At 45.0% G+C, this 122,261-nt stretch overlaps 2 protein-coding genes across 4 annotated transcripts; one reads left to right on the forward strand and one right to left on the reverse strand.

Annotated features, from left to right (window-relative positions):
- Nucleotides 1–3,900: 3,900 nt before the first annotated feature.
- On the forward strand, nucleotides 3,901–18,860 carry LOC149439012 (uncharacterized). Its single transcript, XM_089659594.1, has 5 exons — nucleotides 3,901–3,981; nucleotides 5,464–5,504; nucleotides 5,585–5,659; nucleotides 13,160–13,358; nucleotides 16,594–18,860. The coding sequence occupies exons 1-5, from the start codon at nucleotides 3,915–3,917 to the stop codon at nucleotides 17,001–17,003; spliced, it is 792 nt and encodes a 263-aa protein (XP_089515720.1). The 5' UTR covers nucleotides 3,901–3,914; the 3' UTR covers nucleotides 17,004–18,860.
- A 12,638-nt stretch (nucleotides 18,861–31,498) lies between these two features.
- MYSM1 (Myb like, SWIRM and MPN domains 1) lies at nucleotides 31,499–111,388 on the reverse strand. 3 transcript variants are annotated; one of them, XM_089659595.1, is made up of 20 exons: nucleotides 111,183–111,385; nucleotides 106,906–106,984; nucleotides 105,063–105,133; nucleotides 102,526–102,603; nucleotides 93,017–93,046; nucleotides 89,366–89,444; nucleotides 86,448–86,546; nucleotides 83,426–84,120; nucleotides 79,891–80,021; nucleotides 79,671–79,774; nucleotides 76,968–77,045; nucleotides 76,651–76,733; nucleotides 70,978–71,032; nucleotides 68,766–68,816; nucleotides 68,618–68,692; nucleotides 60,472–60,660; nucleotides 55,375–55,507; nucleotides 54,515–54,620; nucleotides 42,449–42,506; nucleotides 31,499–32,236 (listed from the first exon to the last, which is right to left on the reverse strand). In XM_089659595.1, the coding sequence occupies exons 1-20, from the start codon at nucleotides 111,236–111,238 to the stop codon at nucleotides 32,051–32,053; spliced, it is 2,436 nt and encodes an 811-aa protein (XP_089515721.1). In that variant the 5' UTR covers nucleotides 111,239–111,385; the 3' UTR covers nucleotides 31,499–32,050. The 3 variants fall into 3 exon arrangements, with proteins under 3 accessions (XP_089515721.1, XP_089515722.1, XP_089515723.1); XM_089659596.1 differs by lacking the exon at nucleotides 93,017–93,046 and having other exon boundaries at nucleotides 111,183–111,386; XM_089659597.1 differs by lacking the exon at nucleotides 42,449–42,506 and having other exon boundaries at nucleotides 32,100–32,236; nucleotides 111,183–111,388.
- Between the last annotated feature and the right edge of the window lie 10,873 nt (nucleotides 111,389–122,261).

Here is a 122,261-nt window from a genome sequence, read left to right on the forward strand (position 1 = left end):
GTACGGGCTCCTCAGCTTTATATTTTCTCGTATTCTTTTCTCTTAACCTCTAGATGGGAATGTCCTTTGTAAAGGTTTTTGTCTGAAGCTATTGGGATCCATTGCCGTAAGGCCTGAGGAATGTACAAGATGGACTACTAGAGGTGCTGGTTAGGCCAGGCTGGGGGGTCTCACCTATTGGTGCCCAAGAGAGGATCACATGTCCAAAGTACCAGGGAAGTCTAAGCAAACTACGGGAACCAACCTAAGCCAGACAGGAAAGTGTTAAAAAGTGGTTGCTCCCCCACCACATGGTTGTTGGTGGACATGGAGGACAAGCATGCTACTAGACCTCTACACACCACCCCGCTTTCTCATCTCAGGAAGCTGTGTGCAGAGGTGGGCAAAGAACTGGTCACTTTGCCATGAACAGCCTACAGAATGTGGAATATACTTTATAACATCCTGATTGGATTTATTATATTGAGTTGAATGCATACCTTTCCTATTCCGTATATCATTATAAATGGATTTATTGGTTTGCAGCTTCCTGTTCCCTTCTAGAGAAGTCTGCTTTCAGTAGGGACTTATCCGAACAGAGGATCCCAGCGAATGGAAAAGCTGCCTTGTCGGGAAATACCAATCTAGCCTACAAGATAGCCTGTCCATAGGTGACAGGTTCTCTTTAAGAAATGTATACTGCAGGTAACCTGAGCGTTGTGCACACAGTTTAGTGACAGAGTATTTTTATAGGGATTATCTGCTGGGTGAGAATCCCAAGGCTACAAACCGCACCCATGATACAATCTTCTGGCGATGACCCAGATACTTTCCACATACCAGCATGGCTTCACAGGCCGCTTAGCCGGGCTCCTATGTGCATTGGGTTCTATAAACCAACCAGATGCACAGCGAGTGGTAAATACTTGGTTTTGACAAGTACCGGATGTATTAAAAAAGTCTGAGACTCTTTTTTTCAAGGTAAGCGCTGATTATTATGGTTCCTTTTGTTAAAGTTCTTGGAAATCCCCAACATGGAGGCCCATGGCACACTATGATAATGTATTGGGTGACAATTCACCAGCAACAAGATTGCTAAGTGCAAAGAAATACTTACCTGTTTAGAGGAGTCGTTCCTTCACTGTGGCAAGACATGCATGGAAACACGGGAGTACTTATCTGCTCTGTATATAAAGCACACCTCCACAGGTTACTCCTGACCCCTGTACTCCGTTATACATACTCCTGACCCCTGTACTCCGTTATACATACTCCTGACCCCTGTACTCCGTTATACATACTCCTGACCCCTGTACTGTAGGTTACTTACTCCTGACCCCTGTACTGTAGGTTACTTACTCCTGACCCCTGTACTCTGTTATACATACTCCTGACCCCTGTACTCTGTTATACATACTCCTGACCCCTGTACTCTGTTATACATACTCCTGACCCCTGTACTCTGTTATACATACTCCTGACCCCTGTACTCCGTTATACATACTCCTGACCCCTGTACTCCGTTATACATACTCCTGACCCCTGTACTCCGTTATACATACTCCTGACCCCTGTACTCCGTTATACATACTCCTGACCCCTGTACTCCGTTATACATACTCCTGACCCCTGTACTCCGTTATACATACTCCTGACCCCTGTACTCCGTTATACATACTCCTGACCCCTGTACTCCGTTATACATACTCCTGACCCCTGTACTCCGTTATACATACTCCTGACCCCTGTACTCCGTTATACATACTCCTGACCCCTGTACTCCGTTATACATACTCCTGACCCCTGTACTCCGTTATACATACTCCTGACCCCTGTACTCCGTTATACATACTCCTGACCCCTGTACTCCGTTATACATACTCCTGACCCCTGTACTCCGTTATACATACTCCTGACCCCTGTACTCTGTTATACATACTCCTGACCCCTGTACTGTAGGTTACTTACTCCTGACCCTTGCACTGCATGCTAATAAACCATGGACTGTGTTACTCCTAACCCCGGCTCTCTAGGTTACTCATTACTGACATCTGCATTGTGCATTACTTACTACTAGCCTCTGAACTCTGCATAACATACCGCTGACCTCTGAAATTTATTTACGGCTGACTTCTATCTCTGCGTTACATACTACTGACCTCTGAGTTACATAGTTCTGACCTCAGAACTCCTGACCCCTGTACTCTGTGTTACTCCCAACCCCTATACTATACATTACTAACTCCTGACCACTCCTTTTTTTTAGAATTTTGACAGCTAGTAGTGGGTAGAAGGCCGGTGCTTTCATAACATTACATGTTAAAGCGTGAACATGGGTGTCTCACGTTATGAGAGGTGAACCTATCCTTTAACTCTGCACTTTGCATTACATACTCCTGACCTCTGAACTCTTACATGCTCCTGACCTCTGAACTCTTACATGCTCCTGACCTCTGAACTCTTACATGCTCCTGACCTCTGAACTCTTACATGCTCCTGACCTCTGAACTCTTTTACATACTACTCACTCCTGACTGTGTTACTTACTCACTGCATTTATACTAATGGTGGAAAAGGTTAATGGCCCTGACTCCTGGGGGCCAATCACAAGGCAGAAACCCCATCACATGGGGAGGAGTGGTTGATGACCCCGGCCCCTGGGGGCCAATCACCAGGCAGAAACCCCATCACATGGGGAGAAGGTTGATGACCCCGGCCCCTGGGGGCCAATCACCAGGCAGGAACCCGGTCATACGGGGAGAAGGTTGATGACTCCGGCCCTGGGGGCCAATTCACCAGGCAGAAGCCCCATCACACGGGGAGGAGAAGGTTGATGACTCCGGCCTCTGGGGGCCAATCACCAGGCAGAAACCCCATCACACGGGGAGAAGGTTGATGACCCCGGCTCCTGGGGGCCAATCACCAGGCAGAAAACCCATCACACGGGGAGGAGAAGGTTGATGACCCCGGCCCCTGGGGGCCAATCACCAGGCAGAAGCCCTATCACACAGGGAGGAGAAGGTTGATGACCCCGGCCTCTGGGGGCCAATCACCAGGCAGAAACCCCATCACACGGGGAGAAGGTTGATGACCCCGGCCCCTGGGGGCCAATCACCAGGCAGAAGCCACATCACACAGGGAGAAGGTTGATGACCCCGGCCCCTGGGGGCCAATCACCAGGCAGAAGCCCCATCACACAGGGAGGAGAAGGTTGATGACCCCGGCCTCTGGGGGCCAATCACCAGGCAGAAACCCGCTCACACGGGGAGAAGGTTGATGACCCCGGCCCCTGGGGGCCAATCACCAGGCAGAAAACCCATCACACGGGGAGGAGAAGGTTGATGACCCTGGCCCCTGGGGGCCAATCACCAGGCAGAAAACCCATCACACGGGGAGGAGAAGGTTGATGACCCTGGCCCCTGGGGGCCAATCACCAGGCAGAAAACCCATCACACAGGAAGGCCAATTGCTCGGCTGAACACATTGGGGGTGACAGTTGCTAACCTGGACCCTGGGGGGCCAATAACCTGGCAGGAACCCCATCACATGGGGAGAAGTTTGACGACCCTGGCCCCTGGGAGGGGGAGCAATCAGCAGGCAGGAACCCATGACATGTTGGGGGAGTATTCTAGGCCCCGGGGGCCAGTGACTGAGCCGTGATACAATAATAATGATCTCTGTACCCTCCCCCCTCTCAGACAGCTGGGACTAGTAGTTCCTCCACCAGATCTCCGGGCTCCGATGTCTAGGAGACATCACGTGACAAGCGAGCCTGTAGGAGCAAAATGACTTCCCCCTATCGCCGAATATACACAGCCCCGCCCACCCAGGCGGCCTTCTGATTGGTGGAGGGGTTTCCGCGTTTGAAGTGTGATATATCCCACCCCCCGGAATCACGTGGCAGTGATGTCATCACCCGGAGACAGGAAGTAAACATGGCCAGGAATGAGGAGAAGCAGCTGGGGAGACTGAACAGAGTGTGGCTGCAGAGAGAGAGAGAGGGTGAGAGGAGGGGGCGGTACATGGGGGTATGACGAGAGGAAGGGGCGGTCCATGGGGGGGTATAACGAGAGGAAGGGGCGGTACATGGGGGGTATAACGAGAGGAGGGGGCGGTCCATGGGGGGGTATAACGAGAGGAAGGGGCGGTACATGGGGGGGGGGGTATAACGAGAGGAGGGGGCGGTACATGGGGGGGGGGGTATAACGAGAGGAGGGGGCGGTACATGGGGGGGTATAACGAGAGGAAGGGGAGGTACATGGGGGGGTATAATGAGAGGAGGTTGCGGTACATGGGGGGTATAACGAGAGGAGGGGGAGGTACTTGGGGGGTATAACGAGCGGAGGGGGCGGTACATGGGGGGGTATAATGATGGAAGGGGCGGTACATGGGGGGGTATAACGAGAGGAAGGGGCGGTACAGGGGGTATAACGAGAGGAGGGGGCGGTACATGGGGCGGTATAATGATGGAAGGGGCAGTACATGGGGGGATATAACGAGAAGAGGGGGTGGTAAATGGGGGGTATAATGATGGAAGGGGCGGTACATGAGGGGTATAACGAGAGGAGGGGATGGTACATGGGGGGTATAATGATGGAAGGGGCGGTACGGGAAGTATAATGATGGAAGCGGCGGTACATGGGGGGTATAACGAGAGGAGGGGGCGGTACATGGGGGGTATAAGAGGAGAGGAGAGGGGGCGGTAAAATAGGAGAGCGGTGTAGTGAGGAGAGGAGGCAAAGCAGGGTAATATAATAAGAGAAGGGGCGGTACTGGAGGTATAATGAGAGGAGGGGGAGGTACAGGGGGGTATAATGAGAGGAGGGGGCTGTACAGGGGGGTATAATGAGAGGAGGGGGAGGTACAGGGGGGTATAATGAGAGGAGGGGGAGGTACAGGGGGGTATAATGAGAGGAGGGGGAGGTACAGGGGGGTATAATGAAAGGAGGGGGTTGTACAGGGGGTATAATGAGAGGAGGGGGAGGTACAGGGGGGTATAATGAGAAGAGGGGGAGGTACAGGGGGGTATAATGAGAGGAGGGGGAGGTACAGGGGGGTATAATGAGAGGAGGGGGAGGTACAGGGGGGTATAATGAGAGGAGGGGGAGGTACAGGGGGGTATAATGAAAGGAGGGGGTTGTACAGGGGGTATAATGAGAGGAGGGGGCTGTACAGGGGGGTATAATGAGAGGAGGGGGAGGTACAGGGGGGTATAATGAGAAGAGGGGGAGGTACAGGGGGGTATAATGAGAGGAGGGGGAGGTACAGGGGGGTATAATGAGAGGAGGGGGTGGTATAGGGGGTATAATGAGAGGAGGGGGCGGTACAGGGGGGTATAATGAGAGGAGGGGGTTGTACAGGGGGGTATAATGAGAGGAGGGGGCAGTTCCCAGGAGATCGGCCCTGTGGCGGATCACCGCACTCCACCCACCCCTGATATGTCCGTTTTTGGTGGACTAACCTCTACCTTTGTTTTCTCTTCAGAGGGCCGTGTGAAGGACGTCTCCAGTAATCGCCCCAAACTGGTGAGCCTGGACTAGAACTTTCCTATACATGACTTTTGCCACAATCCCTTTTACTAGTCTCTCCTCCATGTTTCCTGCAGGGGGCGCTGCACACAGCCACAGATGTGAAGAAATGGATCCCCAGCATCAAGAATGAGATCGAATATTATTTAGAGGTAAGACAATGCTGGTTGGCGCCATCCCAAATCTATAGAGGACAGACATCCTATGTTTATATACAGTTCAATCATAAAACTGTGGCTTCAAAGTGTCACCAGAACAGGAACAGAGGGGAGGTCTTCCAATGGGGACACTAGTTCTGGTGACAACCTCAGAGGGGATTCCTCTCACTTGGGAAATCCCCCCAATGGGGACACAGGTGGGAAAATAAATCTGAGTGGGGTTATAACCCTCCCTTACTCTATCTAAAATAAACAAAATTTGCTTTTAGTTATATTTTAAAGTGTTACTAAGCTCAGGACCCTGCATTCACTATATCCGCTCTCCCTGGACCCTGCATTCACTATATCCGCTCTCCCCGGACCCTGCATTCACTATATCCGCTCTCCCCGGACCCTGCATTCACTATATCCGCTCTCCCCGGACCCTGCATTCACTATATCCGGTCTCCCCGGACCCCGCATTCACTATATCCGGTCTCCCCGGACCCTGCATTCACTATATCCGCTCTCCTCGGGCCCTGCATTCACTATATCCGGTCTCCCCGAACCCTGCATTCACTATATCCGGTCTCCCCGGACCCTGCATTCACTATATCCACTCTCCCCGTGCCCTACATTCACTATATCCGGTCTCCCCGAACCCTGCATTCACTATATCTGGTCTCCCACAGTACACAGAAGATGGAAATGCAATTATTTTAGTAAATATAAACTGCTATATATCTTTTCTCATCAGCAGTATATATCAGTCTTGTGACTTCTATCAGTGTCCAACTGAGCACTGGTTAAAGCTTGTAGGAGGAGTTTTCTTTCTGCTCTAGGAGGATGCAGAACCTCCTGACCTCTGTCTGGACAGTGCTGATTGGCCCTGTGCTGATCACATACACACACCAAAGAAAAAAAATAAAAAAAACCTCTCTAGCAATACACACCAAACTGAGCATGTGCATGTGACCACGGATTCAGTCTGTATCAGGTGGCCATTTCAACAATAGGAGGACCAGAGAAGACAGGATCAAACAGCCTTTTTACACAATGCAGAGGATTAACCCCTTAGGTTCCACAGTGAATATAACAAGCATGCTTTACTGCATCTACAGACTGATTGTACTGTTGTGGGTTTAGTAACACTTTAATGGTGCTGCAAAGCTGGCCATAGCTGTAAGGACGTTTTAGCCATTCAATGAAGAATAAATGTGCTGCAGTGGATTTTATACGGGTGTGACAGTAATTCCTCTCCTCTGCGTTGTCCTTCTCATGGATAATAGTCCTTGTTACCTGTCCGCCAAGAATAACCTTCCCTCCTGTTCTAAAACTCTAGGAGTAGCAGAGAGGTGCTGACACCTGCTGGTTGGACAAGGAGTTGCCTCATTTACCCATCCTAGCAAACCCAATATTATTATTATTATTATACAGGATTTATATTATTATTATTATACAGGATTTATATATTATTATTATTATACAGGATTTATATTATTATTATTATAATACAGGATTTATATATTATTATTATTATACAGGATTTATATTATTATTATTATAATACAGGATTTATATATTATTATTATTATACAGGATTTATATTATTATTATTATATGGGATTTATATTATTATTATTATAATACAGGATTTATATATTATTATTATTATACAGGATTTATATTATTATTATTATAATACAGGATTTATATATTATTATTATTATACAGGATTTATATTATTATTATAATACAGGATTTATATATTATTATTATTATACAGGATTTATATATTATTATTATTATACAGGATTTATATATTATTATTATTATAATACAGGATTTATATATTATTATTATTATTATACAGGATTTATATTATTATTATTATTATACAGGATTTATATTATTATTATTATACAGGATTTATATTATTATTATACAGGATTTATATTATTATTATTATTATTATTATACAGGATTTATATTATTATTATTATTATATTACAGGATTTATATTATTATTATTATTATTATAATACAGGATTTATATTATTATTATTCAGGATTTATATTATTATTATTATTATTATTATAATACAGGATTTATATTATTATTATTCAGGATTTATATTATTATTATTATACAGGATGTATATTATTATTATTATACAGGATTTATATTATTATCATTATTATTATTATACAGGATTTATATTATTATTATTATTATACAGGATTTATGGCGCCAACAGTTTGCTCAGCGCTTTATAATATAACGGGAGACAATACAGCAACAATACAGTTCAATACAAGAGGGTTAGGAGGGCCCTGATCCTTCTGTACCAATTTACCAACGTTTTGGTGCATTTTCATTGCCAGCCTGTATGTGAGCTTGAAAATATGATTTATCATTACAGTATGTTCTCATTACTATTAATATTGTTATTATACAATCACACTTCTCAGTGGTGGAGAAGGATCTGGGGGGGTCAATTGTGGAGAAGGATCTGGGGGGGTCAATGGTGGAGAAGGATCTGGGAGTTCTGGTAGATCACAAGCTTAATAATGGCAGCAATGCCAAGCTGCGGGTTCTAAAGCGAGCAAAATCCTCTCTTGTATTAGGAGAGGTATAGACTCCAGAGAGAGAGATATCGTCATCCCCCCGGTACATATCATTAGTAAGACCTCATCTGGAATATGCAGTTCAGTTTTGGGCTCCAATTCACAAAAAGAATATTGGGGAACTGAGAAAGTACAGAGAAGGACAACCAAACTGATAAGAGGCATGGAGGAGATCAGCTATGAGGAAAGATTAGAGGAACTGAATTTATTCTCTACTGAGAAGAGGAGATTAAGGGGGGATATGATCTCCATGTATAATATATAAGGGGGGGGATATGATCTCCATGTATAATACATAAGGGGGGATATGATCTCCATGTATAATACATAAGGGGGGATATGATCTCCATGTATAATACATAAGGGGGGATATGATCTCCATGTATAAATACATAAGGGGGGATATGATCTCCATGTATAATACATAAGGGGGGATATGATCTCCATGTATAAATACATAAGGGGGGATATGATCACCATGTATAATACATAAGGGGGGGATATGATCTCCATGTATAATACATAAGGGGGGATATGATCTCCATGTATAATACATAAGGGGGGGATATGATCTCCATGTATAATACATAGGGGGGATATGATCTCCATGTATAATACATAGGGGGGATATGATCTCCATGTATTAATACATAAGGGGGATATGATCTCCATGTATAAATACATAAGGGGGGATATGATCTCCATGTATAAATACATAAGGGGGGATATGATCTCCATGTATAATACATAAGGAGGGATATGATCTCTATGTATAATACATAAGGGGGGATATGATCTCCATGTATAATACATAAGGGGGGATATGATCTCCATGTATAATACATAAGGGGGGATATGATCTCCATGTATAATACATAAGGGGGGGATATGATCTCCATGTATAATACATAAGGGGTGATATGATCTCCATGTATAATACATAAGGGGGGATATGATCTCCATGTATAATACATAAGGGGGGATATGATCTCCATGTATAATACATAAGGGGGGATATGATCTCCATGTATAATACATAAGGGGGGATATGATCTCCATGTATAATACATAAGGGGGGATATGATCTCTATGTATAATACATAAGGGGGGATATGATCTCCATGTATAATACATAAGGGGGGATATGATCTCCATGTATAATACATAAGGGGGGATATGATCTCCATGTATAATACATAAGGGGGGGATATGATCTCCATGTATAATACATAAGGGGTGATATGATCTCCATGTATAATACATAAGGGGGCATATGATCTCCATGTATAATACATAAGGGGGGATATGATCTCCATGTATAATACATAAGGGGGGATATGATCTCCATGTATAATACATAAGGGGGGATATGATCTCCATGTATAATACATAAGGGGGATATGATCTCCATGTATAATACATAAAGGGGGGGATATGATCTCCATGTATAATACATACAGTCATGGCCGAAATTGTTGGCACCCTTGATATTTTTCCTGAAAATCAAGTATTTCACACAAAAAAGGTATTGCATTAACACATGTTTTGCTATACACATGTTTATTCCCTTTGTATGTATTGGAACAAATATAAAACAGAGGCAGAAAAGCAAATATGACATAATGTCACACAAAACCCCAAAAATGGGCTGGACAAAAGTATTGGCACCCTTAACTTAATATTTGGTTGCACACCCTTTGGAAAACATAACTGAAATCAGTCGCTTCCTATAACCATCAATAAGCTTCTGACACCTCTCACCCGGAATTTTGGACCACTCTTCCTTTGCAAACAGCTCCAGGTCTCTCTTATTGGAAGGACACCTTTTCCCAACAGCAATTTTAAGATCTCTCCACAGGTGTTCAATGGGATTTAGATCTGGGCTCATTGCTGGCCACTTCAGAACTCTCCAGCGCTTCTTTGCCATCCATTTCTGAGTGCTTTTTGACGTATGTTTGGGGTCATTGTCCTGCTGGAAGACCCAGGATCTTGGACGCAAACCCAGCTTTCTGACACTGGGCCCTACAGTGCGACCCAAAATCCTTTGGTAATCCTCAGATTTCATGATGCCTTGCACACAGTCAAGGCACCCAGTGCCAGAGGCAGCAAAACAACCCCAAAACATCATTGAACCTCCACCATATTTTACCGTAGGTACTGTGTTTTGTTCTTTGTAGGCCTCATTCCGTTTTCGGTAAACAGTAGAATGATGTGCTTTACCGAAAAGCTCTATCTTGGTCTCATCTGTCCACAAGACGTTTTCCCAGAAGGCTTTTGGCTTACTCAAGTACATTTTGGCAAACTGTAGTCTTGCTTTTTTATGTCTCTGTGTCAGCAGTGGGGTCCTCCTGGGTCTCCTGCCATAGCGTTTCATTTCATTTAAATGTCGACGGATAGTTCGCGCTGACACTGATGCTCCCTGAGCCTGCAGGACAGCTTGAATGTCTTTGGAACATGTTTGGGGCTGCTTATCCACCATCCGGACTATTCTGCGTTGCAATCTTTCATCAATTTTCCTCATCCGTCCACGACCAGGGAGATTAGCTACAGTGCCATGGGTTGCAAACTTCTTGATAATGTTGCGCACTGTGGACAAAGGCAAATCTAGTTCTCTGGAGATGGACTTGTAACCTTGAGATTGTTGATATTTTGCCACAATTTTGGTTCTCAGGTCCTCAGACAGTTCTCGTCTCCTCTTTCTGTTGTCCATGCTTAGTGTGGCACAGACAGACACACAATGCAAAGGTTAAGTGAACGTCTCTCCTTTTTATCTGCTTTCAGGTGTGATTTCTATATTGCCCACACCTGTTACTTGCCCCAGGTGAGTTTACAGGAGCATCACATGCTTGTAACATTCTTATTTATCCGCAGTTGTGAAAGGGTGCCAATACTTTTGTCCAGCCCATTTTTGGAGGTTTGTGTGACATTATGTCGAATTTGCTTTCTTTCCTCCCTTTTTTTGTTTTGTCCCAATACACACAAAGGGAATAAACATGTGTATAGCAAAACATGTGTTAATGCAATACGTTTCGTGAGAAATACATGATTTTCAGGAAAAATATCAAGGGTGCCAACAATTTCGGCCATGACTGTAAGGGGGATACGATCTCCATGTATAATACATAAGGGGGGATATGATCTCCATGTATAATACATAAGGGGGGATATGATCTCCATGTATAATACATAAGGGGGGATATGATCTCCATGTATAATACATAAGGGGGGATATGATCTCCATGTATAATACATAAGGGGGATATGATCTCCATGTATAATACATAAGGGGGGGGGGGGGGTATGATCTCCATGTATAATACATAAGGGGGGGATATGATCTCCATGTATAATACATAAGGGGGGGGTATGATCAGCATGTATAATACATAAGGGGGGGTGATCGTGCCTGAAACCTGGACATGTGCAGTTGTCCCGGACCCACTCCAAGAAAAGTTAAGTTGTAAAGAAAACCGACGATCCCCACAGGATGGATCGGATCTGCGGATTGAGCATAATGGATCGGATTCTGATCCATTATGCTCAATCCACAGATCCGATCCATTCTGCAGGGATCGTCGGAGGGGGTGTCACCAAGTGTTACCGCACCGGGTGACACCAACCCTAGGGACGCCTCTGCACCCAGCGGTGATTAAATACCACCAAAAAAAGCTCTATGCGTGTGAAACAAATGATACAAATTTCATATGGGTACAGTGTTGCATGACCGCGCAATTGTCATTCAAAGTTTGACAGTGCTGAAAACTGGCCTGGGCAGGAAGGGGGTATAAGTGCCCGGCAGGCGAGGGGTTAAGGTTGCCTACCCTGACCTAAACTAACCAACCAACCTGTGTAAAAAAAAGATCTGTATACTTACTGATGTTCAGGCCGCTCTGATCCAGTCACGTGATCTGACTCGCCAGCTTGCAACATACCATACTGACCTGTTTTAACAGTTCACATTAAAAACAAGGGGTTTAGTTTGCACACATTTGCAAATATCTGCGTAAGCTGCAGAGGGCACGCCATGGCACCCCAATGTACTGCAGTCCTACTGCTATACAGTTTGAGAGTCTTCAAAGCTGGAGCACATATATAATAATGGATAGATTAAGGGCAGGTATGCCTGGGGGGAGCTCACCCCTCCTTAAAGGTATAGGGACGTATGCTGAGACTTGTAGTTCCTCCAGACCAGCCCCAGATCCCCCCCCTTCATCTCCGGGCTCAGAGTGGCCTCTCTATCAGAGGTGCACACAGCCCAATCGGATCACATGACAAGTGAGCGCTGGATCTGGATCAGTGATTGTATAAATCCCAGCCCCCTCCCAAGGCAGGAATCTGATTGGTGGAGGGCTTTCCGCGTTTGACGCTGGTAGGTGAGAGAGAGAGACAGAAAGAGAGAGTGATAGAGAGAGAGAGAGTTAGAGAGGGAGAGAGAGAGAGGGGGGGAGAGAGAGAGAGGGGGGGGAGAGGGAGATGGGGAGAGAAAGAGAGAGATGGGAGAGGGAGATGGAGAGATGGAGAGAGAGGGGGGGGAGAGAGAGGGGGGGAGAGAGAGATGGGAGAGAGAGAGGGGGGGGGGAGAGAAAGAGAGAGATGGGGAGAGGGAGAGAGAGAGGAGAGAGAGAGAGATGGGGAGAGGGAGAGAGAGATGGAGAGAGAGAGAGAGAAAGGGGGGGGGGAAGAGAGAGGAGAGAGAGAGATGGAGAGAGAGAGAGAGAGAGAGAAAGAGGGGGGGGGGAGAAAGAGAGAGGAGGGAGAGAGAGACCATTTTTTTTCCTGTACTGGAAGACGTAATCCTGTAATGACATTATGTTGGGTACTATTGACAATAAATGAGTTTTTATTTTCCTGCTTTTCTTTTTGACCAACTCTGCCATCTGTTTACAGCAATCTCAGCTGAGTCACTATTCAGAAAGAAAGATTGAAGAATTCGAGGGGAAAATTGAGGTCCTAAAGAAAGAGTATCAGAGTTACCTGTGGAAGCTGCGCAGGTTGGACCCGTCCTGCAAGGAGCACCCGTGGAAACCCCGAGGGTACACCAGGAAAAGGACGGCGCATGGCAAAGTACCGTCATGGGTAGAAACAGGTACGGAGATAACATGGTGCATGCAGACACAATAAATCTTCACCTGGAGTCACAAAATTCCAACAGCCAGTTTGGAAAGCAACCAATGTTCCGGAATGTCTCAAATTGGTGAAGTATAACTAAAGGCAAAAACCTTTTTTTTTTTAAATGAGGTGTTGGAGCCCCACTGCAAGGGTAGCTTTACACATTCCAGTATATTCAATGCTATAGAAGACTGTCAGAGACTGCAGACCTAGTACAGGTGTTGGAGACTCGATGCAGGAGACTGTCAGAGACTGCAGACCTAGTACAGGCATTGGAGACTCGATGCAGGAGACTGCAGACCTAGTAGAGGTGTTGGAGACTCGATGCGGGAGACTGTCAGAGACTGCAGACCTAGTTCAGGTGTTGGAGACTCGATGCAGGAGACAGTCAGAGACTGCAGACCTAGTACAGGCGTTGGAGACTCAATGCAGGAGACTGTCAGAGACTGCAGACCTAGTACAGGTGTTGCAAGACTCGATGCGGGAGACTGTCAGAGACTGCAGACCTAGTAGAGGTGTTGGAGACTCGATGCAGGAGACTGTCAGAGACTGCAGACCTAGTACAGGTGTTGGAGACTCGATGCAGGAGACTGTCAGAGACTGAAGACCTAGTACAGGTGTTGGAGACTCGATGCAGGAGACTGTCAGAGACTGCAGACCTAGTACAGGTGTTGGAGACTCGATGCAGGAGACTGTCAGAGACTGCAGACCTAGTACAGGTGTTGGAGACTTGATGCAGGAGACTGTCAGAGACTGGGGACACGTTAACTCCTAGAGATCACTACCATCAAAGCCCCTTAACAAATGAATGCTCCCACCTGGAGGGTCTGCAAAGAGCCATACAAAGCAGTGTGTTGGATCTGACGGGAGAGAACTATATTGTTTACATACAGCTCTCTCCTCCATCGGTAATACTCAGCGATCACCGGGTGCCGGTGAGTAATCACCAGCCGGGATCCGGTGATTGACAGCCAACACCGTGAATGGCGGCACGGGTAGGGCGTGCACCCCCCCTAAACGGAAATGCAAAATGACGTGTATATACATGATATTGCGCACCCTTGCCACCCTGTAGCTGTATTTCTGCTATACGTTGGCGGGAAAGCGGTTAAAAGAAACCTGTTCTGAGGAACGTAGGGGCTTCTTTGGGGGAGATTTACTAAAACTGGAGCACTCAGAATCCGGGGAAGCCGTGCATGGGAGCCAATCAGCTTCTAACTACAGCTTGTTTAACCTTTTGGCACCAGCCGAACGCAAATGTCCGGCGTCCGGGCTTAGACGCCGAGCGGCAGCACATTTGCGTTCTATTAAAAAAACGTGTGCTGCTCTGCGCGCTCCCAGCAAACACGTTCGGTACTCACGGAAAGGTCCTGATCTCCTCTTTCGATCGGGACCTTTCCCAATCATGTGACAGCGAATCACAGCTGTCACGTGACCCTAAAACCCCGCCCGCCTCCCGGCTTCTGGAACCCTTAAAGGGCCGGGAGGCGCCGGCGCCAAGGGGTTAATTGAAGTGGAACTACACTGTATCTGAGCACAAATCAGAAGCACTAATTCATTCTTAAAACTCAAAGCAAACTTCTCCTTCCATGTCGCTATGTTATATTTTGCCAAGAAATAACTTTGAAAAACGCCCCCCCCAGCATTTCTGGCCGCCGCCATCTTGAGTAAGGGCAGATGATTCATGTAGCATTTACTTCCAAGCATTCATCAGCCCTTAGCTCAGGCATGCATGCAAGAGGGTGTGCTTAGCTGAGAAAACCCCTCCTGAAGACTCAGGGATGTATGACGTCATTGGCCTAGGCATGGAAACCAGGAAAAATCTGGAGACATGTAAAAAAAACAAGTTTAAAACAAGAAAATGAGATATACTTTCCTATCTATTTACTAATGCTAGGAGCATAAGGAGTCAAAATGATCAATGTTGACTGAGAAGGAGAGAGTTCCCCTTTGAGCTTTGACAATAAAACCTGGAAGCTGATTGGTTTTCTGTTTTGCACCATGCAGTTTTAGTTACTATCACCCTTTGAGTCATTTAGGAGCTTTGTGTTGCATCTGATCTGCTTCTCTCCCCCATACAAGTCATAGAGCAAAATCTCCGCCTGCACTACTCCCTGCCTCACCTGCACTACTCCCTGCACTACTCCCTCCCTTGCCTGCACTACTCCCTGCACCACTCCCTGCCTTGCCTGCAGTACTCCCTGCCTCGCCTGCACAACTCCCTGCCTCGCCTGCACAACTCCCTGCCTCGCCTGCACTACTCCCTGCTTCGCCTGCAGTACTCCCTGCACTACTCCCTGCCTCATCTGCAGTACTCCCTGCACTACTCCCTGCCTCGCCCGCAGTACTCCCTGCCTCGCCTGCACTACTCCCTGCCTTGCCTGCAGTACTCCCTGCCTCTCCAGAGCTGTGACCTGCAGTAATTAGTTTCTGCCATGAGATGTCCTCAGTCGTCTGGGCTGAACAACATTCAGGGTCTATCTGGAAGATTGAGGACATCCTGTGAGTTCAGGGCGTCATTGGCCCACCCCCAACATGGCTCCCTGCAATCAAAAACATGATGCATCATCGTTCATAGGGGAAGGATCACCCTGCACATTGCATGACCCACTTGATTATTTTTTTGGGGAAAGTACAAAATAAAAGCGCAAATAATGCACATCGGGGGTGGCCTCCACGGTAGGACAGTTTAATCTCCTAGATTGTAAGCTCCCAGGATCAGGCCCTCCTATCCCTCTTGTATTGAACTGTATTGTTGCTGTATTGTCTCCCGTTATATTGTAAAGCGCTGAGCAAACTGTTGGTGCCATAAATCCTGTATAATATTAATAATAACCTCTTCCCGCTGACAGTACGCAAATATGCGGCCTCTCGGTGGCTGTGCCTTGACGCCGAGCCGCCGCTTATTTGCGTACCATTTGTAAACAAACATGCTGAGAGCGCGCGCCCTGCCCGCTCCAAGCCTGTGTCGGCGTTCCATGGAAAGGTCCCGATCTCTCCTTGCGATCTGGACCTTTCCGATCATGTGACAGGCAGTCACGGCGGTCACATGACCCTAAACTCTGCCCCGCCTCCTGGTGTCAGAAACCCCTTAAAGGGCCGGGAGGAGCCGGTGTGAATGGGTTAAAACCAGCGTACAGATTGGTGTCATTGTTATGTCATCCTGCAAAACAACTGATGGCTCACTCAGATATGTTTTTCTTTTTTTGAAGATGAAGCGAATTGTGGAAAAATCCTGTGCACACCCGTTCTCTCCAAGAAAGCAAAGGATGAACACGAAAGTGACTCGGAGGAGGAACCGTCACAGGAAAGACTCGATACACAGCCGCCACCACCTCCTGCCCCGGCCTGTATCGATCCACAAGTCCAAGATGCACCTCTTGTCTTCAACAATGCCAAATCTCAGCCAAGAGACGTCTGGGGGAGATCGACTTATAATACTGGCGGGGGGGAGACGGCAAAGACACTCAAAGATATTTTGCTGTCAGGCTGTCCGCAGAAAAATGTCATCAGTTCCGGAAACAAGATGGAGGAGACAGCAGGAGGAGAACCGCGCACTGCTGGGAGGAGCAAGGGGATTTTAGGGTTAGACTGTTATTCATCGTCCGATGAGGAAAGCTAACGTTTGGGGCTCCTTTATTTATATATTTCAATATCAAAACAACCTTTAGCCCGGGTTTACATACATGTCTCTTCCTCCCATGCTCGTCTCCAGGACTTCTCCAGGGCTTCCCCCATCCTCTGGAACTCCCTACCCCAATCCATCAGACTATCGCCTACTCTGCTCACCTTTAGGCGCACTCTGAAAACCTATCTCTTCAGGGAGGCCTACCCTGCCCTCAGCTAATACTGAAAACCTCTACTCTTCCAACCATTCCATCCCCCACAGTTATTACCTCTTGTACCACTAGCCCCTCCCTCCTAGATTGTAAGCTCCAAGGAGCAGGACCCTCGAACCCCTCGTGTATCGCATTGTATTATTATGGTACTGTCTCATGTATTGTCTCCCATCATAATGTAAAACTGTTGGCGCTACAGTTGCAAGAAAAAGTATGTGAACCCTTTGGGATTACGTGGAGTTTTGCATGAATTGGGCATAAAATGTGCTCTGAACGTCATCTAAGTCACAACAATAGAAGAACACAGTCTGCTGAACATAATACTACACAAACATTACATGTTGCCATGGTTTAATTGCACATAACATGTAAACATTCACAGTGCAGGGAGGAAAAAGTATGTGAGGCCCTACCTTAATGACTTCTCCCAGAGCTAATTGGAGCCAGGAGTGAGCCAACCTTGACTCCAATCAGTGTGATGATATTGGATGTGTTGCTGACAGCTGTCCTGCCCTTAAAAAACACACACCTGTTTTGGGTTTACTGGTTTCAAGAAGCACTGTCTGATGTGAACCATGCCTCGCAGAAAAGAGCTCTCAGAAGACCTATGATCAAGAATTGTTGACTTGCATGAAGCTGGAAAGGGTTACAAAAGTATCTCCAAAAGCCTTGATGTTCATGTGTCCACGGTAAGACAGACTGTCTATAAATGGAGAAAGTTTAGCACTGTTGCTACTCTCCCTAGGCGTAGTCGTCCTGTAAAAATGATGCAAGAGCACAGCGCAGAATGCTGCATGAGGTAAAGAAGAATCCCAGAGTGTCAGCTAAAGACCTACACAAATCTCTGGCACATGCTGACATTTTTGTTGACACATCTACAATAAGGAAAACATTAAACAAGAATGGAGTACATGGGAGGACACCACGGAGGAAGCCATTGCTGTCCAAAAAGAATATTGCAGCACTTTTGAAGATTGCAAAAGAGTACCTGGATGTTCCACAGCACTACTGGCAAAATATACTGTGGACAGATGAAACCAAGATTGAGTTGTTTGGGAAGAACACACAACACTATGTGGGGAGAAACAAAGGCACAGCACACCAACATCAAAACCTCATCCCCACTGTAAAACATGGCGGAGGGAGCATCATGGTTTGGGGCTGCTTTGCTGCCTCAGGGCCTGGACGGATTGTTGTCATTGATGGGAAAATGAATTCCAGAGTTTATGAAGACATTTTGCAGGAAAACGTACGACCATCTGTCCGCCAACTGAAGCTCCGCAGAGGATGGGTGATGCAACAGGACAATGACCCAAAGCATACAAGTAATTCAACAAAACAATGGCTGCAACAGCACAGAATACGCCTTCTGGAGTGGCCCAGTCAGAGTCCTGACCTCAACCCGATTGAAATGCTGTGGCATGACCTTAAGAGAGCGATTCACACCAGACATCCCAAGAATATTGCTACACTGAAACAGTTTTGTGAAGAGGAGTGGTCTAAAATCACTCCAGATCGTTGTGCAGGTCTGATCTGCAACTACAGGAAACGTTTGGTTGAGGTTATTGCTGCCAAAGGAGGGTCAACCAGTTATTAAGTCCAAAGGTTCACATACTTTTTCCTCCCTGCACTGTGAATGTTTACATGTTATGTGCAATTAAACCATGGCAACATCTAATGTTTGTGTAGTATTATGTTCAGCAGACTGTGTTCTTCTATTGTTGTGACTTAGATGACGTTCAGAGCACATTTTATGCCCAATTCATGCAAAACTCCACGTAATCCCAAGGGGTTCACATACTTTTTCTTGCAACTGTATATCAATCCTGTATAATAATAATAATGCGGTGCGGTACATCGTGTGTGATTTGTTTAGGAACCGCACCGCATTCCTGTGCAAATCACATGCGATTTGTGTGCGGTGCGATTGGAGCCGTGCATTTTGTATGGCTCTATTCGCACAGCACCAAAAATGTGCGGTCGCACTAGAATCGTATTGCATGGGTATTCACACCTATGCGATCCGATTCTACACATCGCACCGCGTTTTGCTGAACGCTTTCGAGGTGTGGTTAATTTAATCACTTCATGCCCGGACACTTTCCCCCCCTTCCAGTCCGGACACTTTCCCCCCCTTTCAGTCCGGACACTTTACCCCCCTTCCTGTCCGGACACTTTCCCCCCTTCCAGTCAGGACACTTTCCCCCCCTTCCAGTCCGGACACTTTCCCCCCCTTCCAGTCCGGACACTTTCACCCCCTTCCTGTCCAGGAAATTTTCAGCTTTCAGTGCTATCTCACTTTGAATGACAATTGCGCGGTCATGCAACACTGTACCCATATGATTTTTTTGAGACAGATAAAACTTTATTTTGGTGATATTTATTCACCGCTGGGATTTTTATTTTTTTTTTGCTATATAAATGAAAAAGTCCAAAAATGTTGAAAAAAAGTGATTTTCTTATAAAATTTTGCAAATAATCTTCATAAATCTTGGCCAAAATTTATTCCGTTATCTTTTTAGTAAGAAACAAAATAACCCGTTAGTTTATAACCAAAAAATTATAATTTTGCAAAAATGTTTTTTTAGATTTTTGGGTTTTTTTTTTAATATTATTTGTGGTTTTTTTTTGCTTTTTTTTTTTTTTAACATACTGTCACCCTAGCAGTAGAGTGTCACCATAGTGATACTGCTCTACTTGTGGGGGGTGATGAAGATTTTTTTTTTTTTTTTGTACACTGCTTTTACACCCGTAAAGGCTGTAAAATTAATCATTTCTTTCTCTCTGGCTGCATTCCTGCAGCCATTGAGAAATACTGTGTGAGTTGTGATTGGTCACAGCTTGTCACATGGTACAAGGCTGTTGTGAATCTCTGTGATCATTCACAGATTTCACACGTAGTAAGCAATGATGTCAGGAAGTGACATCTTGCTTACACCTATTCATGTGATCACTGATTGGCCAATCAGTGATCACATGATCGGGACCACACACAAAGGTCCCGTACAGCGGTTGGTGTCTGGAGGACACAGAGGGCACCGGAACGCAGTGCCGCGCACTCCCAGGGAGCACGCAGAATCCAAAATGGCGGGCGCCGTTTATGAACGACAACCCGCCCCTGCACTGCCACCGTCTGGCCGTTTATATACAGCGGACGGACGAGAAGTGGTTAACATACACATCCGCAGCGGTTGGCATTAACGGGGTGCGATTCTGATGCGGTGCAGAATTTGCACTGAAAACGCTGCGAATTCCGCACCGCATCAGTGTGAACCCGGGCTTGTTATCTAATGCTGGTTTTTTGAACCATGCTAAAAAAAGATTCTTTTTTATTTATATATTTTTAGTGAATTGAATGCTACTCAAAAACTAATCCCTATGTGGACAAAAATGTAAAAAAAAAAAAAAAAAGTAAAAAAAAAAAAAAATTGTTCTTCCTACTAGCAGTGTTCTGTCCTAAAATCATATTTTTGTTTGCATCTGAGTGCTGCTAAGCTCCTGCAGACTTCTTAGCCACTTCCTGCTCACATGCACCCCCCAGCCCCCGCATCAGTTGCACATCATTGCTCTGGACCGGCTTCCTGATGGTGGTGCTCATTGTGTGTCAGCATGGTTTGCTTGTAATCAGGAAGACCCTGCTCCAGGTTGGTCTGCTGTGTGATCTCCTGTGCTATCCTCGCTCCATCAGGTACAATGCCCAGCTCCTTATCTGAAATCCAAGATGCATGAAGAAACTTCAGATAGCTGCAGTCTGCAAAAATACCACTTTATTAATATTCATATAAAAACACATGTACAGGAAAAAAGAGCACAGGAGGTGCATAGAGGAGTCGACGCGTTTCGTGCTAGTTTGGCACTTATTCATGACAGAGTCAAAGTTATGAGTAAGCGCTAAAGTAGCACGAAACGCGTTGACTCCTCTATGCACCGCCTGTGCTCTTTTTGGCCTGCACATTTTTTTTGTTTGTGTCCTAGAACAGTAGTCTCCAAACTGCAGCCCGAATGTGGCTCTTTACTTGCTAATATCCGGGCCTTGGGGCACTAATTTCCCCCAATGATACCAATGAAGAGGCAGAATTCCTCCCAAAGGCATCCATCGATGGGGCACAATTCCTCCCACTGACATCCATCGATGGAGCACAATTCCTCCCACTGACATCCATCGATGGGGCACAATTCCTCCCACTGACACCCATTGATGGGGCACAATTCCTCCCACTGACATCCATTGATGGGGCACAATTCCTCCCACTGACACCCATTGATGGGGCACAATTCCTCCCACTGAAACCCATTGATGGGGCACAATTCCTCCTATTGATGGGGCACAATTCCAGTGAAACCCATTGATGGGCCACAATTCCTCCCACTGACACCCATTGATGGGGCACTATTCCTCCCACTGACACCTATTGATGGGGCACTATTCCTGCCACTGATACCAATGATGGGGCACAATTCCTCCCACTGATACCCATTGATGGGGCACTATTCCTCCCACTGACACCTATTGATGGAGCACAGTTCCTCCCACTGACACCCATTGATGGGCCACTATTCCTCCCACTGACACCCATTGATGGGGCACAATTCCTCCCACTGACACCCATTGATGGGGCACAATTCCTCCCACTGACACCCATTGATGGGGCACAATTCCTCCCACTGACACCCATTGATGGGGCACAATTCCTCCCACTGACACCCATTGATGGAGCACAATTCCTCCCCCTGACACCCATTGATGGGGCACAATTCCTCCCCCTGACACCCATTGATGGGGCACTGTTCTTTCTACTGACACCCATTGATGGGGCACTATTCCTCCCACTGACACCTATTGATGGGGCACAATTCCTCACACTGACACCCATTGATGGGGCACAATTCCTCCCCCTGACACCCATTGATGGGGCACTGTTCTTTCTACTGACACCCATTGATGGGGCACTATTCCTCCCACTGACACCTATTGATGGGGCACAATTCCTCACACTGACACCCATTGATGGGGCACTGTTCCTCCCACTGACACCCATTGATGGGGCACAATTCCTCACACTGACACCCATTGATGGGGCACTGTTCCTCCCACTAACATGAAAAATGGGGCATTGTTTATTCCACTGATGTTGGGGCCTTTTCTACCCCCACTGGCCACAGTCAAGCCCAACTTAAGTCTGAAGGACAGTAAACTGGCCGTTTGCTTAAAAAGTTTGGAGACCCCTGTCCTAGAAGGATAAATGAAGGACGATTTAAGACCTAACCTTTTCTTTCTAGCAACATGTTCCCATTTCAATAAAAATGACTTATTATGCAGCTACATGAGGCCTCTTCAGTTTCTTGCAACTACACTCTAGCGTTGTCCTCAGTCTCAAAGCTTGGTCTTATTGGGGGGGATTTACTAAAACTGGTTCACTCAGAATCTGGCGCAGCTGTGCATGGCAGCCAATCAGCTTCTAACTTCAGCTTGCTCAATTAAGCTTTAGCAATAAAAGCTGGAAGCTGATTGGTTTCCATGCAGAAGTGCGCGAGATTCTGAGTGAACCAGTTTTAGTAAATAAACCCTACTGGATCAGACATCACAGCCTGGAAGTGACCATTCAAGTACTTCTCAGGACTTGAGTGCTTCCCACACTGGTTCTAGATAAGTTAGCTACAGTGATCCCCCAACCATTGGCTCCAGCTGTTGCCAATCACAGCAAGTGAGGGGTGGGGCCAAGCCGCGTGCTGTGTCTTATAGACACACAAGAGGATGTCGGGAGCGAGCACGCACGAGTGCCTCTAGAGCAAGCAGCTTGGGGGCACTCAGCAGAGGGGAGGGACCAGGCGCGCCAACAGGGGACCCAAGAAGAGGCGGCTTGGGGCTGCTCTGTGCAAAACCATTACACCGAGCAGGTAAGTATGACATTTTTGTTATTTAAAAAAAAATTGAACCTTTACAAACACTTTATGGGCCTGTTCACACTATGCCCTGATATGAATTTATTTCAGGTACTTTTATAGCGCTGTCAATTTACTCAGCGCTTTACATATATATTGTACATTCACATCAGTCCCTAACCCTCAAGGGGCGTACAATCTAAGGTCCCTAACTTACATTCATACATACACATAGTTGGAGCAATTTAGACAGGAGCCAATTAACCTACCAGCATGTCTTTGGGGTGTGGGAGGAAACCGGAGTACCCAGAGGAAACCCACGCAGGCACAGGGAGAACATGGAAACTCCATGCAGGTGGTGCCATGGTTGGGATTCGAACCAGCGACCCTAGTACTGCCAGGCGTAAATGCTAACCATTTAGCCACTGTGCTGCCCAAGCAGGAATGTGTTGCGCGGTCCTGTGCAATTCATATGCAGGTTTATGCAGTGCGTTTTCATGCTCATTCCTTTGAATGGGATGAAATTGCACCGCTCTAAAAGTAGCGCACGTGCTACTTTTGTTAAACGCACGGCAACCACACCGCATGGTACTTTGTACCATGTGGTTTGGTGCGGGCAAACGCAATCCGTTTGAGATTTGTGTTCGGGGTGTTAATAACTTTAAGTGATCCCGCTAGGGCATTGTGATCGGAATGTGGTCTGGGAAGCTGCACAGGAACGCGGCTCTCCCGCACCACATTCTAGTGTGAATGAGCCCTAAACCCCTAAAACGCTCAACAAGGCAAATCCCATTCATTTCAATGGCCCCTGTTCACATCTGAGGGTCCTGTTGCCTCCAGCAAAATGGTTTTTACTCGAAAAAGTACATGAGCTTCTTTTTTGGTAGATTGGGTCCGACAGACTTCAATGAAAATTTGTGACACGAGTGTTTTGTTGCACATTTTCTGCTCAAACAGCGGCTCTCCACCTCTAATGCTTGCTATTGCTTAACTTCTTGCCGACCGCGCATAGCCGAATGACGGCTTCACCGCGGCCGGCCAGTTCTGAGTGGACGTCATATGACGTCCTCCCAGAACGCGCTCTCCTGCGCGCCCCAGGGGGCGCGCACCCAGCGATCTCCGTGATCGCTGTGTCCTACGGACACAGCTGATCACGTGATGTGGTGAAAGGCCGATCCCACCGGCCTTTTACCACGTGATCAGCGGTGTCCAATGACACGCTGATCACAGGGAAATGCAAGTGCCGGTTCTCGGCTGCACTTTCCTCACGCTGTCAGATCGTGAGGAAAGTACTGCCTAGAACCGGCAGTTGTCAGAGCGGGGATCGGCACCGATCATCAGGGCACTGATGATAAGTGCCCTGATGATCGGTGCCCAGCAGTGACACCCGCAAGTTCCGCCCAGCAGTGCGCCCACTAGCCCCGCCCACCCGTTCCCAGCAGTGCCCCCACCTGTGCCCAGCAGTGCCCCCACCTGTGCCCAGCAGTGCACCCACCTGTGCCACTCTGCAGTGCCACCTACATGTGCCCAGCAGTTCCACCCACCAGTGCCACCCACCTGTGCCCACCAGTGCCACCCACCTGTGCCCACCCACCAGTGCTGCCCACCTGTGCCCACCCACCAGTGCAGCCCAGCAGTGCTGCCAGTCAGTGCCACCAGTCAGTGCCCAGGGGTTGTGCCAGTCAGTGCCCAGAAGTGATGCCAGTCAGTGCCGTCTATCAGTACCCATCATCAGTGTCACCTATCAGTGCTGCATATCAGTGCCGCCTATCCGTGACCCCTAATTAGTGCTGTCTATCAGTGCCGCCTATCCGTGCCACCTCATTAGTACTGCCTATCAGTGCCCTTTAGTGCTGCCTATCAGTGCCCATCAGTGCCGCCTATCAGTGCCCATCAGTGCCGCCTCATCAACGCACATCAGTGAAGGAGAAAAAATACCTGTTTGAAAAATTTTATAAAAGAAACAAATAAACTTTTTTTTTTTTTTCAAATTTTTTGCACTTTTTTTAATTTATAGCGCAAAAAGTAAAGCGCCCAGTGGCGATTAAATACCACCAAAAGAAAGCTCTATTTGTGAGAAAAAAATGATCAAAATTTCATATGGGTACAATGTTGCATGACCGGGCAATTGTCAATCAAAGTGCGGCAGCGCTGAAAGCTGAAAATTGGCCTGGTAAGGAAGGGGGTATAAGTGCCTGGTAGGCAAGTGGTTAAGCAAAACCCCCTGAACCAAAACGCATGTAATATACTTCTATATGATAATATATATAATATGTATAATATAAATCCTGTATAATAATACGAAAACCCTCAAAATTAAAATGTCTGAAAATTGCTCCGCCCCGGAGTGACCCCCTGGTTCACATCTATGCAACATTGCAGGACGCATTTTGCATGGGCATGAGAGCCCATTCATTTGAATGGACTCCAGTGCCCATGACATGCAGGGAATAAGTCCATGCACTTCTGAAAACGCAGCCGAGGTTCCCAGTATGGTTGCCTGCGGGTCCGCATTTCTCTGTGCGGGTGGTGCGGCTGCATGGATTTTCGTGCGGATCCGCAGCAGCACCACCCGGACAGATGTGAACCAGGAGTGAATGCAGCCTCAGGCTAGGTTCAGATATGTGCGGGTGGTGCCGCTGTGGAGCTGCATGAAAATCCATGCAGCCGCACAGAGGAATGCGGACCCGCGGGCGGGTGCCATTAAATCTAAAGGCACACCACCCGCACTGGAAATCGCAACCGTACTGGGAACCTCGGCTGGGTTTTCAGAAGAAGTGCAGGGACTTCTTCCCTGTGTGTCCCGGGGGGCACGGGAGTCCATTCAAATGAATGGGCTCTCGTGCCCGCGCAAAACGGGGCCCGCAGGACTGCTGATACCTTAGATTGTACGCCCCTTGAGGGTTAGGGACTGATGTGAATGTACAATATATATGTAAAGTGCTGCGTACATTGACGGCGCTATATAAGTACCTGAAATAAATAAATAAAATAAATATGTGAACCGGGGGTGATCCTGACTAAACCTTTCTGCGTGTGCAAATCTGTATAGCTCAGGTTGATTTTGGTTCAAGTGAAATGCCGTATGCATACCCCCCCCCATTGTGAACTGTCACAGACACAATGCAGGCGCTCTGCGGACACCAGTGGGCTCGTACCTTTCATGATCTGACAATACACAGGACAGCAGTGAATGAGCCATTCTTGTCCTAAATTATTTCTGAAACGAGTATTGACCGATGTTCGCATTTCGCAGAAGGTGGCCGAGCAGCTGCAGCTGGTGGTGGTTAAATTACAGCCCATTATATTGAAATCAATAACACGCTATGAGTGCGGGGGTGCGGAGTGCGGGGGTACTGTGCCGGTGAGATTGGATTTCCTCCGCTAATTAAAAAATTATGTTCTCTGTAATTAGTTTCACCTGCTCTGCACCAGCTGAAGGGTACAAGAAATCAAAGCACAGACCTTTTGGCAGATAGGGAACTATAAGTCCCAGCAGGCTCTTCCAGCCAGGGTCGTTGGGGATGTAGTTCTCAATCAGCTATAAGGCGAGACCACTCTACGTCAAAGAGTAATGCAGGCCATAGATGGGTCGAAAATCGGCCGATTTTACGGCTGCAAGAAAAACAATTGGCCGATTTTCGCACCGTTAATGGGTTAATTGGTCGGCCGTTTTTCTGGATTTAGTCAGATTTTTCTGATCGGTAAAATTGGAAAAAAATTGGCCGATTTTCCCAGCAATGATGGGCAAATCGGCCGATCTTTTTACCGATAAAAAATCTGCGCATGAGCCGTGACCAGCAAGAAGAAGAAGAAGAGGAAGCAGAAGAAGAAGAAAAAGAAGAGAAAGAAGAGGAAGAAGAAGAGGAAGAAGAAGAGAAAGAAGAGAAAGAAGAAGAAGAAGAGAAAGAAGAGAAAGAAGAAGAAGAAGAGAAAGAAGAGAAAGAAGAAGAAGAAGAGAAAGAAGAGAAAGAAGAAGAGAAAGAAGAAGAAAAGAAGAAGAGAAAGAAGAAGACGAAGAAGAGAAAGAAGAAGAAGACGAAGAAGAGAAAGAAGAACAGAAAAAAGAGGAAGAAGAGAAAGAAGAAGAAGACAGAAGAGGAGAAAGAAGAATTGCAGTCCGCTATTATATTTGACATGAAAAGGTATTGCGGTTGCAACAATGTATCTATTTGTATCTGGAAAAAAAAAATCTGTATCCAAAATGGATACATTGTTGCAACCGCAATACTTTTCAATGTCAAATATAATAGCGGAGCTCTCTGCAGGGACAGTAATTAAATGCCGGCCGTAGAAGGGAAGAAAATCGGCCGATTTTTTTACTGTTGGTTGTAACGTCGGCCTATTGAACAACTGATTTTTCGTTTTTTTTTAAAAAAACAGCCAGTTTTCTCCCCATTTATGGCCTGCATAACTCCAGTTTTGTGAAGAAAAAAAACCATCTCCCTCTGGGTGATCTACAGTGCCGATGTTGAATGTTCGCCCCTCACAAAGAAATGATCGGTCTAAAAATCGAATGTTCGGTGTATTGTAACACTGAGAGACAGAATAGCAACAACAAATTCAGCATAAAGAAAATTTGTTCAGAATTCGAAGAATGTAATGGCGTGCATTAGTCACCGGTCACATCGCTGCGATTTAAAATCACGCAATTTGTGTGCAATTTCAGCGCGATTACTTAAGACTTTATTGCTACTTGTGAAGATTTGCAACAATTTCTTGCCATTGGCAGTGCGATTCCCATTATATTCTTCTATGTATGTGAAATCGCAACAAAGCTGCAGAAAAAGTCACGCAAGAACGACTTTAGAAATTGTGCTGCAGAAAACCGCACATGTTAGGACACTGACATTCACATTCATTAGATGCAATTTCAGGCGTGATTTCAATTCTTAGATCGCACCGTTGTGACCAGACTCTTCAGGCTCGTTCACACTTGACTCATTTCTAACTCTTCCCAAAATGCCCCTAAAGCGTTTGACAGCCGTTTGGGAAGCATTTTCAATGCTCCTCAAACGCCCTGTGTGCGTTTTTGAGCCATTTGACAGGCATTTGGGAAGTTTTTTTAACGCTCCTCAAATGCCCTTTGAGTGTTTTTGAGCAGTTTGATAGGCGTTTTCCAAGCATTAAAACCGCACCACAAACGAATGAAGTTTAATGGTATTAATGCTCCTCAAACGCCTGCCAGGTGTTTGAGGAGCGTCACCATAGACCTGAGTGGGAGACTTCACTCCTCCTGACTTGACATGAGGCGTCAATTTTGCTGCGACGCTAATGCTTCAGTGTGAACAGCCCTGTGTGCTGCCATGTGTAGAATTTTCATAGGCGTTTGAGGAGCGTTGTACAGTTGCCGAGCGCAGGTAGTCGAATGACGGCTGCACTGCGGCCAACCAGTTCTGGGAGGCCGTCATATGACGTCCTCCCAGAATGCACTCTCCTGCGCGCCCCCGGGGGTGCGCACCTGGCGATCTCCGTGATCGCTGTGTCCTGAGGACACAGCTGATCACGTGATGTGGTAAAAGGGCAATCACACCGGCCTTTTACCACGTGATCAGCCGTGTCCAATGACACGCTGATCATCAGGAAATGCAATAGCCGGTTCTCAGCTGCACTTTCCTCACGCTGTCAGAGAGTGAGGAAAGTACTGTTGAGAACCGGCAGTTGTCAGAGCGGGGATCGGCACCGATCATCAGTGCCCTGATGATCGGTGCCTAGCAGTGCCACCCACCAGTTCCGCCCACAAGTGCCCAGCAGTTCCGCCCACAAGTGCCCAGCAGTTCCGCCCTCAAGTGCCCAGCAGTTCCGCCCACAAGTGCCCAGCAGTTCCGCCCACAAGTGCCCAGCAGTTCCGCCCACAAGTGCCCAGCAGTTCCGCCCACAAGTGCCCCAGCAGTTCCGCCCACAAGTGCCCAGCAGTTCCGCCCTCAAGTGCCCAGCAGTCCCACCAGTCAGTACCGCCCAGTCAGTACACATCATTAGTGCTGGCTATCAGTTCCACCTATTAGTACCGCCTCATCAGTGCTGCCTATCAGTGCCGCCTCATCAATGTACATCAGTGAAGGAGAAAAATGACTTGTTTGCAAAATTTTATAATAGAAACAAAAACTTTTTTTTTTTCAAATTTTTTGCTCTTTTTTTGTTTAAAGCACAAAAAATAAAGCACCCAGCGGTGAGTAAATACTACCAAAAGAAAACTCTATTTGTGAGAAAAAAAATTATAAAAATTTCATATGGGTACAGTGTTGCATGACTGCGTAATTGTCATTCAAAGTGCAACAGTGCTGAAAGCTGAAAATTGGCCTGGGGACAGGAAGGGGGTATAAGTGCCCAGTAGGCAAGGGGTTAAAAATGCTTCCCAAACGCCTGTCTAACGCTTCCTGACAAAGCTAATGTGAACTGAGCCTTACGCCTGCCATAGACGGGTCGAAAATCGTCAGATTTTTGTACCATTAGTGGGTTAATTGGTCGGCCGTTTTTCGGGGTTTTTGCACATTTTTTTTTATCGGTCATGTTGGAAAATTCGCAGCCGATTTTGACGATCGGCTGAATTTCCCAGGCAATGATGGGCAAATCAGCCAATCATTTTACCGATAAAAAATCTGCACATGAGCCGTGACCTGCAAGGACAGAAGTTGTGGGGTTAATGCAGGCCATAGACGGGTCGCAAATCGGCCGATTTTTTTCAGCGTTGGTGGCAACGTCAGCCGATCGAACGACCGATTTTACATTTTTTTTTTAAAAATCGGCCGTTGTTCGACCCGTTTATGGCCTGCATTATTTCAAAGCTTAACCACTTGCTGCCCAGCCACCGCCTATAAACGGCGGCAGGGCGGTGCTCATAGGCAAAACCACGTTTTAAAACGGACCTCCGCAAAACAAGTAGGGGGCGCGCGTGAGGCGCGCGCCCGCCCTGCCTGTCCCGCGGGTGTCCGCAGCGGGTGTCAGCCGCCAGGTCACGGCCGGTTTTTACCGGCTGTTTTCCCGCGATGAGCTGTTATCACTGACACAGAGCAGAGCTGCATTGTTTACACACAGCCCTGCTCTGTGACAGTTCCCCGACAAGCTGAAGAGGGAGAGAAGAATTTCTCTCCCTCGATCAGCTGCCCCCTTCCTCCCCCCATCCAGCACACACCCCGCCCCCTAGTAAAACACTCCCATTACACAGTAAACTCTAAATATGTTAACCCCTTCCTCCCCAGTGACATTAGTACAGTATCAGTGGGATTTTTTTCACTGATCACTGTATTGGTGTCACTGGGGATGTCAGTGACCCCAAGTCAGTTCCCCCCCAGTGTCAAAATGTCCACCACAGTCCCGCCATAAGTCGCTGATCGCCGCCATAAGTCCCTGATCGCCGCCATATGTCGCTGATCGCCGCCATTATTAGTATAAAAAAAATTAAAAATCCCAGTATCTTTCCCGCCATTTGCAAACGCTATAACTTTCATGTAAACCAATTAATTTACACGTATTGGGTTTTTTTTACCAAAGACATGTCGCAGAATGTATTTTGGCAGAAATTTATGACTAAATTTGATTTTTGCATTTTTTTTTACTGGACATGTTTTATAGCAAAAAGTCCAAAATACTTATTTTTTTTTCCTCAAAATTGTCAGCCTTTTTTTTTATAGCGCAAAAAATAAAAACCGCACAGGCGATCAAATACCACCGAAAGAAATCTCAATTTGTGGGGAAAAAAAGGATGTAAATTTCATTTATGTACCGTATTGCATGACCGCGCAATTGTCCGTTAAACTAGTGCAGCGCTGTATAGCAGAAAAATGGCGTAAATTGCAGTATCTATACCATAGTTTGTAGACGCTATAACTTCACACAAAGCAATCAATATACACTTATTGGGATTTTTTTACCAAAAACATGGAGCAGAATACATTTTGGCCTAAATTTATAACCAACTTTGAATTTACTATATATTTTTTTATAGCTGAAAAGTAAAAAATATTGTTTGTCTTCAAAATTTTTGGTCTTTTTTTGTTTATAGCGTGAAAAATAAAAAGCGCACAGATGATCAAATTACACCGAAAGAAAGCTCTATTTGTGTGAAAAAAAGGACGTAAATTTCGTTTAGGTGCAGCATTGCATGACCGCGCAATTGACAGTTGAATTAGTGCAGCGCCGAGTAGCAAAAAGAGGCGTGGTCATTAAGGGGGGTAAATCCTCTGGAGCTCAAGTGGTTAATGGAACAAGGTGAAGTTAGAAGCTGATTGGCTGCCATGCACAGCTGCTCCAGATTCTGTGTTCTCCAGTTTTAGTAAATCCCCCCCCATTGGTCCAAGCTGGACCAATGTAACTATGATTAAATAACCATACCTGGAATTCTTCTTTGAACTATAGATTTGTCAAAAATAGACAAAAAAAAAAGAAAAGAGGAATATTCTGCTAGAAAAAAATTGCAATGTTTACTGAACAGCGTATTACATCTGAGGAACAGAAAAACATTTTATACAATTTCAGCGATCAATCCAGGCCAGCCGTGGAACGGAGTGACACTTCAGTCTTTCCAAGATGGCTGCCGGGAAGCCATGTTTTTGTGCCCGTGGTCTCATGGGCTGCCGGGAAGCCATGTTTTTGTGCCCGTGGTCTCATGGGCTGCCGGGAAGCCATGTTTTTGTGCCCGTGGTCTCATGGGCTGCCGGGAAGCCATGTTTTTGTGCCCGTGGTCTCTTGGTGCAGTCAGTCAGTCTGCTTTTCAGAAACATAAAACAAACGGGTCCAATAGATATGTGTTGGGTTGAGGAAAAAGCTGCAAAACGTAAAAGAACTGGAGATTGCATGTAGAACGTGTCGACTGGGTTCGGTAAAAAAAGTTCATATTTGCAGGTTTTACATTGCCACACCCCAGTAGGAACCTCGCCCCTAACCCCAGCCAGTGATTGGTCCTTTATACAGAGTTCAGGCAGAATCCGATCTCGTGTCCGGGAAGTCTTCAGTCATTGGCCGGTGCGTATGATGTTGAGGTTTTCATTTCGGCGACTGCCACCAGAGCCCCTCCCGTATCGTCTTTAAAGCTCGTATAGCTGGTGATGAAATAGTCTTCTATTCGGCTGAGAAATTCATCGGCGAGCGTTGAACAGGCTGCGTTCACCAGCGTCCTCCGCAGACACGTCAAGAGCTGTTAGAAAGCAAAGAGAACCTGAATGAAGACCTCAGTGATACGGGTGATGAAAGGTTCAAATACAAGAGGTGGCTCAGTGGCTAGCACTTCTACTTTGTAGTAGGGATGAGCTCAGGCGTGCCGTGATCTTAGTCCATACCCACCTGAGCGAGCCTCCTGTCCTGGCCCAACCTTGACCCCCCGGTTCACATCTAGGCCACGTTTTGCACGGGCACGAGAGCCCATTCATTTGAATGGACTCCCGTGCCCGTGACACGCAGGGAATAAGTCCCTGCACTTCTTCTGAAAATGCAGCCCGCAAGGGAACCTCTGGTCTCCAGTTTTCCAGTGCAGGTGGCGTGCCAGTAGAACTAATGGAACCCGCCCGCGGGTCCGCATTCCTCTCTGCGGCTGCACAGATTTTCATGCGGATCCGCAGCGGCACCACCCCCACAGATGTGAACCTAGGGTGGGCGGCCAGGCATTCTCAGCCCCCGCAGCTGCATGTATATACGTACGCAGAGACGTGCAGCTGCGGGGCATGCCCCAGCTACTTATGATTGGCCCAATACAGGAGAAACTTCCTGGTGGGCTCCCTCAGGTGGGTTTGGACTAGGATCTGAACAGGTCTGTGCTGGGTTGCACAGATACCTTTTTTTTTTTTTTTTGAGTGCCGATACGTTTGGTCAAGCACTCGCCAACACAGAGTCCAGATACCTTTGTGGTGCAATTTCAGGCCACGCAAAATCAATGGGCTCAAATTGCGCTGCAAAGAATTGCATGCAATCAATAATAAAGGAATGCGCTAATCAATAATAACGTGTCAAAAATAATGCTAAATAAAAAATATAAACGAAACTAAATATATAAAAATAAATAAGCACAATTCTTATATAAAGTCCAACCACCATACAGTGATAAACAATGTAACAATCTGTATATAAATAATAAAAATAATGTCCACAATTCTTGTATAAAGTCCAACCACCATAAAGTGATAAAGAATTGCATGCGTGTGATTCCTGACTGAATCGCATGCGTTTCCTACACAGCTCCCGAGCCTGAGTTCACACAGTGCGGGAAACCTCCCTGCATGACAGGTTCAACCGGCGAAGCCCCAACTCCCGATCTGACTGCAGACATCAGCGGCTTTGACTTGGACTCTTCCTGCCTCCCCATGGCTTTGTTCCTTGCATCTCCAGCGCCTCCCTTCCCCCAGCCTCCAACCATCCACTGTGCCCCCTTCACTATTCCCCCCCCCAGCCCCGCTGTACCAGATTGCTGCAACGCTCCGCTGTCTGACACCGAAAAGCCGCTTCACTGGTTTGGGGATTTGAAACCCCTGCGGCTTAATCTCCTGTCTGTATTGCTTAGCCAGTACGGACTACAGAGTTTCTAATTTGTCAACACCGTCACATGGATGGCGCTGACCAATCAGAAGCCATCTAGCCTGTACATGGATGGCGCTGACCAATCAGAAGCCATCTAGCCTGTACATGGATGGTGCTGACCAATCAGAAGCCATCTAGCCTGTACATGGATGGCGCTGACCAATCAGAAGCCATCTAGCCTGTACATGGATGGCGCTGACCAATCAGAAGCCGTCTAGCCTGTACATGGATGGCGCTGACCAATCAGAAGCCGTCTAGCCTGCACATGGATGGCGCTGACCAATCAGAAGCCGTCTAGCCTGCACATGGATGGCGCTGACCAATCAGAAGCCGTCTAGCCTGCACATGGATGGCGCTGACCAATCAGAAGCCGTCTAGCCTGCACATGGATGGCGCTGACCAATCAGAAGCCGCCTAGCCTGTACATGGATGGCGCTGACCAATCAGAAGCCGTCTAGCCTGTACATGGATGGCGCTGACCAATCAGAAGCCGTCTAGCCTGTACATGGATGGCGCTGACCAAATCAGAAGCCGTCTAGCCTGTACATGGATGGCGCTGACCAATCAGAAGCCATCTAGCCTGTACATGGATGGCGCTGACCAATCAGAAGCCATCTAGCCTGTACATGGATGGCACTGACCAATCAGAAGCCATCTAGCCTGTACATGGATGGCGCTGACCAATCAGAAGCCATCTAGCCTGTACATGGATGGCGCTGACCAGTCAGAAGCCATCTAGCCTGTACAAGGATGGCGCTGACCAATCAGAAGCCATCTAGCCTGTACATGGATGGCGCTGACCAATCAGTAGCCGTCTAGCCTGTACATGGATGGCACTGACCAATCAGAAGCCATCTAGCCTGTACATGGATGGCGCTGACCAATCAGAAGCCATCTAGCCTGCACATGGATGGCGCTGACCAGTCAGAAGCCATCTAGCCTGTACAAGGATGGCGCTGACCAATCAGAAGCCATCTAGCCTGCACATGGATGGCGCTGACCAGTCAGAAGCCATCTAGCCTGTACAAGGATGGCGCTGACCAATCAGAAGCCATCTAGCCTGTACTGTCAGCACTGCGAGAGGAGAGAAACCCACCAGGATTTCAAATCCCCAAACTGGTGAAGCAGCTTCTCTGTGTCTGACAGCGGGGGATCGCGACAAACTGGTATAGCGGGACTGGGGGGGATAGGGAGGGGGTCCAGTGGATGGCTTGAGCTGATGAAGGCTGGGTGGAGAGAGCTGATGAAGATTGGGGGGGGGGGGGAGCCGCTGGAGGTGCCATGGAAGAGGCAGGAGGAGCCAAGCCGCAGCTACTGATGTCCGCAGTCAGATTGGGATTAGTAGCTGGTGGAACCCGTCATGCAGGGAAGTTTCCCGCACCGCTCCTGTGTGAACTCAGGCTCAAAGTTGCTATGACAAGCCCAGGTTTACACAGAAGCGGTGCGGGAAACTGCAAGTGATTCGAGAAGGAATCGCACCACATTGCTGTTCAAATCTCATGCAATTCTTTGCAGTGCAGTTTGAGCCCATTCATTTTGTATGGGCTCACATCGCACCACAAGGGTGTCGGTTTTGGGTATCGGGAACATTTGCATGAGTACTCGTCCAAGGACTTGGTATCGGTGCAACCCTCATCTCATCTCTACTTTGCACCACTGAGGTCCTCAGTTTGAATCCTACCCAGGATAATACCTGCATGGAGTTTGCGTGTTCTCCCATGCTCCAAAGACACGATGGTAGGTTACCTGGCTCCTGTCTGAATTGGCTCTAGTAAGTGAGAGAGGCTCCTTAGAATGTAAGTTACTTGAGGGCCGGGAATAATAGGAATACATGGAATGTAAAGCGCTGAGTAAATAGGCCGTCTTATATGAATGCCTGTAATAAATAAATAGGATGATAGGAGTTTGACCACCGAACTCCTGTAGGCAGTACATAGACCCCGGAGGTCTTCAGTGTCCTTCAATGAACACGAATCTGTACAGCCCCAAAGAAACCAGATTTATGACTTCATTATCCAACTGTCACCTGTTAGTCCACATCTGAACCCGACTCTTCAATACAGACAGTCCTCATCCAGACATTTTGATAAATGACACCGGCCACTCCTTAACCACTTGCCTGCCAGGCCAATTCTAACACTTCTCTCCTACATGTTCAAATCTTTCTTTTTTCGCTATAAAACTACTTAGAAACCCCCAAACATTATTTTTTTTAAGGCTCCATGTACACTGCAGCTGATAAACTGACGTTCAGGAGCTTTTCTGCGTTTTCAGCAGCCCCTGAACCCTCCCTAATGTTTTCCTATGTGTCCGTGTACACATCTTCGTTTACAGGCAGTTGAGTTTACAGTCGTTTTTTTAATGCAGAAAACTTGCGTTTCAACCGCGTTTCAACCGCAAACCGCTTGTAAACGTGGCAAATCGCGTTTATAATTTTTGTTTAACTTTTCCAGTTCCCGATGCTGTCCAGAGCCTTTTTTCACCATCAGAAATGCAAAGCATTTTCAAGGTACTCAGATGGACAAAACACTGAACACAGGATGTTCCTACCAAGCTTGTCACACATTATAATGACCAATTCACACTTCAGACCTCTCCCACCCTTGGAAACAAAAGATATGGTAATGACCATTCACACCTCAGACCTCTCCCACCCTTGGAAACAAAAGATATGTTAATGACCAATTCACACATCAGACCTCTCCCACCCTTGGAAACAAAAGATATGTTAATGACCATTCACACCTCAGACCTTTCCCACCCTTGGAAACAAAATATATGTTAATGACCATTCACACCTCAGACCTCTCCCGCCCTTGGAAACAAAAGATATGTTAATGGACATTCACACCTCAGACCTCTCCCGCCCTTGGAAACAAAAGATATGTTAATGATCATTCACACCTCAGACCTCTCCCGCCCTTGGAAACAAAAGATATGTTAATGATCATTCACACCTCAGACCTCTCCCACCCTTAGAAACAAAAGATATGTTAATGACCATTCACACATCAGACCTCTCCCACCCTTAGAAACAAAAGATATGTTAATGACCATTCACACCTCAGACCTCTCCCAGGCATGGAAACAAAAGATATGTTAATGACCATTCACACCTCAAATTCCTCATGAAGACCCCTTGCCAGGTGGCCTTATTGACTCCCTCAACCAGACACCTTTCCCACCCTTGTAAACAAGAGAAATGTTAATGAGCAACTCACACCTAACTAATCTCAACACATACTGCTGTCTCTGCTTCTACTCTCTGTATTTCTCTGAAACAGTCAGAAATAGTTAATAATTTACCACATTTCAGTGCATTCTGGGCATTTGGGAGGTTCTTCTCCTGTGCTTATCTTTAAAAAATGCTTCTAAGCGCAAACGCACTTAAACGCGCATAAACGCGTTATGCAAATGCCGGTAAACAGACATTTTTTTAACCTTTCCAGCAGTCAGTTTCCATCGTTCAGAAGTGTCCCGTGTACATGAGGCCTAAGAATAAAATGGTAGGCGATGCATATTTTTATGTCACAAGATATTTGTGTAGCGGTTTTTTTTTTTTTTTTAAATACAATTGAATGGGTTCTAATGCACAAAAGCACAATATAATACTCAATTGTTTGGTAAAATAGAAGAGATGATGTTAAGCCGAGTAAATAGATACCGAAAATGTCACGCTTTAAAATTGCGTGCGTCCGTGTCCAAGGGCGCCAAAACTACCCTTGAATCTGAAAAGAGCTCAAGAAAAGACGTCTATCCTCCGCAACCAACTGAGGCAAAGTGGTAGTAGGAGGGGTTGTACTCTGGTCTTAGCAACAGTTTTGTTTTGTGTTTGATAGTGTCCAATTCTCCTGTAGGCGGCAGTATGTAACCCGAAGGTTCAAGACTTCCTGTGTCCCTCAAAGAACAATAAAGAAATCCAGACTCTTGCTCTCTTTAACCGCTTAAGGACCGCCCTATAGGAGATATCCTGCTACAGGGCGGCACCTGTGCGCAGGATGACGTATATATACGTCATTCTGCATTTCCGGATAGGTGGCGCGCGCGAGCCGCGGATGTCAATTTACGGATCCCAGCCAGTAATTACCCGCCGGCCCTCGATGATTACTGAGCATCTCCGACGGGGAGGAAGATTGTTTAGCTTACTATCTTCCTCCCTGTCAGCTCAAGCACACTGCTGGGGATGGCTGTGCACAGTACAGCCATCCCAATCAGTGTACTTATAGTGATGCACACACCCCTGCCCTCTCCTAAAACACTCCCAGCACACAGTTAACCCTTTGATCGCCCCTCACATTAACCCCTTCCTGCTCAGTGCCATTAGTACAGTGTCAGTGCTTTTTTTGTGTATTGGTGTCACTAGGGATGTCAGTGACACCAAGTTAGTTCCCCCCCAGTGTCAGAATGTTCGCCACAGTCCCGCTATCAGTCGCTAATCGCCGTCATTACTAGCAGAAGAAAAAAAAAAACTTTCAGTATCTTTCCCGCCATTTGTAAACGCTATAACTTTCACGTAAACCAATTAATTTACACGTATTGGGATTATTTTTAGCAACGACACGGAGCAGGATACATTTTAGCTGAAATTTATGACGAAATTTTATTTTTACTTTTTTTTTTTACTGGACATGTTTTATAGCAAAAAGTCCAAAATATTGTTTTTTTTCTCAAAATTGACGGTCTTTATTTGCTTATAGCGCAAAAAATAAAAAACGCACAAGCGATCAAATACCACCGAAAGAAAGCTCAATTTGTGGGAAAAAAAGAACGTAAATTTCATTTGGGTGCAGCGTTGCATGACCGCGCAATTGTCAGGTAAAAAGTAACGCAGCGCCATAATGCAAAAAGTGGCCTGGTCAGGAAAGGGGGGGAGGCATATCCTATGGAGGGGGAGGGGTTAAGATGCCAACAGACATGAGAATCCTGAGATTGGGAGAAAATCTCTTGGGAAAATTAATTTATCTCTGGCCTATAGATTTCATTTTGGTGCACTGTTGAATGACCGCGCAATTGTCAGGTAAAAAGTAAGGCAGCGCCGTAACGCAAAAAATGGGCTGGTCAAAAAAAAAGGGGGGGGGCATATCCTATGGAGGGGGAGGGGTTAAGATGCCAACAAACATGAGAATCCAGAGATTGGGAAAAAATCTCTTGGGAAAATTCATTTATCTCTGGCCTATAGATTTCGGGAGGATCTTGTTCAATCGCTATGGTTTCCCCTGAGATAAACCGGCACTGACCTTGCCTCCCCCTCCCCTAGGAACAACGGTGACAACACAACCTTTTCAATTAAGATTGAAGCCGGCCCAGGAGACACTGACCTAGTAGGACTGCGACTCCTGCTGTTGTCCCAGGTCTGGGGGCAGCTTTAGGTATCTTTTAGACAGGAGGGCGGTGAAAAAGGGTGGCTGAGCCTCAGTTTTACCCCCCCCCAGATGAGGCTGTACACATACCATGGCCACAAAGCTTTGTGATTGCAGCATTTGTAATTTAAGGGGGAAAAGCTTGGCGGCATCGGTTGTCAAAACGCGCCCATTAAGATCATGGCAGGCAATGCACGTGATTGCAGCAAGACGTGATTGCAGTAAGGCGTGATTGCAGGCAATGCACGTGATTGCAGTAAGGCGTGATTGCAGCAAGACGTGATTGCAGTAAGGCGTGATTGCAGGCAATGCACGTGATTGCAGTAAGGTGTGATTGCAGTAAGGCGTGATTGCAGTAAGGCGTGATTGCAGTAAGGCGTGATTGCAGCAAGGCGTGATTGCAGCAAGGCGTGATTGCAGTAAGGCGTGATTGCAGTAAGGCGTGATTGCAGCAAGGCGTGATTGCAGCAAGGCGTGATTGCAGTAAGGCGTGATTGCAGCAAGGCGTGATTGCAGCAAGGCGTGATTGCAGCAAGGCGTGATTGCAGCAAGGTGTGATTGCAGTAAGGCGTGATTGCAGTATGCCGTGATTGCAGCAAGGTGTGATTGCAGTAAGGCGTGATTGCAGTATGCCGTGATTGCAGTAAGGCGTGATTGCAGTAAGGTGTGATTGCAGTATGCCGTGATTGCAGTAAGGCGTGATTGCAGCAAGGTTTGATTGCAGTAAGGTGTGATTGCAGTATGCCGTGATTGCAGTAAGGCGTGATTGCAGCAAGGTTTGATTGCAGTAAGGCGTGATTGCAGTAAGGCGTGATTGCAGCAAGGTTTGATTGCAGTAAGGCGTGATTGCAGTATGCCGTGATTGCAGCAAGGTGTGATTGCAGTAAGGCGTGATTGCAGGCAATGCACGTGATTGCAGTAAGACGTGATTGCAGCAAGGCGTGATTGCAGTAAGGCGTGATTGCAGCAAGGCGTGATTGCAGCAAGGCGTGATTGCAGTAAGGCGTGATTGCAGCAAGGTGTGATTGCAGTAAGGCGTGATTGCAGTATGCCGTGATTGCAGTAAGGCGTGATTGCAGTAAGGTGTGATTGCAGTAAGGCGTGATTGCAGACAATGCATGTGATTGCAGTATGCCGTGATTGCAGTATGCCGTGATTGCAGTAAGGTGTGATTGCAGTAAGGCGTGATTGCAGTAAGGTGTGATTGCAGTAAGGTGTGATTGCAGTAAGGCGTGATTGCAGTAAGGCGTGATTGCAGTAAGGCGTGATTGCAGTAAGGTGTGATTGCAGTAAGGCGTGATTGCAGTAAGGCGTGATTGCAGAAAGGTGTGATTGCAGTAAGGTGTGATTGCAGTAAGGCGTGATTGCAGTAAGGCGTGATTGCAGTAAGGCGTGATTGCAGAAAGGTGTGATTGCAGTAAGGTGTGATTGCAGTATGCAGTGATTGCAGTAAGGTGTGATTGCAGTAAGGTGTGATTGCAGTAAGGTGTGATTGCAGTAAGGTGTGATTGCAGTAAGGTGTGATTGCAGTATGCCGTGATTGCAGCAAGGTGTGATTGCAGTAAGGTGTGATTGCAGTATGCCGTGATTGCAGTAAGGCGTGATTGCAGACAATGCATGTGATTGCAGTATGCCGTGATTGCAGTAAGGTGTGATTGCAGTAAGGTGTGATTGCAGTAAGGTGTGATTGCAGTAAGGTGTGATTGCAGTAAGGTGTGATTGCAGTAAGGCGTGATTGCAGTATGCCGTGATTGCAGCAAGGCGTGATTGCAGTAAGGCGTGATTGCAGTAAGGCGTGATTCCAGTATCCCGTGATTGCAGCAAGGCGTGATTGCAGTAAGGCGTGATTGCAGACAATGCATGTGATTGCAGTATGCCGTGATTGCAGTAAGGCGTGATTGCAGTATGCCGTGATTGCAGTAAGGTGTGATTGCAGTAAGGCGTGATTGCAGTAAGGTGTGATTGCAGTAAGGTGTGATTGCAGTAAGGTGTGATTGCAGTAAGGCGTGATTGCAGTAAGGCGTGATTGCAGTAAGGCGTGATTGCAGTAAGGTGTGATTGCAGTAAGGCGTGATTGCAGTAAGGCGTGATTGCAGTAAGGCGTGATTGCAGTAAGGCGTGATTGCAGTATGCAGTGATTGCAGTAAGGTGTGATTGCAGTAAGGTGTGATTGCAGTAAGGTGTGATTGCAGTAAGGTATGATTGCAGTAAGGTGTGATTGCAGTAAAGTGTGATTGCAGTAAGGTGTGATTGCAGTATGCCGTGATTGCAGCAAGGTGTGATTGCAGTAAGGCGTGATTGCAGTATGCCGTGATTGCAGCAAGGCGTGATTGCACTAAGGTGTGATTGCAGTAAGGCGTGATTGCAGACAATGCATGTGATTGCAGTATGCCGTGATTGCAGTAAGGTGTGATTGCAGTAAGGTGTGATTGCAGAAAGGTGTGATTGCAGTATGCAGTGATTGCAGTAAGGTGTGATTGCAGTAAAGTGTGATTGCAGTAAGGTGTGATTGCAGTAAGGCGTGATTGCAGCAAGGTGTGATTGCAGTAAGGTGTGATTGCAGTATGCCGTGATTGCAGTATGCCGTGATTGCAGTAAGGCGTGATTGCAGACAATGCATGTGATTGCAGTAAGGTGTGATTGCAGTATGCCGTGATTGCAGTAAGGTGTGATTGCAGTAAGGTGTGATTGCAGAAAGGTGTGATTGCAGTATGCAGTGATTGCAGTAAGGTGTGATTGCAGTAAAGTGTGATTGCAGTAAGGTGTGATTGCAGTAAGGCGTGATTGCAGCAAGGTGTGATTGCAGTAAGGTGTGATTGCAGTATGCCGTGATTGCAGTATGCCGTGATTGCAGTAAGGCGTGATTGCAGACAATGCATGTGATTGCAGTAAGGTGTGATTGCAGTATGCAGTGATTGCAGTAAGGTGTGATTGCAGTATGCCGTGATTGCAGCAAGGCGTGATTGCAGTAAGGCGTGATTCCAGTATCCCGTGATTGCAGCAAGGCGTGATTGCAGTAAGGCGTGATTGCAGACAATGCATGTGATTGCAGTAAGGAGTGATTGCAGCAAGGTAGTGTGGCATTACAGGGTTAAACCAGGCTGCCAGGAGGTAATATAACATCTCCTCACCGCCTGTCAAATGCCCTCTGAAAAGAGATCTGAACACAGGTCGCTCTTCAGAGGGCACCACACTCCGCTTCGAATGTGAATGAGCCCTTAGGGTTGTGTAGATGGAAGCACACAGTACAGCGTCCGGTACACTCGGCTTCCATTACTGGTGATTAGTAGTAGTTGCATGAAAGGCCCAGCAGAGTTCCTTCCCTGGTGCCTCTAACCTGCTTCACGTCGCTTTTCCTTTCCCTACTGACTATTGAGAAAAAAAACAAACAAAAAAAACAAAAAAAAAACAGGCCTGAACAAAAGCAGACAAAGGCCTTTAGACAGGGAGACAAATTTTCCACAAGTCATAGAACGCACCTTCTGCAAACATGTTAGATCGCTGTCTTGGCGGAACCTTTTGGTCATCGGAACGCTGCTGCTTGGGAAAGAAGAAAGAAAGAGAAACAAAGTATCATATTGGAGCTTCGTACAGAGAAGTACATTATTGCTTCTTACACAGAAAGGAAAAAATAAATAAAAAGTAAACAGATTGGCAAAAACAAGCAAAGAAATGTGCAGAAACGTCCCTCTCCAGCCCTCATCCATCCAAATGAAAGTGACCCCGCTGCCATCGGAGATGCTTGGCAATCACTGGGTGCCGGCGAGTAATCACTGTCCAGGACCGCGGTGAGTGATACCGTAGGTGTTAGAAGGTAAGTGAGAGGAGGTTAACCACCTCCTGCCTGGCCTATTTTAAAAATACGGACAGGCAGGAGGTGTTATTCCGGGAGGACATCACATGACATCCTTCCATTCGTGCGGCTCAGGCGCGCGCAGCACGATCTGTGCCTCTTGAGACCACCAGACACAGCCAAACACAGATTGTTGTACTGGGCTGCGTCACTATGGTGACACTGTACTGCTCTGGTCACAGTATGTAAAAAGAAAAAAAAAATCGTAAAAAAAATTAAAAATACAAATTGAAAAAAAAGAAATTGAAAAAAATTTATTTTTTTAACATACTGTCGCCAGTCAGTGTCCCTAATCACTGGCATACCAGTCTTATGGGGACGCTGCACTGCTCTGGTGACTGTATGTTAAAAAAAAAAAATGGTAGCACCAGGGAAGGACTGACAACTCATGGGGCCCCCGGGGAATAGGGGATCATGGGGTCCCTGTGTCCTCACCTACACTCAAACCACACCCAAAAAAACCTATGAAAGGTACCAGGGACATCTCATGGGGCCCCCTACTGCCCCCGGGCCCTTGGGCAGTGCCTGAGTTCCCCAATAGTCAGTCCGCCCCTGGGTAGCACTGCTCTGGTGACGGTTTGTTAAAAAAAAAAAAAAAAAAAAAGTAAAAAAAAATGGTAAAAAAATAATTTAAAAAAATATATTTTTTTACCAACTGTCACCAGTATCCCTGATCACCGCCACACCAGTCATGTGGGGATGCTGCACTGCTCTGGTGACAGTACAGGACAAAAAAAATGGAGAAAAAAGTAAAAAAAAAAAAACAAAAAACTGTCAGCAGTCACTGTACCTGATCATCACCACACCAGTCATAGGGGGACACTGCACTGCTCTGGCGACAGTGTGTGTATATATATATATATATATATATATATATATACATACATACATATACACACACATATATATATATTATTATTATTACATGGAGTTTATATAGCGCCAAAGGGTTTGCTCAGCGCTGTACAATAGAGGGGGGGACAATACATGGCACAGTACAGCAACAACAAGCAGCACACGAGGGGTTAGAGGGCCCTACTCTTTCGAGCTTACAATCTAGGAGGGAGGGGGTAGTGGTACAGGAGGAAGTGGCTGTGGGGGATGGAGTGGTGGGAGGAATATACACACATATATATATATATACACACATTTTTAAATAAAATTGCTTTGGTGACAGTATGTTAAAGAAAATAAATAATAACAAAAACCCCATACATTTAAAAAAAAATTAAAAAATACATGTTTTACATGCTGTCACCAGTCAGTGTCCCTGATCACTGTCACACCAGTCATGTGGAGACGCGCTGCTCTGGTGACAGTATGTAAAAAAAAAAAAAAACAGTAAAAGAATGTAAAATAAAATTGAAAAAAACAGTTAAAAAATAATTTATTAAATACGGTCACCAGTCAGTGTCGCTAATCACTGCCACACCAGTCATATGGAGACGCTGCACTGCTTTGGTGACAGTATGTGAAAAACAAAGTACAGTAGTGGCAGTACTAGGGTTGTTGGTTCGAATCCCAACCTGCCTGGAGTTTGCTCTCCCTGTGCCTGTGTGGGTTTCCTCCAGGTACTCCAGTTTCCTCCCACACTCCAAAGACATGCTGGTAGGATATTTGGCTCCTGTCTAATTGTCCCTAGTATGTGTATGTATGAATGTGAGTTAGGGACCTTAGATTGTACGCCCCTTGAAGGTTAGGGACTGACGTGAATGTACAATATATATATGTAAAGTGCTGCGTAAATTTATGGTGCTATATAAGTACCTGAAATAAATAATAAATAAGTGCCAAATAAAATTGAAAAAAAAAATACTGACTGGTGACAGTATGTAAAAAAAAAAATAAAAATAAATATATATTGTGCCAAATAAAATAGAAAAAAAAAAAATATATATATATATAGGCAGCACAGTGGCTAAGTGGTCAGCACTTCCGCCTGGCAGCACTAGGGTCATTGGTTCAAATCCCAGCCGCGGCTGCACTACCTGCCTGGAGTTTGCATGTTCTCCCTGTGCCTGTGTGGGTTTCCTCCGGGTACTCTGATTTCCTCCCACACTCCAAAGACATGCTGGTAGGTGAATTGGCTCCTGTCTAATTGTCCCTAGTATGTGTATGTATGAATGTGAGTTAGGGACCTTAGATTGTACGCCCCTTGAGGGTTAGGGACCTTAGATTGTACACCCCTTGAGGGTTAGGGACTGATGTGAATGTACAATATATATGTAAAGCGCTGCAGAAATTTATGGTGCTATATAAGTACCTGAAATAAATAATAAATAAATAAGTGCCAAATAAAATTGAAAAAAAAAAATACTGACTGGTGACAATATGTAAAAAAAAAAATATATATATAAATTTTTTTTTTTTTTTTACATATTGTCACCAGTCAGTATTTTTTTTTTTTTTTCAATTTTATTTGGCACTTATTTATTTATTTCAGATACTTATATAGAGCCATCAATTTACGCAGCACTTTACATATATATTGTACATTCACATCAGTCCCTAACCCTCAAGGAGCGTACAATCTAAGGTCCCTAACTCACATTCATACATACACATACTAGGGACAATTAGACAGGAGCCAATTCACCTACCAGCATGTCTTTGGAGTGTGGGAAGAAACCGAAGTGCTCGGAGGAAACCCACGCAGGCACAGGGAGAACATGCAAACTCCAGGCAGGTAGTGCAGCCGTGGCTGGGATTTGAACCAATGACCCTAGTACTGCCAGGTGGAAGTGCTAACCACTTAGCCACTGTGCTGCCTATATATATATTTTTTTTTATTTTATTTTTTTTTTTTTTTTTACATACTGTCACCAGTCAGTGTCCCTGACCACTGCACACCAGTTAAACTGAGATGCTGTATTGCTCTGGCAAGTGAACAAATGCACAAAATTATATTTAATTTCTTCCTTCTCCAAAACAAAAACTGACACAGAAATTACAACTTAAAAAACACTCATCATGCCTCTTACTAAATACCTTGGATTGTCTACTCTCCAAAAAAGGGGTGATTTGGGGAGGGGGGCGGTTTTTGTACTTTCCTGGCATTTTAGGGCCTCAAGAAATGAGATAGGCCGTCAGTACATCAGGATTGAACAATTTCCAACCATGCAGTAGTCCTGTCCTGGAATTACACTTGAAGGTTCCCCGGACCGACGTCTAGCAGTGTGGCCAGCAGTTCCCATTTCTGGCTTTTATTTACCATGTTATATAACAACAGGATTGATGGCGGTGAGAACAGCAAATAAATAACCCGGGAGGTCTTTATGAGCCGGTATAGACCGTCCAATAACTGGATTTTGTTGGATCGTTCTCACTTTTGTCAAATCTAATGAACGACTGCAGAGATTGCCCCGGGCAGATTAAAAAAACAAAGTATTAGCGGTCGGGGAAATTGCGGTTTCCTTTATAAAGAGACCCCAAAGGGTAGTTAGTAGAAAATCGTGTTTCGCACCGAGAGAAGAAGGATGAGGCGTGTGCTGAGGAAGTCTCCCGATCAATAGTCTGCTGTGCTGAGATGAACCCTATCAGAACAAGTCCGGATCAAAGTCTGCTCCTCCAATCCAATATCCCATTAAAACCCGACGCTTACACATCGATCTGCGGCGGGCGAACAATTAAGCGGTTTTCAGTTAGTAAGTCGATGTGTGAAGGGGAAATATAATTAGACCCCGGATTGATTTCGTATTTATGAACAGGTCAGAAATAATGGGAATTAATGACATTATCCCTGATCTTCTGTTCAAAGTGGAATCACACCTCCAGAACGAACTTCTTACATTTGAGTGCTGCTGGCCAGACGTTGTTCCCGAGTCGTTACCCTGCTAAAGAGCGAATTCATTTTTTCATTTTTTGCATTCAACTGTAAATCTGGTGTCGTTAACCCTTTTAAGCTCCATGTACACTGCAGCTGATAAACTGACGTTCAGGAGCTTTTCTGCGTTTTTTTCAGCAGTCCCTGAACTCCCTCTAATGTTTTCCTATGTGGCCGTGTACACCTCGTCATTTACAGGCAGTTGAGTTTACAGTCGGTTTTTTTTAACGCGCCAAACTTGCGTTCAGGAGTACATTTTATCAGCATTTCAAACGCCAAACGCTAACCGCGTTTATAAGCATTTGGAAATTTTTTTAAACTCTTCCATGTCCAGATGCTGTCCAGAGCCTTTTTTCATCAAGAAAAATGCATGCAAAGCGTTTTCCCATTACTCAGATGGACCCGGTACACCATACTGTAGCAAACCTGCTCATCAGAGTCGGAGCGGAGTTCTCCTTCAACCTTTTTTTTTCTTGTTCCGTTCTGTTATTTGTGGTATACCTCGCTCATTCCTCACATCCCCCCTTTCCAGTCCTGCGAGGCAAACGTTATCTCCTGACAGATGGTGCGGGTCAACCAGGTTAAGACATCTTGAGTTGGCACCAGCAGTCTGGGGGAACTGTCACCTTTCTCACCTACGTCTGATAAGGCCGCATTTCTCAGAGGGCTGGGAAGCATTGACCCAAAACGGGGTAAGCCCACACATTATCAAACTGACCAGAGTAATTGCACATTCCTCAGGTCAACCGTATGTTTCATGTCATGTATTATGAAGCTATAGTTAATTCAGTTTCCCACTGACCACTCCCAAAACGTGTAGTAAGAGCCCCCCCCTTCCCTTTGAGAGGGACTTTTAAGAGAGACAAGTGAGTTAGAGCTTGACACACACAGAGATCTCCCAGCAACATCGTAACAAAGGGAGATCAAGAACTCACCCTGCTCTATAACTTGGATCTGCAAACCCAGGCATATGGGTAAGTAACTTAACCCTGTAATCTTCTTCCTAAATATCTCTTTGCTGTGTCTTTATATACATATATATATATTTTTGTGACATCTCTTTGTAAATATTGTCTTGCACCTGTTTTGACCCTTTTAGTAATAAATCTTTCTTTCTGAAAGTGTTAAACTGTTTCTAAGCGCTTACTTGCAATTCACGAACCCCTGCCTTTGAAGAGACGCTACTGTTTGTTATATCTCTGTATAGCAGGTCCGCGGGCCGTGCTATATAGATCAATATTTCAATCATTATAGTGTATATTTGATAACGGGAGTTTCCCAGTCTCCGACAAAAGTGGTGGTGGCAGTAGAGGGTTAGTTGCGTACTTAACCTGACCCAGTAACAAGCGCATTCAGGCTGCAGGCACCGATTGTAGTCCATTAGCTAGGCAATCGCTGTGCTGGCTGCGGCTGAGTGTGGCCTTGTTACGCGCATCACACCGCGGTTTTAGATCGGCCGGTCCTTCGGTCACGAGTTTGCTGAGAAGGTCTGGGGTCTGACGCCGTGGGCGTGACGTATTACTGTTAGTCGCGGTCGTGCGATTGACGCCTGTTGGTGGCGGCGATCGTGGATCCGTGACACATACTTTGAGGTTTCGCATGAAATAAATTATGTTAGACACTGCTGCAATAATTTCTGCACAGAAATGAGCCGGAACACATCCAAACACCACAAAAAAAAAAAAAAAAAAGACAGCTAATCTTAACACATACTGCTCTCTCTGCTTCTGCTCTCTCTATTTCTCTCAGAATGTCTGAAATAGTTAGTTTTTTTACTGTCTTTCAGTGCATTCTGGGCATTTTGGAAGGTCTACTAAGGAAATCTTTAAAAAAGGCTTGTAAACGCAAACGTTCATAAATGCGCATAAACGCGGTATGCAAACGCGGCTAAACAGATGTTTTTTTAACCTACGTTTTCCAGCAGTCAGTTTCCATTGTTCAGAAGTGTAGGGAGCGCGCACAGGCAGGGAAGCGAGGAGTACGTTTATAAACGGCCACCCACTCCAGCAATGCTCCCGTCCGGCTGTTTATATACATGGGCCGGATGGGAAGTGATTAATTCAGTAGTGTTTTTTTGAGCTTCAGCGTCTATGAGCAGAAAAAATAGGTTTTGTTGCATTTTTCCAGCAGAAAAAAAAACGCTAAACGCTCCTAAACACTACTAAAACGCTCATAACAGCTCTTTTTTTCAATACATGTACTGTAAAAACGCAAATAAAACGTTAACGCTCCTAAACGCTTCTAAAGCGCTATTACCAGCGGTTTTAATTTCAGCGTTGTTTATAGCTTTAAAAAAAACCCGCTAGTGTGCATGGAGCCTTACACGCAGTCCTGGCTGCTATGTGCGCTTAAACCTGACAAGCCAACTTTTGGCGGTCAGATGGAAACTTCCACACACTCCCGTATATGTGTTGGTTCCCCACCCTCCATGCGCACCGCGCGCGAGCCCTACCCACGAGGCCGTCAATCACTGGGTCCTGGACAGTGATTACCCTTCAGAGCTCGGTGATTACCGAGCAACTCCGACAGGGAGGAGGACTGTTTTGTTTACCAACAGTTCTCCTCCCTGTCAGATCAGACACACTGCACAACAAAGCCATCCAGAGCAGTGTGATTACAGTGAAGCACACACTCCCCGCCCCCTAGTAAAACACTCTCAGCACACAGTTAACCTTTTGATCACCCCTCATGTTAACCCCTCCCTGCCCAGTGCCATTAGTACAGTGTCAGTGCTTTTTTTTTTTTTAAGCACTGGTCACTGTATTGGTGTCACTGTGGATGTCAATGACACCAAGTCAGTTCCCCCCAGTGTCAGAATGTCCGCCGCAGTCCTGCTATAAGTCGCTGATCGCCCCATTACTAGTAGAAAAAAGAAAAAAAAAATTCCAGTATCTATACCGCCATTTGTAAACGCTATAAATTTCACGTAAACCAATTAATTTACACGTATTGGGATTTTTTTTCAGCAAAGACACGGCGCAGAATACATTTCGGCCTAAATTTATGACGAAATTAGATTTTTTAAATTTTTTCAGTGGACATGTTTAATAGCAAAAAGTCAAAAATATTGTTTTTTTTCCTCAAAATTGTCAGTCGTTTTTTTCTATAGCGCAAAAAATAAAAAAAACGCATAGGCGATCAAATACCACCAAAAGAAAGCTCCATTTGTGGGAAAAAAAGGACGTACATTTAATTTGGGTGAAGCGTTGGATGACTGCGCAATTGTCAGTTAAAGTAACGCAGCGCCGTAACGCAAAAATATGGTCTGGTCAGGAAGGGAGGGAAATCCTAAGAAGGGAAAGGGGTTAAAGAGAACTTGTCACCAAAAAATGCATGAAACAAATTGTGATGAAAAAAAAATAAATTAGTAATAAATAAAAAAAAAAAAAAACCTGAAGAAAAGTGTAAAAAATTACAGCTACTCCCAAGTACTTAACCCCTCCACCCCACCTCCCCAAATTTTGAGCCCCTCACATACATGAACGTACAAGTGTAAATGCACTATACACAAAACATTGATTGTACTACACGTTACATATTGCCGCGCACGCTGGAGTGAGATTGATAATTCTAGGACCATTGTTCGCGATTAAATCAAAAATGACAACCTGTAGGGGCTCTTGAAGCATCGCCTGTAGAAAATATCGGCTAATATTTCGTCACAGGGACACGCAATTTTAAGGTTTAAAGTGCAACTAAAGACATAATCTTTTTTGTTTTGGATAGAGTAAAGATGGATTAGAACCCCTGTCAGTTTTTATTGCTGTCTGTGCCCCCCCCATTAGGGAGATTCACTTTCTTTATTTGTCCTGTTCACCATTATCATTGAAAGTGAAAGTAAAAGAAAATCCCAAAGTTTGAGTTGTCCCCAGAAAAGTAATGGAAGTGAAATCTTCCAATGGGGACACTAATTCTGGTGACCTGGGGGATTCCTTTACTATTCAGAGATTTCCGCTCACTTCCTGTTTGGCTATGGGACAGGAAGTAAAGGGAAATTTCCCCAATCGGACACAGATGGCGAAAAAAAATAAATCTGACAGGGGTATACACCCCTCCCTTGCTCTGTCCAAAATGAAAAAAAATTTTTTTTTGCTTATAGATCTACTTTAAGCCCCAAAATTAACTTTAAGGTTTTGTATGGGAACTACAGCTATTGTATTCTCTATGGCAGGGGTGTCAAACTGGCGGCCCTCCAGGTGTTACAAAACTACAAGTCCCATCATGCCTCTGCCCTTGGGAGTCATGCCTGTAACTGTCAATCTTGCAATGCTTCATGGGACTTGTAGTTTGGCAACAGCTGGAGGGCCACCAGTTTGACACCCGTGCTCTAGGGTGTCTGTTTTAAGAATACATGAAATGTTTGGGGGGTTTTATGCAATCTTCAGGCCTAAAATTATTTTTTTAAATATGCATGCAACAAATGCAAAAATGGCTCTGGCAGCGAAAGGGTTAAAACAGAACTCTAGCTTTTAGAACATTCACCTCCCCCACCTTCGGGAAGAAGTTGGGGACAGTGCTGGAGCATGGAGAGGGTAAGTACAGGGGGTTACCCAGATGCTACAATTCGACAGGCTCACCAAAATTGGACAACAGAAGACTGGAAAAACATTGTCTGATCTGATGTGTCTCGATTTTAGCTGCAACATTCAGATGACACGGTCAGAATTTGGCGTAATCAACATGAAAGCATGGATCCATCCTGCCTGGTATCAACGGCTCAGGTGGTGCTGTAATGGTGTGAGGAATATTTTCTTGGCACTAGCAAGGTGTACCTAATAAAGTGTCCGGTGTGTGTATGTTGGTTTCAGTGTTATCATATCAATTCCTTGGTGAATTGTCTTACATGGGTATATGTATTTATTGTATGCTTTATATTTATTAGAGTACTCTACATACTAGATATGTATCCAATCTTTTTGAATTGATAATCAAGTGTCAATGTTAATTTAGTGTGTGTGTATACAGTTGTGTTCAAAATAATAGCAGTGTGTTGAAAAAAGTGACTAAAGCTCAAAATCCTTCTTATAGCTTTTATTTCCATCCACACAAATGCATTGGGAACACGACACATTCTATTCCAAATCAAAACATGAAGAAAAATACATCAAATTTGTGTTGTTTCTCTAAAAAAATGGAAGAAAAGTGAATATTAGACGGTTCAAAAAAATCGCAGTGTTTGTATTCTTCTTTACAAACTCAAACATTCACTATATAAACTGAGAAATGTTTGAAGATTTTGCTTTCCTTTGAATGACTTCATGAATATTTGGTTGTAGTCGCACTGTTTCTGAGAACTGCTGTACATCTGTGTTGCATGGAGTCACCCAACTTCTGGCCCCTGTGATCAGGTATTCCAGCCCAGGATGATTGGACCACATTCCACAGTTCTTCTCTATTTCTTGGTTTTGCCTCAGAAACGGCATTTTTGATGTCACACCACAAGTTTTCTATTGGATTAAGATCCGGGGATTGGGCTGGCCACTCCATAACGTCCATCTTGTTGGTCTGGAACCAAGATGTTGCACGTTTACTGGTGTGTTTGGGGTCGTTGTCTTGTTGGAACACCCATTTCAAGGGCATTTCCTCTTCAGCATAAGGCATCATGACCTCTTCAAGTAGTCTGATGTATTCAAACTGATCCATGATCCCTGGTATGCGATAAATAGGCCCAACACCGTAGTATGAGAAACATCCCCATATCATGATGCTTGCACCACCATGCTTCACGGTCTTCACAGTGTACTGTGGCTTGAATTCAGTGTTTGGAGGTCGTCTGACAAACTGTCTCCGCCCACTAGACCCAAAAAGAACAATCTTACTTTCATCAGTCCACAAAATGTTGCGCCATTTCTCTTTAGGCCGGTCAATGTGCTCTTTGGCAGATTGTATCCTCTTCAGCACGTCTTTTTTTCAACAGTGGGACTTTGCGGGGGCTTCTTGCAGATAGCTTGGCTTCACATCGGCGTCTTCTAATTGTAACAGTCCTCACAGGGAACGTCACACCTTCTTTCATCTTCCTGGAGCTGATTGTCGGCTGAGTCCGCGCCATTTTGGCTATTCTTCTATCCATTCCAATGGTAGTTTTTCGCTTTCTTCCACGTCTTTCAGGTTTTGGTTGCCATTTTAAAGCATTTGCCATCATTTTAGCTGAGCAGCCGATCATTTTCTGCACTTCTTTATATGTTTTCCCCTCCAATCAACTTTTTAATCAAGGTTCTTCTAAACAATGTCTGGAACGACCCATTTTCCTCAGAATTTCAGAGAGAAATGCACTGTAACCAGCAGGTATAACATTTGCTGCCTTCCTTCCTTAAATAAGGGCAATAATTGCCACCTGTTTTTCAAAGAATGAATGACCTCACTAATAGAACTCCACACTGCTATTATTTTGAACACGCCCCTTTCAATGACACAGAATCAGCAGCATGCATGTCATGACTGTCGGGTCTGTTGGATTTCTATTACTCTACTACACCTGCTAGGAAATTATTTGCCATGTAGAGATATCATTTCTACCAAAAACAGTGATTGATCCGGTTAGTGATGTCTGACTGCTATTATTTTGAACACAACTGTATATATATTTATTCACATACACATACATATATATACACATACATAAACACACATATATGTGTGTGTGTATATACGTGTATGTATATATATATATAATATATGTGTGTGTGTATATACGTGTATGTATATATATATATAATATATGTGTGTGTATATGTATATTACATAGTCTGGCTGAAAATAGAGAAAAGTCCATATATATATATATTTTGTATTTACCTTGTATTCATTATTATGCACATTGAGATCAATTCGCTTGTTAATGATGCCCAGCTGTACAGCGTGATTGAGATTATTTATATTCTACTTAATGACCTGGCTGAGGCATTATGGCTAGCTATGAGTAAGTGCCAGCAAGCATGAAATGCATTAGCTGTGTTCCACCACTTCGCCTTGTTCTATTGATCTTGTACAATAAAGCTAGTCTGTAGTGGAGTGCAGTCATCCACATTTTTCTTCCTTGATATGTTCTTCAATGTGAGCTGGTCCAGCACCTGATTTTTTGTGAAGGTAAAAGTGGATAGACCTGGAGCAGTGCTCTTTTCTCCTTTATAACGGTGGGAGTGTTAAGGGAATCAGCAGTTAGTAGGATTGGATACCCCCAGGACTGGTTGGATTCCTACTAACTTTGCAATGTTGTAAGGCCCCTTTCACACGGATGGATCTGCAACTCAATGGAGGATCTGTCTGCTGATCCCTGCTGAGCAGGCGGACGACAGGTTTGTGTCCGCTCTGCTTATGCAGAGCAGACACAGCCTGCTTTCTTCTATGGGCGGTTGAATGCAAACGGACCGCCTGTCCATTTACACCCGACAGCCATCCGATCCATTAGAAGGAGGGGAAACGGATCGGATTGGATGTAAGTGGGTGTAAACAGATACATGTCCAGTTACACCCGCTGCTCCATAGAGGATGATGGAGGTTCTGATCAGGTCCGCCTTAAAAACTGACAGGTGGACCCGATCAGAAAGTTTGTGGGCCTTGGTTGTATCAGTACTTAGTACTGAAAGTATCTAAAAAATGGCACTTCGGCCTATTAAAAAAAAAAAAAAAAACAGTTGATGAAAGGGTTTCATAAAAGTGTCATCTGGCTTTGAATGGGGTGCAGCTACCAGTGAAATTGTGAAATCTATGAAGATCTCTGCACCCCAGTTCCCGAATCCACTCGCCTATGTGCAATCAATGAAAGAGGTTTACACTCTCTATGATGGATTTTCTTCCTAGGTTATATTTTAAATAAAACTGAACTTTCTGGTTGCCCTGACAACGGGATGAACCCAAGGATTCACACACCTATGAGACAGGCGATACTTCTCGATAATCCACTTTGTCTTCTCAAAAATGGCCTCCCAGCTCGGCTGACCAGACATGTGCTCCACATCAAACCTGTATGGTATTCCTTTAGGAGGAGAAAAAATATTTTGTGACTTTTTCAGGAATATGTAAGAGAAACAAATTATGTTTTTATATGTTAATCTGTAATAGTTCTTTTTTAATACAAACAATGCAAGTATCTGAATTTGACTTGCTATCAGCCCCCTGAACAGCAGAGCTCAGAGAGGGGGAGGGAGAAGTAGCATAAGGAGCCAATCAACTGTGCTGCAGTACAAGCAACATGCTAAGAGGATAGCGATAGCAGAGTGACAGTGATATAATGTCATCAATATGCTGCTTCTCCTTTCACTGTCCAGTCATGGGGTAAGGAATCTATATGTGAAAGCGCAGCTGAGAAAGATTGGGCCTCCTGCTCTGCTAGACAAAGCTGTGCTGTGTAACCCTAGGTTCACATTTGTGCGGGTGGTGCTGCTGCGGATCCGCACGAAAATCCGTGCAGCCACACCACCCGTACAGAGACATGCGGACCCGCGGGCGGGTGACATTAGTTCTAATAGCACGCCGCCCGCACTGGGAAATGCAACCGTACTGGGAACCTCGGCTGCGTTTTCAAAATAAGTGCAAGGACTTCTTCCCTGCATGTCTCGGGCACAGGAGTCCATTCAAAGGAATGGGCTCTCGTGCCCGAGCAAAACGCGGCCTGCACGGCCGCATAGGTGTGAACCGGGGGTAAATCTTAGAATTGGAGGTATATGTACAATATCTCATCTGTGTATCTAGCACTTTGCATGGAGATCAGCTTCGAGTGATTTACTTACTGTATGAGCCGTCCTCACTCAGATCGTCACTAATAACCAGGCACGACAGCTGTGACTGTGGCAGGCGGTTACTGCGGTTATACGGACTGATGATCATCCCCAAAAACTTTGCTCCTCCACGAGAAAAATAACTCTGAATAGAAAGGAAGTAAATGAATACAATGAGAGATGTCTGGAATACAATTCAGTCTACTACTGTTAACCTCTTCACGACAAGACGATAATTAAAGCCAAGATGCCCAAAGCAAAGTAAAGAATTCCAAGTATGGATATTTTTACACATTCACAATCATCCAACTTGGATGTGTGTATATATATATATATATATATATATATATACTCTACCTGTGATATCTATCTAGAAGCTGGAACTCACAGTAGCAGACACCACTACTCCAATGATCTCCACTAGCTTCCGAGTCCCATGTCGAGCAGCTAGTCTGCTGCATTGTGAACACACAGGAGGTTGTTCGCTCTGTATGGGTGCCATTCAGTGATCGCTTTGCATTTTGGGGCAGCACAGTGGCTAAATGGTTAGCACTTCCGCCTGGCAGTACTAGGGTCGTTGGTTCGAATCCCAGCCACGGCACCACCTGCCTGGAGTTTGCATGTTCTCCCTGTGCCTGCGTGGGTTTCCTCCGGGTGCTCCGGTTTCCTCCCACACTCCAAAGACATGCTGGTAGGTTAATTGAATCCTGTCTAAATTGGCCCTAGTATGTGTATGTATGAATGTAAGTTAGGGAACTTAGATCAGGGGCGGACTGACCATTTGGAAACTCGGGCACTGCCCGAGGGCATGGGGTCAGTAGGGGGCCCCATGAGATGCCCCTGGTACCTTTTTCATAGGCTTTTTTGAGTTTGGGCAAGGACACAGGGGCTCCATGATCCCCTATATCCCGGGGGCCCCATGAGTTGTCAGTCCGCCCCTGCCTTAGATTGTACGCCCCTTGAGGGTTAGGGACTGATGTGAATGTACAATATATATGTAAAGTGCTGCGTAAATTGACGGCGCTATACAAGTACCTGAAATAAATAAATAAATTTTCTCAATGAATGCTAAGCATTCTCTGATTGGATGAGGTAGAGAGGTGGGTGACATCACCCTCTCCACCTCATCCAATCAAAGAATGCTTTGCATTCATTGAGAAAATACAAAGAAAATTCTGAATGGCTCCCATGCTCAGCAGCTGACCTCCTGTGTTCACAATGCAGTAAGGCAGCCGCTCGGCATGGGACCAGAGAGTAAGCGAAGGTCACTGGAGTAGCGTTGCAGGAGGGGTGCCTACCACAGTGATTTCCAGCTACAGAGGGGACCCTTGAAATCATTTTCCAGTCTCAGGGAACCTCTGCTAAAAATGACTATCTACAACTCATGATACATTAGTGTGATGGTCAGTGGGAATGTGATCATTGGAAAGTATTATCCCCTTACAGATAACTAGAGAGATCATTGGTGTCAGTGGGAGCTTACCTGAGAGGAGAATATTCCTAATTTCTCAAGGAACCCCTAGCCACCTCTGGAGGAACCCTAGGGTTCCATGGAACCTTGGTTGAGAAACCCTGTTCTAGAGATATCCCACAGGTATGGTATACAAAGCTGGACAAATGTAACTATGTAAAAATATCCATACCTGGAATTCCATTTGTCAGATGCACAGTGAGAGCTGCAGGTGGCAAGTTTGCTTTGTAAACAAACCTCATGTGATCACGGTGACTGGCTGACACAGTGATCACATGACCAGAAAAACCACTGACTAGTTCCCAATTGTGTGAGACCAGTGGTTAACACTTTCTGAGCAGGAAGCACTGTGTCTGAGAATGATCAGGAAGAGGTTAATGCCAAACTGTAAAAAAAATAATTAATTTTTGCGAAGAATCTGAAATACAATTTTACCATTCTGTTTCTCAAACAGTTCAGAGGAAGATTTTTTTATCTAGTGATGTCAGCTCCTAGCATCCTCCACTCACATCCTGGTTGATCTATGACCTATATTTTTGGCCACTTACCACCCTGTCTTTGGTTCCAACCACTGTCACACATCATCACATCACCTGACATGCAGACCTCATCCTGTTACCCCAAGAGAAGCCTGCAGGACCAATGGAGTGCAGACCTCATCCTGTTACCCCAAGAGAAGCCTGCAGGACCAACGGACTGCAGATCTCATCCTGTTACCCCAAGAGAAGCCTGCAGGACCAACGGACTGCAGACCCCATCCTGTTACCCCAAGAGAAGCCTGCAGGACCAATGGAGTGCAGACCTCATCCTGTTACCCCAAGAGAAGCTTGCAGGACCAATGGAGCGCAGACCCCATCCTGTTACCCCAAAAGAAGCCTGCAGGACCAATGGAGTGCAGACCACATCCTTTTACCCCCAAGAGAAGCCTGCAGAACCAATGGAGTGCAGACCTCACCCTGTTACCCCAAGAGAATCCTGCAGGACCAATGGAGTGCAGAGCCCATCCTGTTACCCCCAAGATAAGCCTGCAGTACCAATGGAGTGCAGACCACATCCTTTTACCCCCAAGAGAAGCCTGCAGAACCAATGGAGTGCAGAGCCCATCCTGTTACCCCAAGAGAATCCTGCAGTACCAATGGAGTGCAGACCCCATCCTGTTACCCCAAGAGAAGCCTGCAGGACCAATGGAGCGCAGACCCCATCCTGTTTCCCCAAGAGAAGCCCGCAGGACTAATGGAGCGCAGACCCCATCCTGTTACCCCAAGAGAAGCTTGCAGGACCAAAGGAGTGCAGATCACATCCTGTTACCCCCAAGATGAGCCTGCAGTACCAATGGAGTGCAGAGCCCATCCTGATACCTCAAGAGAAGCCTGCAGGACCAATGAAGCGCAAATCCCATCCTGTTACCCCAAGAGAAGCCTGCAGGACCAATCGAGTTCAGACCTCATCCTGTTACCCTAAGAGAAGCCTGCAGGACCAATGAAGCGCAGACCCCATCCTGTTACCCCAAGAGAAGCCTGCAGGACCAGTCGAGTGCAGACCTCATCCTGTTATCCCAAAAGAAGCCTGCAGGACCAATGGAGCGCAGACCTCATCCTGTTACCCCAAGAGAAGCCTGCAGGACCAATGGAGCGCAGACCCCATCCTGTTACCCCAAAATAAGCCTGCAAGACCAATGGAGTGCAGACCTCATCCTGTTACCCCAAGAGAAGCCTGCAGGACCAATGGAGTGCAGACCACATCCTTTTACCCCCAAGAGAAGCCTGCAAGACCAATGGAGTGCAGACCCCATCCTGTTACCCCAAAACAAGCCTGCAGGACCAATGGAGCGCAGACCCCATCCTGTTACCCCAAGAGAAGCCTGCAGGACCAATGGAGCGCAGACCCCATCCTGTTGCCCCAAGAGAAGCCCGCAGGACTAATGGAGCGCAGACCTCATCCTGTTACCCCAAGAGAAGCTTGCAGGACCAAAGGAGTGCAGATCAAATCCTGTTACCCCCAAGATAAGCCTGCAGTACCAATGGAGTGCAGAGCCCATCCTGATACCTCAAGAGAAGCCTGCAGGACCAATAAAGCGCAAATCCCATCCTGTTACCCCAAGAGAAGCCTGCAGGACCAATCGAGTGCAGACCTCATCCTGTTACCCTAAGAGAAGCCTGCAGGACCAATGAAGCGCAGACCCCATCCTGTTACCCCAAGAGAAGCCTGCAGGACCAATGGAGCGCAGACCCCATCCTGTTACCCCAAGAGAAGCCTGCAGGACCAATGGAGCGCAGACCCCATCCTGTTACCCCAAAATAAGCCTGCAGGACCAATGGAGTGCAGACCTCATCCTGTTACCCCAAGAGAAGCCTGCAGGACCAATGGAGTGCAGACCACATCCTTTTACCCCCAAGAGAAGCCTGCAGGACCAATGGAGTGCAGACCTCATCCTGTTACCCCAAGAGAAGCCTGCAGGACCAATGGAGTGCAGACCACATCCTTTTACCCCCAAGAGAAGCCTGCAGGACCAATGGAGTGCAGAGCCCATCCTGTTACCCCCAAGATAAGCCTGCAGTACCAATGGAGCACAGACCCCATCCTGTTACCCCAAGAGAAGCCTGCAGGACCAGTCGAGTGCAGACCTCATCCTGTTACCCCAAAAGAAGCCTGCAGGACCAATGGAGCGCATACCCCATCCTGTTACCCCAAGAGAAGCCTGCAGGACCAATGGAGCGCAGACCCCATCCTGTTACCCCAAAATAAGCCTGCAGGACCAATGGAGTGCAGACCTCATCCTGTTACCCCAAGAGAAGCCTGCAGGACCAACGGAGTGCAGACCACATCCTTTTACCCCCAAGAGAAGCCTGCAGGACCAATGGAGTGCAGAGCCCATCCTGTTACCCCCTAGATAAGCCTGCAGTACCAATGGAGCACAGACCCCATCCTGTTACCCCAAGAGAAGCCTGCAGGACCAATGGAGTGCAGACCCCATCCTGTTACCCCAAGAGAAGCCTGCAGAACCAATGGAGCTCATCCGTACAGGGAAAGAAGGGAGAGGCAGGTATCAATGACCTTATCAGACCTGAGTTGGATCTGCAGCCCATGCAATAATTTCACTAGGTGCTGGCAGCTGTTTAACCCCTTGGCGCTGGCGCCTCCCGGCCCTTTAAGGGTTTCAGAAGCCGGAAGGAGGGGTTTTAGGGTCATGTGACCACCGTGATTCTCCATCACGGCGGTCACATGATTGGGAAAGGTCCCGATCGAAAGAGGAGATCGGAACTTTCTGTGAGTACCGGACATGTGTGCTGGGAGTGCGTAGGGCACGCGCTCTCAGCACATATGTTTTTCTTAATTGCAAAAAAATGTGCGTCCGCTCGGCGTCTAGGCCCAGATGCCGGGAGGCTGCACATTTGTGTGCGGCCGGCGTAAAGAGGTTAAGAATTATCTTAGACACACAGGGGTAAATTTACTAAAACTGGAGCCGACAGAATCTGGTGCAGCTGTGCATGGCAGCCAATCAGCTTCTAACGTCAGCTTGTTCAATGAAGCTTTGACTATAAAACCTGGAAGCTGATTGGTTACTATCCACTACTGCATCAGATTCTGTGTCCACCAGTTTTATTAAACCTCCCCCCACAGAAGGAAAAATATCGAACCTGATACTTGGCCTGGGTGTCGATATCCCGGATGGACGGATTGGGATCAAAAGCAGGATGAGAGTGGTACCAGCCAATGACATTGTAGCCACGCAGTGATAGGGCTTCCGATGCCTGAGTCTGAGAAACTGGGTCCATTTCACACTGCAGCCCCGTGCTGAGACTGTTACACGGCTCCGCAGTCCAAATCTAGAAAGAAACCGTGAACACGGTGAGCATGTGCGGGAAAAGATCTCTCCTCTACTGTATCTTGTTATTTACATTTCTGCAATACAGCTGCATGTTCATGTCAGTGAAAAACATTTTTTTAGGACCGAACTTCGGGCACAAAATCTTTCACTTAAATCTACATTACTCAATAGCTACAAAGGATATAAATTCACTCTATGTGCACCAAATGCCTTTGCAAACAGTCATCACAAAATCTGTTATGACACCATCACTTTGCTGGACATAGCATGTACAAAGTAGATAACTACAGGAAAAGGCAGAGACACGGCAGGACAGTAAAAAAAAAAAAAACATTGGTGAACATTGGTTTTCTGGAGCCTCATTTAAAAACAGTGCTGCAGACAGCATGCAAAGATGGGTGAAGCACCTGCCTGGGGATCAAGGTCTCATTAGACAGCACACAACACAGGCAAAATGTACAAAGCCTGCCGGAGTGGCTCTGTACCCAGGGGCGTATTTACCACAAGGCAAACAGGGCACTTGTCTGTGTCTGGACCAACTGTAAAGGAGGGGTGGGTTCCTTTTGGGTATTTAACCGTTTCAATACCGTGCAATTTTACACCTTCCTGCCCAGGCCATTTTTCAGGTTTCAGCGCTCTCACACTTTGAATGACAATTGCGCGGTCACACAACATTGTACCCAAACTAAAATTTTATCATTTTCTTCACACAACTAGAGCTTTCTTTTGGTGGTATTTAATCACCGCTGGGGTTTTTATTTTTTGCTAAATTAACAAAAAAAGACCAAAAATTTTGAAAAAAAAACATTTTTCTTTGTTTCTGTTATAAAAGTTTACAAATAAATAATTGTTCTTCATAAATTTAGGCCGAGATGTATTCTGCTACATGTCTTTGGTGAAAATAACCCAAATTAGGATGTATTATTTAGTTTGTAGGAAAGTTATAGAGTTCACAAACTATGGTATAGATCTGAATATTGATCAATCCTGAAGTACTGACAGCCAATCTAATTTCTTGAGGTCTAAGAATGTCAGAACAGTACAGATATCCCCCAAATGACCCCTTTTAGCAGAGTAGACAGTCTGACGTACTTCATAAGAGGCATGGCGAGTTTTTTGAAGTTGTATTTTTTTGTCATAATTTTTCGGAAAATGAAAAAATAAAAAAAATTATTTTCACAATTTTTTTTTTTTACATACTGTCACCAGTGCAGTACAGCGTCATCATATAACTGGCATGGCGGTGACAGATCGCACTGCTGCGCTGCTCTGCATTAGCGCAAACTGCGCATGTGCGGGAGCACGCCAAATGGCGTGCACCCGGAGTGCAGAGACACTTTTGAAGCCGCCAAACAGCCATTGGCCGGGCGGCTAATGGTTAAGGGAGTTTCAGACAGGAAACGGACGTCTTGAGAACGCCCGATGGGAGGGGCGAAACGCGTCGACGCATTTCCGGTCTTTAACCCGTACGTCTGACGTCACTTCCGGTGAGTGGAACGCACGCTGAGCGGTGCGTTCCAGCGGCCATTTTTTGGGATCTGTGCATGGTTTTCTCTGTGGAGCGTCTGCTGTACCCTGGAGCTGTGATGTGAGATTCCTGAGGAGGTTGTATATCACTCATTTTCCATCTGGAAGAGGTTGTTTCAATAAATGTGCCTTTTAAAAGTGGTTGAAATGTGAGTGGCCTTAATCTTTGATTTTATTGAAAGTAGCAATTAGCAATATCATACTATCTGAGATTTTTTTCTCCCTGGTTGAACGGTGGAGCCTATTCTGATGGTGAGGAATCCTATAGAGTGGATACGAAAGAGTGTTTAGGATCCCATTAAATTAAATTAAATTCCTAAAAGGTGTTTCATTCACCAAAATCTGGTGAGTGTATTTGATGTTGGTTTGCACGGGTGGAAGGTGGAAGTTTTCTTTGCATCTGAAGAATTTCTGGATTTCTTATCTCTACATGAAATTTTTTGTGATTCACGAACTTTTGGTGTTTATTATTATGATGGATTTTCACTACTAATATTATTTATGATATATTTAGTATTATTATGCACTTTATAGATTGATTATATTAAGAGGTCTATGTTTGCGCTGTTTATTTATAATTGAAACAAGGCACTTGCCTAGGGCGGCATTTTTTAGGGGGGCAACACCTACCCTCAGAGAAGGGATAAAAGAAGGGACATGCGTGCCATGGGAACCAGGTGGGATCCATGATAGGCTGTGGGCTGCTTGATGGTGCATGTAGAGCCTGACTCCCATTCCCAGGGATGTCCGGAGCTCTGAAGATGAGTATCTTTCTATCGTCGGGGAGGGGGGGGGGTGTGGAAGGCTCTCCCGAGTGGGTGCGGGTCAGGGGTGTTGTTGGTCAATGTCAGGCTCTCTCTGCAGGAGGAAGGGGGGTGGTGTCGGTCAGTGTCCGTTGGGGCAGACGATTTTTGTGTTGCCTAGGGCAGAACAAAACCTAAATACACCACTGCCTGTACCTTGTCTTCGCTCTGAACCAATCACAGCGATCACAAGTGTTAACAGTACCTTTGTTTACAAACATTCAACACTCCCCTTCTTTTGTTGTCAGAAGAACGGAGCGCTGAATGTAAACAGAGGCAGGAAGAAGGAATGTAGATGAAAGAGGAAAGTGTGGGGAAGTGGGGGTTGAAAAGCCACTTACCACCAGTGATTGAAGGATTGTTTTTTAAGTGTTGGTGGTACTGGAAGTGTCACTGGCCACCAATGACCGTGTGATTTTTAATTTTTAAAATTTCTTCTTTTTGGGGGGGGGGGCTCAAAGTGCAATTAACCACTAATATTTGCTGGGATTTTTTTTTTATCAAGGTAAATAAATGGAAGGTAAATGTAAGCAATCCCAAATTTTAAGTCTATTATCCTTTATATAGTAAAAGTAACCTTTTAATTTTTTTGTGGAAGGTAAAAAAAAAATGTGCATTTATTATTTTTTGCTGCAGGAGCCAGTAAAGCATTGCACCAGTGATCAGCAGATCGACGGTGCCATGCAGGGCTCCTGCAGATCTGTTAGTAAATCTGCTTGCCTGTACGGGATGTACGAAAAAGCAGACATGCTGACAGGAAGATTCAATCAACTACCACGGCGCTCCACAGTGCCAAGGTAATTGAGGACCAGGGCTGCTGTTAGAAACCACGGGGCCCCATACAGCCAACCTGGCAAGGCTGTCCCCCTTCCAAAAAAAAAAAAAAAAAAACACAGTTTACTATGCTTCAGTTATGAATGTAAACTGTTGGCGATTGGTAATGATCATTCATTGTGTTCATTTAGGAAAGGAAGGGGCTGGTAAATGTGAATTATTTCCCAGACCCTTCCCCCACTCTCCATTCTGAAAGATGTTTTTTGTGTGTTTGCAGCAGCTGAAAGGAGAGGAAGGAAGCTGGGGATGAGGGCACAAAAGGGAGCCTGGGCAGCAGGGGGAAATATGAGGTGCATAGGGAGGGTAATGGGTGCTCCAGGAGGGCAATCGCTGGAACTGATCCCCTGTATGGCTCTCTGCAGCAGCTGAAAGGAGAGGAAGGAAGCTGGGGGCACACAGGGGGGTCTGGCCAGCAGGGGGAAACGTGTGGTGTACAGAGAGAGTGATGGGTGCGGTGGGGGGGGGGGGGGGCAATTACTGGAACTTATCCACTGTAGGGCTCTCCCTGCAGCAGTTGATAGGAGAGGAAGGAAGCTGGGGGTGGTGACACTCAGGGGGGGCCTCAGCAGCAGGGGGAAACGTGTGGTGCACAGGGAGAGTGATGGGTGCAGTGCGGGGGGACAATTTCTGGAACTGATCCCCTGTATGGCACTCTCTGCAGCAGCTGAAAGGAGAGGAAGGACGCTGGGGGTGGGGGCACACGGGGGGGGGGGGGTGTCTGGGTAGCAGGGGGAAACGTGTGGTGCACAGGGGCAGTGATGGGTGCAGCGGGTGGGGGCAATTACTGGAACTGATCCCCTGTATGGCTCTCTGCAGCAGCTGAAAGGAGAGGAAGGAAGCTGGGGCTGGGGGCACACAGGGGGGTCCGGCCAGCAGGGGGAAATGTGTGGTGTACAGAGAGAGTGATGGGTCCGGTGGGGGTGGGGGCAATTACTGGAACTGATCCCCTGTATGGCTCTCTCTGCAGCAGCTGAAAGCCAGCAGGAGGGGGAGGAGCCAATGTTCAGCTGCTGCAGAGAGAGTCATACAGGGGATCGGTTTCAGTAATTACCCCCTCCCACCATACCAATCACCTTCCCTGCCCACATCCAATTCACCCAGCTGGCCTGGGCCCCGTACAGGAGGACTGGTGGTACCCCCTTATCCACAGCCCTGTTGAGGACTACGAGATGACAGCCGCTAAGGCTGTACTTTCTCATTCACAGAGGAAAGATGCGGCCGGAGCCGCACATGGCCATGTTTTTTTAATATCTGACAGCTTGTGGGGGTGGGGAGACGGTCTCTCACTAGCTGTCAAAGTGGAGGATCGGTGGGGAGCAGGGGACGGTGCTTTCATAACATTTTACATGTTACATGTTTACACTCTGAATATGGGTGTAACATGTTTCATGTTATGAAAGGTGAACTTATCCTTTAACCATTTCAATACCGGGCAATTTTACCCCCTTCCTGCCCAGGCCATTTTTCACGTTTCAGCGCTCTCACACTTTGAATGACAATTGCGCGGTCATACAACATTGTACCCAAACTAAAAAAACTTTATCATTTTCTTCACACAACTAGAGCTTTCTTTTGTTGGTATTTAATCACCGCCGGGGTTTTTATTTTTTGCTAAATTAACAAAAAAATACCAAAATTGTTTTTTAAAAAAACACGTTTTTCTTTGTTTCTGTTATAAAAGTTTGCAAATAAATAATTGTTCTTCATAAATTTAGGCCGAGATGTATTCTGCTACATGTCTTTGGTGAAAATAACCCAAATTAGGATGTATTATTTAGTTTGTAGGAAAGTTATAGAGTTCACAAACTATGGTATAGATCTGAATATTGATCAATCCTGAAGTACTGACGGACAATCTAATTTCTTGAGATCCAAGAATGTCAGAACAGTACAGATATCTCCCAAATGTCAGGACAGTACAGATATCCCCCAAATGTCAGAACAGTACAGATATCCCCCAAATGTCAGGATGGTACAGATATCCCCCAAATGTCAGAACAGGACAGATATCCCCCCATATGTCAGAATAGTACAGATATCCCCCAAATGACCCCTTTTTGCAGAGTAGACAGTCCGATGTACTTCATAAGAGGAATGGTGAGTTTTTTGAAGTTGTATTTTTTTTGTCATAATTTTTCGGAAAATGAAAAAATTAAGAAAAATATTTTCACTATTTTTTTTTTACATACTGTCACCAGTGCAGTACAGCGTCATCATATACAGTCATGGCCGAAATTGTTGGCACCCTTGATATTTTTCCTGAAAATCAAGTATTTCACACAAAAAAGGTATTGCATTAACACATGTTTTGCTATACACATGTTTATTCCCTTTGTATGTATTGGAACAAATATAAAACAGAGGCAGAAAAGCAAATATGACATAATGTCACACAAAACCCCAAAAATGGGCTGGACAAAAGTATTGGCACCCTTAACTTAATATTTGGTTGCACACCCTTTGGAAAACATAACTGAAATCAGTCGCTTCCTATAACCATCAATAAGCTTCTGACACCTCTCACCCGGAATTTTGGACCACTCTTCCTTTGCAAACAGCTCCAGGTCTCTCTTATTGGAAGGACACCTTTTCCCAACAGCAATTTTAAGATCTCTCCACAGGTGTTCAATGGGATTTAGATCTGGGCTCATTGCTGGCCACTTCAGAACTCTCCAGCGCTTCTTTGCCATCCATTTCTGAGTGCTTTTTGACGTATGTTTGGGGTCATTGTCCTGCTGGAAGACCCAGGATCTTGGACGCAAACCCAGCTTTCTGACACTGGGCCCTACAGTGCGACCCAAAATCCTTTGGTAATCCTCAGATTTCATGATGCCTTGCACACAGTCAAGGCACCCAGTGCCAGAGGCAGCAAAACAACCCCAAAACATCATTGAACCTCCACCATATTTTACCGTAGGTACTGTGTTTTGTTCTTTGTAGGCCTCATTCCGTTTTCGGTAAACAGTAGAATGATGTGCTTTACCGAAAAGCTCTATCTTGGTCTCATCTGTCCACAAGACGTTTTCCCAGAAGGCTTTTGGCTTACTCAAGTACATTTTGGCAAACTGTAGTCTTGCTTTTTTATGTCTCTGTGTCAGCAGTGGGGTCCTCCTGGGTCTCCTGCCATAGCGTTTCATTTCATTTAAATGTCGACGGATAGTTCGCGCTGACACTGATGCTCCCTGAGCCTGCAGGACAGCTTGAATGTCTTTGGAACATGTTTGGGGCTGCTTATCCACCATCCGGACTATTCTGCGTTGCAATCTTTCATCAATTTTCCTCATCCGTCCACGACCAGGGAGATTAGCTACAGTGCCATGGGTTGCAAACTTCTTGATAATGTTGCGCACTGTGGACAAAGGCAAATCTAGTTCTCTGGAGATGGACTTGTAACCTTGAGATTGTTGATATTTTGCCACAATTTTGGTTCTCAGGTCCTCAGACAGTTCTCGTCTCCTCTTTCTGTTGTCCATGCTTAGTGTGGCACAGACAGACACACAATGCAAAGGTTAAGTGAACGTCTCTCCTTTTTATCTGCTTTCAGGTGTGATTTCTATATTGCCCACACCTGTTACTTGCCCCAGGTGAGTTTACAGGAGCATCACATGCTTGTAACATTCTTATTTATCCGCAGTTGTGAAAGGGTGCCAATACTTTTGTCCAGCCCATTTTTGGAGGTTTGTGTGACATTATGTCGAATTTGCTTTCTTTCCTCCCTTTTTTTGTTTTGTCCCAATACACACAAAGGGAATAAACATGTGTATAGCAAAACATGTGTTAATGCAATACGTTTCGTGAGAAATACATGATTTCCTGGAGAAATATCAAGGGTGCCAACAATTTCGGCCATGACTGTAACTGGCATGGCGGTGATCAGGGACACTGACTGGTGACAGTATGAAAAATATATATATATATATATATATATATATATATATATTTTTTTTTTACTATTTTTAATTTTTTATTACATTTTTTTAAAAAAATTTTAAGATTTTTTTTTTCATATTTTACTATGACCAAAGTAGTACAATGTTACCATAGTAACATTGTACTACTTTGGGGAAGTGATCAGTATTTTTTTTTTTACACAATTTGCTTATAGCAAAGAATTACTTTGCTATAAGCAAGCATTTACCTGAATGAAATCGATTCATTCAGGTTTTTTTTTTGTGCTTAGCTGTGATTTGGCCACAGCTAATCACATGACATGTGCATGTGACCTGCTGTGACCATTCACAGCTAGGCACTAGTATACAATGGATGGCATGAATGAAGCCATCCATTGTATACAACTGTCATGTGACCTGCTGTGATTGGTCACATGGTACCGGCAACGGGGGCCGGTACTCAGATCTGTCATCGGCCGTGTCTGAGGTACACGGCCGGTGACAGATCGCACCGCTGCGCGGCTCTGCAACCGCGCATTTGTGCGGGAGCACGCTAAATGGCGTGCACCCGGAAAGCTGAAGCATTTTTGCGGCCGCCAAACGGCTATAGGCCGGGCGGCTATTGGTTAAATAACACCAGAAGATGGCTCTGTCTTAAAAGTAAAGGATAAAAAATTCATTCGATGGCAGTGTTGCAAGATGGAGTAATTGTCAAACTATCACAGCACTGAAAACTGAAAAATGGCCTGACAATGAAGGGGTATATGTGGGCTAGTACTCAGGAAGTATCACAAGGGCTTTATACAAGGAATGATAATATAAAAAGAATATAAAAGGGCGACTTTACATACTTTAAATTCATGTTTCACATGTTTAAAAGAAAAAAATAGAACCAGCTTACTTCTACAATCCGTTGTTCTTCCAAATACCTTCCTCCCAATAAACCTATGACTTCTGCCATGGAGACGTGTGAGTGCTTTAACAGAGAGCAACAAATGAGTGACACCTTTCATACAATGAGATAATTCACATATAACATTTATACTTACTAAATCTAATATTAGCATGGCCTCCGCTGAGATCTTCACTCGGAAGGGAGCCTGAAATCAAAGAAACATTATTAACCACTTCCAGTCCGGACACTTTCTCCCCCTTCCAGTCCGGAAACTTTCCCCCCCTTCCAGTCCGGACACTTTCCCCCCTTCCAGTCCGGACACTTTCCCCCCCTTCCAGTCCGGACACTTTCACCCCCTTCCAGTCCGGACACTTTCCCCCTCTTCCAGTCCGGACACTTTCCCCCCCTTCCAGTCCGGACACTTTCACCCCCTTCCAGTCCGGACACTTTCACCTCCTTCCAGTCCGGACACTTTCCCCCCTTCCAGTCCGGAAACTTTCCCCCCCTTCCAGTCCGGACACTTTCACCCCCTTCCAGTCCGGACACTTTCCCCCCCTTCCAGTCCGGACACTTTCCCCCCCTTCCAGTCCGGACACTTTCCCCCTCTTCCAGTCCGGACACTTTCCCCCACTTCCAGTCCAGACACTTTCACCTCCTTCCAGTCCGGACACTTTCACCCCCTTCCAGTCCGGACACTTTCCCCCCTTCCAGTCCGGAAACTTTCCCCCCCTTCCAGTCCGGACACTTTCACCCCCTTCCAGTCCGGACACTTTCCCCCCCTTCCAGTCCGGACACTTCCACCCCCTTCCAGTCCGGACACTTTCACCCCCTTCCAGTCCGGACACTTTCCCCCCCTTCCAGTCCGGACACTTCCACCCCCTTCCAGTCCAGACACTTTCACCCCCTTCCTGTCCCCAGGCCAATTTTCAGCTTTCAGCGCTATCACGCTGGACGATTGCATGGTCATGCAACACTGTACCCATATGATTTTTTTAGCATTTTTTTTTTTTAGACAGATAAAAATTTATTTTGGTGGTATTTATTCATCACTGAGATTTTTATTTTTTTTGCTATATAAATGAAAAAGTCCAAAAATTTTGACAAAAAAGTGTTTTTCTTATATAATTTTGCAAATAAATAAGCTTACTTCATAAATCTCGGCAAAAATGTATCTTTTTAGTAAAAAAAAAAAATAACCCAAATTAGTTGATAACCAAAAATTATAATTTTTCTAAAATTTGTTTTAGATATTTATATTAGTATTTATGTGTTTTTTTTTTTAACATACCGTCACCCTAGCAGTACAGTGTCACCATGGTGACACTGTACTACTTGTTGGAGGTGATGAAGATTTTTTTTTTTACACTGATTGCTTTTACACCCATAAAGGCTGTAAAAGCAATCATTTCTCCTTCTCTCTGGCTGCATTCTTGCAGCCATTGAGAAATACTGTGAGAGCTGTGATTGGTCACAGCTTGTCACGTGGTACAAGGCTGTTGTGAATAGTGTTTTTCTTATAAAATTTTGCAAATAAATAATATTTCATCATAAATCTTGGCCAGAAATTATTCCGTTTTATCTTTTTAGTAAAAAAAAAAATAACCCAAATTAGTTTATAACCAACATTATAATTTTTAAAAAAAATTTTTAATTTTAATTTTTTTTTTTTATACTATGTTTTTTTTTTTTTTTTTTTAACACCATAGTGACACTGTACTACATGTAGGAGGTGAAGATTTTTTTTTTTTCTTTACACTGATTGCTTTTACAACCATATAGGATGTAAAAGCAATCATTTCTCTTCCTCTCTGGCTGCATTCTTGCAGCCATTGAGAAATACTGTGTGAGTTGTGATTGGTCACAGCTTGTCACGTGGTACAAGGCTGTTGTGAATAGCCCTGTACCATGTGACCGCTGTGATCATTTACAGATTTCACACGTAGTAAGCAATGATGTCAGAAGTGACATCTTGTTTACTACTGTTCATGTGATGACTGATTGGCCAATCAGTGATCACATGATCGGGGCCTCGCACAGAGGTCCCGTACAGTGATTGGTGTTCCGCTGTGTCTGGGTTGCTGTTGATAAATGGCCTCCGGACAAAGCGGGCACCGGATCGCGGTGCCGTGTGCTTCCAGGCAGCGCGCACTGGCAGTAAATGCGGGCGCCATTTATCAACGACAACCCGCTCCTGCACTGGAAGGGGTTAAATGAAGCACAAAATAAAGATCAATTTGAGACAACACAACAATGCCAAATATAGACAACAACTGGTGAGAAAGAAAAGTTTGTTTTATTATATATAAAAAATAATAATAATAATACAGCTGAAAACAATAAGTGAAATTGTGAAAAGTTTTTTTTACCTGCCTCTCTTCAGTAAAGTCAAGGCAGGGGATGAGCTGAAAGGGGTCAAACGCGCTGTTAAAGAGAAAAAAAAAAAGAAGTGCGTTAACAGCAACAATCTAAAAAGAATGTATTTAATGTATGCTGGTTATACCCATACAACCAGGGGCGGACTGACAACTCATGGGGCCCCCGGGCAATAGGGGATCATGGGGCCCCCTGTGTCCTTGCCCAAACTCAAAAAAGCCTATGAAAAAGGTACCAGGGGCATCTCATGGGGCCCCCTACTGACCCCGGGCCCTCGGGCAGTGCCTGAGTTTCCAAATGGTCAGTCTGCCCCTCCATACAACTATAGGGATGCTGGGGGTGCAAAGGTTCTTGTTACAACAAGAAGACTGATCATGGGACTGTTGTGAAGGCAGAACATGCAACTTTCAAAGATTTTCACTAATGCAGTGGCATGGCCCACCTCAGTACCTAAAGAACAGATAGCGGTTGCAGTGTTACTAAACCTACAACAGTAAAATCAGTCTGAATTTGCAGTAAAGCAAGCTTGTTACTGTGGAACCTAAGGGGTTAATCCCCTGCACTGTGCAAAAAGGCTGTTTGATCCTGTCTTCTCTGATCCTCCCCTTCTTCTACTGTCCCCATTCCATCTGCTAATAAAATAGAGCCTTGGGGGCAAGCTGCACATGCTCAGTTTGGTGTGTATTGCTAGAGAGCTTTTATTTTTTCACTTGGGAGTGTGCATGTAATCAACATAGGGCCAATAAGCACTGTCCAGACAGAGGGTAAGGGGTCCTGCGGCCTCATAAAGCAATCAGGGAAGAATGAAGACTCCTCCTACAAGATTATCCAGTGCTCTGCTGGATACTGATAGAAGTCACAAGACTGCTATATACTGCTGATGAGAAAAAGGTATTTAGTTTATATTTACTAAAATAATTGCATTTCCATGTAGCGCGTATGGTGGGAGGCCAGATATATTGAATGCAGCACAGTGGCTAAATGGTTAGCACTTTCACCTGGCAGTACTAGGGCCATGTCAGACTCAACTAGACATCCAGTGAGTTAAGGATGTCATGGACTTGCACCAATGATGGAGCACTATTCCTCCCACTGACACCAATGATGGGGCGCTATTCCTCTCACTGACACCAGCGATGGGGCACTATTCCTCCCACTGACACCAATGATGGGGCACTATTCCTCCCACTGATACTAATGATGGGGCACTATTCCTCCCACTGACACCAATGATGGGGCACTATTCCTCCCACTGACACCAATGATGGGGCACTATTCCTCCCACTGACACCAATGATGGGGCACTATTCCTCCCACTGACACCAATGACGGGGCACTATTCCTCCCACTGATACCAATGATGGGGCACTATTCCTCTCACCGACACCAACGATGGGGCGCTACTCCTCTCACCGACACCAACGATGGGGCGCTATTCCTCTCACTGACACCAATGATGGGGCACTATTCCCCCACTGATACCAATGATGGGACACTATTCCTCCCACTGATACCAATGATGGGGCACTATACCTCCCACTGATACCAATGATGGGGCACTATTCCTCCCACTGATACCAATGATGGGGCACTATTCCTCCCACTGACACCAATGATGGGACACTATTGCTCCCACTGACACCAATGATGGGACACTATTCCTCTCACTGACACCAATGATGGGGCACTATTCCTCCCACTGACACCAATGATGGGACACTATTCCTCCCACTGACACCAATGATGGGACACTATTCCTCCCACTGACACCAATGATGGGACACTATTCCTCTCACTGACACCAATGATGGGACACTATTCCTCTCACTGACACCAATGATGGGGCACTATTCCTCTCACTGACACCAATGATGGGGCACTATTCCTCCCACTGACACCAATGATGGGGCACTATTCCTCCCACTGACACCAATGACGGGGCACTATTCTTCCCACTAATACCAATGATGGGGCACTATTCCTCCCACTGACACCAATGATGGGGCACTATTCCTCTCACTGACACCAATGATGGGCACTATTCCTCCCACTGATACCAATGATGGGGCACTATTCCTCCCACTGATACCAATGATGGGGCACTATTCCTCCCACTGACAGCAATGATGGGGCACTATTTCTCCCACTGACACCAATGACGGGGCACTATTCTTCCCACTAATACCAATGATGGGGCACTATTCCTCTCACTGACACCAATGATGGGGCACTATTCCTCTCACTGACACCAATGATGGGCACTATTCCTCCCACTGATACCAATGATGGGGCACTATTCCTCCCACTGATACCAATGATGGGGCACTATTCCTCCCACTGACACCAATGATGGGACACTATTCCTCCCACTGATACCAATGATGGGGCACTATTCCTCCCACTGACACCAATGATGGAGCACTATTCCTCCCACTGACACCAATGATGGGGCACTATTCCTCCCACTGACACCAATGATGGGGCACTATTCCTCCCACTGACACCAATGATGGGACACTATTCCTCCCACTGACACCAATGATGGGGCACTATTCCTCCCACTGACACCAATGATGGGGCACTATTCCTCCCACTGACACCAATGATGGGACACTATTCCTCCCACTGATACCAATGATGGGGCACTATTCCTCTCACTGACACCAACGATGGGGCACTATTCCTCCCACTGATACCAATGATGGGGCACTATTCCTCCCACTGACACCAATGATGGGGCACTATTCCTCCCACTGATACCAATGATGGGGCACTATTCCTCTCACTGACACCAACGATGGGGCACTATTCCTCTCACCGACACCAACTCTGGGCACTACTCCTCTCACTCCTAGCGTTGCAATTTTTTATGTGATTTTTGGTGAGTTATGGTGGTATATCTACAATTATTGCAAGCAGCTACACATTGATATTATTTTTGGTTTAGTGCTGACTTTTTTTCACTACTCCTCTCACGGACAACAACAATTGGGGCACTATTCCTTCCACTCACACCAACGACGCACTACTACTGATACCATTGATAGGGTGACACCAGGACATTTTCTACTCCCACTGGCCACAGTCTGGCCCCTCTAAAGTATGAGGGATAGTAAACCGGCCCTTTGTTTAGAAGGTTTGGAGACCCCTGTATTAGCGTTTAGACTCAATGGGGAGGAATGTAATGACCTAAACTTATAAAAAAAACAGTTAAAGATCCACTCTAAGAAGATGCAATAAATCTGGGGTTTTATTTTACGATTGTCACAAATTTGTGACATAATACTTTCCTGTTAAGCATTCTGCAGAGAAACTTCAGAAATAAGACAAGCCGCACAGTAAAGGAACCGACCCCAGACTGCACTTGGGTACTTCCATTAGACTACAGCTTCCCCGTCTGAACACCGACAACAGACACCACAGCTGACCATACAAGACTAGACGACACCAGTAGTAATCCAGGAGGTAGACTAGTCTATTTTAACACAGATACAAGATATATACACTCAAGGGAACAATCCCCCCTCCCTACATAATGACACAGGGTGGGGGAATCTACATTTAGTAACAAGAGACACACCAACAGACAGTCCCATCAGGAGGGAGGGCTGCTGGAGACCCCCCCCCCCCACTAAGCTAATACACATAAACCCCATAATAGTTTGCTCCCAAACAAGACAAACAATAGAACAATGGGATGCAACCACATGACACCAAACAATGCACAACCCCCACCCCACCTATCTCCTAGACATGTCTACACAATATTAGGACAGATCACCCTGTACCCCTAACAGGCACAGGGTGACTTACACATAAGAGGGATATGGAGAGCTGAGACAGGGGTCTCCCCACCTCTCCAACGTAAGCTGGGTTACATGGGCCCCCCACCCAAAGTGACTCCCATCACATGAACAATTAAGGCTCCATGCACACGGGGCATTTTGATAACGCTGGTAACGTTAGCTGTGTAAAGTTATGTTAAAAATGTGAGTTTTTCAGCTTTTTTTAGTGTTTTTGCATTAGCATTTAGCTGCGTTTTTCTGCATTTGAATTTTTTTAGCGTTTTTTTTTTTTTACAAAAAATATTTTTTTATTTTGGTAAAAAAAAAAGGTCCAAAAACGCCGGTTTGCGACGTTTTACAACCTTTTTCAGCATTAGAGCGTTTTTTACAGCAAAAAACTCCTCTAAAAACACACTAGCTCCGGGGTTTTTTCCAGCCAAAAAACGTTGATTCCAGTCTATGTGTGCACAGACACATAGGATAACATGCTGGGGATGGACATATAGGATAACATGCCAGGGATGGACACATAGGATAACATGCCGGGGATGGACACGTAGGATAACATGCCGGGGATGGACATATAGGATAACATGCCAGGGATGGACACGTAGGATAACATGCCGGGGATGGACACATAGGATAACATGCTGGGGATGGACACATAGGATAACATGCTGGGGATGGACACATAGGATAACATGCTGGGGATGGACACATAGGATAACATGCCGGAGATGGACACATAGGATAACATGCCGGGGATGGACACACAGGATAACATGCCGGGGATGGACACGTAGGATAACATGCCGGGGATGGACACGTAGGATAACATGCCGGGGATGGAAACATAGGAGAACATGCTGGGGATGGACACATAGGATAACATGCCGGGGATGGACACATAGGATAACATGCTGGGGATGGACACACAGGATAACATGCCGGAGATGGACACATAGGATAACATGCCGGGGATGGACACACAGGATAACATGCCGGGGATGGACACGTAGGATAACATGCCGGGGATGGACACGTAGGATAACATGCCGGGGATGGAAACATAGGAGAACATGCTGGGGATGGACACATAGGATAACATGCCGGGGATGGACACATAGGATAACATGCCGGGGATGGACACACACAGGATAACATGCCGGGGATGGACACACATAGGATAACATGCCGGGGATGGACACAGGATAACATGCTGGGGATGGACACACAGGATAACATGCTGGGGATGGACACGTATGATAACATGCCGGGGATGGACACACAGGATAACATGCCGGGGATGGACACGTAGGATAACATGCTGGGGATGGACACACAGGATAACATGCCGGGGATGGACACGTAGGATAACATGCCGAGGATGGACACATAGGAGAACATGCCGGGGATGGACATGTAGGAGAACATGCCGGGGATGGACACATAGGAGAACATGCCGGGGATGGACACGTAGGATAACATGCCGGGGATGGACACATAGGATAACATGCCGGGGATGGACACACAGGATAACATGCCGGGGATGGACATGTAGGATAACATGCCGGGGATGGACACGTAGGATAACATGCCGGGGATGGACACATAGGATAACATGCCGGGGATGGACACACAGGATAACATGCCGGGGATGGACATGTAGGATAACATGCCGGGGATGGACACGTAGGATAACATGCCGGGGATGGACACATAGGAGAACATGCTGGAGAGTTTACTGGTTGTAGAAAAAAACGTCAAAAGGCAAAAACAGCCGATGTAAAAACGTCCCGTGTGCATGAGGACTTAAAGCAAAGTCCAGATAAATGTAAAGGAAGAATCTCACAATATTGCACTGTATTCTGATTTCTGTACCTCTTGGATGGTCTTGATCCCCTGGAGCATTTCAGTGCCTTCATCCTCTCCCGTCTCTGTGCTAACTCCTCTGCCGAAAGATGCTGAAAAACAGAAATATGTTCACTGAAGAGCACCTGTCACCTACCCTCTGGGGAAATGCACACTCATTCCCATAACACATAATTAACTGAAAAGGATAGTGAATAGCAGATTCCCATCATCTTAGAGATGCAGAAGTTTGATGAAAGGCAGTAGAAGTCATTAAGGATCCATTGTACAAAAATGTTATAATATTGTAGAGGGCGGGCCATCAATATCACCATCCATTGTCTAACCTCAAATGTCTGTCCCTCCAGGTCTTTTGCATCACACCAATTCCCCCACGGGTCTCGGACACGCCTCCGTCTGGTGCGCTGCCATGAAAAATACAGGAGTGTTAGTTTAGCATCGAGATTTTATTAAAGGCATAATTCACCTTTTGCAAAAAAAAAAAAAAAAGGGATAAATACAGCAGTTTTGCCTCCTTGGATGCTGTTAGTCACTGCCAGAGGATTGGATGGACCTCGAAATGAGGTCCCTATATAATTGAGGTCCATGCTTTACACCTGAATACTCCCTGCTTCTGTGGGCTAGTATGAACCCGGATTGCCCTATTTTCATGGTGAGCATTGGGCAGATTTTTTCGTACTTAATAGAAAGCTTCCAGACTCATCCATCTCACCAGCCGCTCCACCTCTGCCACCCCCCTCTGCCTCTCCCTCCACTGGCTCCCCATTGCCCAACGCATTAAATTCAAATTGCTCACCCTGACCTATAAGGCCATTCACAACACTGCCCCTAACTACCTCACCGACCTGATTCCCAGGTACCACCCTACCCGTACCCTTCGCTCTTCACAGGACCTCCTTCTATCTTGCTCCCTGGTCTCCTCCTCCCACGCACGACTGCAAGACTTCTCCAGGTCCTCCCCCATCCTCTGGAACTCACTACCCCAATCCATCAGACTGTCACCTTCCCTCCTCACCTTCAGGCGCTCCCTGAAAACCCACCTCTTCAGGGAAGCCTACCCCACCCTCACCTAACAGCCGCTGCCCTTCCCTCCTCCTACCACTCCATCCCCCACAGCCGTTTCCTCCTGTGCCTCTACCCCCTCCCTCCTAGATTGTAAGCTCGAAAGAGTAGGGCCCTCTTACCCCTTGTGTACTGTTTGATGTTACTGTTCTGTTTCATGTATTGTCCCCCCTCTATTGTACAGCGCTGAGCAAACCCTTTGGCGCTATATAAACTCGATAAATAAATAAATAAGCTTCCCCCTTTCTCTGTTTTTCTTTGGGAATTAAAAATAATAATAATAGTAAATGAATAACATATATATAAATAATAATTAATAAATACAATAAATGTTATTAATGTATTGTAATAATAAATGAATAATAATTAACCTTAACTCCCTAACACTGATTAATAATAATAATAATAATAATAATAATATTTTTTTCTAATAATAATAATAATTTATTTTGTGTTATGGTGTTTGTTATTTTATTATTATTATTATTATTATTATAAAATTAATAATAATAATTTATTTTGTGTTATGGTGTTTGTTATTTTATTATTATTATTATTATTATAAAATTAATAATAATAATTTATTTTGTGTTATGGTGTTTGTTATTTTATTATTATTAGAAAAAAATATTATTATTAATAAGTGTTAGGGAGTTAAGGTTAATTATTATTCATTTATTATTACAATACATTAATAACATTTATTGTATTTATTTATTAATTATTATTTATATATGTGTTATTCATTTACTATTATTATTCATTTATTATTACAATACATTAATAACATTTATTGTATTTATTTATTAATTATTATTTATGTGTTTATTCATTTACTATTATTATTATTATTATTATTATTAATAATACCCTAACAAAAAAAATAAAGAATACATAAATAATAAGAATACAACAAATAAAATATTAACCCGTACCCCTAACCCCAACTCCTAATTCGAACCATAACCTTAACTCTAACCTCTTACCCTAGAAAAAAAAAAAATAAATGAATAAAAATAATAATAATAATAATAATAATAATAAAAAAAGAAATAAAAGTTAAAAAAGCTGAAAAACCTAGCAACAAATGATGCTCAGATGCTATTTTTCTCTATTGGCTGATAAAAAAAATACCAAAACTTAAAATGCCTAAAAACACTGTATTAAAAACGTACAAAATCGCTCAAAAGGCGTGCAAAAAAACAAACGTGCAAAACACCTCAAATTCGCTATACTCAAGTGTGAATGCAGCCTGTCACCTAGCCCATCCAAGGCAAAGTAACCGTGTGTCTGTAAATGGTTCACGCACCACATATACTCACCTACCTCCTTCTCTCAGAGAAGATCCAAACGACTTTTATTCTCTGATAAGCTGCCCTTGTAGTGACACCCTCATTTCCTGTTACAGATTTACAAGGAACAGTAGCCCAATATTTCTTTTGCCTACATCAGGGGTAGGCAACCTGAGAGCCGCAGGACTACAAGTTCCATCATGCCTCTGCAAGTCATAGCTGTAACTGTCAGTTTTGTAATCTTTGCAATGCTTCATGGGAAATGTAGTTCCACAACAGCTAGAGAGCCTCAGGTTGCCTACCCCTGGCCTAGGTGCACAATGTTGCTGTTGGACTTGTTACATCATCCACCGGCAGAATAGTCATGTTTCCTACAGCTATCCAGATTCGTCTTTTTCGTGTCATATGTGATCCCCGGTTCACACCTGTGTGGGTGGTTCCGTATGAAAATCCGTGCAGCAGCACCACCCGCACTGGGAAACGCAACCGTACTGGGAACCTCGGCTGCGTTTTCCAAAGTAGTGCAGGGACCTCTTCCCTGCGTGTCACAGGCACGGGAGTCCATTCAAATGACTGGGCTCTCGTGCCCGTGAAAATGCGGCCCGCACGGCCAGGGGTGAAAGAGTAAGAACAGATCTGATTGGTTACAGACATTTTTAGTTGTTGATCCCTTACCATAGTCTGCAGGCGGTGGGCGAGCTCGTAGGCTTCCAACGTATCTTTCACCAGTTTCGTCTTTGTTTTATCCACCGGACGGGGCCGATTGTAAACTGCTTGTTCTGAAATGTGCAGGATATCAAGTAAGTGGTGGATGATGAAATGCAAAAAAAAAAAAAAGAAAAAAGAAATAAAAAAAAAATAAAAAAAATAAAAATAAAGTTGAACCGATTCCTACCGCAGCCAAAGTTAATTGCGCCAATTAGTTCCAGGTAGGTGTGGATACGCCCGATACAGTTCACATCACCGCAGTTCTTCAGTCCCGGGCGGACTGAGGTTTTATTCAGATAATTTGGCTTGGAATTCTTCCTACAATAATAGAACGACATGCAGTTTCAGGGAATCTGACAAAGGACCTGTCCTTGGTGAAATCACACTACGACAACCAGATCTACTAAAGGAGTTTGTCATCAGGCAGTATCACGGGATTTAGAAGGGGTGACAGGGAGGACAAGGCGCTTGGCTTGAGGTGTCAGCATCAATGAACCAATAACATCTACTAAAAAAAAAAAAAAATTTAGCAGTTGTGCAGCTGTTGCATACCTTACAAATTTCATGTCCCAGACCATGGCATCCGCATCTCACAGCATGTAGCCTGGAACAATACCATCCTCTGGGAGCACCAGAGAGGGGAGTATTGCAGATGGAGCTGAATTTTTTTTTTTTTTTAATTTTTACACCTACTGGGGCATGGATTTATTTATTTATTTGTTATTGGTACTTATATAGCACTATCAATTTACACAGTGCTTCACAAATACAGTATATTGTACATTCCCACAGGGACCCGGTCTGTCCAGACAGTATGGTGACCTGCTGACTCGGCACCATCCACAGGCAGCTTCACTCTTCAATAGGACACACAAGTTATATCCAGTGCAATTTTACTTCAACTAATTGCAGTACAGAGGATATTTATTTATGGGGCGGCACAGTGGCTTAGTGGTTAACACTTCCGCCTGGCAGTACTAGGGTCATTGGTTCGAATCCCAACCACAGCACCACCTGCCTGGAGTTTGCATGTTCTCCCTGTGTCTGTGTGGGTTTCCTCCGGGTACTCCGGTTTCCTCACACACTCCAAAGACATGCAGGTAGGTTAATTGGACCCTGTCTAAATTGTCCCTAGTATGTGTATGTATGAATGTAAGTTAGGGACCTTAGATTGTACACCCCTTGAGGGTTAGGGACTGATGTGAATGTACAATATATATGTAGAGCGCTGTGTAAATTGACGGCGCTATATAAGTACCTGAAATAAATAAATTACAGGTTCTTATATAGGGCGCTTTATATATATATTGTACATTCACATAAGTCCCTGCCCTCTGGGACCCAGTCTGTCCAGACAGTTTGGTGACCTGCTGACTCGACACCATCCACAGGCAGCTTCACTCTTCAACAGGATGCACGAGTTATATCCAGTGCGATTTTATTTCAATTGCAGTATATATATATAGGATATTTATTTATTACAGGTACTTATATAGGGCGCTTTACATATATATTGTACATTCACACCAATCCCTGTCCTCAGGGACCCAGTCTGTCCGGACAGTATGGTGATCTGCTGACTTGGCACCATCCACGAGCAGCTTAACTCTTCAATAGGATGCACAAGTTATATCCAGTGCAATTTTACTTCAACTAATCATAAGTACCTGTAATAAATAAATATCCTCTGTACTGCATAGGGCTAGGTACTTATATAGGGCGCTTTACATATATATTGTACATTCACATCAGTCCCTAACCCTCAAGGGATGTACAATCTAAGGTCCCTAACTCACATTCATACATACACATACTAGGGACAATTTAGACCGGAGCCAATTCACCTTCCAGCATGTCTTTGGAGTGTGGGAGGAAACCGGAGTACCCGGAGGAAACCCACAGAGACACAGGGAGAACATGCAAACTCCAGGCAGGTGGTGCTGCAGTTGGGATTTGAACCGACAACCCTAATGCTGCCAGGTGGAGCCGCGGAAGTGCTAACCACTTGACCACCGTACTGTGCTAACCATGATAAAAATATTCTTAAAGTAGAGCTGGACTTTAGGAAATTAGATGGTGGTTTTCTCTGCACCAAAACATATCTTCTTTGAGTGGACGTATTATTTAACCACTTCCAGTCCGGACACTTTCCCCCCCTTCCAGTCCGGACACTTTCACCCCCTTCCAGTCCGGACACTTTCCCCCCCTTCCAGTCCGGACACTTTCCCCCCCTTCCAGTCCGGACACTTTCACCTTCTTCCAGTCCGGACACTTTCCCCCCCTTCCAGTCCGGACACTTCCCCCCCCCTTCCAGTCCGGACACTTCCCCCCCCCCCCTTCCAGTCCGGACACTTTCACCCCCTTCCAGTCCGGACACTTTCACCCCCTTCCAGTCTGGACACTTTCCCCCCCTTCCAGTCCGGACACTTTCCCCCCTTCCAGTCCGGACACTTTCACCCCCTTCCAGTCCGGACACTTTCCCCCCCTTCCAGTCCGGACACTTTCCCCCCCTTCCAGTCCGGACACTTTCCCCCCCTTCCAGTCTGGACACTCTCACCCCCTTCCAGTCCGGACACTTTCACCCCCTTCCAGTCCGGACACTTTCACCCCCTTCCAGTCCGGACACTTTCACCCCCTTCCAGTCCAAGCCAATTTTCAGCTCTCAGTGCCGTCACACTTTGAATGACAATTGCGCGGTCATGCAACACTGTACCCATGTGAAATTTTTAGCATTTTTTCTAGACAGATAAATCTTTATTTTGGTGGTATTTATTCACCGCTGGGATTTTTTTTTTTTGTCATATAAATGAAAAAGTCCAAAAATTAAAAAAAAAGTGTTTCTTATAAAATTTTGCAAATAAATAATCTTTCTTCATAAATCTCGGCAAAATGTATTCAGTTATCTTTTTAGTAAAAAAAAACTAACTCAAATTAGTTTATAACCAAAAATTATAATTTTTCAAAAGTTTTTTTACATTTTTATTTTATTTTTTTATATTATTATTTATTTATTTTTCAACATACTGTCACCCTAGCAGTACAGTGTCATCATAGTGACACTGTACTGCTCGTGGGGGCTGATGAAGATTTTTTTTTCTTCTTTGCACTGATTGCTTTTACACCCATAAAAGCTGTAAAAGCAATAATTTCTCTTTCTCTCTGTCTGCATTCCTGCAGCCATTGGGAAATACTGTGTGAGCTGTGATTAGTCACAGCTTGTCACATGGTACAAGGCTGTTGTGAATAGCCCTGTACCATGTAATCTCTGTGATCATTCACAGATTTCACATATAGTAAGCAATGATGTCAGAAGTGACATATTGCTTACACCTATTCATGTGATCACTGATTGGCCAATCAGTGATCACATGATCGGGACCTCACACAGAGGTCCCGTACAGCGATCTCTGGACACAGCGGGCACTGGATCACGGTGCTGCGTGCTCCCAGGGAGCGCCCACAATCCAAAATGGCGCCGCACTGCCACCGTCTGGCAGTTTATATACAGCGGCATTTTGTATTGTGCACGCTCCCTGGGAGGTCCCGTACAGCAATCTCTGGACACAGCGGGCGGCACTTCACCCTCCCAGGGAGCGCGCACAATCTAAAATGGCGGGCGCCGTTTATGAATGGCAACCCGCCCCTGCACTGCCACAGTGGCCGGACGGAAAGTGGTTAAAAAAAATTACAATTTTGAGATCTTATACACCAATAAATTGTACCATCGATCCAAGATGTAATTGCGTATCCTGAGATAGCGTTCTGGAGTCTTCGCTGGGCGCCCCTCGAAGAATTCCGGGATGGCTTGTTTCTCTTCTTCCTGAATGAAGTCTGAGTCTAGCACCACCTCCTGGTCGGGTGGTTTCAGATCTTCTTCTTGGGTGTCTTCATGCTCATAGGGTGGAGATGCCTGAACCATCGGAGTGTCAACATCTCTATCCAGCGCCCTCGAAGAGCTGGAGTCCTGGCTGACTTCTTCATCTTGCATGGATGTCAAATTGTCACCGTGTGGCACACATGTGAAGCAATAAAAAGCGTCCCTGTCACCTGGGTCAGCTGGGTCCCTTTGACAAAGCTCCTCCATCTCCGTAACATACGTGTGCGGCCGTTCTGGGGTGAGGTGACTTTGCCCCGTAGCGGGATGAATGGCCTCTTCCTTCACCTGGCAGATCTTATCTGCTGGATTTATCGCCGTGTCAGGAAGGTCTCCGCTCCTGACGAATGCCTCATCCACCTCATCCGTTATGTCGACCTCCTCATCATCTGATAAGGTCTCAATCTTAACGGCGTTGAGGTTGGGATCCGCGCGACCTCGGAATGCAGATAGTTCAGCTTCCTCCTTGGAATTCTCAACACGGAGAACAGGAAGCTCTGCCGCTGCCATTTTGCCCTCTTTCTCTCCGTTCTCCACTTTACACTGTAGAAACAAATATGACATTTATTATACATTCTCCAATTTTAACCCCTCGCCCTCCAGAGGATTCCCCCCCCCCCTTCCTGACCAGGCCATTTTTTGCGATACGGCGCTGCGTTACTTTAACTGACAATTGACCGGTCATGCAACGCTGCACCCAAATGAAATTAACGTCCTTTTTCCCCACAAATTGAGCTTTCTTTCGGCGGTATTTGATCGCCTATGCGGTTTTAATTTTTTTGCGCTATTAAAAAAAAAAAAAAAAACTATTTTGAGAACAAAAACTATATTTTGGACTTTTTGCTATTAAACACGTCCAGTAAAAAAAATTTAAAAATCAAATTTCGTCATAAATTTAGGCCAAAATGTAATCACTATTTAATCGCCTGTGCCTTTTTTACCTTTTTCTCTATAAATAAAAAAAGAGCGACAATTTTGAGAAAAAAAAACAATATTTTTGACTTTTTGCTATTAAACATTTCCAGTAAAAAAAATTTAAAAATCAAATTTCGTCCTATAGCCGTTTGGCGGCCGCAAAAATGCATTACCTTTCCGGGGTGTATGCCATTTGGCGTCCTCCCGCACATGTGCAGTTCGCGCGGTTGCAGAGCCGCGCAGCGGCGCGATCTGTCACCGGACGTGTACCTCGGACACGGCCGATGACAGATCTGAGTACCGGCTCCCGTTGCTGGTACCATGTGACTTGCTGTCACCAATCACAGCAGGTCACATGACAGCTGTATACAATGGATGGCTTCATTCATGCCATCCATTGTACACTAGTGTCTAGCTGTGAATGGTCATAGCAGGTCACATGCACATGTCGTGATTAGCTGTGGCCAAATCACAGCTAAGCACAAAAAAAACCAAAAAAAAAAAACCTGAATGAATCGATGTCATTCAGGTAAATGCTTGCTTATAGCAAAGTAACTCTTTGCTATAAGCAAATTGTGTAAAAAAATAAATAAATAAATAAATACTGATTACTTCCCCAAAGTAGTACAATGTTACTATGGTAACATTGTACTACTTTGGTCATAGTAAAATATGAAAAAAAAATCTTAAAAAAAATACAAAAAAAATGTAATAAAAAATTAAAAATAATAAAAAAATATATATATATATTTTTTTTTTCACACTGTCACCAGTCAGTGTCCCTGATCACCGCCATGCCAGTTATATGATGACGCTGTACTGCACTGGTGACAGTATGTAAAAAAAAAAATTGTGAAAATAATTTTTTTAATTTTTTTCATTTTCCGAAAAATTATGACAAAAAAAATACAACTTCAAAAAACTCATCATGCCTCTTATGAAGTACGTCGGACTGTCTACTCTGCAAAAAGGGGTCATTTGGGGATATCTGTACTGTTCTGACATTTGGGGGATATCTGTACTGTTCTGACATTTGGGGGATATCTGTACTGTCCTGACATTTGGGGGATATCTGTCCTGTCCTGACATTTGGGGGATATCTGTCCTGTCCTGACATTTGGGGGATATCTGTACTGTCCTGACATTTGGGGGATATCTGTCCTGTCCTGACATTTGGGGGATATCTGTACTGTTCTGACATTTGGGGGATATCTGTACTGTCCTGACATTTGGGGGATATCTGTACCGTTCTGACATTTGGGGGATATCTGTACTGTTCTGACATTTGGGGGATATCTGTACTGTTCTGACATTTGGGGGATATCTGTACTGTCCTGACATTTGGGGATATCTGTACTATTCTGACATTTGGGGATATCTGTACTATTCTGACATTTGGGGATATCTGTACTATTCTGACATTCTTGGACCTCAAGAAATTAGATTGGCTGTCAGTACTTCAGGATTGATCAATATTCAGATCTATCCCATAGTTTGTGAACTCTATAACTTTCCTACAAACTAAAAAATACATCCTAATTTGGGTTATTTTCACCAAAGACATGTAGCAGAATACATCTCGGCCTAAATTTATGAAGAACAATTATTTATTTGCACAATTTTGATAACAGAAACAAAGAAAAACGTGTTTTTTTTTCAAAATTTTCAGTCTTTTTTTGTTAATTTAGCAAAAAATAAAAACCCCAGCGGTGATTAAATACCACCAAAAGAAAGCTCTAGTTGTGTGAAGAAAATGATAAAATTTTAGTTTGGGTACAATGTTGTATGACCGCGCAATTGTCATTCAAAGTGTGAGAGCGCTGAAACCTGAAAAATGGCCTGGGCAGGAAGGGGGAAAATTGCCCGGTATGGAAATGGTTAAAAAAGATGTGACTGGATGAGGCAGAACAAGGGAATGTATAATATATAATACATGTACATTAGAAAGTCAGTACCTTATTCTTAAAATACTGCCTGGCGTAGCTCTTCACCTGCAGCACCGTGCGGCTCCCGATCAGCCTAGCAATGTTCGTCCATCTTCTGCCAAACTTAGCCTAAAGAAAGAACATGGAGAAAAAACTTTTAAAAAAGCCAAAATCTCCAGGTCAGCTGAGCTCAGGGGGCCTATTCAGCGTGTAATGAGAGGGATGAAAATTCACAGAAACATTTGCACCACAAAGCACTAGATATGACACCTATTCAGACATCAACAATCCTTTCCATAAAAACGTATTTTCTGTTTCTAGCATCCCAATAAAACAAGTGCCCAGGAACATACGTGTTCAACCCGTGACGCCGACGTCACACAAATATGCGGCCTCACAGAACTGGGCTTTTTTCCGTGGGGTCGCATATTTGCGTACATGTCTTTGTGGTGGGAGCGCGCCGCAATGCGCGCTCCCAGCACAAAGACCGCGGTGTCACTGAGAGCCCCGGGTCCCATTCTAACGATCGGGACCCAGGACTCCCGATTCCGGGTCACAGGATCGCTGTGGTAGCCTCTGATTGGCTATCACAGTGATCAGTCACTGCAGCCCAACCCCCTTGTTTTTTTCTCTCTATCTCTATGAATGGAGGAGAGAGATACATTGTATCTCTCCAACTCCTGGCATAGAGAGAAAAAAAATGTTTGTAAAAAATAATAAATGAATAAATAAATATTAAAAAAATAAAGAAAAAATACCTAGATCACGGTTTGATCTAGTTCAGTGCCAGGGTTATTGTTTGGGTCAATGTCAGGGTCAAAGGGCAAGGTCAAAAGGTCAGGGTCAAAATTATAAAAACTATTTGGTATCGGTGTCAGTGTGTTTTAGGTAAAAAAAAAAAAAAAAAAAAAAGACAAAAACAAAATGCGCACTATTGTTTCTGGGCTGTACTCCGGGTACAAACAACAAATAACATACACATATATGGTATCGCTGCGATCGTCAAGAGCTGGAGAGTTTATTTTGGGTAGTTCTTTGGTGGTAGGTTATGGTCGTAGCAAGAAACACACAGCTAAATTAAAAAACATTTTTTTTTTACTATTTTGGGCCAGTTTTCTTTTGATAATAAAAAAAAAATCAGGAGATATCCATTACCATATCTCCTAGATTGTAAGCTCCAAAGAGCAGGGCCCTCGATCCCCTCATGTTTTGCATTGTATTGGTATTGTTCTGTCACATGTTCTGTCCCCCTTTGTAATGTACAGCGCTGAGCGAACTATCGGCGCTTTATAAATACTGTATAATAATAATAATAATTACCATTTACCACCAAATGAAAGCCCAATTTGTCCTGAAAAAATGCAGTATAATCCACCTGGATGTACAAAGTAGTTGTGATGATATGTGCGGCTTTACTAACACGGGTCAAAGTTGCAAAATTGTGCTTAGGTATTTAGATTTGTTTTACCCTTGAAGGGTAACCCCGCGTGAAGGGGTTAAAGTAATAATGAACTCCATAGTTTTTTTTCCCATACCAGTATTGATATCCACCATGTCAGTCTACACAAAAAAGGTCACTTTAGTTTTTACGGTCAGATCCCTCATTGTAAATCTTTTATGTACTCCCAATCACACAGCATACCTAACTATTGGTGCACGGAAATGGAAATTCCGGTGCTGAAACCCCAAATTCAGGATGCACTTGGCCGAAAACTGAAAGTTTTTAAAAATTAAAAAAAAAAAAAAAAAAATCAATTTAATGTGGCTGGCGTTATTAGTGTTGAAGTCACTAGGGGGCGTTTTTGTATTGAAGTCTATGGGACGCAGCTTTGCACAACAGTCTGCGGGGACGCGGCTTTGCACGACAGTCTGCGGGGACACGGCTTTCAAGGAAAGTCTACGGGACGCCACTTTGCAGGGAAGTCTACGGGACACCACTTTGCAGGAAAGTCTACGAGACGCCACTTTGCAGGAAAGTCTACGGGACGCCTCTTTGCAGGGAAGTCTACGGGACACCACTTTGCAGGGAAGTCTACGGGACACCACTTTGCAGGAAAGTCTACGGGACTCGACTTTGCAGGAAAGTCTATGGGACGTGACTTTGTAGGGAAGTCTATGGGACGCGACTTTGCTGGAAAATCTACAGGATGCGACTTTGCAGGAAAATCTACAGGATGCGACTTTGCAGGAAAATCTACAGGATGCGACTTTGCAGGAAAATCTATGGGATGCGACTTTGCTGGAAAATCTACGGGATGCGACTTTGCTGGAAAATCTACGAGATGCAACTTTGCTGAAAAATCTACAGGATGCGACTTTGCTGGAAAATCTATGAAACACGCGACTTTGCTGGAAAATCTACGGGACGCCACTTTGCAGGAAAGTCTACGGGACGCCACTTTGCAGGAAAGTCTACGGGACGCCAATTTGCAGGGAAGTCTACGGGACGCCACTTTGCAGGGAAGTCTACGGGACGCCACTTTGCAGGGAAGTCTACGGGACGCCACTTTGCAGGGAAGTCTACGGGACGCCACTTTGCAGGGAAGTCTACGGGACGCCACTTTGCAGGGAAGTCTACGGGACGCCACTTTGCAGGGAAGTCTACGGGACGCCACTTTGCAGGGAAGTCTACGGGACGCCACTTTGCAGGGAAATCTACGGGACGCCACTTTGCCATTCTTTTATAATAAAAATAGAGAAACCATTATTGGCAAAATGCAGAGAACTCTGGCCGACGATATATCGATCATCCCTATACCTAACAATTTTTTTTAACAATTTCTCACCTTTCCAGTTGCTTCTTTGAAGCAGGTTTATACATAGGACGCGATAGTCGGCTTGTATTGTTTAAAATACCTCGCAATGTGCAATCAGCGGACAAACTGAGAGGCAGTGAATGAACATACTACGTATCAGCAAACTGTGACAGAAATCATAAATCTGCATACCAGACCCTGCTCAAATAGATCTTTCTCTTCCACCGTCCACTTCACAGTTCCGCTACTGGGCTTAGAAGGAGATCGAATCCTGAACACAATGACAAAACAGGAATTTTTAGTATAATGCAAAAAGCAAGAATTTTAGGCATCGCTAGTCTACCTCTAACTCATTTTCACGGCGCTGGACAAAGACATTAAAAAAAAAAAGAAAAAAAAAAGATTTTTTTTTTAATCTTAACTACAATACCTGACTCTTTCACCCCCTTCCTGCCGAGGCCAATTTTCAGCTTCTCACATTTTGTATGACAATTATGCAGTCATGCAACACAGTACCCATATGAAATTTATATCATTTTTTTTCACACACACAGAGCTTTCTTTTGGTGGTATTTAATCACCACCAGGGTTTTTATTTTTTGCTAACTGCGAATGTCCCGCCCCGGCCATCATTTGTCTAAAGGTTGCGCAGGAACCAGTTAATGAGTAAATTCACTTTTGCTGTGAAAAGAAAAACCTATTCCGCTCTGGGTCACCTATGTACATTGCAGGATTAAAAAAAAAAAAAAACTATTGCAGATTCCTACCTTTTGTTATTCTGAAGAAAAAGCTGTTGCTTTGTCTGTGTCCATGTGCAAAGTAAATATGAATGGGAGTGACTTTTTTTTATTACAGACCAGTTGCTGCACTTGCAGGGCTCTAATGAGTACAGTTTCAGGGTCTCCATCCCATTTTGACATGATTTCCCATAGGGAGTATCTCACCAAAAATGAAATTGTTGTGTTGCAGGGGATGCCCAATATCTGACTTGTATCTTAGTGCAGACTTCTGGGAAAAATTGTGAGCCAATCACAAGCAGGAAATGACATTTCTGGGGGTTGTGTACAGAATGCCTCCAGGTAGCCATACTGCATTTTACAGAAAATTACAGCGCTGCAGACTGAGAAAGAATAATGTTATAAAACAATATGGCTCCCAATTCCATATGCTATATCTTTTTGTTTTATTTGCAATATTTTTTGCATAAAAGTGGAATTACCTATTAGGCTCCATGTACACTGCAGCTGACAAACTGACGTTCAGGAGCTTTTCTGCTTTTTTTTCAGCAGCCCCTGAACTCTTCCTAATGTTTTGCTATGTGTCCATGTCCATCCATGTCGTTTACAGGCAGTTGAGTTTACAGTCGTTTTTTTGAACGCACCAAACTGGCGTTCAGGATTAGATTTTATCAGCATTTCAAACGCCAAATGCTTGTAAATGCGGCTAACCACATTTATAAGCGTTTTGCGCTTGGAAACGTTTTTTAGGTCTTACGTTTCCAGATGCTGTCCAGAGCCTTTTTTAAGCCATGAAAAATGCATGCAAAGCGTTTTCCCCGGAACTCAGATGGACCCGGTACACCATACGTTGAGGTTTCGCATGAAAGAAAATATGTTAGACATTGCTGCAATCATTTCTGCACAGAAATGAGCCGGAACATCCAAACACCACAAAAAAAAAAAAGATAGCTAATCTCAACACATACTGCTCTCTCTGCATCTGCTCTCTCTATTTCTCTCAAAATGTCTGAAATAGTTAATTTTTTACTGTTTTTAGTGCATTCTGGGCATTTTGGAAGGTCTCCAGAGGTTATCTTTAAGAAACGCTCATAAATGCAGTATGCAAACGCAGCTAAACAGACGGTTTTTACCCTACGTTTTCCAGCAGTCAGTTTACATTGTTCAGAAGTGTCCCGTGTACATGGGGTCTTAAGCTCATGTTAGTTTGACAAAAATAACTAAATGTTTGTCTTGCTAATACATGCTAGATATATAAAATGAAAATGTATGCTATGACCATAGATTTCCTCATAGCTCATCCTCCAAATCTTGCAGGAAGACATCAGTGCTGCAATGTCATCTCACAATATCTAGAGTATTCAGCATTTCCTTGGATATCACCTGAAGGATTCCAATGTGGTACAAAAGGCAGGGAAAAGGTATGTTCCCTAACCCCACCCCCGACCCCCCCACACAACACACATGTACATGCGTTTTTGTTTTTCTTTCATTCTTTTTTTGCAGCGGTTCAAGATGAAGGAATGAACTGGGCTATGTGCGTCCATAGACACACACAGCAAAGCTCGGCCCCGCCCCCACTTCACAGCATTTGATTGACAGCAGCAGGAGCCAATGGATCCCACTGCTGCTTCTATCCCAGTGAGTAGTGGGAGAGGGGAGAGAAGAGATGCAGTTGGGCACAGCACTGGATCGATTGAGGACATTGTGATTAAGAAGTTGTGAAACGTGTTTTTAACTTAAAGCGGAGCTCCACCCAAAAGTTCAGCTTTATGCCTTTGTCCCCCGCTCCCCTTTAAGGATTGGCACCTTTGGGGAGCAAGTACCCAAATTTGACAGGTACCCACTCCCAATTCCGCTGCAATCTCCTAGGCGATCGGAAGCGGAAGTTGTCCTCCCCCCCTCCCTCCCCGTACACTTCTGGGACACGTGACAGGTCCCAGAAGACGATGGGCCATTCACAAAGCGCAGCGCTACTCGTGCATGCGCAGTGGGTACCTGGCTGTGAAGCCGCAAGTTGTCACAGCCGGGTGCCCACACTGCAGATGCCGGCGCCAGCGAGAGAAGATGGACGGTGAATCCAGCCGTGGTGAGGACACCGTGGAACTGAGGGACAGGTAAATGGCTGTATTTCAAAGGTCAGCGGCTACAGTTTTTGTAGCTGCTGACATTTATTTTTTTTTGTTAGGTGGAACTCCACTTTAATGCAGCGAACATGTTAACCCCCCTGGCGGTATTCCCGAGTGTAGCTCGGGGTAAAGTTTCAGTACCAAAAGCGGTAACCCTGAGCTACACTCGGGAATACACTGCAGCGTTGCTCTGGGATTCCCTCTTGTACTTACCTTGTCCTGCGCTCCCGCGATGTGTCCCCTACAGCATCCCCGGCCATCTCCTCCAGCCAATGCCGGCATCTCTCTTCTGTGTTCCGGTCCCTGCGAGCGTTGGGACGTACGGGGGATGGAACCGGCGGGAAATTTAAAAATTTTAAAAAGTGACATTCACTAATACACTAAAAAAAACATTCCTGTTTCAAAGCATTTCACATACATTTTGTCCCGAGTGCTTTGTACGGCGCCCTGCCTGCATTTTTACTGTTCTGCCTTTCTGCGTCCAAAAAGCGTCCCTTTACGCCAAAAGCGGTTTTAGACCGGCTAGAGAACAGCGATAGTAAATCAGAACCACTTGCAGAATTGAGTGATAATGCTTCGTGGGGGAAATTCGTCATCAGACACTGAAAACGATTCTGCGACTTTGCTCAGCGACGTGCGAACTTGGCGCTATATTTCACATTTCAGTGTTTTTGGTTTAATTACATTATTGAATTCAATTTATTATTATATTATTATTTTTTATATTATAATTTATGATTTCCTGTTTCAAATTTTATCCTACCCGGGATGTTTACTAGACAGATTTCAGTGAGTTATTCCTAAAAATTACAGGCCTACAATGAAAAAAACAACATATTTCCATGCAAAAAAAAGTACCGCTTTCAGCACAGAAATATGGACATAATCAGACCGCTAGGGAGGTTAAGGTAAAAAATATTTTAGCTATAGAAGGACTGAATCCTGACATGAAAAGCTCTCACAGACCAAATACTTACGGGACACGAGCAGTTTTCTTCTGGGGGCTCCTGAAAGTAAATAAGCAATGTTATTCTATACAGCAGTTATTAAAAACTATGAGCTATGGGGATCAAGAGGGAATTAAGCGCTTTCCCAGCATAAAACAGCAGCTGAAAGCAGAGTATATACAGAATATGGCAACATAAGGCCCAGTGCAGAAATGCAAAACATTTAACCTGGGGGGAAAATGGCGTAATAACATTTGATTTTGTCCCTTTTCACCAGGGTTGCCAACTGTCTTTAAATTTATGGACAGTTTGTAAATTTCAGACTGTCCGTAAATGTCCGTGTCAGGGCAGGAGCTGAGGAACGAACAGGCAGGCCTAATAACAATGTAACGCACTGGCTGACGACAACCACCACCCACAGACCGAAGTCCCTCAGGGCGCGGAGTCTAAGTCCCAGGCTGCCCTTCACCAGGGCCCCTGATGGTGGGGATGGACTTGACGCAACCAGGAACCAGGTCACGGCCCCCGAGACACCCCAGTTGCGGTAATGGCTGCCGCCAATGGCGTGTAGCTGGTGGGAAGGACAATAGAGTAGTCGGGCAGGCCGGGTCGACAACAAGGGGACAAAACGGTACAGGACAGCAGACGAGAATCACAGGTCACGGGCCGGGTTCAGCAACGGAGGGTCAGATCAAAGGAGAACACAAAGAATGGTCGAGTCACAAGCCGAGTCAGATTCCAGGAGAGTCACGAGAGTCAGAACAGAGCTGTAGCAACACAAAGACACAAGCGCAAAGCACATGTGCGGACCACAGGCTTATATGTAATCAGCCACACCCCTCTGGGGGATGGACCTCAGAGACCTGAAGGCATAAAGGGTTCCCACCATGCTCTGCAGAAATCCAAGATGGATGCCAGCACATGGAGTAACATAACCTCTGGGAAAAGGTAGGAACTTGACAGTTCGTTACGGACAGCGGCCGCTCATAAAAAAAATAAGGCAGTGGGCCGCCTACAAGACTGTGCATGCACAGTTCCAAAGCCGCCAAGCTCCTCAGCTGGGCTTGGGTGAGGGGGCGGAAGTGGTGACGTAATGACGCCACTTGGCGCCATTTACGAAGTTACAGCAGGGCCGGGAAAGCCAGGAGGAGTGGACTCAGGGCGGAAGCGGGAGCGTCGCAGCACCATGCACCCTCAATCGGAGTGGATGATCATGCCTGCTGGGATCCATCTGTTGAGTAAAGCTGAGGACTTTGTCCCCCCTCACTTCCATCCACCTGGCTCCATTCTCCCCTCCTACAGGCTTTGTCCCCCCTTCGTCTCTATCCAGACTCGAATTTTCATATAAAATTTTGTGTGAAAATTGGCAAAAGTGTGAGTGAAACTTTATCTCCGTTACAACAGGCGTATAGTGAACATTCCATGAAGAAATATAGTGTTTTGAAACTGCATAGACAGTCTAAGGAGGGTGGGAAGATTTCTATGATGATAGGTGGTCAACCGAAAATGCAAAGGAAGGATGCAAATGTGGAAAATGAAAAGGTTATGTCGATCTGGTCCCGGAGGAAAGGACCAGAAATCTGGCCTGCCAAGTGGATTCTCCACCACGACAATGCTCCTGCATGACGTGTTATGCGTTCGTAAATTCCTAGCCCAGAAATCTATTCTGAAATCTGACCAACCACCTTATTCCCCTAACTAAGCACCCTGCCACTTTTGGCTTTTTTCCAAAATTTCCAGGAATGTTTCTGGCAATGGCAAAGTCATCTAGAAAAGTGCATCGATTCACAAGGGGACTACTGTGATGGTGACGACAGCTGATAGTGTATAGCAAACAGTCCAGTCTGGGAATTAAATTGTCACACCTCATACATGCAGCTTCACAGGGCAAATATTTCTGAAACTTTTGGATAACTACACCCCAAAATGTATACATGGCACCTTTAGCATGTGTAACAGGTAATGCTCATGAAGTAAAATTAATAATAAAACTATAAACAAAGATGGCACTAAAAACATAAAAAAAGTATCATTAGGATTAAATACACCACTTGTGGAGTCCAGCAACTCTGTATTGTTCCATCAAAATCCAGGACACCTCCACCCAAGTTTGAATAGGGCAGTTTACCAGGTTCAAAGACCTCGAAATCACAGGAGGTCCAACAGCACATGAATTACACTGAGATCCAATCACATCCCACTCTTCATAAAGCTCTCGCCAGTCAAACCCTTAGGAAGGTAATAAATGTTATACAGGGGATGTGCCCAGATAATGTAAGAGAAATGGCGTAACCCGTATAATAAAAACATACATTTAAAAAAGAGAGATAGCATTCCCCCCTCCCCCGGTATAAATCATTAGTAAGACCTCATCTGGAATATGCAGTTCAGTTTTGGGCACCAATTCACAAAAAGAACATTGGGGAACTGGAGAAAGTACAGAGAAGGGCAACTAAACTGATACGAGGCATGGAGGAGATCAGCTATGAGGAAAGATTAGAGGAACTGAATGTATTCTCTACTGAGAAGAGGAGATTAAGGGGGGATATGATCTCCATGTATAATACATAAGGGGGAATATGATCACCATGTATAATACATAAGGGGGGATATGATCTCCATGTATAATACATAAGGGGGGATATGATCTCCATGTATAATACATAAGGGGGGGATATGATCTCCATGTATAATACATAAGGGGGATATGACCTCCATGTATAATACATAAGGGGGGGATATGATCACCATGTATAATACATAAGGGGGATATGATCACCATGTATAATACATAAGGGGGGATATGATCTCCATGTATAATACATAAGGGGGGATATGATCTCCATGTATAATACATAAGGGGGGATATGATCTCCATGTATAATACATAAGGGGGGATATGATCTCCATGTATAATACATAAGGGGGGGATATGATCTCCATGTATAATACATAAGGGGGGATATGATCTCCATGTATAATACATCAGGGGGGATATGATCTCCATGTATAATACATAAGGGGGGGTATGATCTCCATGTATAATACATAAGGGGGGGTATGATCTCCATGTATAATACATAAGGGGGATATGATCTCCATGTATAATACATAAGGGGGGGTATGATCTCCATGTATAATACATAAGGGGGGGTATGATCTCCATGTATAATACATAAGGGGGATGTGATCTCCAAGTATAATACATAAGGGGGATATGATCTCCATGTATAATACATAAGGGGGGGGGGGTATGATCTCCATGTATAATACATAAGGGGGATATGATCTCCATGTATAATACATAAGGGGCATATGATCTCCATGTATAATACATAAGGGGGGGTATGATCTCCATGTATAATACATAAGGGGGGATATGATCTCCATGTATAATACATAAGGGGGGGTATGATCTCCAAGTATAATACATAAGGGGGATATGATCTCCATGTATAATACATAAGGGGGATATGATCTCCATGTATAATACATAAGGGGGATATGATCTCCATGTATAATACATAAGGGGGGATATGATCTCCATGTATAATACATAAGGGGGGATATGATCTACATGTATAATACATAAGGGGGGATATGATCTCCATGTATAATACATAAGGGGGGATATGATCTCCATGTATAATACATAAAGGGGATATGATCTCCATGTAAAATACATAAGGGGGGGTATGATCTCCATGTATAATACATAAGGGGGGGGGGGATATGATCTCCATGTATAATACATAAGGGGGATATGACCTCCATGTATAATACATAAGGGGGGATATGATCTCCATGTATAATACATAAGGGGGATATGATCTCCATGTATAATACATAAGGGGGGATATGATCTCCATGTATAATACATAAGGGGGGATATGATCTCCATGTATAATACATAAGGGGGATATGATCTCCATGTATAATACATAAGGGGGGATATGATCTCCATGTATAATACATAAGGGGGGGATATGATCTCCATGTATAATACATAAGGGGGGATATGATCTCCATGTATAATACATAAGGGGGGATATGATCTCCATGTATAATACATAAGGGGGGATATGATCTCCATGTATAATACATAAGGGGGATAGGATCTCCATGTATAATACATAAGGGGGGATATGATCTCCATGTATAAATACATCAGTGGTTCATATAGTGAACTCGGTGTAGAGCTATTCCCACTGAGGTCATCACAGAGGACAAGGGGGCGCTCTTTACGTCTGGAGGAAAAGAAATTTAATCTCCAAACACGGAAAGGTTTCTTCACAGTAAGAGCTGTGAGAATGTGGAATAGACCCCCTCAAGAGTTGGTTCTGGTCAGCTCAGTGGATTGCTGTAGGAAAGTCCTGGATTGTTTCTTGGATACACAGAATATAACTGGATATAACATTTATAGGGAAAGTGGATCCAGGGAATATCCGATTGCCTCTCGGGGGATCAGGAAGGAATTTTTTTTCCCAGCAGGAACAAATTGGAGCATGCTTTGCTGGGGGTTTGTTTTTTTTTGCTTTCCTCTGGATCAACTGCAGGTATAGGTTAACTTTTTTTTTCTATGGTTGAACTGGATGGACTTTTGTCTTTTTTCAGCCAGACTAACTGTGTAACTAAGTAACGCTACAAATTTTGGGAGCCCCCATAGCAGAGGCACATATAATTAATGGATAGACTGAGGGCAGGTGGACCTGAGGGATCGCTTTTACCCAGCAGCCAACCACCAGCTAATAAATAAATAAAAAAGGGCCATCATCCTGGTAGTATAACCACTTGCTCTCAGGACGTTTTAAAATGTACGTTGGATGCCAAGTAGTGAAATACATGGAGAGGTGTGGAAGGTTTCAGAGGATAACTATCCTTATAGGTTTCCTTCATTCAGGGCCTCTTTGAAATGTTTTTTTTTAGAATGAACTTTATTCCAGCCCGCTTTTTCATTACCGTGTCATCCATCCTTCCACTCATTTTTAATATCTCCCCATTGTTGGGTGCTGCTGAGGTCTTCTGATTATGAATCTCTTTGTCATTCTTATCAGTCTCTCTATTCATACTTTTCCATCTGAAGACGTCTTTTTTCTGATAATCCCGTGTATGCCTTATAAACATTTTTTTTTTTGCTTTTTATTTCTCCCTTCCCTGTCTGTCTTATCTACATTCATTTTTAATTTGTCTGAACAGATTTTATGAATCAGGAAAGTCTCTAAAGGGACCCGGTTTTCAGTTTAATCTCATTATTTACAGTGGTCTGTTTTTATTAGGTTACAGTTTAAAGATGAACGCCAAGAATTAGCCTAGGTTCAAACTCACGCGGCTCTGTGAGCCACATTTTGTGCGGACACGGCTGGCCATAAATTTGAACAGACTGCTGTGCCTCCTGAAATGGAGGGAAAAGGTCCCTGCTTCAATTTTTTTTAAATCGCAGCCCACATGGGAACTGCAATTGCAGTGCGATTCCCAGAGCGGGAAGCGGCTGCTGCAATTTTCAGTGCATGCGGGTGCAATTGGTGTCAGAGCCTGGGTTCGAACCTGGGCCTTCTGTGGTGCGAGGCAATGTTTCTTCTTGCTGAGCCACCTGAAACGCTGGACAGCTCCCTTGACAATTCTTTGGATGATCCTGCCTTGGCCCTGTTTGTCTTGAACCTTGAATCCCTTGCTCCTCCCATGAACTTCCTGATAAAAGCCATGTCTCTGCATTTCTTCTTTGCCAGATTATTGTGCCTTCACCAGCCAATATCCCGCTTGTCTCTCCTGTTGCCGTCTATACCTTCGTTACCGACCTTTGGCTTGTTCCTGGACTACGATTTCGCTCATCCTCATCTACTACCGTTTGTGACCGACCCTTGGGTTGTTGACTGACTCTGCTTCTACTTGATCCTTTACTTGTTCGATCTGCTACTGGGTTCTGGCTTACTCATTCCCTGGTGGGGTGATCTTGAGATCTGCGACCTGGTATCAACACGCAACCAAATCCATCTCCACCATTAGGAGCTCTGGTGAAAACTGGTTGGTGCTTAAACCCTGCACCTCAGGTGAGCCTGCGTCCTTTCCCAGGGTGACCCGCATGTGTACCTATCCTGCTGGTTTCAGGTAAGCCTTAACACTGCTATAGCAACTGGTCTCTGAACCTGATCCAGACCGTGACAAGTAGGATTAGCAGTTTTCTGTGGTTGCAGCTGCAGGAACATGTGTGGTCCCACAGCGGCAATCACCCACACAGATGTAAACCTAGCCCACGGGTGTCAATCTGGTGGCCCTCCAGCTGTTGCCAAACTACAAGTCCCATGAGGCATTGCAAAATTGACAGTTACAAGCATGACTCCCAAAGGCAGAGGCATGATGGGACTTGTAGTTTTGCAACAGCTGGAGGGCAGTCAATCTGACACCCCTGACCTAGCCTTAGACAGACTCGACCCTTGCAGTGCACCCCCTCCCCCTCCCCCAGCAATGCATGGGCTAAATGCTTGTTTAGTCTAAGGCTGCATGGGATAAGGTGTACTACCTACCTACCAGTACCAAAAATCTTTAACCCTTTCACTGGCAGAGCTGTTCAACAGGAGGGTTAAACAAAATACTGACACATGGGGGTGATACTTTTTCCAACTCAGTGATTCTGTTTTTGATTTTCTTTTTTCTGACATGTTAGTGTTATAGCTTTCACTTGGATGCTATAAGTTGCACTTAGTAAATACAGTTGGATAAAACAAACTGTCTTCATTTCAGACAGCAAAGCAACAAAATGTGATTATTTTAAAAAGGGGGGGGTGATTATTTTCTAAACTCACTGTACAAACTTACATTGGCCCAAACTGGGATAATGTAGCCATGTAATAATGACCATACCTAAAGTTTAGCTTCAAAACTAAACTCTGGGCAAAACACATCCACAAGTTTACAAGGAAGCTGCCTATGTGTCCTTGCCCGAATGGAGCCTTACGTGATGACGTCACGTCGCCGAATCCATGTTTGGATCGCCAGCCATCTTTGTAAGTTCTGTTTGTTTGTATGCTCCACGTGGATTTTTATGGTTGATTTTATATACTTTGCTAGTAACAAAGTACTACTGTACACTATATACATATTTTGGGCTCCATGTGGTGAGCTATTTCCCCAGAAGGGCATCATTTTTTGGCCAGCGATGCAATTTATGGTGAAGAAGGCACCAGGGAATGTCCAGTTTTGGCTGCAGTGTTTGACTATGCTCCATTTACTTTGGCTTCTGGTGGGTGCATTGTGATGAAGAATTGCACAGAAGTTTTTGGTTTGCTAATACAGTTAATCAGCAGGGATTTTTTTTGCTTATCTCTATGGTTCCTCCTTTCATTGGATCACTTTATTTATTCAATAATTAATTATTATTGCATTTAACACTTTTTGGATTATTTTATGAACTTTATGTAGTAATCATTATTTATTTTTCACTTTTTTCACTTTATTGGGTCTATCATTTATAAAATGTTTGGATCTTTAGTTACCATACAATATATTCATTACCCGTTTTTGCTTTAAAGATATATGAATTAAGTTTTTTGATCACTTTTTTTCTTCTTTGGAATGCATGTTTCGAGATATTAATTGGATTGCACTTAAATTATAGGGCTATTTGATTGATGAGATCTCTCTCTCTCTCTCTCAAGCTATATATATATGTGTGTCCTGCTTGCTGTGTACTAATCCCTCCTTCAACACATAGCAGTACATACAGTGGGGCAAAAAAGTATTTAGTCACCACCAATTGTGCAAGTTCTCCCACTTAAAAAGATGAGAGAGGCCTGTAATTGGCATCATAGGTAGACCTCAACTATGAGAGACAAAATGAGAAAACATATCCAGACAATCACATTGGCTGATCTGGAAAGAATTTATTTGCAAATTATGGTGGAAAATAAGTATTTGGTCACCTACAAACAAGCAAGATTTCTGGCTCTCACAGACCTGTACCTTCTTCTTTAAGAGGCTCCTCTGTCCTGCACTCATTACCTGTATCAATGGCACCTGTTTGAACTTGTTATCAGTATAAAAGACACCTGTCCACAACCTCAAACAGTCACACTCCAAACTCCACTATGGTGAAGACCAAAGAGCTGTCGAAAGACACCAGAAACAAAATTGTAGACCTGCACCAGGCTGGGAAGACTGACCCTGCAATAGGCAAGCAGCTTGGTGTGAACAAATCAACTGTGGGAGCAATAATTAGAAAAGAATGATCACAAGAACGGTGAGCAAAAATCCCAGGACCACACGGTGGGACCTAGTGAATGACCTGCAGAGAGCTGGGACCAACGTAACAAAGGCTACCATCAGTAACACACTACGCCGCCAGGGACTCAGATCCTGTAGTGCCAGACGTGTCCCCCTGCTTAAGCCAGTACATGTCCGGGCCCGTCTGAAGTTTGCTAGAGAGCATTTGGATGATCCAGAAGAGGATTGGGAGAATGTCATATGGTCAGATGAAACCAAAATAGAACTGTTTGGTAGAAACACAACTCGTCGTGTTTTGGAGGAGAGAGAATGCCGAGTTGCATCCAAAGAACACCATACCTACTGTGAAGCATGGGGGTGGCAACATCATGCTTTGGGGCTGTTTCTCCACAAAGGGACCAGGACGACTGATCCATGTACAGGACAGAATGAATGGGGCCATGTATCGTGAGATTTTGAGTGCAAACCTCCTTCCATCGGCAAGGGCATTGAAGATGAAACGTGGCTGGGTCTTCCAACATGACAATGATCCCAAACATACCGCCCGGGCAACGAAGGAATGGCTTCGTAAGAAGCATTTCAAGGTCCTGGAGTGGCCTAGCCAGTCTCCAGATCTCAACCCCATAGAAAACCTTTGGAGGGAGTTGAAAGTCCGTGTTACCCAGCGACAGCCCCAAAACATCACTGCTCTAGAGGAGATCTGCATGGAGGATGGGCCAACATACCAGCAACAGTGTGTGCCAACCTTGTGAAGACTTACAGGAAACGTCTGACCTCTGTCATTGCCAACAAAGGATATATAACAAAGTATTGACATGAACTTTTGATACTGACCAAATACATATTTTCCACCATAATTTGCAAATAAATTCTTTCCAAATCAGCCAATGTGATTGTCTGGATTTGTTTTCTCATTTTGTCTCTCATAGTTGAGGTCTCCCTATGATGCCAATTACAGGCCTCTCTCATCTTTGTAAGTGGAAGAACTTGCACCATTGGTGGTGACTAAATACTTTTTTGCCTCACTGTATATATTCTATAAATGGAGGGGGAAGGGGGGGCTACTACCTTCCAGTGTCTCTGACCTCCAATACTAATACAGTACTTAGTATTCAGGCTGGCAGTCACACATGTCCCTTTGACAACTTGGACATCATAACTAAGCATACTGCACTATAGTAGTAAAATTACAAGTTAAGGCGCGCATGATGCGTTAACCATATAGTCATCACAACGCCTCCCACTGATTTCAAATTTCCCTGTAAGCCCTACACACGTGCGCTATCCTCCATATCACATTCTATTGTGAAAAGAACACTGACCTCTTAATAGCAGCCTTTTCTGCATTGTTTGAGTCGGACCAAAATTTTGCTGGAAGTGGCTTGTTAGATAAATAATATCTGCAGAGCTGCTAAGGAAAAAATTAAAAACAAACATGAAAGCTTCTTTTTACTAGTAATGTGGGGGAAGGGTTAGAACTTCTGGCACTGTTTGTATTGCCATCTGCGCCTTCCCATCCCAGTGACAACGGCAACTCCATTTCTTGCACAGGTGTCACAGGGAGAGGAAATGACTCCAATGAGGTCACAGGCAAAAATACAAATCCAACAGATATTGTATTTGTTTCTTCTGTATCCAAAACTAGGAATACTTTTGGCTGGAGGTAGGCTTTAAACTCAAAAGCAAATCTTTATTCTATTGCAGCTTACTAGTTCTTCGATGTGATGGCTGCATTGTTTTCTTTTTTTTTTTTTTCTATTTTCACCTGGGGCAGGGGTAGGCAACCTGTGACTCTCTAGCTGTTGTGGAACTACATTTCCCATGAGGCATTGCAAAGATTACAAAACTGACAGTTACAGCTATGAGTTGCAGAGGCATGATGGAACTTGTAGTCCTGCGGCTCTCAAGTTGCCTACCCCTGACCTGGGGTGATCTGGCCAGTAAAGCCCCATACACACAATGAGAATATCGGATGAATGATTGTGGGTTTTTTTTTTTGGGATGCTAGTCTCATATCGAAAATGATCAAAAATTCTTGTAAGACAGAATACAACCTCAGAAGTGATGTCATGTATTGTATTGTAATGTATTTTTTTGTTTCCGAGCAATGCGCAGTCTTGGACCTCTCGATTTTTTACGGACAGATACTGTATTCATTAACCACTTCCAGTCCGGACACTTTCCCCCCCTTCCAGTCCGGACGCTTTCCCCCCCTTCCAGTCCGGACGCTTTCCCCCCCTTCCAGTCCGGACGCTTTCCCCCCCTTCCAGTCCGGACACTTTCACCCCCTTCCAGTCCGGACACTTTCACCCCCTTCCAGTCCGGACACTTTCACCCCCTTCCAGTCCGGACATTTTCCCCCCTTCCAGTCCGGACACTTTCACCCCCTTCCAGTCCGGACACTTTCACCCCCTTCCAGTCCGGACATTTTCCCCCCTTCCAGTCCGGACACTTTCACCCCCTTCCAGTCCGGACACTTTCACCCCCTTCCAGTCCGGACATTTTCCCCCCCTTCCTGTCCAGGCCAATTTTCAGCTTTCAGCGCTATCACACTTTGAAGGACAATTGCGCGGTCATGCAACACTGTACCCATATGAATTTTTTAGCATTTTTTTTTAGACAGATAAAACTTTATTTTGGTGGTATTTATTCACCACTGGGATTTTTATTGCTATATAAATGAAAAAGTCCAAATATTTTGAAAAAAAGTGTTTTTCTTATAAAATTTTGCAAACAAATAATCTTTCTTCATAAATCTTGGCCAAAATGTATTCTGTTATCTTTTTAGTAAAAAAAAAAAATAACCCAAAATTAGTTTATAACTAAAAATTATAATTTTTCTAAATTTGTTTTTACAATTGTAATATTTCTTTTTTACATACTGTCACCCTAGCAGTACAGTGTCACCATAGTGACACTGTACTACTTGTGGGGGGGTGATGAAGATTTATTTTTTTTTTTTACACTGATTGCTTTTACACCCATAAAGGCTGTACAATCAATAATTTCTCCTCTCTGGCTACATTCTTGCAGCCACTGAGAAATACCATGTGAGCTGTGATTAGTCACAGCTTGTCACATGGTACAAAGCTGTTGTGAGTAGCCCTGTACCATGTGACCTCTGTGATCATTCACAGATTTCACACGTAGTAAGCAATCATGTCATAAGTGACATCTTGCTTACTACTCTGCATGTGATCACTGATTGGCCAATCAGTGATCACATGATCGGGACCTCACACAGAGGTCCCGTACAACGATCAGTGTTCCACTGTGTCCGGAGGACATGGCATCCAAAAAGCGTCAAAAGCGGTTTTAGACCGGCTAGAAAAAAGCGATAGTGAATTAGAACCACTTGCAGAATTAAGTGATAATAATTTGTGGGGGAAATTCGTCATCAGACACTAAAAGTGACGGCAGTGACGATTCTGCGACTGAGCTCAGTGATGTGCGAACTTGGCGCTATATTTCAAATTTTAGTGTTTTTGGTTCGATGACATTATTGAATTAAATTTATATTTTATTTTTTATAATTATTACATTATAATTTATGATTTTGTGTTTCAAAAACGTTATCATACCCGGGATGTTTACTAGACTCGTGATTGGACAGATTTAAGTGAGTTATTTCTAAGAATTACAGGATTACAATATAAAACAACACATTTCCATGCAAAACAATGTACTGCTTTGACATTCAAAAATGTTGACATCTTTAGACCGCCAGGGAGGTTAAACCCCTGGCCCACGCCTTTCATTCAATGGATTTAATATTCCACTTATATTACATCAAGTTTTCATAGTTTTATTCTATAAAAAAAAAATTATTTATTTTTTTTTTGTTGTTGTTGAAGGATACTCCTCTTCAAGAAGCATCTTCTCAATGGCAGCCCGGTTCTCATCGCTGATGGTGCTGTCCAGGGTCCATGGCTGGAAGGAATATAAAAGCAAAAGATATATGCGAGATAGAAGAGATCCTTGATACTAGAAAAATGATTCACATTGTCACTAATAAATAATATCAAAGAAAATTGACCCCCAGGGATTTCGTGGTAAACAGAATGTTTAACAAGCATATTAAAGAGTAAAAATATATAATTTTATTAATCACGTACAAAATCCAGAAATATAAAATAGCATAAAAGTACACGGGCGGCAGACAGAGGGTGCGAGGGCACGGGCGGCGGACAGAGGGGGCGAGGGCACGGGCGGCGGACTGAGGGGGCGGGGGCACGGGCGGCGGACAGAGGGGGCGGGGGCACGGGCGGCGGACAGAGGGGGCGGGGGCACGGGCGGCGGACAGAGGGGGCGGGGGCACGGGCGGCGGACAGAGGGGGCGAGGACACGGGCGGCGGACAGAGGGGGCGGGGACACGGGCGGCGGACAGAGGGGGCGGGGACACGGGCGGCGGACAGAGGGGGCGGGGACACGGGCGGCGGACAGAGGGGGCGGGGACACGGGCGGCGGACAGAGGGGGCGGGGACACGGGCGGCGGACAGAGGGGGCGAGGACACGGGCGGCGGACAGAGGGGGCGAGGGCACAGGAGGGGGCGAGGGCACGGGCGGCGGACAGAGGGGGCGAGGGCACGGGCGGCGGACAGAGGGGGCGAAGGCACGGGCGGCGGACAGAGGGGGCGAAGGCACGGGCGGCGGACAGAGGGGGCGGGGACACGGGCGGCGGACAGAGAGGGCGAGGGCACGGGCGGCGGACAGAGAGGGTGGAGACACAAATGGAGGACAGTGATGGCGGGGACAGAATGGAGGACAGTGATGGCGGGAACAGAATGGAGGACAGTGATGGCGGGGACAGAATGGAGGACAGTGATGGCGGGGACAGAATGGAGGACAGTGATGGCGGGGACAGAATGGAGGACAGTGATGGCGGGGACAGAATGGAGGACAGTGATGGCGGGGACAGAATGGAGGACAGTGATGGCGGGGACAGAATGGAGGACAGTGATGGCGGGGACAGAATGGAGGACAGTGATGGCGGGGACAGAATGGAGGACAGTGATGGCAGAGACAGAATGGAGGACAGTGATGGTGGGGAAAGAATGAAGGATGTGATGTCAGTCTGTGCATAACAGATGGGCATGAAACGTGAGGTAAACTGATGTCTCTACCAGGGGTGAACTGACCATCTGGAAACTTGGGCACTGCCTGAGGGCCCGGGGTCAGTAGGGGGCCCCATGAGATGCCCCTGGTACCTATTTCATAGGATTTTTTTAGTTTGGGCAAGGACACAGGGGCCCTATTATCCCGTTTCCCGGGGGCCCCATGAGTTGTCAGTCCGCTCCTGGTCTCTACAAGCATAATCTGTAGTTTTGAAGCACATATGATGTGAATGAGCCCCTAACGTCACCGACTAAATAAGGGCATGTTGCCATATAAGGGCACTGACATGATCAGTATCTTACCCTTTGTTTACCTGTCAATGTAATTGCCTAAATATGGGGATGTTTCTAATATAAGGGCACTGGTGTCACCAGCATCCTACCCCTTTGTTTACATGTGCTGCCAGGAGGTGAATGACTCCGCCCACAGCTGACTGAACTAGAAACTAGTGCGACTTTTATGTTTGGATAGAGAGGAGTTTGGAGGACGTCTGAGCTGATAAGGCAGGAGTGATCACTTAGGGACAGCATGGTGGTTAGCAGTAAACAGTCTCCACTCCCTGAGTAAGTCGGCCCCAAGGAACTCACAGTGAGGTCATCATTGCTCTTCCACATGGAGTCCAGATAGTGATCAGGAACAAACCCAGAGCCCTGCTCCTCGTAGGTCCTGTAAAGAGAAAAAAAACAAACATATTTGTATCTTCTTTTTGATTTCATAACCTTTCACAATCACCTGTGTCAGGACAATGTCCACTACCACCCAAGGCAAAAAGGCCAAAGGACCCCCTCCCCCAAGATCTGGGAACTACTTCAGCAGTACAGGTTGCACATGAGCTTGGGCGTCCTCTAAAGAGTTGTGATATTTTCTAGTCCAATTGGCTTTGGGCCGGTTTACTCATTGACACACATAAACAAAGGGGTGGGATGCTGGTAACATCCCATATGTACTCGAGGACATTGACCAAATATGGGCATGTTTCTATATAAGGACACTGACGTCACCAGAATCTCATCCCTTTGTTTACACGTCAAGGCCATTGACTAATATTGACATGTTTCCATGTAAGGGCACTGATGTCACTGGCCTCCTGCATCTTTGTTTACAAACCAACTGACTAAATATGGGACATTTTTCTATATAAGGGCACTAATGTCACTAACAGCCCACCCCTTAGTTTACATTTCAGTGGCATTGATTAAATATGACCATGTGTCCATATAAGGACACTGACGTCACCAGCATCCCACCCCTTTGTTTACATGCCAAGCTTATTGACTAAATATGGGTGTATGTCCACATATGGATACTGATATCACTAGCGTCCCACCCCTTTGTTTACATGCCAAGCTCACTGACTAAATATGAGTGTATGTCCACATATGGATACTGATATCACTGGCATCCCACCCCTTTGTTTACATGCCAAGCTCACTGATTAAATATGGCTGCATGTCCACATATGGATACTGATATCACCGGCATCCCACCCCTTTGTTTACCTGCCAAGCTCATTGACTAAATATGGGTGTATGTCCACATATGGATACTGATATCACCGGCATCCCACCCCTTTGTTTACCTGCCAAGCTCATTGACTAAATATGGGTGTATGTCCACATATGGATACTGATATCACCGGCATCCCACCCCTTAGTTTACATTTCAGTGGCATTGATTAAATATGAGCATGTGTCCATATAAGGACACTGACCTCACCTGCATCCCACCCCTTTGTTTACATGCCAAGCTCATTGACTAAATATGGCTGCATGTCCACATATGGATACTAACACCACCAGCATCCTACCCCTTTGTTTACATGCCAAGCTCATTAAACATGTCCAATAAAAAAAAGGTAAAAAATCAAATTCCGTCATAAACGTACACCAAAATGTATTCTGCTCCATGTCTTTGCTAGAAAAAAAATCCCAATACGTGTAAATTAATTGGTTTACATGAAAGTTATAGCGTTTACAAATGGCAGTATATATAATGGGATTTTTTTTCTTTTTTTACTAGTAATGGCGGCGATCAGCGACTTATAGCGGGACTGCGGTGGACATTATGACATGGGAGGAACTGACTTGGTGTCACTGACATCGCCAGTGACACCAATAGAGTGATCAGTGCTAAGAAAAAAAAAAAGCACTGACACTGTACTAATGGCACTGGGCAGGAAGGGGTTAACATCTGGGGCGATCAAAGGGTTAACCGTGTGTAGGGCGTGTTTGACTGGGGGTGGGGGTGCTTCACTGTAATCACACTGCTGTGGATGGCTGTGTTGTTCAGTGTGCCTGAGCTGACAGGGTGGAGGACTATTAGTAAATAAACAGTCCTCCTCCCCATCAGTGATTGTCAGAAATCAGCGGGTGCCGGCGGGTAATTACCAGCCGGGGCCCGGTGATTGACAGCCTCGGCCACGAATGGCGGCGCGGGTAGGGCTCACGCACGCCCCCTACCCGGAAATGCAAAATCACGTATATATTTGTGATTTTGCACACCCATGCCACCCTGTAGCAGTATTTCTGCTATAGGGTGGTGGGGATGCAGCTAAACACAGGCCTATCTCCACATATGGATACTGATAGCACCAGCATTCCGCCCTTTGTTTACATGCCAAGGTCACTGAACAAATATAGACATATGTCCACATATGGATACTGAAGTCACCAGCATTCCGCTCTTTGTTTACATCCCAAGTTCAATGACTAAACATGGGCATATGTCTACATATGGACACTAATATCAGCAGCATTCCGCCCTTTGTTTACATCCCCAGCTCCATGACTAAATATGGACATATGGATACCGATGTTACCAGCATCTCGCCCCTTTGTTTACATGCCAAGCTCATTGACTAAATATGGGCGTATGTCTGCATATGGATACTGATGTCACCAGCATCCCGCCCCTTTTCACCAGCAACCCGCCCCTTTGTTTACATGTCAAGCTCGTTGACTAAATATAGGCATATGCCCATATAAAGACACTGATGTCACCAGCATCCCGCCCCTTTGTTTACATGTCAAGCTCATTGACTAAATATAGGCATATGTCCATATAAGGACACTGATGTCACCAGCATCCCGCCCCTTTTCACCAGCATCCCGCCCCTTTGTTTACATGTCAAGCTCATTGACTAAATATAGGCATATGTCCATATAAGGACACTGATGTCACCAGCATCCCGCCCCTTTGTTTACATGTCAAGCTCATTGACTAAATATAGGCATATGCCCATATAAGGACACTGATGTCACCAGCATCCTACCCCTTTTCACCAGCATCCCGCCCCTTTGTTTACATGTCAAGCTCATTGACTAAATATAGGCATATGCCCATATAAGGACACTGATGTCACCAGCATCCTACCCCTTTTCACCAGCATCCCGCCCCTTTGTTTACATGTCAAGCTCATTGACTAAATATAGGCATATGCCCATATAAGGACACTGATGTCACCAGCATCCCGCCCCTTTTCACCAGCATCCCACCCCTTTGTTTACATGTCAAGCTCATTGACTAACTATAGGTATATGCTCATATAAAAACACTGACGTCACCAGCATCCCGCCCCTTTTCACCAGCAACCCGCCCCTTTGTTTACTAGTCAAGCTCATTGACTAAATATAGGCATATGTCCATATAAGGACACTGATGTCACCAGCATCCCGCCCCTTTGTTTACATGTCAACCTCATTGACTAAATATAGGCATATGCCCATATAAGGACACTGATGTCACCAGCATCCCGCCCCTTTGTTTACATGTCAAGCTCATTGACTAAATATAGGCATATGCCCATATAAGGACACTGACGTCACCAGCATCCCGCCCCTTCGTTTACATGTCAAGCTCATTGACTAACTATAGGCATATGCCCATATAAGGACACTGACGTCACCAGCATCCCGCCCCTTCGTTTACATGTCAAACTCATTGACTAAATATAGGCATATGCCCATATAAGGACACTGATGTCACCAGCATCCCGCCCCTTCGTTTACATGTCAACCTCATTGACTAACTATAGGCATATGTCCATATAAGGACACTGATGTCACCAGCATTGCGCCCTTTATTTACATGTATTGTGGCCAATGACCTGGCCCACAGCTGACAGGACTCCATCTTTACTCCTGACCTATTTGTTCCCTCTCCTTCTGAAGCACTCAAGGTGGCTGCCTCTTCTGCCTACCCCTCAGCCCCCCCCCCCGTCCTCTCTATGGGGTATTTGGAAGGCTCCCAGGTATGCTCTCCAGTGACCCCAGCTGCGTGTAATGTGTTACCCAAAAGTCTTCGAACTCCCGACAAGACCAGAAGCCATGGCGTCATGAGTCATAGAAGGAGGCGGAGCTGCACCAGGTGTAAGACGCAGGGGGAGACTCCGAGGCCCTATTCACACTTAGCGCTTTTTAAGTGCGTCTTTGCACATTTTTCCACATGATGCACATTGAAATCTACAGGCTGCCCTATGCGTGGCGAAGAAGCTCATGGAGCATTTTGACGCGTTTCGGTGTTGTGCGTTTTGCTGCGTGCCTTTGCTTGTGTCAAAAAAGCGAATACGTTTCCAGTGTTTGGGGTGCCGTTTACGTGCGGCGCACATTTTTTGACCGCATAGGGAAACGTATGTTCCTGCGCTCATTCCTGGAGCGCGCAGATTTGAACGGCGTCCTAGACAAGATGGCGAAGCACCACGACGCAGCGTTACGCTACACAAACCGAAGGCGACCACCATCATATGACTGACAGGAAGTTTGTCGTGGTGTGACTCCCCCTCCTCCCTCCCCCGGTGACAGGTCCTCTTTAGCTCAGGTTCCCTCTAATATAGAAAATAATAATGAGACTCCTGCTCGGTGCTCACCTCTGGCTGCAGTCTGCCCCATCCCCCTCAATGTCCACATCTGCCTCCTCCGCCATCTTGTCTTCCAGTAAGGGGGAGGTGGTTACTTGGTCACCCGTGAGGGCCCCGAAGGGGGGGCGACCGAGCACCGGAATGCGGGACCCCGAGCCTCACACGCCACCGAAATTCATCCCAGCAGCCCCCAGCCAATCAGAACTCTCGTTTGGCCTGCCATCTTGGTACACCCGCAATTCGCTAGCAGCGGCCATCTTGGTACACCTTGCACTCAGAGGGCGGCGACCATCTTTGTACACCCAGCCAAGTCGTAAATTTCAGACTCATTATAGCAAAAAAGTGAAATCATGTATCTAAATATCGTATTCGAAATCTGTGAAGCTGTACTGATATTTAAAACAGCGGCAAGCCTGTTGGCAAAAGGCGGCGGAGGCCATCCTTCTCCTAAGCGGCAAACCCGCTGTCATGAATGGTGGCGGCGCACATCTTGGTACACCCCTGTACTGCTTAGAGCCAAACCTGTAGTTATAGGGCGCTGGCGGACATCTTTATACACCCGCACTTCTCAGCGCCAAGCTAGTAGCTGTAAGACGCTGGCGGACATCTTTATACACCCGCACTTCTCAGCGCCAAGCTAGTAGCTGTAAGACGATGGCGGACATTTTTGTACACCCGCACTTCTCAGCGCCAAGCTAGTAGCTGTAAGGCGCTAGTGGACATCTTTGTACACCCGCACTTCTCAGCGCCCAGCTAGCAGCTGTAAGACACTAGCGGACATCTTTGTACATCCACACTTCGCAGTGCCAAACAGGAGGCTCTGACGGACATTTTTGTACACCAGCACTTCTCAGCGCCAAGTCAGTAGTTATAAGGCAATGGTGGACATCTTTGTACACCCTCATTTGGTCGCGGCATGCCCACAACCAGAATTCGGCAGCGGACATCTCGCTGCACCTAACCTAGTCTTTAATTTCAAATTAATCTCAGCAATGGACTGAGCTCATGTACTTTAGTATAGAATGTTGGAGTCTACAGGCGGTCATTTAGGTGCACCCTGAAGCAATAAGTTTCCAGTCAGAATGCGGCGGCCATCTTGGTACACCTAACATTTTGCCACTGCAAGCTTACAATCAGTAGGCGGTAGCGGACATCTTGCTATTCTCAACCCAAATCTTAAACTTTATACTAATTTTAGAAATAAACAGAGCCTATTAGATGAATACAGTATGATGAAATCTGTAAGGCCGTTTTTGTACTAAATTTTGAAGGCAGCGGCAAAGCCTGTAGTGAGACGCCGGCGTCCAACTTGGTACACCCCACCTTCGACAGCATGAAGGCGACAGCGGACATCTCGCTCCACCCAACCCGGTATTGAATTTCAGCAATAGAGCGAACTCATTTACTTAAACACAATATGGTAAAGTTTATAAGTTGCCGTTTATAATGAAATTTGTAAGTGAGGCTGAGGCGGTGTGTGGTGTCAGGGTGTACCAAGATGGCGGCGCTGTATTCTGTCAGATCGTTTCTTCGGGGCAGGGTGAGCTGTATTTCCTGATGGAACATGGTGGGTCGGTGCAGCTCGTGAGTTGGGGGACTTGAGGAGGAGTAGGTGACTCCTCCAGGTGCTCTCAGTGCTTGTGGTGAGTATTAGAGGACATTGTGTCACAACTCTGCAGTGGGGGGGATGGGCTGCTGGTACAACTTCTAGTCAGTTGCTCACCCCCTGAAACTGGTAAGTGACTGTAAGTGGGCAGGCTTGCTGGTGATGAGTTCTATTCATCCAAGTTTCACCTTTTTCAGATGGTGTCAGGGAACAGTAGAGGTCACCTCTGATACTCTGTTATGTGCATGGCGGCGGTTTGGGAGGTAAGTCGGGTCCATGTTGCCTGCATTGGGGTGCCGTTCACTACTAATGGCTTGCCGCCCCTCTGAAAAGTGATCTGCGACGGTTCGCTCTTCAGAGGGTGGCTGGGAGGTGGTACGTCACCTCCCCAGTGCCTGCTTCAACCCTGTAAATACTGCACCGCTCACTGCATTACATGCGGCTCCAGGGTGGATGAGGTCCCCCCCATTTGCTTGAATAGGTTGCGTATGGTGGCGGGAATGGGTTGCGTATGGTGGCTGTGCTGCTCCCCCGAACGCAACAGGGGGATCTTTTTTTTTTTTTTTTAATTGCGCCTATTGTTTCCTAGTATACTGGAAGTGATGTCAGCTCATCGCTTCTGGGTAACTATGTAACAGAGCTGAACAAAGCCGATTCAGTATTCATTCAGCTCTGTGACCAGCCGGCTGGTTAATCAGGATTTCCAGTGGGATGGGAGATCCCGTTACATAGTTAGTCTGGCTGAAAAAAGACAAAAGTTCATCCAGTTCAACCATTAAAAAAAAAAAAGTTATAATTCTACACCCACGGTTGATCCAGAGGAAGGCAAAAAAAAAGCAAAGTACGATCCAATTTGGTCCTGCTGGGAAAGAGTTCATTCCTGATCCCCCGAGAGGCGATCGGATATTCCCTGGATCAACGTCACCTATAAATGTTATATCCAGTTATATTCTGTGTATCCAAGAAAGAATCCAGGACTTTCCTACAGCAATCCACTGAGCTGGCCACAACCAACTCTTGAGGGAGTCTATTCCACATTCTCACAGCTCTCACTGTGAAGAAACCTTTCCATGTTTGGATTAAATCTCTTTTCCTCCAGATGTAAAGAGCGCCCCCTTGTCCTCTGTGATGACCTCAGGGGGAATAACTACACCGAGTTCACTATATGAACCACTGATGTATTATACATGGAGATCATATCCCCCTTATGTATTATACATGGAGATCATATCCCCCCTTATGTATTATACATGGAGATCATATCCCCCCTTATGTATTATACATGGAGATCATATCCCCCCCTTATGTATTATACATGGAGATCATATCCCCCCTTATGTATTATACATGGAGATCATATCCCCCCTTATGTATTATACATGGAGATCATATCCCCCCTTATGTATTATACATGGTGGTCATATCCCCCCTTATGTATTATACATGGTGGTCATATCCCCCCTTATGTATTATACATGGTGGTCATATCCCCCCTTATGTATTATACATGGAGATCATATCCCCCTTATGTATTATACATGGAGATCATATCCCCCTTATGTATTATACATGGAGATCATATCCCCCCTTATGTATTATACATGGAGATCATATCCCCCCTTATGTATTATACATGGTGATCATATCCCCCCCTTATGTATTCTACATGGAGATCATATCCCCCCTTATGTATTATACATGGAAATCATATCCCCCCCTTATGTATTATACATGGAGATCATATCCCCCTTATGTATTATACATGGTGATCATATCCCCCCCTTATGTATTATACATGGAGATCATATCCCCCCTTATGTATTATACATGGAGATCATATCCCCCCTTATGTATTATACATGGAGATCATATCCCCCCTTATGTATTATACATGGAGATCATATCCCCCCTTATGTATTATACATGGAGATCATATCCCCCCTTATGTATTATACATGGAGATCATATCCCCCCTTATGTATTATACATGGAGATCATATCCCCCCTTATGTATTATACATGGAGATCATATCGTCCCTTATGTATTATACATGGAGATCATATCCCCCTTATGTATTATACATGGAGATCATATCCCCCCTTATGTATTATACATGGAGATCATATCCCCCCCTTATGTATTATACATGGAGATCATATCCCCCCTTATGTATTATACATGGAGATCATATCCCCCCTTATGTATTATACATGGAGATCATATCCCCCCTTATGTATTATACATGGAGATCATATCCCCCCTTATGTATTATACATGGAGATCATATCCCCCCTTATGTATTCTACATGGTGATCATACCCCTCCTTATGTATTCTACATGGTGATCATACCCCCCCTTATGTATTCTACATGGAGATCATATCCCCCCTTATGTATTCTACATGGGGATCATATCCCCCCTTAATCTCCTCTTCTCAGGAGAGAATACATTCAGTTCCTCTAATCTTTCCTCATAGCTGATCTCCTCCATGCCTTGTATCAGTTTGGTCTCCCTTCTCTGTACTTTCTCCAGTTCCCCAATGTTCTTTTTGTGAATTGGAGCCCAAAACTGAACTGCATATTCCAGATGAGGTCTTAATAATGATTTGTACCGGGGGGGGCGGGGGTTGCGGGGGGATGAATTATCTCTCTCTCTCTGGAGTCTATACCTCTTCTAATACAAGAGAGGATTTTGCTCACTTTAGAACCTGCAGCTTGGCATTATTAAGCTTGTGATCTACTAGAACCCCCAGATCCTTCTCCACCATTGACCCCCCCAGATCCTTCTCCATTGATTCCCCCAGTTGTTCCCCCCCCCCTGTATGTATAATGCATGCATATTATTAGCCCCCAAGTGCAGAATCTTACATTTATCAACATTAAACCTCATTTGCCACATAGTTATCCATAGTTAAAGCTGTGGAGGGTGGCTGGAGGGAGGGGTTCCCCTCCCACTGCTTGTGATAATAATTGTGCAGCTAGTTAGCCACTCCAATTGCTGACTGTTCTATAAAATGGTACCAGGATAATGGCTCAAACTCCAGCGACGTATGGGTACATTGCTGGAGCTGAAGTGGGTATGTAACAATTTGTATAGTGATGATGATAAGATATAAAAAAAGAGGATATAAACATGAAAGGGGACTATAAAAATATACAATTGCAAGAAAAAGTATGTGAACCCCTTTGGATTACGTGGAGTTTTGCATGAATTGGGCATAAAATGTGCTCTGAACGTCATCTAAGTCACAACAATAGAAGAACACAGTCTGCTGAACATAATACTACACAAACATTAGATGTTGCCATGGTTTAATTGCACATAACATGTAAACATTCACAGTGCAGGGAGGAAAAAGTATGTGAGGCCCTAGCTTAATGACTTCTCCCAGAGCTAATTGGAGCCAGGAGTGAGCCAACCTTGACTCCAATCAGTGTGATGATATTGGATGTGTTGCTGACAGCTGTCCTGCCCTTAAAAAACACACACCTGTTTTGGGTTTACTGGTTTCAAGAAGCACTGTCTGATGTGAACCATGCCTCGCAGAAAAGAGCTCTCAGAAGACCTACCATCAAGAATTGTTGACTTGCATGAAGCTGGAAAGGGTTACAAAAGTATCTCCAAAAGCCTTGATGTTCATGTGTCCATGGTAAGACAGACTGTCTACAAATGGAGAAAGTTTAGCACTGTTGCTACTCTCCCTAGGCGCGGTCGTCCTGTAAAAATGACTGCAAGAGCACAGCGCAGAATGCTGCATGAGGTAAAGAAGAATCCCAGAGTGTCAGCTAAAGACCTACAGAAATCTCTGGCACATGCTAACATTTTTGTTGACACATCTACAATAAGGAAAACATGAAACAAGAATGGAGTACATGGGAGGACACCACGGAGGAAGCCATTGCTGTCCAAAAAGAAGATTGCAGCACGTTTGAAGTTTGCAAAAGAGCACCTGGATGTTCCACAGCACTACTGGCAAAATATACTGTGGACAGATGAAACCAAGATTGAGTTGTTTGGGAAGAACACACAACACTATGTGTGGAGAAAAAAAGGCACAGCACACCAACATCAAACCTCATCCCCACTGTGAAACATGGCGGAGGGAGCATCATGGTTTGGGGCTGCTTTGCTGCCTCAGGGCATGGATGGATTGTTGTCATTGATGGAAAATGAATTCCAGAGTTTATCAAGACATTTTGCAGGAAAACGTACAACCATCTGTCCGCCAACTGAAGCTCCGCAGAGGATGGGTGATGGAACAGGACAATGACCCAAAGCATACAAGTAATTCAACAAAACAATGGCTGCAACAGCACAGAATACGCCTTCTGGAGTGGCCCAGTCAGAGTCCTGACCTCAACCCAATTGAAATGCTGTGGCATGACCTTAAGAGAGCGATTCATACCAGACATCCCAAGAATATTGCTACACTGAAACAGTTTTGTGAAGAGGAGTGGTCCACAATGACTCCAGATCGTTGTGCAGGTCTGATCTGCAACTACAGGAAATGTTTGGTTGAGGTTATTGCTGCCAAAGGAGGGTCAACCAGTTATTAAGTCCAAAGGTTCACATACTTTTTCCTCCCTGCACTGTGAATGTTTACATGTTATGTGCAATTAAACCATGGCAACATCTAATGTTTGTGTAGTATTATGTTCAGCAGACTGTGTTCTTCTATTGTTGTGACTTAGATGACGTTCAGAGCACATTTTATGCCCAATTCATGCAAAACTCCAAGTAATCCCAAGGGGTTCACATACTTTTTCTTGCAACTGTAGATGAAAATACACTTGTGTATAAAACTCACTTTTTGGCTTTAAAACAACACTGGGGTTCTTAACATAAAATTATAATGATATTATACATCCCTGGCCAAAGGTTTTGAGAATGACACAAATATTTATTTAGCTGCAAGGAAACCCGTGCGGTCATCATTTCTTTGCACAAAAAGAGATCCACAGGCAAGGATATTGCTGCTACTAAGATTGCACCTAAATCAACCATTTATTGGATCATCAAGAACTTCAAGGAGAGAGGTTCAATTGTTGTGAAGATGGCTTCAGGGTGCCCAAGAAAGTCCAGCAAGTGCCAGGACCGTCTCCTAAAGTTGATTTAGCTGCGGGATCGGGGCACCACCAGTGCAGAGCTTGCTCTGGGATGGCAGCAGGCAGGAGTGAGTCCATCTACACGCACAGTGAGGTGAAGACTTTTGGAGAATGGCCTGGTGTCAAGGGCAGCAAAGAAGCCACTTCTCTCCAGGAAAAACACCAGGGACAGGCTGATATTCTACAGAAGGTACGGGGACTGGACTGCTGAGGACTGGGGTAAAGTCATGTTTTCTAATGAATCCCCTTTCCGATTGTTTGGGGCATCCAGAGAAAACTTTGTCCGGAGAAGAAAAGGTGAGTGCTACCATAATTTCTGTGCCATGCCAACAGTAAAGCATCTTGAGACCTGGAAGCAACCATTATGTCCCCAAATTCCTAAAGATCTGGATCCCCTGGGTGGAACGTTTCCTCCCGACAAATTTTGACGATTCGCTGCTCCTCCCTTAACATTTTTCTTCAGTCTTGCCCATGATGGTCCTACTTGCCATTTCCTACACTGGTCCGGTTGCAAACTGCTCCTTCTCTTCTGGAAGTCACACACCTACTCTCCCCTTCCTCTGTTCCCTTTCCTGGCCTCCTTTATTCTTTCCTTCCTCTTTCCAACCCGCTCCCAATTTTTTTTTCTTCTGCCTTCATTTTGTCTGGAACCTATAGATAGTTCTGCGGTGGAGTACACCCTAGTTGAACCATAACCATTCTTTACCCCCCTTTTTGTATTGCACTTTTTCCAAATGTTTCATTGTGGTTCCCAGTTGTATGTTTTCACGTGTCTTTTATCTCTATGCCTTTGGGCAACATGTTCTCCAATACTTCTGTATATGTACTTGCTTGTCCTAAGCTTGTTTCTAGCTTGGAAAATCAATAAAATGTTTGAACAAGAAAGCATCCTGAGACCATTCATGTGTGGGGTCGCTTCTCAGTCAAGGGAGTGGGCTCACTCACAATTTTGAAGAAGAACACAGCCATGAATTCAGAATGGTCCAAAAACATCCTCCGAGAGCAACTTCTCCCAAGTGTCCAAGAACAGTTTGGTGAGGAACAATGCCTTCTCCAGCATGATGGAGCACCTTGCCATAAGGCAAAAGTGATAACTAAGTGTCTTGGGGAACAAAACATTGAAATTTTGGGTCCATGGCCAGGAAACTCCCCAGACCTTAATCCCATTGAGAACTTGTGGTCAATCCTCAAGAGGCGGGTGAATGAAAAAGTGAAACCCTACAAATTCTGACAAACTCCAAGCATTGATTATGCAAGAATGGGCTGCCATCAGTCAGGATGTGGCCCAAAAGTTGATTGGCAGAATGCCAGGGAGGATTGCAGAAGTCTTGAAAAAGAAAAGTCAACACTGAAAATATGGACTTGCATAAACTTTATGTCATTGTCATTAAAAGCCTTTGATGCTTCTGAAATGCTTGTAATTATACTTCAATATACCAGAGTAACATCTGACAAAAAGGTCTCAAACACGGAAGCAGCAGACTTTGTAAAAATTAATATTTGTGTCATTCTCAAAACTTGCTCTTTATAAAGTAAAAAATAGAAAATGAAAAGTCTCAGGTCCAGGCGAAGTAAGATTTTTAAATCATCCCCATTGTATCCAAAAGTAATAAAAATAAATTTGGCTAGAGTTAGCCTGTAACATATTACACCACAGGAGCTTACACTGTAATGTCCCCTCACAGTCACACACTATTATTATACATTTATATAGCACTGACCTATACTGCAGCGGTGTATAGAAAACATTGAGGCAGTCTTATTAAACTCTGCACCACAGGAGCTTACACTCTAATGTACCCCCACATTCACACACTATTATACAGTTGCAAGAAAAAGTAGGGAACCCCTTGGGATTACATGGAGTTTTGCATGAATTGGGCATAAAATGTGCTCTGAACGTCATCTAAGTCACAACAATAGAAGAACACAGTCTGCTGAACATACTACACAAACATTAGATGTTGCCATGGTTTAATTGCACATAACATGTAAACATTCACAGTGCAGGGAGGAAAAAGTATGTGAGGCTCTAGCTTAATGACTTCTCCCAGAGCTAATTGGAGCCAGGAGTGAGCCAACCTTGACTCCAATTAGTGTGATGATATTGGATGTGTTGCTGACAGTTGTCCTGCACTTAAAAAACACACACCTGTTTTGGGTTTACTGGTTTCAAGAAGCACTGTCTGATGTGAACCATGCCTCGCAGAAAAGAGCTCTCAGAAGACCTACGATCAAGAATTGTTGACTTGCATGAAGTTGGAAAGGTACAACAAAAATATCTCCAAAAACCTTGATGTTCATGTGTCCATGGTAAGACAGACTGTCTACAAATGGAGAAAGTTTAGCACTGTTGCTACTCTCCCTAGGCGGGGTCGTCCCGTAAAAATGACTGCAAGAGCACAGCACAGAATGCTGCATGAGGTGAAGAATCCCAGAGTGTCAGCTAAAGACCTACAGAAATCTCTGGCACATGCTAACATTTTTGTTGACACATCTACAATAAGGAGAACATTAAACAAGAATGGAGTACATGGGAGGACACCACGGAGGAAGCCATTGCTGTCCAAAAAGAATATCGCAGCACGTTTGAAGTTTGCAAAAGAGCACCTGGATGTTCCACAGCACTACTGGCAAAATATACTGTGGACAGATGAAACCAAGATTGAGTTGTTTGGGAAGAACACACAACACTATGTGTGGAGAAAAAAAGGCACAGCACACCAACATCAAAACCTCATCCCCACTGTGAAACATGGCGGAGGGAGCATCATGGTTTGGGGCTGCTTTGCTGCCTCAGGACCTGGACGGATTGTTGTCATTGATGGGAAAATGAATTCCAGAGTTTATCAAGACATTTTGCAGGAAAACGTATGACCATCTGTCCGCCAACTGAAGCTCCGCAGAGGATGGGTGATGGAACAGGACAATGACCCAAAGCATACAAGTAATTCAACAAAACAATGGCTGCAACAGCACAGAATACGCCTTCTGGAGTGGCCCAGTCAGAGTCCTGACCTCAACCCAATTGAAATGCTGTGGCATGACCTTAAGAGAGCGATTCACACCAGACATTTCAAGAATATTGCTACACTGAAACAGTTTTGTGAAGAGGAGTGGTCCAAAATGACTCCAGATCGTTGTGCAGGTCTGATCTGCAACTACAGGAAACGTTTGGTTGAGGTTATTGCTGCCAAAGGAGGGTCAACCAGTTATTAAGTCCAAAGGTTCACATACTTTTTCCTCCCTGTACTGTGAATGTTTACATGTTATGTGCAATTAAACCATGGCAACATCTAATGTTTGTGTAGTATTATGTTCAGCAGACTGTGTTCTTCTATTGTTGTGACTTAGATGACATTCAGAGCACATTTTATGCCCAATTCATGCAAAACTCCAAGTAATCCCAAGGGGTTCACATACTTTTTCTTGCAACTGTACATTTATATAGCTCTGACATATACCACAGTGCTGTACAGAGAACACTAAACCAGTCACATCAGTCTCTGTATCAAAGGAGCTTACACTCTTTTCCATATTCACCTTTGTTGCTCTTTCCTAGGAAGAATAAAACATCAAGATGGAGTTCGCCCGCCGCCTGTCGCACCAGAAGATTTTATTGGTTCACAGACTGGCCTCTAGAATAATCCCCCATAGATGCCCGTTGAACACAGACATTGTCTCCACACACAGGAAGATCTCATCGACACAACTTTATCAGACTTTTATCCCCCACAGTCCTCAGACGTCACCCCTGTCCTGCAGATTTCACACCAGCTGCAGGAAATCCGATGGACGTCGCAGCTCATTACTGGGTGATAACGTTGGGTGCTCTGGGGTTAACTCCAGATTGCCACAGACTGTCTTTGCACCCCAGAACCTCGTCCTGTGTGCCAACACCATCCACACCTCTGCCCACTTGAATGTTCTCTTACCACCACATGTGTGGATCCTCATCAAACCCATCCAGAAATTGTTTGCCATCATCCTGGGCAGGTTAGATATATGAATTCTGTCTTAGTAATGTTTTTGCTTATGATTTTTAAATCTGGCCTTCCCTTCAGCCTTGCACAGTTGTTCTGGCTCCTCTCCTGGACTGAAATTGCTTACTCTGAATGGCAATCCCTCCAGTAATATAAAGATCTATATAGGGGAATCAGGACCTCCTTCCTCCTGCCGGTGATCCCTCTAGTGATAGGATCTATATAGAGGAATCAGGACCTCCTTCTTCCTGCTGGTGACCCCTCCAATTATATAAAGATCTATATAGAGGAATCGGGACCTCCTTCTTCCTGCTGGTGACCCCTCCAATTATATAAAGATCTATATAGAGGAATCAGGACCTCCTTCCTCCTGCCGGTGACCCCTCCGGTGA

This window comes from Staurois parvus, unplaced genomic scaffold (genome assembly GCF_062004578.1).
Source record: "Staurois parvus isolate SC_StPar_1 unplaced genomic scaffold, SC_StPar_1.0 ptg001167l, whole genome shotgun sequence".
Taxonomy (NCBI): domain Eukaryota; kingdom Metazoa; phylum Chordata; class Amphibia; order Anura; family Ranidae; genus Staurois; species Staurois parvus.

Excerpts from the sequence above, each read along its gene's own strand:
- LOC149439012 (XM_089659594.1), top strand. The coding sequence starts at position 3,915 with ATGGCCAGGAATGAGGAGAAGCAGCTGGGGAGACTGAACAGAGTGTGG. Across the intron at positions 5,505-5,584 it reads CCAGTAATCGCCCCAAACTG|GGGGCGCTGCACACAGCCAC; the intron begins GTGAGCCTGGAC and ends TGTTTCCTGCAG. Across the intron at positions 5,660-13,159 it reads AGATCGAATATTATTTAGAG|CAATCTCAGCTGAGTCACTA; the intron begins GTAAGACAATGC and ends ATCTGTTTACAG.
- MYSM1 (XM_089659595.1), bottom strand. The coding sequence starts at position 111,238 with ATGGCGGAGGAGGCAGATGTGGACATTGAGGGGGATGGGGCAGACTGC. Across the intron at positions 105,134-106,905 it reads AGAGCAATGATGACCTCACT|CCATGGACCCTGGACAGCAC; the intron begins GTGAGTTCCTTG and ends TATTCCTTCCAG. Across the intron at positions 76,734-76,967 it reads TGGAGGGACAGACATTTGAG|CATCTTTCGGCAGAGGAGTT; the intron begins GTTAGACAATGG and ends TCTGTTTTTCAG.